The sequence below is a fragment of the Meles meles genome, chromosome 21, assembly GCF_922984935.1.
Source record: "Meles meles chromosome 21, mMelMel3.1 paternal haplotype, whole genome shotgun sequence".
NCBI lineage: Eukaryota > Metazoa > Chordata > Mammalia > Carnivora > Mustelidae > Meles > Meles meles.
In genome coordinates this window covers 43707571-43809015 of record NC_060086.1, presented here as the reverse complement: position 1 = coordinate 43809015, position 101445 = coordinate 43707571, and the positions used below count along the sequence as shown (strand labels likewise).

General features: G+C 59.8%; 2 protein-coding genes and 1 long non-coding RNA gene across 7 annotated transcripts; 2 read left to right on the top strand and 1 right to left on the bottom strand.

Annotated features, from left to right (window-relative positions):
• Window positions 1-4349: 4349 nt before the first annotated feature.
• RAB11FIP3 (RAB11 family interacting protein 3) lies at window positions 4350-72298 on the top strand. 3 transcript variants are annotated; one of them, XM_045993765.1, is made up of 16 exons: window positions 4350-4648; window positions 4691-5137; window positions 31638-31731; window positions 41669-41760; window positions 48930-49141; window positions 52295-52444; window positions 53884-54018; window positions 58132-58167; window positions 62214-62307; window positions 63528-63631; window positions 67000-67140; window positions 69158-69239; window positions 70027-70164; window positions 70374-70529; window positions 70708-70848; window positions 70929-72298. In XM_045993765.1, the coding sequence occupies exons 1-16, from the start codon at window positions 4481-4483 to the stop codon at window positions 71040-71042; spliced, it is 2304 nt and encodes a 767-aa protein (XP_045849721.1). In that variant the 5' UTR covers window positions 4350-4480; the 3' UTR covers window positions 71043-72298. The 3 variants fall into 3 exon arrangements, with proteins under 3 accessions (XP_045849721.1, XP_045849720.1, XP_045849722.1); XM_045993764.1 differs by having other exon boundaries at window positions 4350-5137; XM_045993766.1 differs by lacking the exon at window positions 53884-54018 and having other exon boundaries at window positions 4350-5137.
• LOC123933963 lies at window positions 72201-74983 on the bottom strand. Its single transcript, XR_006816714.1, has 2 exons — window positions 74842-74983; window positions 72201-72990 (listed from the first exon to the last, which is right to left on the bottom strand). It is a non-coding gene; the product is annotated as an uncharacterized LOC123933963 (long non-coding RNA).
• Window positions 74984-76393: 1410 nt separating this feature from the next.
• Window positions 76394-100076, top strand: CAPN15 (calpain 15). 3 transcript variants are annotated; one of them, XM_045993761.1, is made up of 13 exons: window positions 76399-76544; window positions 84769-85056; window positions 92817-94284; window positions 95135-95343; window positions 95416-95599; window positions 95679-95902; window positions 96653-96778; window positions 96854-97006; window positions 97398-97559; window positions 97746-97978; window positions 98070-98236; window positions 98320-98498; window positions 98585-100076. In XM_045993761.1, the coding sequence occupies exons 2-13, from the start codon at window positions 84875-84877 to the stop codon at window positions 98760-98762; spliced, it is 3465 nt and encodes a 1154-aa protein (XP_045849717.1). In that variant the 5' UTR covers window positions 76399-76544; window positions 84769-84874; the 3' UTR covers window positions 98763-100076. The 3 variants fall into 3 exon arrangements, with proteins under 3 accessions (XP_045849718.1, XP_045849719.1, XP_045849717.1); XM_045993762.1 differs by lacking the exon at window positions 98070-98236 and having other exon boundaries at window positions 76394-76544; window positions 98589-100076; XM_045993763.1 differs by lacking the exon at window positions 98070-98236 and having other exon boundaries at window positions 76398-76544.
• The last annotated feature ends 1369 nt before the right edge of the window (window positions 100077-101445 follow it).

Genomic DNA, 101445 nt, shown 5'->3' with positions numbered 1-101445 from the left:
GCGAATTCTGGAAACCAGTCCTTGGTCAGTTATATCTGTTCTAAATGTCTCCTTCAAGTCACTATGGACTAAATTGTGCACCCCTCCCATTCATTCTTTGCAGCCCCAACCCCAGGCAGGGAGAAGACATTTGCAACATTAATAACTAACTTTAGGGGTACCTGGGCGGCTCCATTGGTGAAGCTTCTGCCTTCGGCTCAGGTTATGATGTCAGGGTCCTGGGATCGAGCTCGCATCAGGCTCCCTGCTCGGCCGGGAGCCTGCTTCTCTCTCCCCCTCTGCCCCTCTCTCTGCTCATGTTCTCTCTCTCTCTCTCAAATAAATGAAATCTTAAAAAAAAAACAAACCCTAATTTTATCTAAAGAAAAAGCCAGAGAATCCGGTAGAAAAACAAGCAAGTACTAGGACTGGCCAGTTCATGGACTTAGGATCCCAGGTGGTCGGTAAACACGATAAGAAACACTCAACCACACTAACACCCAGTGAAGTTGAAATAAGACATGATGCCTTTTTATTTATTATTTATTTATTCGAGAGAGGGAGCGAGCAAGCACATGAGCAGGGTAGAGCTGCAAAAGGAGAGGAGAGAGAGAATCCCAAGCAGACCCTCCACTGAGTGTGGAGCCCGATGTGGGACTTGATCCCATGGCCCTGAGATCAAGAGTTGGATGCTAGGGGCGCCTGGGTGGCTCAGTGGGTTAAAGCCTCTGCCTTCGGCTCGGGTCATGGTCCCAGGGTCCTGGGATCGAGCCCCACATTGGGCTTTCTGCTCAGCGGAGAGCCTGCTTCCTCCTCTCTGTCTGCCTCTCTGCCTACTTGTGATCTCTGTCTGTCAAATACATGAAATCTTAAAAAAAAAAAAAAAAGAGTTGGATGCTTAACTGACTGATGCATTTTATTTTTTTAAGATTTTATTTATTTGACAGAGATCTCAAGTAGGCAGAGATGCAGAGAGAGACAGGGTAGCAGGCTCCCCACTGAGCAGAGAGCCCGATGTGGGGCTCAATCCAAGACCTTGGGATCATTGACCTGTTCAGCCCCATCCGTTGGGTTTGGGGTCTGGGTGAATGTCTATGAACACCTAACTCTGTGACTCTCCTTTTGAAAAGTACTTGGATAACCGCTTATCTTTAAACATTTTTTTAAAGATTTTATTTATTTATTTGACAGACAGAGATCACAAGTAGGCTTAGAGGCAGGCAGAGAGAGGAGGAAGCAGGCTCCCCGCCGAGCAGAGTCTGATGCGGGGGACTCTGGGATCATGACTGGAGCAGAAGGCAGAGGCCTTAACCTACTGAGCCTCCCAGGTGCCCCGACTGATGCATTTTAAGTTCATAGGACTAGCATGGATAGGGGAAACCATATGTAAATGACTACTATAATTTTGGTGTATCTCCTCCAGGGTTTTTTTTTTTTTTTTTTTTAAGATTTTATTTATTTATTTGACAGAGAGAGATCACAAGTAGGCAGAGAGAGAGGAGGAAGCAGGCTCCCCGCAGAGCAGAGAGCCCGATGCGGGGCTCGATCCCAGGACCCTGAGATCATGACCTGAGCCGAAGGCAGCGGCTTAACCCACTGAGCCACCCAGGCGCCCTCTCCTCCAGGTTTTAAAAACATGCCTTAAAAAAGTAGGTTTGTGGGGTGCCTGGCTGGCTCGGTCAGAGGAATATGTGACTCTTGATCTTGGGGTCATGAGTTTGAGCTTAAAATACTTTCTTTTTAAAGTAGGTTTGTGATTAAATTCAACCTTGCCTGTCACCCTCCTCTTCCTGCTGTCCATGGCCAGATCTCATTCAGGTGATGAAGGAGTCCTACCCTGGAAGAGACAAGCTTACCTTCCAAGTGAGGTTTCTTAACCCCTTTCCCTCAGGTCCCCTGGCAGGTGCAATAGGGCTGTGCCAGGACTCTGCTGAGTCATCTTGCTCATCTTTATCTTCTATCTATCTAACATCTGTCTGTCTGTCTATCTATCGCTGGTCTTCATCTTCCTCCCTCTCCCTACAAGCCAAAGATCACCAAGGAAGAGGGGTCAAGGAAATCCACCTGCTTGGAGAGTTCCTAAGATAAGCAGTTAGGGGCGCTTGGGTGGCTCAGTGGGTTAAAGCCTCTGCCTTCCGCTCAGGTCATGATCCCAGAGTCCCCCGCATCAGGCTCTCTGCTCGGCGGGGAGCCTGCTTCCTCCTCTCTCTGCCTGCCTCTAAGCCTACTTGTGATCTCTGTCTGTCAAATAAATAAATAAAATCTTTAAAAAAATGTTTAAAGATAAGCGGTTATCCAAGTACTTTTCAAAAGGAGAGTCACAGAGTTAGGTGTTCATAGACATTCACCCAGACCCCAAACCCAACGGATGGGGCTGAACCCGACCCTCCCTTCGTCTTCTGCGTAACAGTTACCAGGTTCAATTAAAACGACGTATCGTGGGGCAGCTGGGTGGCACCGTTGGTTAAGCATCTCACGCTTGGTTTCGGCTCAGTTGGTGATCTCAGGGTCGTGGGATTGAGTCCACTGTTGGGCTCTGCAGTCAGTGTGGAGTCTGCTGTAAGACTCTCTCTCCCTCTGCCCCTCTCCCCTAAAATAAATAAATAAGCCCTCAAAAAATGTGCATAGGGTAGGTGTGGAGGAGCACACTGAAGCGGCAGCAGGGGCGGCTTCCACCCAGCGAATCCATTTCATCTGGAATTCTACCCGCTGAACGCGTCCGCAGGCCACGCAGGGGATGCTGGAAGACGTTGGAGCGCCTGACCGGGAACTTGTCAGTTTTTTGGTAATGTCTGCACACAATGTGGGGCTCCAGCGCCAGGCCCCGAGATCAAGAGTGAGACACTGCTGACCGAGCCGGCCAGGTGCTCACGGGAACTCATCACCTGTTTCACCACCGGCTTGTGCATGCCATGCATGCTGGGGTTCCACGGGGCCGGCAGCCACCCAGGCCACGCAGATTCTTCCCGTGGTGGCAGAGCAGCAGCAGTCCTGCTTCCTCAGGGCTCCTGTACTCCCTCCTCCGCCCACACTGACACTCCTGTGTAGCGAGGCCGACGGTCACTGCACCTGCCTCTGAAAGTCACGTCCGCCAGGTGCATGGGCTAGACATCAGACTGCCGCCCAGACTGGAGAGGATTCTTCTTTTTCTCCGAACTTAACACCTTCCTCATGAGAACATACGGCGCCCAAAAGCAACTGATAAATTCGGGGAGGAGGACGCCTTGGCTGTGTTCCCAATGCCAGCCCTACAAAACCCGGTCCTGCGGGCCCTGGGATGTTGTCGCCGGGGATGACTCACGTAATTACCGCCCCGTTCCCACTGCGCACTTGCAAACGGAGGTGGTTTCCTCCGGCTCTCGCCGAGCGGCTTACGAAACGGATCTGGTGCGGGAGCCCGCGGCCGGTAGAGACACCCGTTCATACCTTCCCCGACACTCTTCGTTACAGGCTCCGTTGAGCCCCTCGCGCCCGCACGGACACCGGCGACCTCTAGGGAAGCGGACGTCAGCGGCCCGAGACCGCGCTGGGGAGGCCCGACGGAGGCCGGGGAGGACGGCCTCTCCACGGACCGAGCTCCGTGTGCGTCCAGGACAGCGCCGGCGCGGCACCGGGCGCTCCTTCGGCGCTCGCGGGGCCGTCGCACGCCGGCTGCGTCGCGGCCGCTGCCCACCCGTCCCCCCGCCGGCGGTGCCCCCAGCCGCGCGCTTCCCCCGGGCCCAGCAGGGTCGCGCCCCGCGCTCCGGCGTCCGCGCAGGCCGGACCCGGCGCGTCGGGACAGGTGCCCGCCCGGAGGTCCGCCACGTGCCCGGCGCCGCGCGTCCCACCGAGCCGCGCGCGCCCGGGCGGCGACAGAAAGTCCCGGCCCCGGATCCCGGCCCCCAGGGTCCCGGGCCGGAACGGACCCGCCGGCCGGAGACAAACACGCCCCCAACTCCCGCCACCCGCCGCGAGACGCTGAGCCGCGGCGCCCGCCTTTAAGGAAGGCCCCCGAGGGGCGGGGCCTGCGGGGGCGGGGCCTGCGGGCGCCGCGACGCGCTGACGTCAGGCCCGACGGGAGGCGGGGCGCGTGCGGCGGCGGCGGCGGCGGCGGTGGCGGCGGCGTTCGCTCGGGTACCGCGGGCACCTCAGCCTCCTCCTCCGCGGCCTCCTCGCCGTCCTCCTCAGAGGCCTCCGCGGCGCCTGCGGCTCGTCCCCGCCGCCACCGTCCCCGCCGCCGCCGCCGCCTCAGCGCCCTCCCGCGCCCGCCGCGCCGCCGCCATGGGCCCGCGCCCGCCGCGCCGCCGGGCCGAGGGCAGCTGAGGCGCCGCGCGAAGATGGGCGAGGGCGGAGCAGGGCCCGAGCGCCAGCCCGAGCAGCCCGGGCGCCCCGCGCGCGCCCGCCCGCGCCGCCGCGGGGATGCCCGCGCCCGCCGCCGCGCCCTGAGCGCCTTTGTCTGCCGCCCGCGCCGCCCGCCGCACCACTGGCCTCGCGGGCCTGCGCCGCGGCCGGGGACGCGCCCATGAAGATGGAGCCGGGCCGGCCGGCCTCCCCCGCGGGCGGCCCGGGCCCCGACGCCGAGCCCGGCGGGCCCGACCGGCCGGGGGCCGCCCCCGCCCCGCGCCCGGAGCCCGGCCCCCCGGAGGCCGCGGCCTGCGCCGATGCCGGGGCGGACCTGAGCGCCGGGCGAGCCCCGGGGCCGGACGCGGGGCCCGAGAGCGCCTGGGCGCCTGCCCCGGACCCGGGCACCCCGTACCTGCTGCCGGCCCGGGCCGCCTGTGCGGACCCCGGCCCCGGCCCCGGCCGGCAGCCGCCGGAACTCGGCCCGCTTCTGTCCTGGACTGAGGAGCCCGCGGGTTACGGAGCCCCGGTTCGCCCGGAGAGCCCCCCTGTCCGCGTGCAGGGCTCCCGGCGCAGCCGGCACGAGAGGGGCGAGGTCGACCTCTTCCCCGGCTTCCCCTCGCCCGCGGCGGGCGAGCTGACGCTCGACGTGGGTCCCGGGCGCGCGGACCGGCCCTCGGACTTCAGCCGGACCTGCCCGCTCCCGAGCGAGCCCGCGGCCTGTCCGGAGGACGGCCCCCGCCTTCGAGCCGTGTTCGACGCCCTGGACGGCGACGGGGACGGCTTCGTCCGCATCGAGGACTTCGTCCAGTTCGCCACGGTCTACGGGGCAGAGCAGGTAACCGGGCGGGCGCCCCCGGGCCCTGCGCCCGGCCGGCCCGCGCCTCCGCGTCCGGGCAGCGCGCTGTCTCCGCTTCCGTCGGCCGCTCGGCCCGGCTCGCTGGCGTCCCGCTGCCGGGTTTGGGCCGACTCCTCCCGCTGTCTCCCCCCCGCCCCACCCGTGCCCGGGCCGCGCAGGCTGGGTGTTTGCCCGCGGGGGAGCTCCCGGCCACGCGGTGAAGCTGGGCGCAGCGAGTCCCCGAGCTGAGGGCCCTGGGCCGCCCGGTTGAAGGCACCGCAAAGGCCCGAGCTCGGCTGGCCGCTGGACATCGTGCGAACGGACGCAGGCTGCTCCGAGCGCACTGGGCGGCGCGGCGGGCGTCCCTTCGGCCTCGGCTGCTCTCCAGCGAAGGCGGGAAGTTTCCGTGCTACCCTTGAGTGCGGGACGGAAGGAAGCTGGCCGCAGAGGACGGGTGCGGGAGCAGGGCGCCTAGTACCAGGAGCCCCGCGCCATCCGCGCGCCGCCTCCTGCGGGAGCCAGAGCTGCAGACAGGTGACGAGGGCACAGTGCGGCGTGTCATGGGTGGCGGGCGCGGCCCAGGAGGGGCGTCAGGATCTGTCCTTGGCCCGGATCTAGCATCTGGGGAAGTTTGCGTGGAGAGAAGGGGCTCAGCAGGGTCGCGGGAGGCACCCGGTAGGTTACTGGCGTCCGCAGTGAACACGGCAGGGTCCCTAGCACCCTGATTTGCTGGCGATCGCTTGCACCGACTGCAGACACTTGCAAGTGGGGGTTCGAGCGCACAGCGCTGTCCAGCCGCGAGGCTTCAGGAGAGGGGGTGCAGTTCACCCCCTGGTCTTAAGGGTGTCGTTTGTAACCTGCGGAAACCTCCGTGAGGAATCCTTGTACCCACGGGTATCCAGGGCCCCTCGGGCTGTCTCAGCTGTCGTGTGAGGATGTGGGTCCCCCCGCGGCTCCTTGAGCTGAGTGTCAGCCCTGGAGGGGGGGCGTGTCCATCTGGCATGTCTGAGGGGGCGTCCTGCACGGTGGGGTCAGCACTGCTTGTGTCCGCCTGCGTGGAAGACATTGCTGCCTCGGGCCCCACCTCGCAGCCTGATGGGCACAGAGCTGTGCGACTGACCGCGTGCCCTGTGGGCGGCACGGATTGCGGCTGCTGGGCCGGCGTCTTTTCCTGCATTTCCTTCGTGCCGCGGGCCTCCAGAGCACCGTGGGCATCCTTGTGTCTTCTCTCCAGACAGAGCCTTGCTCCGCACACCAGTCGCAGGTGCTAGGGAGGTAGTCCCCTTGTTCTTGTTTGTCCGCACCTGGCTCTGAGACCGCGCTCTGTGGCTTACGAGAGGCTCAGGTGTGTTTTCTCCGGGTCGCCACTGTTTCTGGGGCCGTAGTAGGCGGGTTCTTTTCTTTTTTGTTTTTAAAGATTTTAGTTATTTGTTTGACAGAGGTCACAAGCAGGCAGAGAGGCAGGCAGAGAGAGGAAGGGAAGCAGGCTCCCCGCTGAGCAGAGAGCCCGATGCGGGACTTGATTCCAGGACCTCGGGATCATGCATGACCTGAGCCGAAGGGAAAGGCTTTAACCTACTGAGCCATCCGGGTGCCCTAGGCAGGTGTTTTCCATCTCTCTGTTCAGGCAGGGACTGGAAGCACAGAAGGGATGAATAATTTCGCGAGCCCTCACGCATGGTCAGTGCTCGAGCAGGGATGAGCTCACAATCTTGAGGTGGCTCCCTGGTTCCTAGATTCGGTCTCTGAAGATACTTCCAGAGTTTCGTGTTACTGACTTCCGTAAAGTCCTTTTCATTTGGGAAACATCTTTTATAACTGTCCCTGTTCATCATAGTGGGAAAAAGCTTTCTTGTAATCACAAAGTAGAAATGAGTCGGAATTCTTTGCTCTGATAGCTCCTGGTGGAGTTTTGAGATTTTTTTATTTATTGTGGGGAGAGGCACCGATGAGGGAGAGTAGGAGAGGGGGAGGGCAAGGGAGGGCACGGACCCTGAGATCATGACCTGAGCCGAAACCTGAGCCACCCAAGCACCCCTCTCCTGGTGGGATTTTAAATTTGGGGGCAAAGCCCAGGTGACTTGGGGCTCGGGGGGATGGCTGTGCATGGGGAGATCTGTGGCGTCACAGCCCTGCTGTCAGACTGCTCTGGAGAGGCGGTCCTGGGCGTGGTCGTCTCAGTACCTGACTTGGACGGTGGAGGAGAGCTCCTGCTTTGGAGCGGACAATTCACAGGGTGATGAAGGGTTGGTTTTTGGGCCCGTGTGTAAGCTTTGCTGGCCTTTATTATGACTCAGGCTTGCTTTTTCCAAGTCCGATGTCAGAATGCATTATAGAGGAGCCAAGAGAAGAAGTAGTGTCTGATAGTGGAGTAGTTTGTTTGATTTTAAAGACTGTTTATTAGAGAGCGCACGCGTGCATGTGCCGGAGCGGGGGTGCAGGGCAGAGGGAGAGGGAGAAGCAGACTCCCTGCGGAGCACGGAGCCCGTTACCGCCACCTGAAGCCTAGGACCCCCCCATCTTGACCTGAGCCCAAGTCGAGGCTTAACCGACTGAGGCACCCAGGTGCCCCGATAGTGAAGTAGTTTAAAGAAAACTGAGGAATTCCACCTCGTGGTGAGTATTTTTAAACTTTTAAAATGAAAAGCCCTGAGCACTCCAGAAGTAGAGGGAGCAGTTTAGTGACACCCCCAACCCAGACCGCCGCGCAGTCTCGGCCGTCTCCGCGTCTCTGCGCAGCCCCACCTGCGCGCGTGTGGGAAGCGCGTGCCTGACGGAGAACCTCACCGTCTGCACCAAAGTACGGATCTGTAAGAGATAAGGGTTCTTCTGAAACAGCCGGGGTTTTTCAGAGGCCCTGGGAAGAGATAAGGTGGGTAACAGCAGCTACGACCCTAAGTCTCCGTACTCTCTGCCGTGAGATTTCAAAATACGGCATGCGTGAGGCTCCGAGGCTGGTCACGTTACAGTCCTTGATGACTGCAGCTAGAGTGCTCTCGGGTGCGGTCAGGTACGCAAAGGCAGCATGTTGAGTAACCTGCGTGTGAAGGAGAATTTTAAATTATTGAAGCCAATTACCTGAATTTTTCATGGCAGCAGCTCCTACTTATAAAACAGACGGCTGCTGTGTCCGTCTTTCTTTAGCAGCATCGTGGTGTGTGTGGGTCCCCTTACATCATCTGGCGGGAGATCAGGTGTAGGGTAACGGGACACGGCGCTGGCGGTGGTCAGCAGAGGGAAGGAGAGGAGGACAGCGGGGTAGTTTTTTCGTTGCTCCTACTGGGACAGGACTTTGTGGACCTCGCCACCCAGGTGCTAGTTGCCAGGTTGGGATAGGTTATTTTTAAGGCTTCGACCATTTCTGAAGAGTCTTCATCGACATGACCCCTTCATACCGAGAGGGATATAGGAAAGAACGTTAGGGTTCGAAGCTGACGGCCAAGAAAGAATTCTCTAGACGTCTTTGGCTCAAAAATGTGGTTTTGTTTGTTTTTATTTATTTTTTTTAAAGATCTTATTTATTTATTTGACAGAGATCACAAGCAGGCAGAGAGAGAGGCAGAGAAAGAGGAGGAAGCAGGCTCCCTGCTGAGCAGAGAGCCCAATGCAGGGTCCCAGGACCCTGAGATCATGACCTGAGCTGAAGGCTGAGACTTAACCCACTGAGCCACCCAGGCGCCTCCCCCCACAAAACGTGGTTTTATTAAAGCAGGAGGCCAGGACCCGTGGGCAGAAAGAGCTGCACTGGGGTGGTGAGGAGTGGCCCATTATATTACTTTCAAGTTGGGAGGGGGTTAAGAAAAGCATAAGTCTCCGAGGAATTTTGGAAGCAAGGTTTCCAGGACCTTGAGGGGTCCTCAGCCGTTGTTGGGTAAAGGTCATTTATTACCGTCTAATAAAACCTGAGTCATGAGACTCTTCAGGTGTGTGTCGCAGTGGGCCACATGCTTGGGGGATGACTGCCAACATGTATCTCAGGGATGGGGTAAAGGGAGTCTCCAAAGGAGTTTTTGTATGTTAGAGTAGACTTACAGGGTGGGGGGGGGATGGGGTGGGGAGGAGGTAGGAGGGGTTGCCCTAGGATTGCCTTTGGCCCTCAGCGGTGTCCGCATTGAGGCCCTGGAGGAATGTCACTCTGCCTGTTTCAAGGACTTGTCAGTGGGGCTCTAGGCAGTAAGGAAATTTAATACTTTTTTTCTGTCGTTGTTTCCCACGTCAAGAGGGCTGATGCTTTTGTAGCTGTGACCAGCTCATCCTAAAATGAATTTGTAAAGTAAATTTGAGGAGCTATGTAGGAAAGGACTCGTTTCTTTTGGCTTTATTTTTCAAAGGAATTAATTGTAATCTTGAAGATTATCTCCACATTTTAAGATCACACACACATACGTGTTTCCATCTTGATAGTCACCGATCCTTTCCAGAGCACCTACACACTGAAATGCTGGATGCCCTCCAGTGACCTTGTAGGCATTGTCCTTTTCAGCGCTTGTGTAAGTAGGCTGCTGGGGGAAGTGTCTCCCTGCTTCTCCGTCCCGCACCCCTGCTGGTGAGCAGCTGGAAGTTCCTAGGGACAGGCGGCTCCACCTTGCGTTGTGTCCGTGTCTTCCCGTTTCTTTCCTAGCCTTGAATTTGAGTGTGAGTGTGTCTGCGTGAGAGAGGGACTGGACACCGGTGTGGGAGCAGATGCCTGTGGGAGCTGGTGTGGGGTGTGTGTGCGCGGCGCTGGGTCTGTGTGTTGAAGGAATTGCTGTAAGGCAGGTGACATTCCTTTCTGTGCTTGGACCACAGGCAACTTTGTTCATGTCTCGAAATGGCTTTTTTCGGGGGCGCCTGGGAGGCTCAGTGGTTTAAGCCGCTGCCTTCGGCTCAGGTCATGATCTCAGGGTCCTGGGATCGAGCCCCGCATCGGGCTCTCTGCTCGGCAGGGAGTCTGCTTCCCTCTCACTCTACTCTCTCTGCCTGCCTCTCTGCCTACTTGTGATCTCTGTCAAATAAATAAATAAAATCTTTAAAAAAAAAGGTTTTTTTCGTATTATAAAAGTAACACGTACTTATTATTAAAAAATTGGAAAATGCAAAGTGATATAACATGTAAAACAAAAAAATAACCAATAATCCCACTGTTCTGGTAGAAACACCTTTAGCATTGTAGTGCATCTCCTTCCAGACTTTTTTATACACATCTCCACAGACATTTGTTCACAGCTGAGATCATACCGGATAGAAGCGAAATTACATTATGGATGTTCATTGTTTACAAAGATGAAACTGAATGATATCAGTAGCAAAGTGAGGGAAGTCCTCTATAATCTCACTTCCCAGAGATAGCTACAAAGTATTTAAATGTAAATTAAGATATATGTTATAAATGCTTCATTGCACAAAAGCGGTCCAAGTCCCATCTCTCCTGTTGGGAACCCGCTTTTTGACCTGTCTTTGGAAATTGCAGATCTCTGATACTAGTTGCCTAAAGGAAACCTAAAGTTTAGTTGTTTCCAGGAGGATTTAGAATTGCGAGGGGTTAATTCATCATAGGATCTGACGTGCAGGAGGAGTTTAATTCCGTGTAGACCACCCAGATCAGGCTGTCCGTGACACCAAGCTTACCTTGCTTACCTTACACTTACTTTGTTTAAGTTCTGGAAACAGGGTCTAAACATCCGTTAACATTGAAATATCAGGGGTGCCTGGGGGGCTCAGTGGGTTAAGCCTCTGCCTTTGGCTCAGGTCATGATCTCAGGGTCCTGGGATCGAGCCCCGCATCAGGCTCTCTGCTCGGTGGGGAGCCTGTTTCCCCCCCTCTGCCTGCCTCTCTGCTTACTTGTGATCTCTTCTCTCTGTCAAATAAATAAATAAAATCTTTAAAAAAAAATTGAAATATCGGGCAGAAGCAAGAGGGATCCCCTGAACACTGTTACGTAGCCCTTAAAAGTGAGAATGACAGTCCCAGAAGTACTTCTGATTAGATGAGGAGAGTGGTATATGTATCACGCTTTTTTTTTTTTTTTTAAGATTTTATTTATTCACTTTGACAGATGGAGAGAGATGACAAGTAGGCAGAGAGGCAGGCAGAGAGAGAGAGAGAAGCAGGCTCCTCGCTGAGCAGAGAGCCCGATGCGGGCCTCAATCCCAGGACCCTGGGATCATGACCTGAGCCGAAGGCAGAGGCTTTAACCCACTGAGCCCCCCAGGCGCCCTGTGTACCACAGTTTTAACTATGTAAAAGTTACCCACGTGGAAGAGTCTTGAAGGAAGCCCTAAAAATTAGTTCTGGTTGGTTGTGTGTGTACATGTGTGTATTGGGAAGCTGTATTTGTGTGACGCGAGAGGGTCTGTGGGAATGGGGTTGGTTTCATTTGAGGTACTGGCCAAATTTTGTTATGTTAGTGATTTTTATTTTGTCTTGGAAAGTAGTGCCTATATATGTATTATAAATTTCAAACAGTATAAAAAGGAAATCTAGTAAAAAATTCTATTACAATCTTTAGAAATAAAAGTTACACTCTTTTTTAAGAAAAAGATTTATTTATTTGACAGAGAGAGAGAGATCAAAAGTAGGCAGAGAGACAGGGGGAAGCAGGCTCCCTGCTGAGCAGAGACCCCCCCCCCCCCCCCAGTGCGTGGCTCAATCCCAACCTGAGCCAAAGGCAGAGGTTTATTAACACTGAACCACCCAGGCGCCCCCCACCCCCACCTTTTGAAGATTTTATTTATCTGACAGAGAGCAAGAGAGGGAGCACAAGCAGGGGGAAGTGGGAGAGGGAGCAGCAGGCTTCCCGATGAGCAGGGAGCCCGGTGTGGGACTTAATGCCAGGACTCTGGGATCTTGACCTGAGCCAAAGGCTGACGCTTCACCCACTGAGCCACCCAGGTGCCCCAAAAGTAACACTCTAAAGATAAGACACTTGGGGCACCTGGGTGGCTCAGTCATTAAGTGTTTGCCTTCAGTTCAGGTCATGATCTCAGGGTCCTGGGATCAAATTCTGCATCAGGCTCCCTGCTTCGTGGGGAGCCTGCTTCTTCCTCTCCCTCTACCGCTCTCCCTTTTTGTGTTCCCTCTCTCACTGTCTCTCTCTTTTTCTCTCTCTGTCAAATAAATAAATCTTTTTTTTTTTAATATTTTATTTATTTGACAGAGAGAAATCACAACTAGGCAGAGAGGCAGGCAGAGAGAGAGGAGGAAGCAGGCTCCCTGCTGAGCAGAGAGCCCAATGCGGGGCTCGATCCCAGGACCCTGGAATCATGACCTGAGCCGAAGGCAGAGGCTTTAATCCAATGAGCCACCCAGGCGCCCCCAAATAAATAAATCTTAAAAAAAATAAAGATAAGGCACTTATATGTTTTACTTTGACTTAGATAAGGTTTTAGATCAATTTACAGAATACATCTGAAGAAACTCAGGTTTCTCAGTTAATTTTTTTTTTTTAAGTTTATTTATTTCAGAGAGAAAGGGAGCAAGGGAAGGAGCAGAGAGAGAGGGAGACAAGCCGACTGACTCGCTGATAAGCAGGGAGCCCGACATGGGGCTCATTTCCAGGACCACGAGATCATGACTGGAGCTGAAACCCGAGTTGGATGCTTAACCCACTGAGCCACCCAGGTGCCCCTTTAATGAACTGTTGCAGAACATTGAATTGACATGTTCAGATGCTTATCAAAGACAGGCTGTTGGTCTGTGTTGGTGTTTGGTAAAATTCATAGTCTAAGAGTGTCTGTGATTCTTGACGGCTGGCTACGAGGTGGGCGTTGTGCTTTCCTCAGTGTCTCATAACACAAGTAACTCTGAGAACTTCTGGTGAAAAGCATGGCCCTGCAATTTTCAGAAGTGGAGACCAGTGGAGAAATGATTCAGTATCGTGGTTGGGGAGGAAAAGAAATTTTTCCAGAAGGTACAGTTTTGTTTTTCTGTCCAAATTTTTTTTTAAAGATTTTTTATTAATTTATTGGGCAGAGAGAGAGACAACGAGAGAGGGAGCACAAGCTGGGTGGAGTGGAAGAGAGAGAAGCAAGCTTGCTGCTGAGCAGAGAGCCTGATGCAGGGCTCGATCCCAGGACCCTGGGATTATGACCCGAGCCAAAGGCGGATGCCCAACCATCTGAGCCACCCAGGCGTCCCTTCTGTCCAAATATTTAGGCAATTTTAGGCAAGTTAGTATTACTCTGGTTGTGATCTTGTGGTGGTCTTGGGTTTGTCCTAAATTTCAAAACCAGAGCAAGTGTTGAGTTAACGTTGCACGTTCTGTCTGTGCCGCTCCCATGGGGGTTCTGGCTCCTTGTCTCTAAGCCGCTCTTGGGGCAAGCTCAGTCTTGGGCTCCCAGTGGCAGGATTTGAATGGGTGCCGCCCCCTCCTCTGCAGGGACGGATGTGGGCATCTGGTAGTGTGGACGACGCAGTTGAGACAGACTGAGGGCCAGTAGCGTTTCAGCGCTCCCGGCTTGGACGGAGCCCCGTTTGCACAAAGCACCCGTGTGTTGACGTGAAACTCCAGATACTTCTAAAATTGTAAAATCTTAGCTGTTTCTAGTTTTTTTCTTGAAATGCTAGCTAATTTTTAAGAAATATTTATCTATTTTAGAGAGGGAGGGAGAGAGCACGTGTGTGTTCGTGCGTGTGAGCATGATTGGGGGGAGGAGCAGAGGCAGAGGGAGAGAGCATCTCAAGCAGGTCCGCCGCTGAGTGTGGAGCCCAGCGTGGGGCTCCATCCCAGAAGCCTGAGATCATGATCTGAGCCGAAATCAAGAGTGGGGTGCTGAGCCAAATGAGCCACCCAGGCACCCTCCCCCCTTTTTTTTGGATGCTGAAATCTGAGAACAGAGCCTAAGCAATTTTGTTTTTCTTTTTCTTTTGTTTTTTAGATTTTATTTATTTGACAGAATGAGAGAGAGCGCGCACAAGCAGGGGGAGTGGGAGAAAGAGAGGCAGGCCTCACTTCGACCGGGCAGGGAGCTCGATGCGGGACTCGTTCCCAGGACCCCGGGATCACGACCTGAGCTGAAGGCAGATGCTTCACTGACTGAGCCCCCCAGGTGCCCCTGCTAAGTAATTTTCTAAAGACCCATGCCTTCGAAGGATTTAAGAATATATAGCTCTTGGGATTCTAGCTTGTTAAAAAAATCTATTTTACTTTTTCTTTTGTTGGATGGTTAAAAAATTTTTTACCGGGGCACCGGGGTGGCTCAGTGGGTTAAGCCTCTGCCTTCGGCTCAGGTCATGATCCCAGGGTTCTGGGATCGAGCCCCACATCGGGCTCTCTGCTTGGCAGGGAGCCTGCTTCCTCCTCTCTCTCTGGCTGCCTCTCTGCCTACTTGTGATCTCTCTCTGTCAAATAAATAAATAAAATCTTTAAAAAAAATTTTTTTTTTACCAAAGTTTTAGAGCCTTCTGTGCCCACAGCTAGTCATGCTGTAGTCAGAAGTAAGCTCAGTGCCGATAGTCCTGTTTGCGCTGGGGCGACGTGGCATTGGGAGCTCATCACTGATGTCAGTGATGTCAGAGGCTTCACGGAGTCATTGTTCTTTTTCATTTCACATCATTTGTTCTGGTTTCTCTTTAAGCAAGTTTAATCATCTTAGGCTGTGAATGATGTGTGGTACCTGTTTGGCAAGTCTGCTTATAGGTAGGTGGTTTATGTCTTTGGACAAGAGGAATTGTTCGGCACTGTAAAGACCATTATTGCCCTAAATCGTGGGGTAACAAAAAATGTGCTTAGCATTTTACTGTCATGAGCAAGCTAGGGGCGTTTTGTAAACTTTTGTTTTGATTAAGCTGCCTGGCAGTGAACTGATTAATCTCTCTCGCGCGCGCGTGCACACACGTATACATATGTACATACACACACACATATATTTTTGCTTAGTGATTATATTGTAATATTAAATTTCTTATATGTATTTATTTAGAAGACTGTTTTAGAGAGAGAGAGTGTGTGTGTATGCGCGAGCAGGAGGGAGAGGGAGAGAACCCCACATTGGGCTCCGTGCTCAGTGGGGAGTCTGCTGCTCTCTCTCTGCTGTATGCCTGCTTGTGCTGGCTCTGTCAAATAAGTGAGTAAAGTCTTAAAATCAGAAGGAAAAAGACAAAAACCTGGTAGAAAAATGGATAAAAAATATGAAGACGTCCCACAGGAAAAGCACAAATGGCCACGAAACATGTGAACATATGCTCACCCTCATTCGTGACGAGAGAGGTGAATACAGATTAAAATCACTCAGACACATTTCTCACTCATCATGTTGGCAAAAGTGTGGATGCTTGAGCACGTTCTGTCGGTGAGGCTGTTGGGAAGCACGGGCTCTCGTGTTGCTGGTGCGGGTGCAGAGTGGTACAGGCCTTATCAAGGGGGGTTTGCAGTATCTGCACACACACTGGCCCTTTGGCTTGACTGTCCTACTTCTAGTGATTTACCCTGAGGACGTCCCTCCACAAGTAAAAAGTACCAGATACACAGGTGTTCACTGCAGCGTTATCTGTGAATGAGCTACGGAAACAGTCAGTGTCCGTCCGAGAGGAGTGAGGTCTGTTCATGGGACAGGGCGCGGCTGCAGAGCGAAAGGGGAAGGTTTGTGCACACCGGCAGGGAGGGAGGCCCAAGACGCAGTACGTGGGAAGGGCAGACAAGTCCGCATGCAGAGTCGTGGTGAGGAAGAGTGGGTGTGTGACCCTCTGCTGGGAGGCTCGTGGAGGAGTGGGACCAGAGAGTGGGAAAGGAGAGGGGAGGTCGTGCTTAATGGGAAGTTGGAAAAGTCCCAGAGATGGATGACGGCGGTAGTCGTCCAACACTGTGGAGGTATTTCATGTCACAGGATACGGTTGTAATCTTTAAAATGGTTGGTTTATCACAATTAAAAAAGAAGAAAGAAAAAAAAAAAGAGGGATCTGAGGTGCAGAACCCTAAGTGACGGACTTCGGCTCCGATGAAGAGGACTGATAAGCATAATTAAGAAACCACACCTTATGGGGTGCCTGCGGGGCTCAGCCAGTTAAGCATCTGACTCCTGATGTCCGCTCAGGTCATAATGTCGGGGTTGCTCACTTGCTCTCTCAAAAGAAATAAATCTTAAAAAAAACACACACACAAAACAAAAAGGAAAGAAACCACACCTCAGGGGCCTGGTTGGCTCAGTTCGAAGAGTGTGCAACTCTTGATCTCAGGGTCGTGAGTTCGAGCCCCATGCTGGGTATAGAGATTACTAAAAATAAATAAACTTTAAAGAAGAAAAAAGAAACAAACCTCTGTATCTACTTGTGATCTCTCTCTGTCAAATAAATAAATAAAAATCTTTAAAAAAAAAAACAAAAGAAAAAAAAGAGCTGCAAAGAAACTGTGAAGAAGGTTCCTTAATAGATCAATGCAGTAATTTTTTTTTTTTTTTTCAAGATTTTATTTATTTGACAGGTAGAGATCACAAGTAGGGAGAGAGGCAGGCAGAGAGAGAGGAGGAAACAGGCTCCCTGCGGAGCAGAGAGCCCGATGCGGGGCTCGATCCCAGGACCCTGAGATCATGACCTGGGCCGAAGGCAGCGGCTTAATCCACTGAGCCACCCAGGCGCCCCCGAATTATTCTTTTTTAAAGTTTTATTTATTTTTAAAGATTTTATTTATTTGACAGACAGAGATCACAAGTAGGCAGAGAGGCAGGCAAAGAGAGAGAGGAGGAAGCAGGCTCCCCACTGAGCGGAGAGCCCGATGCGGGGCTCGATCCCAGGACCCTGAGATCATGACCCGAGCCGCAGGCAGAGGCTTAACCCACTGAGCCACCCAGGCGCCCCTCAAATCATTCTTTAAACTTTACAGTGGATTTCACATATTTCAAAATAAAAAGAACTAACAACGCGGGAAGTTTGTTGATGCTAACGTATACTTTGTCTTGTAGTGTATGTTAGATCGTGCGGCTTTTATGGATCTTAAAAGCAATCAACAGAAAGCAAACACCCTCCATTCCCAAACAAGTAACAGGCATGTTCCGCGTGGACACAGGCTCCCGGGTTAGTCACGCGGCACCCAGCGGGGCGCTTGTTGGTTCGTAGATTGCACAGGGTCGAGATTACCCTTCCCTTCGACACAGGGGTTGAAACGGGAAGTTAAGAACAGCTATAAGGTGAGACCATATTCTTATTTATCAAGGGATGTAAGTATCCTGTTCAGTGTACGGATTCTCTCGAAAGGAAGTTGATAAAGAGCTCTCTTTTCCCTTCTCTATTGATAGGGTTCAAATGGATAAATAAGTGTTTGAATAAATACGTGACGGGAGCTTAGAAATACTTAGGATGCCTAAAAATTAATTTCCTATTTGTAACTGGGCCTATTATCACTGCCACTGAGGTAGGACGGGTTTTCCGTCCAGTTAAGTATGTATTGTGACCTTCCAGCGATGGTCAGTCCTCGCGGAGCCTGTCGAAACCCTGGGCTGCTGGTGCGTAAACTCTGAGACCCTGCACACTGTTCAGCGTTATCGGGACCCAGAAGCGCTTCTGTTTATGTGAGTTTTATCTGCTGATCTGGACTCTCTTAGGAAGTGAAGCTGAAAAAATACGTGAAATATGTTTTTATTAGTTGATTAAAAATAATCCCTTATAGGGCGCCTGGGCGGCTCAGTGGGTTAAGCCTCTGCCTTCAGCTCAGATCATGATCTCAGGGTCCTGGGATCAAGTCCCACATCGGGCTCTCTGCTCAGCGGGGAGCCTGCTTCCTCCTCTCTCTACCTGCCGCTCTGGTTACTTGTGATCTCTCTCTCTGTGTCAAATAAATAAAATCTTTTAAAAAAAAATCCCTTACATGTTTATGTTGATGACATTTTTTAAAGAAAGATGCTAGTGTCTGAAATAGTGAGAAGCGTGGCATTGTTTTACGTTTTTGCAAGTGTCTTTAAGTATCTGACCGCACTGAAGAGAGCAGGAGTCCTGCATCTTCCGCAAGCCGAAGCCTCCGCGGCGCATTCATGAGCGTACGGTCAGCGAAAGCAGAACGTCTGGGAATGTCCCGAGTCTCTTCTGATCTTGCAGAACACCTGGGACATGAGGGGCGCTGGGACCCTGAGCACTGGTTGAGAACAGCGGTCTTAACTGCTGAGATGGCCAGCTTGTCGCCTGATGGCACGAGCTAGCACACGTCAGAATCCCCGGGAGACCCTGTCAGAACTGACTGCTGGGCCCACCCCGCGGTGCCTGGTTTGTGTTGTGTCAGCGGGGTGTGGTGAGAGATGTGTCTCTAACCAGTTCCAGGCCATGCTGCTGCTCCTCGTCCTGGGGTCTGGGCCAGAGAGCTGCCGTTCTTGAGAGTTTAGAAAACCTTTGCATCTCTTTAAAGACCCAGTCACGTCTCCGCGTCACTGTCCCTCACTCTGCGTTTGTTCTGACAGTTTCACAAGTGCTTCCTTGGGGCCGCCTCTGCTGGCCCCTCGGGAGGCCTCAGGGCTGCCCTCTGTCCTCACTGCCATCTGTCTGGTAGGAACAGAGAAGAAGCCTGGACCACCTACCTTGGTCCATTCTTCCTTTTTTTTTTTTTTTTTTTTTTTTTAAGATTTTATTTATTTATTCTAGAGAAAGAGAAAGAGTAGGCCAAACAGTGGGGAGCGGGAGAGGGAGAAGCAGACTCTCCGCTGAGCAGGTAGCCCGATGTGGGGCTCAGTCCCAGGACCCCAGGACCACGGCCTGAACGGAAGGCAGACGCCTCACTGACTGAGCCCCCAGGTGCCCTGGCCCGTTCCTCCTGACACAGCCCTGCTACTAGGTAGCCTCCGCTGGCTCTGCTGTTTTTCGGTACTTTAGTTTTTTCTTTCAGTTTAGTTTCACTGTTGCCGTGTGTAGAGCTTCAGCCGTGCAATGGTGTAGTGCGGGCTGCAGTCCGCTCACGGCCCTTCCTGCCTGTCCCGGCTCTTGCCTTCTCTGGCTGTTTTCTCCAGCTTTCGGGACTTCCTCTGGACTCTCTCTTGTGGAAGGCCCACGTGCTTTCCTCCCGTCGCCTCCATTGTCCCGTGTAGCTAGCCCTGGTCTGGCTTGGACAGGCCGTCTGCGTCGGTCCTGATTGCAGACAGCCTTCCTAGCTGACCCTGGGAGCGCCCTGCGGTCGCCTTTCCTCTCTGACGCAGCCTTGGGCTTTTCCTGGAGTCACTGGACCTTTTCACTGGTTTAGTCTTCTGCGCACCTGCCAACAGTTCTCTCTGTCCACGAGCTCGGGAACTTCCCTGATTGCGTCCTGGCTCCGGTTCTCGTGCCGGGGCTCATCTCCACGCCGCCGAGCCGCTGTCCTGCTTCGGGAGCACCTCTGCGGGTCTGCCCTGACTCGGCCTTCTGCCTCAGGTCCACGTCAGACCTCACCCGGGCCTTTCTTTCCAGGTATGACACGGCTGCCCCTCTCCCTTCCTGCGCCGGTCATCTGGCATTCCCTTGGCGGCCACCACGTCCTCTGTTCTTTACTGAGTGAGCGTCTTATGCGCCCGCTGCCTCTCCGGATGGTCAGGGCCTTGCCTCGAGCAGAGCAGTGTTCCTCCCGTGGACCTCCAGGAGGGGGTGGGGAGCAGCTGGGTCCTCGCCGCACTGGGCTCTGTTTGAGCCCCTCTCTGTCCCCCACGTCCGGCACAGGCGTCTGTCGGAACAGACTTGGTGCTTCTTTCACTGGCCTCGCCATTGTCCTGTGTGGTGAGTGGAGCAGGACTTGTTAGCGTCACGCAGTTGGGGGACAGGTCTGGACACAGACTGCCACCCCCTTCCCTTCTCCCCCAGATACTGACTGTGGGAAATCTGTGTCAACACATGATTTGGTTTAGCTTGCCTTACCTTGCGTTTTGTGTAAGTTTTCGTTTTTGTTTTTTTTTTTTTTTTTAAATTTTATTTATTTATTTATTTATTTGACAGACAGAGATCACAAGTAGGCAGCGAGGCAGGCAGAGAGAGAGAGAGGGAAGCAGGCTCCCTGCCGAGCAGAGAGCCCGATGTGGGACTCAATCCCAAGACCCTGAGATCATGACCTGAGCCGAAGGCAGCGGCTTAACCCACTGAGCCCCCCAGGCGCCCTTGTTTTTGTATTTTGACAACGTCCATGTAGATTCGGTTTTTGTAACCCTAGAATCTTCCTCTACGTGGCCGTACTGGGCATCTGTTTCTCATTTTTCCCTGCGAGGAGTAGTGCCGTGACCCCTCCAGCTCTGCACGTTACTTTGCACACACCTGACTTCCGGCAAGCCTTCATTCTTGTGCTGGCAAGAGTGAGGTTATTGTCTTGGGCTTTGGAATTGTAGATATTTAGGAATGAATCAGGGTTTCTTAGCATTTCAGAACTTTTCTGTGGCACCCCAGGTAGGTGATCGAGGGACAAGGCAGAGCGACCTTGGCTGGGCTTCTGAAAATCACTCACCTGTTTCGGCCGAAGCTTCCAGGTACTCTCCTAGAGGGTGGCCCCTGAAAGCTGAGAAGCTGCCGTGTGGCCTGCGTGTCCGGCCCCTGTGGATTGCAGGGGCCAGTGTGGCCCCGGGTGGTCGCACTCATCACACTCATGGTGCTGGGGAGCTGGGTGCCCGTGAGCTGCTCTTTGAGGAATACGGTCTGTGGCCTGTGGCATGCTGGCCGTGTGTTGCTCGCCGCGTGCTCTGCCGTGTTTGGTTTCGGAAGGGTCTTTGTCCCTCCCTCAACTGCATGTGGTCGGAGCCTTGGAGTCACACAGGACTGGGCTTCGTTTCTGACTCAGCCTCTTGCCACCTGGCCCGTGTGCATTTGAGTATCTTCCACGGGCCAGCTGGTGTCCTCGGTGCTGGGGACAGATGATAAGCAAGACTGGCACATTTTCTCTCCTTTCTTAAGGTATTAAACAGGTATTTGCCAGCTGACACAAACTCCGTGAACGAAAAGCAGAGATTAGTTGAGGTTGTGTAACAGGGAACCCGACCTAGTTAGGGAAGTTTCCCTCAGGGAAGGTTCTCTCCTCTCCTCTCCCGTAACTTCGAAGCCCACATTCTGAAGCTGAGTGGGCTTAGGGAAGCAAGGGCTGGGACAGGAGGGAGGGTCCCAGGGGAGGAGCCGTGGGGAGAGTCTTGAGTGGGAGGAGAACGCACTGGGCTGGAGGGTCAGGTGTCTGCAGGCCCAGAGTCTCTGGAAGGCCTTAAAGGGGGTAAGGGAGGGGGAGGTGATATGATCTCTTGTTTAGAAACAGGGCCCCTGGGGAGAGCAGTCAGGAGGCCAGCGCGGGAGTTGGCCGAGGCTGGAGGCTGGAGGCGGGGGAGTCCAGGCGCCTGAGACACAGGGCCTGGGGACCGAGCTGGAGTGACCTCCGGGCTGAATGTAGGTGTGGGACAGGCAGGAGGGCCTGGGCCTTGTGGGGACAGGAGGAAGCAGGGGGGAGGCGGGAGCCCTATTTCTGAACACAGCATGGGATGTGCAGTGCCCTCTGGGCCTGGGGCTGGGGAGACAGCGGGAGTTCAGCAGTGAGAGCGGAACGGTCTGTGGCTCCAGGAACAGAGGACACGTGTCATCTCCCATGGGACACACCCTAGGTGGGTGCGTGGTTCAGGTCTGACCCCATCTGTCCCACTCTGCACGACGCCATTCTCTTCGTGGTCCTGCCTGCGGCAGCAGCGTCCCCATGCAGAAGGAGGACCTTGTCCCATGTCCGTGTTCAAGAAGAGCCCTTCATTAGCCGTGTTTGTGTGGGGGTGCGGGGAGGCGAGCGGAGGCATCACAGGTGGCTTGAGCCGTGCACGGCAGCAGCATTGCGGGGTGGGGAGGCTGTGGGGGACGCAGCCCTCACCTTGAGTGTGAGGACACGCAGCCTTCCCTGTGGGGGTCTCCGTTCCCCTTGCCCCATTTTTCTCTTTTCCTTCGCGCTTAGCATGTCTAACAGCTTCCGAATTTTACTCGTTCTCCTGTTCGTCGTCTCTGTCTCCGTTGCTACCCATGTGGGGACGGTGCCAGCAGCCCGGCATGTGGCGGCTCCAGACACTCGGAATGAAACGAGTAAAGGAAGGGTTGAGGTCTGTCGGCAGGGACAAGAGGGCAGTGGCGTTGGAAGCAGCCAGCAGCGACCCGTGGCGCAGACCTGGGGAGAGCAGCACTGTGAGGTCTAGCGGGAGGCATGGGGCGTGCAGAGGACAGCGAGGGGAAGGCTGACGGACAGAGGGCGGTGGTTATCTGAAGATCGGCTAGGGGCCCTCCCGCCTCTCTCTACGTGAGGACCCTAGGGGAGCTTCACTGGTGGTTTTGAGCAGTGAACCCTTCCTGACAGCTGGGGACTGCTGCTTGTTGTTTACGTATGTACGTGTACTTTTATTGTTTTAATATTTACTTATCTGACAGACAGAGATCACAGGCAGGCAGAGAGGCAGGCAGAGAGAGAGGAGGAAGCAGGATCCCCGCAAAGCAGAGAGCCCGATGCGGGACTCGATCCCAGGACCCTGAGATCATGACCTGAGCCGAAGGCAGTGGCTTAATCCACTGAGCCACCCAGGCGCCCCCCATCTTAAAACTTCTAATTACATCATTTTAGGATGGGTTTTAAAACCTGTGTCAGGGGGCACCTGGGGGCCTCAGCTGGTTAAGTGACCCGAGCCGAAGGCAGAGGCTTAACCCACGGAGCCACCCAGGCGCCCCGACCATTGTGTTTTCAGTCCTCTCTGCACCCACCACAGGGCTCGGAGGCGTAACCCGAGATCAGGAGTTGCGCGCTCCCAGACTGAGCGTGTGTCCCTGGGAGAGTGCTCTCTGAGGACTACGTCAGCACGTTTGAGGGCTCGCTGTCTGCAGAGCCATGCTCCTTGGACTTTAACTCCCTTTCGGACACCCCAGGGGAGCTTCAGAATGGACTGCACATGTGTCTGTGACTCGTGACCCCAGGACTTGGCCCTAGGGTGACGTGGGCTTCCTGGAAGCCGTGGGCCCTGCAGCTTGCCCACTCTGTCCCAAGTTCTGTGCTGGCCTTGTGTGGAGTTGCCAGAAGAAACGAGGAAACACATTTCCCCGTTCGTCGGAGGCGATGGTTTGTGGGCTGTTGGGATTGGGGTAGGAACCGGTACTTCTGTCGTTTAAAGGGGGCTCTGTTCTTGTCTGCGGTTCTGCATGTTCGTTTTAGCCAGGTCTGGTTATCTAGGACCCTCTGAACAGATCAGGCTCTATTTTCCTTTTGTTATTGTCTTTGTGATTGTTATTGTGTGAAAGACATTTATTCTGCTTTGCAGGAATCTCGTGTTCCTGTTTCTGTAGGTGTGAGCGGCAGGTTCCCTGTTACCCTCTCATTCCCTAAACAGAGGCATGTTGTGAAAACACGGTACGTTTACTTGGTTGTGTTGTGTGTCGTTCGAGTGCGTTCTTCCTATGTATTATTACATGACATGGTGAGCTCGTAGATGGTTTCCAAAATTGGAGAATGTTTTTAGACCGTAAGTTTCTGTGTACATTTTCTTCTCACTGAAGACTAAGTGCCTTAAAGCACTTGGGCTGGTTGCCACCTTGGGGGTGAAGAGCCGTCGGTGAGAATCCGAAGTACAGGGGAGGTTGGGCCAGGGCAGCTTCCTCCCCCTTCCTCTGCTTTCCCTCCCCCTTCCCTCTCCCTCTCCTCCTCCTTCCTCCCCTTTTCCTCCTCCTTCCTCTCCCTTCCTCCCTTCTTCCTCCCTTTCCTTCCCCTTCCTCCTCCTCCTTCCTTTTTCTTCCTCTCCCTTCCTCCCTTCTTTTTCTTCCTTCCCCCTCCTTCCCTTCTTTGTCCCCCTTCCTCCCCCTTCCTCCCTTCTTCCTCCCTTCTTCCTCCCTCTTCCTCCCCCTTCCTCCTCCTCCTCCTTCCTTTCTCTTCCTCTCCCTTCTTCACTTTCCTCCCTTCTTTCTTCTTCTTACCCCCTCCCTCCCTCCTTCTTCCTCCTTTCTCCCTCTTCCTCCCCTTCCTCTTCCTTCCTCCCTGTTCCTGCCTTCTTCCTTCTCCCTTCCTCCCCCTTCCTCCCTCCCTTCCTCCCCAGGACCACATAACGTTGCTGTTCTCTGTAGGCCTGCCTGGCATCATGATTGCTCTCTGCCGACAGAGAGCATCTTGCTTTGCCTCCAGGATCCTGCCCGTTGTCTCTCGGGTCAAAGATGTGCCTTCCTCACCAAGACTTTCAGAAGACCCTTCTCTTTTAAGGGAAGAAAGACTGCCTTCTGCAAAGGCGATGTGCTGAATCTGAGACCAGCCCCGGAGGGGAAGCTCTCTGTTGGTGGGGAAGGAGGCTCCCTTGTGTCCCTTGGAGGCACAGCTGGGAGAGCTGCCAGGTGAGGCCGGGCTGGAGGAGGCAAGAGCGGGCACTCCGCCCATACCCAGCCACTGTCTTCCTGGCCCAGGCTCCTTTAGAGCAGAGGAAGGCCCTCTTGGGTCAGTATTCCTCATAGCCAAAGTCGTATTTATTCGTCCATTCTTAAAAAACAGATGCTCTAGAATGCCTACCACAGGACATGAAATCTTCCCCAGTCTCAACTGGCGACGGGAGTGTGTTCTCAGTTGGGATGAATCTAGCTGTCTGCCTGTCCACCCCCAGTAAAATGCTGCTGATCAATTTAAAGGCCCGTGTGTAGACAAGTGACAGAATAAATGACGTATATGAAACGTCTGGTGATAGTAATAAAAATAATCCCTTATTCCTGACACTCTGGTTTCCGCTACAGATTGATTTCAGGTACAGGAGCCCCAGTGCGAGCTGGGACTTGGTCGGTGCCCAGCCTGGAGCACTTGGCCCTGCGCGGCTCCGATGTCCTGCTGTTGGGCAGACAGGCGCCTGCCTGCGCACGCCCCATCCCCTCTTCCCGGTGGAGTAACACCGTCTTGGGTCAGCAAGCATGTGGTTCTGACGTGTGCGCTCGAAGAGGAAAGAACGCAGGCCCCAGTGCACAGTCTGGAAGAGCAGGCTCCCCACGTGACCCTGCTGCATGGAAATGGGTTCATATTCCTGCGGGCCTGTCGGGGGGCAGTTCAGGGACGGCAGGGGGAGCTGCAGAGGCAAGCCAGGCTTCGGCTCCTTTAGCCCTGTGCCCTGTCTCACCCCACGAAGCCCTCCCGGACTGGGCCTCCGCCCCTCTCTCAAGCTCCAGAGGCCCGGGCTGTCCAGAGTGCTTGTTGAAACGCGGCGCTAGGTCTCCCCCGCAGGCTCGCGTCCCAGCAAGTCCTGGGTGGGCCAGGACCCCAGGGCGGGCTGCGGTGTCACTTTCCAACCTTGGCCGCACTCAGGATTGCCCAAGATGCTGTAGACTGAGGGGCCCAGCTGAGCCGCAGACATGTTCTCTGGGGGTGGGGGCCGGAGGAGCGCTCGGAGCCTCCCCTCTGTGAGCTTGAGAACCTGGCTGTGAAGGAGCGCCTGTCCTCCCGAGCAGGAGGAGCGCCGGAACTTGGAACAGGAGTGGGGGCCTCTCTCTGGCCGGTCTTGGGGCACGCTGTGTCGCTGTGTCATGGGTGAGGATTGTAACCTTAGACCAGGACGCTTGTTTGACCAACAGCTGGGAGGAGCCACAGGGATGGCTCGGGGGGAGGCCGAGTTTGGACCTGAAACGTCTCTGGAGAGGGCGCCTCACTGGGTCCTGGGCCCTGTCTAGCTTTTCTCAAGGAGAAACGGGCGGTCAGGATGGGTGCGGGTGCACATGCTTTGAATAAAGAAAGTGTTTTCTCTCCGCTCATTCTGGAGCCTTTGCTCGGGCTCCAGAAGGCTGGGCTCTGTGCAGGAGCTGCTCTCTTCTGCTCAGCTCTGCACACTCGACGCAGTTGGGCGCTTCCCCGGGTTCCCGCTGCTGGGGCAGTCCTTTCTGCCGAGCTGCTGGAAGGCACACACATGTGCGTGGTGGAAGGCGTTTTGCATCTGTGCTTGGGTTCCCAGGGCAGCCCCCACGGGCAGCCCCCACCCGGCTGCTTCGTCGGGTGGCTTTCTGGACGAAGGGACAGGGGCACAGTCTCTTGTGGGTGTGATTCTCAGATGAGCTGTGCGAGCGCCAGGCTCCCTCTGCTTGTTTGCAGTGTCGTCTCCGGCCCGCGTGCGCTGTGTTGGTTTATGCTGCTAGAACCCAGGAAAAACAAGGCTGGAGTTTTTTGCTGTAGGGAACAAAAGCCCTTTTGTGAGAATGTGTCAAGAACACTAACAGTGTAGGGGCGCCTGGGTGGCTCAGTGGTTAAAGCCTCTGCCTTCGGCTCAGGTCATGATCCCAGGGTCCTGGGATCGAGCCCCACATCAGGCTCTCTGCTCCGCAGGGAGCCTGCTTCCTTCTCTCTCTCTGCCTGCCTCTCTGCCTAGTTGTGATTTCTCTCTGTCAAATAAATAAAAAAATTAAAAAAAAAAGAAAGGTTGAAAGATCAAGTCAGGAATATATCCCAGAGGGCGCCTGGGAGGCTCAGTGGGTTAAGCCGCTGCCTTCAGCTCAGGTCATGATCTCAGGGTCCTGGGATCGAGTTCTGCATCGGGCTCTCTGCCCAGCAGTGAGCCTGCTTCCCTCTCTCTCTCTGCCTGCCTCTCTGCCTACTTGTGATCTCTCTCTGTCAAATAAATAAATAAAATCTTAAAAAAAAGGGGTGCCTGGGTGGCTCAGTGGTTTAGGCCTCTGCCTTCGGCTCAGGTCATGATCTCAGGGTCCTGGGATCGAGCCCTGCATCGGGCTCTCTGCTCAGTGGGGAGCCTGCTTCTCCCTCTCTCTCTGCCTGCCTCTCTGCCTACTTGTGACCTCTCTCTCAAATAAATAAATAAAATATTAAAAAAAAAAAAGAACACTTACAGTGTAATAAGACAAACTACCATTCTTCTTTAATGGGCACAACAAGGAAAGAGACATCCTACCAAGTCAGACAGACCCAGGTAAGCACATGGAAAGATGCTCGAGATCATGAGTCGTTAGTGAAATGCAAATTAAAACCACAGCGATATCGCGTACTACGAACAGCTGTATTCACAACAACCCTCAACACGGGCACCGGGGGGCTCCGTCAGGGTCTGCCCTCCACTCACGGCACGATCCCGGGGTCCTGGGACGGGCACCATGACAGGCTCCCTGCTCAGTGGGGAGCCCAATTCCCCCTCAGCCCTCCCCCCAGGCTCATGCTCCCTCACCTCCCTCAAAAAATAAATAAAATCTTTGGGGCGCCTGGGTGGCTCAGCTCGGGTCATGATCTCAGGGTCCTGGGATCGAGCCCCGCATCAAGCTCTCTGCTCGGCGGGGAGTCTGCTCCACCACACTCCCCCCACCTGCTGCTCTGCCTGCTTGTGATCTCTCTCTCTGTGTCAAATAAATTAAAAAAAAAAAAAACTTTTAAAAAATAAAATCTTTAACAAGGGGCACTTAGGTGGCTCAGTGGGTTAAGTCTCTGTCTTCGGCTCAGGTCCTGGGATGGAGCCATGTATCAGGCTCTCCGCTCAGCAGGGAGCCTGCTCCGCCCCCCCCCACCCGTCTCTGCCTGCCTCTCTGCCTACTTGTGATCTCTGTCAAATAAATAAAATATTTTTAAAAACTTAACAAAAAAATAAATGAATAAAGAGATAAAAAGGACTGTAGAGCAAGTGATAAGTACTGAAAACACAGGCAATCTAATGTAAGAGTAACAGAAGCCCCAGAGAAGAAAAGTCAAAGCAAAGGTACAGAAAACATTAAAACTCTGTATAAGAAAACTTCTCTAAAACAGAATCTTCAGTGCATGCCGAACTACCACCTCAGGCACCGACAGCTCAGGACCCCAGGAGACCCTATTCCAGGACTTACTCTGGTGAATTTCCTGGACGTTAAAGGGAAAAGTCTAACAGTACACAAACGTCAACTGACTTTACAAAAGAAAATTTGATTATCATTAAACTGTTGAGCAGCAACACCCAGTGACAGGGAATGTTCCAATCCCATGATCTGGGGTGTTGCTCAGGACGGGCGCCTTTATGCCACTGAAGGAGAGGACAAAGATGCAGACGGAAGGCCTGAAGCGAACACCTGGTGATCCCGAATGTGCCCGGAAGAGACACGATGAAGTATCGCTCGCGCAGTATTAAAGGCAACAAAGACCTTCTAACTCTGCCCAACCGACAGTGAGCACCCTGGCAGCCAGGCCGTGATATTTAAGCCCCACTTCCCATGGAGAGGAACCAGGAGCCTTGGAGGCTGGCCAGGAAGCGGACACATGGAGCCCGCACTCCCCGTCACACCTGAAAGCAAAGAAGCTGTCCAAGTCCCCTTAAGTCACAGCCACTGACTCAGGAGCCAGCCCTCGGCCTTCACAGCCAGAGGGGAAGCACGAGCCCGATGAGAAGGGTAACTCAGAGGATGGAGACACCTCAAACGCGCTGTAACCCGCAAAGGCGCAGTAGGGGAAAGCAAAGGACCCGGCGTCCCTGGAGGACACTAGCGCAAGTGAGAAACGACGGGAAACAGTCAAGCGGTTCGCCCGCCTCTCCTACTCTAACTGTTTCTCTCTATACAGCACGTCAGCGGGGCGCCTCGGGCGGCTCAGTCGTTGGGCGTCTGCCTTCGACTCAGGTCGTGGTCCCGGGGTCCTGGGTCGAGCCCCACATCAGCCTCCCTGTCCCTCTGCCCCTGCTTGTGTTCCCTCTCTCACTGTGTCTCTGTCAAATAAATAAATAACATCTTGAAGAAACCAGAGCATCTCCGCTAATGAACGTGGGAGGGACGAAGGACCAAAACGCCACCCCTGCAATGCTCAACGCAGTAGTGCGCAGAACCAGGGACACTCCGCGCCACCTAAAACCACGCAGACAGACCACGCGACACCACCCATCTCCTGATGAAAGCACGCACCACCGCCTAAATCCAGCCTGCACCTAACTACCAATGCACAGAAATACAGTGATCGGCACGACACGTTTCGACAGCATCATGTGGCTGTAACCAGCAAGCCCACTCCGTGAGGACCCCGACAGAGAAGTGAGCTGCTGTTTCCAAGGGAAAAAAGATGGAGAGGAAGCCCTCACTATGAGACTTGGAAGACATACCAATCTGGGACCACGTAAGGGGTTTTTGGATCCTGATTCAAATAAATCGTTGTTTTAAATCCTATCTACAAAATAATTAGAAATGTGACTACTGATCCTAGATACTGAATACTATATGATACTAAGACAATTTTTACAGGTGCGGTCATGCTATTTTAGTAATTTTTTTCATATACTCACTGAAGTATGTGGAGATACTTCGAACGCTGGGGACTAAGGGACATCCACGGCTACACACATGTGGCCGACTGGCCATGACTGACCGTTGCTGAGGCGGGGGTGGGGTACTGGGGAGACATCGCACCACTCTACCTACTTTCGTATAGGCTTGGACTTTTCCATAATGAAAATTTTAAAGAGAGAAGACAAAAGAACAAAGCCAGCAAGCAAGAGAGGACCAGTGCTGGAGGGCGGCGAGGAAAAAAGGGTAAGGCACTTGGCCCGAAGACAGCTCACGTCTCACCACAGAAGGAGGCCAGAGCCATCCGGGAAAGCCAGAGGACAGGAGGGAGAGGCCATGCAAATACTTGGGGATGAGGTGTAGATAAGACATTTTAAAGGCAGAGAACCAGGGCTCAGGCTACAGTGCGCACGAGCCCCTGGCCGAGTTGGCCAAATCTGTTAATCCACACCACCCACAACCGTCTCTCAGGGCCGCCTCTGCAATGGGCAGGCGGGCAGGCCGCCACGTTCAGCCCTCGCACCACTATTTGGGTAACATAAAGCCAGACTGGAAGAGGACCAGCTCGAGCTGACTGACCCTAACAGTCCAGGGCCCTCAAGCCACAGACTGCGTCTCCCTCTTCTCCCTCTACTATGTGGAGAAGACGGTGGCCACTGTCCTTCCTTCCCAGGGCCCTACATGCTGCTGAGATGCGGGGTCTGGGAGTCCGTTCATCCGCTGACCTTGAGACAACTCATTTGGAATCACTGATAAAATGCCTCCTTCCGCATCTCACAGAACCCTTCTTCCTAAAGCACACGATCTCCAGTGAGAAGCTCACTGGAAACCTGAACGGCTACCTAACCGGGAATGCACGCGGGCCATTCTGTCCTGAAGATGCCTGAGAATTCTGGGGCACCTGTCTGGCTCCCACAGCAGAGCACGTGACTCTTGATCTCAGAGTCACGAGTTCAAGCCCTACAGCAGGCGTAAGTTTTACTTCACCAAAAAAAAAAAAAAAAAAAGATTGCTACGAATTTCAACAATGCAGCTACTGATTGAACACAAAGTACAGAGTTGTCCATTCTGAAACATTAACCCAAAGCTTTTTAAATAAATCATTAACTAGTAGGTCTTTATATAAGTTACCATGTTAGAAGATGAATCAAAGTACATACATTTTTTTAAAGTGCACTTTAACTATACCTTCTTTTTTTTTAATTTCTTAAAAAGATTTATTTATTTGACAGAGAGATCACAAGTAGGCAGAGAGGCAGACAGAGAGAGAGGAGGAAGCAGGCTCCCTGCTGAGCAGAGAGCCCGATGTGGGGCTCGATCCCAGGACCCTGGGATCACAACCTGAGCGGAAGGCAGAGGCTTTAACCCACTGAGCCACCCAGGCGCCCCTACACTGTTAGTGTTCTTGACACATTCTGGGTACAAGTCCTTTATCTGGTATGCTGTTTGCAAATATCTTTTTCCAGTCTGTGTCTTGACTTTCAGTTTTACTAATAGTGACTTTTTTTTAAAAAAGATTTTATGTATTAAAGAGTGAGAATAAGAGAGATCACAGAGAAAGAGGGGGAAGCAGATTCCCTGCTGAACAGGCACTCCCCCATATGGGACTCGATCCCAGGACCCTAGGATCATGACCCGAGCTGAAGGCAGAGGCTTCACTGACTGAGCCACGCAGGGGCCCTTGACTAATGGTGTCTTTTGAAATGCAAAAGTTTTAAATTTTAATGAAACCCAGTTTATACTTGAAAATAAAGGTATGCCTGCGTGGCTCAGCTGTTAAGTGTCTGCCTTTGGCTCAGGTCATGATCCCAGAGTCCTGGGACTGAGCTCTGCATCAGGCTCCCCCCACAGCAGGAAGCCTGCTTCTCCCTTTCCCACTCCCCCTGCTTGTGTTCCCTCTCTCGCTGTGTCTCTGTCAAATAAAATCTTAAAAGAAAGAAAAAATATAAATATCTTCTTTCTGAAGAATTTCATTCTCTGTAAATCCCAAGTGTGAATCATCTTACTTTTATGATTTTTGGTATTCGGGGTCTACTTGCCTATTTTACTAAGGATTCTGCACAGCCTGCAGGGCCTCTGGGAGTGGACGGGAGGGTCTCTGCTGTGTTAGCGATAGTCTCACAACGGCTCGAATAATACCTAAACCTTCAGCGCGTCCGATCTTCTCCCTTGGGGAGCACGGCTGTTGACCTCTGCAGGATCTTATTCCCATCACTGACGGTCCTGCGTGCTGTTGGCCGGCCTCACCTGGGAGGCCTCCCGTCGCTGGCCGCAGCTTCTGGTTCCTCTTGCTCTCGGTCCTGTGCCTTGCAAGCAGGCTGCTCGTGTGGGTGTGGGGAGAGGGTCGAGGGCAGAGCGTACCCGTCCTCCGATTGTAAGGCTCGATAACATCGTCTCTCTTGACAATTCCAGGTGAAGGACTTAACGAAGTACCTGGACCCCGGTGGGCTTGGTGTGATCAGTTTTGAGGACTTCTGTCGAGGGATCACCGCGATCAGAAACGGAGGTCAGTGTTTCCCTCTCCTCGCGTCCTGCTCCTGCCCTCGCCTTGGCTGTGCCCCACCCACTCTCAGCGGTGCTCTCTCGGTGCACAAGCGTCCCCCCCTCCGAGCCCCTACGAGACCCTGGGTTTCGGGCGCGCTCTCGTTTCCTTCGCTGCTCGCACGCTGTCTTCCAGAGCTGGCTCAGCCTCCTGGCCACGGTGTCAGAAGGCGAGGGCCCTTCCCGCAGACGCGCCAGAGGACCCCGCGGCCCCCGCGGCAGCACCACGTGTGTGCGAGCCGCTTCCCCCGCGTGGTTGCGGGTCCGCCGTGCTCCGCCTGGCCCCCGCCGCCACGGGCTGCATGCCACCCCGAGTGCCTCTGCCCGTGTGGCCGTGGTACCTCGAGTTCAGTGTGTGTTTGCGGTCTTGCTTTGAGTGAAAACGTCCCTTATGTAAGTGCACGGACGTTCAGTAGATCTTGTCACTCTGAGTTTTGGCCGTTCTTCACGCCTATAATGGAAACCCCTGTCGGTGCTACCGTCCTGCCGACCGTCCCTCGCGGCCTGCAGCGGACCCCACTCCTCGCTCCACCCGGGCTGGCGTTCGTCCCCCGGAGACACTTTTGCCCCTTGGGCATGGCTCCGCAGAGGGAACTGCCGGGTGCGCTCTTCCGTTGGCTGTTGCCCGCCTGTGGTGTTTCTGAGCCCCGTCCGCGCTGTGTGGACCAGGGTCAGCTTTTCGATGGCAGGACGGTGCCGCACCTGGTGTTCCACACATAGCTCTCTTGCCCGGGGCGGACACTCGGCGTTTGGGCCGTGTATTTCCAGCTTGGGGCTGTGATGGGTACAGCCCCTCCTGACATCTGTGTGTGTCTCTGGGCACGTGTTTTCATGGCTTTGGGGCCGGTGCACAGGGTGCGATGGCTGGTTCTGTGGGTGCGAGCTTAGTTTCTTACCCTCGCAAGTTGCCCATATGCCGCCCATGTTCGCTTCGAGTTCCGGAGCTCTGGAGAGCCCCCCTTGTCTCGCGGCCCGGCTTCAGCCTGGCGTGTTGGGCTGATGGTGGCAGAAAGGCTCTGGCAGCGGGCGCTTCCCTTCCTGCTGCGCTTGTGAGAGGAGGAGGAACAGACCTGATCGTGGCCGGCTCATAGGATGCCCTCCGACCTGAAGTCTGATCTGTAGTTGTTGATAGAGTTGGCTCTGTGGTCCGTCCCCTGTCTGTTAACCTGCGTTAACCCTTTGCCCTCTCAGTCAACCAGTCCGCGCACACGAGCGCCACCATCGCCCAGGAACCCTGTGGGCCTTTGGGTCCAGAGCACACCGAGTAATGAGAGGAGGGTTCCCAGGGGAGGGAGCCGTGGGGTGGGGGTGGGGTCCGCGGCACGGAGCCATGCAGCCGCCTCCAGGCGGGAGCCCCCTCGGAGGAGCCTGGAGCGGAGCGGGGGAAGGCCGGCCGGAGCGAGGTCTGGGCCACGTGCTGGAGCTGCCCTGAGGCCTGTGAGATGAGCACGACTGAGCTGGAGGTTGGAGAGGCTGCGGGCCCTGGCCTGTGGTGAGGCTGACACATGGGGCCTGGTGGGGAGACATGGCGAGCGGGTGGGACAGGAGACCCTCGGGCGGTGGTCCTGGCAGGGGGTGGGCGGCGAGGCTGAGGAAGAGAGCCCTTGGGGGTTAGCGTCACATGCCTGTGTCTGCAGCCGCGCAAGCAGTATGTGCTGACCTTGGGTGACCGTCTGAGGTCAGGTATGCAGTTAGACGTGATGTTGTTCAAGCCTTCATGCTCTTGCACAAAGATTTTAGCGGCGGCTTCATGGAAACGCTCAACCGCCGGTGTCCTTGGTGGCTTCCTAAATGGACCACAGTCCCGCCCCCGGGGCCCTTGGGATGGCTTTGTTCTCCAAAAATTCCATCAGTTAACTTGGAAACTCAACATATATGCTTTTTTCTCTTAGTTTTAAAATCCACTATGATTTCTGACTAATCAGTTATTTAAAAATTCTTTCAACTTCTGAATGTCTTTTCAGATTTTGTCATTAATTTCAGACCTACTTGTGTGTGAGAGAGTGAGATCTCTGTGTTCCCTGACATTGCTTGGGGGTGTGGTGTGCGAGCCTGACGGTGCTCTCTCTGACGGAGGGGCCCCACAGCGGGTGTCTGAGCTCCATCACCCGGGTGGTGGGGGCCTCCTGCAGACGTGGGGGCGGCCTCAGTGGCCGGCAGCTTTAATTCACCTTCGTGCTGACGTAACTGACTATCCGGGTGTAGGCTTCTGGGTGGATGGGGACAGAAGCTGGAGGGCCCCAGAACTCAGGCGTCATTGGAGAAGCCTTCGCTGCTCGGCCTGACCGTGTAGGGCTAGGAAGGCAACAGGTGCATAGAGGCCAAGCCCAGGACACCTGGCAGTTACCGTTGCCGGGAAAGCAAGTAGCTGAAACACAGGGAAAATGTGCTTCTAGAATCCCGGTCAGCTGGCAGTTGAGTGCCGTGTAGTCATGATAGTGAGAGCCGTTGAACGTTCGTGTTACCAGAGACTAGACGTAACCAGTCTGGAGGGCTGGCGCAGGCAGAGTGGGGAAGGATATGCTACAATCCTCAGGTACTGTACCAGGATGTCAGTAGAAAATTCTAGAATTCAGGAAGTCACAGGAACTATTTAGAAACACTCTTCATTTAATTTTTTAAAAAGATTTATTTATTTGACAGAGAGAGAGATTACAAGCAGGCAGAGAGGCAGGCAGAGAGAGGGGGGAAGCAGGCTCCCCGCCAAGCAGAGAGCCCAATGCAGGGCTTGATCCCAGGACCCTGAGATCATGACCTGAGCCAAAGGCAGAGGTTTTAACCCACTGAGCCACCCAGGCACCCCTCTTTATTTTTTTTAAAGATTTTATTTATTTATTTGACAGAGCAAGAGAGAGAGCACGCACACAAGTAGGCAGAGAGAGGGGGGAAGCAGGCTCCCCGCGGAGCAGAGAGCCCCATGCGGGGCTAGATCCCAGGACCCCGAGATCATGACCTGAGCCGAAGGCAGATGCTTAACCCACGGAGCCACCCAGGCGCCCCCGAAACAGTCTTCAGTGGAACGAGGATGACAGGCTGTGTGAGGACTGCTCTCGGCACTGGTTCAGTTTCCAGCCACGGGAGGGATGATGTGTGCCCCTGGGTTTGTTGTGACCCCTCCTCTCATTACAGACAGGAACCCATTACCCCTGCTGACCACAGAAACCCAGAACGCTTGAGCTGCTGGCCACAGTGCACTGGCCAAGCCTGCCGGGCGGGAAGCTCGCCACACGGCCTTACTGGACACTGGCATCTGTGTGTCTCTGGGCCTCCAGCCCCGGGACGGGAGGGGTGAGACTGGGCTTCCTCCAGTTCAGGGGGGTTTGGGAGTCGAGACTGAAGGGTCGCGGCTGGGAGCAGCAGTGGGCGCTGGTCCTGTGGACGTGGGCAGGAAAGAGCCCAGGGCAGCAGATGGCTGGTGCCATCCGTGTGGCTCTGAGGCCCTCTCTCAGCCGAAGTCCGTGGTCCTGTTGCCGGGCTGGTGGCTGGTCTGTGGCGACAGGCAGAGTTCGTGCACACAGGCAGGCTCAGCTGCAGGAGTTCCGGGGGGGTCACCACCTGGCCGTCAGCAGGAGCTCCTGGAGAGTGTGTGACCCGCTGCTCTGGGGAGAGCTGCCGGCCTCTCATGCCGGGCAGGGGGAGAAGAGCCGTCTCTGCCGGGGCTGCCGCTTTTTCTGCAGGAAGGAGGGGCTGCTGGCTGTTGCCCCGCGTGGCTGTCATGTGGCTGCAGGTGTCTGCAAGTTGAGTGACTCAGGGACCGTGTGGATATCAGTCTGGTGAGGGAAGTGGCCGTCTTATCTATTTTTTTAAAGCTGTTTTTTATTTATTTGACAGAGACACAGCGAGGGAGGGAGCACAAGCAGGGAGTGGGAGGGGGGATGCCCGCTTCTTGCTGAGCAGGGAGCCCGAAGCGGGGCTCGATCCCAGGGTCCTGAGATCATGACCTGAGCCAGAGGCAGAGGGTCCTGCTCTAACGACTGAGCCGCCCAGGTGCTGCGGAAGTGGCCGTCTTGAGAATGGCCTGTCTCCTTGAGGCGTGACGTCATCCTGACTCACTGAGACAGGACCTGCATCCACACCCACACCCCTCCTCCCTCCTTCTTCCCTTGGTGGGGGCCATTCCCCCTTCTGTCTGCCCCAGGGCTTGGTGGAGAGGAGCCTGAGACCAGGCCTGGTTGGGGTCCTGGACTCTGCCTGAGGGGAGCTGCCCAGGGCTCTCTGTCTCCATCCGTAGCTTGCTCCAGCCTGCTGTCCCCTGCAGACCCCTGTCCTGGCTCACCTGGCCAGCTCTCCCTGGCGCCCCTGTCCTCCGTGGCACCGGCCTCTGCCTTCTGTTGGTCCACTGCTGCGTCCGCACTGCCTTCGGGATCTGGGAGCGGCCCCCACTGCTCGGAGCCGGCAAGTCGGGAGACCTTGGTGGAAGGCCTGCCTCGGTCGGCCCCCGCACGCCATGGAGCCCCACAGGAGTTGTTTGAGTCTCAGTATTTTCACATTCTTTTGGATAATCGTCCACTTTGACTTAATTAAAAACAAAAACCTCCCAGCCAGTCCCAGAGTCAGCCTGGATCCTCCAGGAAATAGTGAGCCCAGCCGCCTGGCAAGGGCAGCGCAGTTCCCGAAGACGCCAGCAGCCCCCTCCCCCAGAAGACCCGCAGGAGCTTCCCCAGAGCATGCGCAGCTGCCCTGGTCCGGCACTGGAGAAATAGTCTAGAGTATGGGGTTTTTTCTCATGATTCTTTCATCTTTCCATTTTAATTTTTTTTCCCTTTTCAACTAATTTCTGATTTTATCAACTTCTGTTTTAAGTCTTTTTTAATTTTCATTTTTACAGTTACATTTTTTTAAGAGGGGAGAGGCCTTTTTATTTATTTATTTTTAAAGATTTTATTTACTTATTTGACAGAGAGAGAGATCACAAGTAGGCAGAGAGGCAGGCAGAGGGAGAGGGAGAACCAGGCTCTTCACTGAGCAGAGAGCCTGATGAGGGGCTCCATCCCAGGACCCTGGGATCATGACCTGAGCCAAAGGCAGAGGCTTAACCCACTGAGCTACCCAGGAGAGCCCCTCCAATTACATTTTATCTTTTCATTGTATTTAATCTTTTTTTTTTTTAAGATTTTGTTTATTTATTTGACAGGGAGAGAGACGGAGAGAGATAGGGAGGGAACACAAGCAGGGGGAGTGGGAGAGGGAGAAGCAGGCTCCTGCTGAGCAGGGAGCCCGATGCGGGGCACAGTCCTAGGACCCTGAGATCACCACCTGAGCTGAAGGCGGATGACTAATGACTGAGCCACCCAGGCGCCCTCATTGTATTTAATTTTATATATATACAAAAGTTTTTCTTTCTTTACAATTTAGTTTCTTATAACAAACCAGATACACCCAGGATCTAGTGTGTCTCTCTGTTCTGTTCACCTGTCTGATTATATTCTCTCTCTCTTCTGATTTGTTTCACGTCTATTTCTCTGGGGTCATTCTTGCCATTTTAATGTTTTGTTCTCTCGTTCAGAGAGAATACAAGATGAAAATGCTGTTTTATTCCTGTGGTGAGAACATTCTGGAATAGAAGCATCCCCTGAGGGCGAGGTTCGGTCTCAACACGATGCCATGTTGCAGGTGGTGTCCACCCCCCCCGAAATTTAGCCCGTGGGGGCAGACCCCCGCTCCTGAGGTGAGGTGGGAGGCCAGGGGCCCAGCTGGATGGTCTGCTGCCGGGCTGCGCGACGGGTCCTTGTCCAGTGTCTGGGCAGAGGGCGGCTGCCCTGAGAGCTTGAAACAGCCTGGATGAGGGCCACAGCCCGGGGAGGGCACAGCTGATCCGTGAGGACTGTGGGCACAGACAGTGCAGCTGGACTGCTCCAGGCTCCAGGGACACAGCGTACCCCCTGCCCTCAGGACAGCCCACAGACGATGAGGCCGGGCAGCTACAGGAGGGGACAGGAATTTGGGAGGTGAGGGCGCCTAGGTGTGGCACCCTGGCATGTCTGGGGGCTGCAGGGAGGCCGATGGGACATGGAGTTCGGACATGGAGTCTGACAGCAGAGGGGAGGGTGTGGGGGTACAACTGGCCAGCTGTGGCAACGGGGGACCCGGATGTCTCCGCAGGTGGGTAGGTGAGTGGCCCCTTGGCTCAGTGCCAGCGTGCCAGCACCAGGTCCTGGCGCGGGCATGAAGGGCCGGGCCTCCAGGCGCCCACGTGGGCTCGGCGGGCCGTGCTGGTGGGGGCGCCCCAGCTGCGCATCTGTCGGACGTCCTGCGGTGGGCTCAGGGAGTCGGGTGTTTTCCCGTTTCTGTAGTTGGATTTCATCACTTTGGTTAGGACGGGAGAGTGAAAATAACACTGTAATAAAAGCAAGTCAGAGCTGATTTTGCCGTTGTCGTTTGAGAGCATTTGGGAGATCGGAGCGTGTGCTTGCCAGAGCCGCCTTTCCCCTGGCGCTCCCCTCGGGTGCTCCTGCGGCCGTGGGCAGCCTGTCTGGGCTGGCGGGCTCGCTCCGCTCCCAGGAGCCACCCAGCGGGGGACTCGGTGTGTTGACCCAGTTGGCAGCCCCGTGCAGGCCGATCGGCACTGTCCCGCCACAGGCCTTGTTGCAGGAATAGAACGCGCTGGGGGAGGGTTGCTGCAAATAGGCCATCGTGCCGGCCCACCCCCACGCTCTGGAAGAATAAGAGAAAGCACATTAAAAGTGTCCACTTAATGAGAGTTGTTGTCGTTCGCACTGAGAAGACTCACAGGAGAACCGTATCTCGTTCCCGTCAGGGATGTGACAGCGCCAGCTTTGTTCACACCCCCTGGTCCACCGTGTGGGACAAGACCCCCGACCACTGTCCACCCCTCAGGGCTGAGCACACGTCCGCCGCGTCCAAAATGGTCAGCTGCATTTTGAGACCTTTGAATTCCGTGTTTCAGGTTTTTGAAGGGCGAGGAAGACTGTGAACATCTGAGAGGGGGAAATAGGCCAAAGACAGTCTAGCTTTTTACAAAATCAACATGCAGTCTCGAGCTGTACTGGGGTAGTTGGCGCCCCTGGGCCCCCTTGCCCCCGAAACCAAAATCTTGTGTCCACAGCAACCCTGGCCCCTCACCTGCACCAGAGACCGCGAGCTCTAGCGCAGGGCCCCCCTCAAGTGCTGGGGTCCTCCACCCGTGTGCCTGCAGGCTCCTTCTCACCGGCTCCCGTCTGTCCCACGCAGGTACTTAGCCACAGTCCTGGGGAAACCACACAGCACAGGGACCTGTGATTTGTTTTTTGTTTTTGTTGTTGTTTAAATATTTTATTTATTTGAGAGAGAGTGGAGAGCACAAGCAGGGAGAGGGGCAGAGGCAGAGGGAGAAGCAGGCTCGCCACTGAGCAAGGGCCCGATGCGAGGCTCGATCCCGGGACTCTGGGATCATGACCCAAGCTGAAGGCAGACGCTCAACTGACTGAGCCACCCAGGTCCCCCCCACCAGGTACCCATGGTTCTTGAAAGCCACACGGGGTTTTCAGCATAAGAGCTTTAATCAGTATTGCGACGTAGTTTGAGTCAGCATAGGCATCTCAGAGTTCCTGAACACGGAGATGTTTGAGATCACTCAGTTGCTGAAGGAAAGCGTTGTCATTCTCGTTAAGCTGAGGGAGTCCTTCGGAACCAGGACGGTATAGCCACGTGTCCTGCTGCTGCTTCATGGTGAAGGTCCTTCAGGACCCATTGTCCCTCTCCTAAGCAGCCGGCTTTCGTGGTGACTTCAGAACCTGGCTGGGCACAGGAGATGGACAGCGGCATTTCCCCCAAATGGCCAGCTGCCAAAGAAGAAGGTCACGTGCCGGCTCAGTCATAGGGGCACGTGGCTCTCGATCTCGGCGTTGAGAGTTTGAGCCCCACGCTGGGTGTAGAAGCCCACTTCAAAAAAAGGAAAACAGGGGCGCCTGGGTGGCTCAGTGGGTTAAAGCCTCTGCCTTCGGCTCAGGTCATGATCCCGCGGTCCTAGGATCGAGTCCCACATCGGGCTCCCTGCTCCGCGGGGAGCCTGCTTCTGCCTCTCTGCCTCCCTCTCTGCCTACTTGTGATCTCTGTCAAATAAATAAATAAAATCTTAAAAAAAAAAAAAAAAAAGGAAAACAAGGAACTGATGTTAAAATGTTAGATTATGTGAGTAACTAATGTATTTTACATAAGTAATTCCTATTAATCGGTTTTCTACTCACGACATTGACACCCAGTGTATGGGCTTTCATCACCAAGTGGCTCTCCGGTTCTCTGGGGACACCAACTGGCTGTCCTGCAATTTAATTTGCTCTGACACCAGCTGTCCGGAGTTCACGAAGACCCCACTTCAAGCATCTAGGCCACCCACACTTCTGTCTGACCTGACAGTGAATCCAGGTTCCCCAGGACCCCTCCTCCGGTTTGATCGTTTCCCACAGTGTCTGAAGAACCCAGGAAGAACGTCACTCACCAGTTAGCAGTGTATTTAAAAGGCTACAAGTGAACAGACAGATGAAGAGGAATACGGGGCGAGGCCTGGAACCGTCTGGAACGCAGGGGCTTTCTGTGCCCATGGGGTCTGGGATGCACCACCTTCCTGGCATGCTGGTGTGTTCACTAACCTGGAAGCTCTCACAACCTTTTCGTTTTGGGTTTTTTGGAGAGGACCCATTGGTCGTGGGTGATGGGCTCGGTCTCCAGCCTTCTAATCACACGTCGGGACCCTTGGCCACCAGCCCCCAAGCTGCTCGAGTCCCCTGGGTGGTGTGAAGCCGGGTGAGGCGGACCAGGGGAGTCTGGTCAGGGGCCCCCACAGCTGCTCCTCTTGCCCCTGCTGCTCAGCGAACTCCCAGGGGCAGGGACAAGGGCACAGAAACGGTTCTTCTTAGCTGGCGATATCACAGAGACACAGCAGGAAACTCAGGCGCCTTCGGTTGCTCACCTGCTCTCCGGAACGTGCTGGGCCCGGACGGCGCGCGAAAGACCCTGGGAGCAGTGCCTGTCCGGCCAGAGAAGGACTGCTGCCGTGGAGCACTGCCTGTTGGAGCAGGACAGTCGGCCCGTCGTGCCGGGCTAGCTTTTCCTTTAAAGTCTTCCTTACTACGAAATAAAACATGTATCGCAGAAGATGAAGTTGAGCAAAAACAAGGGAAACAAGAACTGCCAGTCAGCCCAGCAGCAGGGTGACGCGCGGTTCCGGTCTGTCTCGTGGTAGCCGCACCTCCCCAAACACACCCAAAGTCTGAAAAAACTAGAGTTGGGTACCGCGTGCTTTTTGTCGCGGCCTTGAGAGCCCGCCCCTTCTCTTTACAGTGCTGTTGGGGTGTAATTAATAAAGCGATCGTATTTATCTTAGAGAAAGTGGGGGGGCAGAGGGAGAAGAGAATCTCCAGCAGACCCCCCACTGAGCAGGGAGCCCGACATGGGACTTGATCCCAGGACCCTGAGGTCATGACCTGAGGCTGAAACCAAGAGTCGGACACTTAGGGGCGCCTGGGTGGCTCAGTGGGTTAAGCCTCTGCCTTCAGCTCAGGTCATGGTCTCAGGGTCCTGGGATCGAGCCCCACATCGGGCTCTCTGCTCAGCAGGGAGCCTTCTTACCCCGCTCTCTCTGTCTGCCTCTCTGCCTGCTTGTGATCTCTCTCTCTGTCAAATAAATAAATAAAATCTTTAAAAAAAAAAAAAAAAGAGTCGGACACTTAACCAACTGACTGTGTCCCCAGGTACCCCAAGGCTATCAGAGTTTTTAAAGAAACAAACACTTTACCATTCAGCCTCCACACCACCTCTGGAGAGGAGACCCGCTTTCCTGTCCGAACCACGCTGCTTCTCGTGGGCTGCCCGAGCCCCTGCTTGCATTTCCCACGGTGGCGCCTTCTTCCCCGGCCTCCGGGGTGCTCTGGGTTCCCTGCTGAGTACAGTCTTCTCTCCCGCAGAGTCCGATGGCCAGCTGTGCGGGGTCACACCCGCCCAGGACGAGGAGCCGCCTGCCTGCCCCGATGAGTTCGACGACTTCGTTACTTTCGAGGCAAGTGGTTCTCACTGCGGGGCTGAGAGGGGTTTGACCTGACACGTCTTGCTTTTTGCCTTCTGAGTCCTGCTCTGCTTCGTGGTGCCCAGGCTGTTTCTGTGGGAAGTGCCATGGAGGGCAGGTCGGGGCTCACCTTGCAGCCCTGGGCCCAACCGGGGACTCTGGGGGGCTCACCGGCTGCTCACCCGAGGCCATTGGTGGGGACCCCCTTAGGGCCTCTTGCCAGCAGAGGGACAGGCTGCCCTGTTTAGGCTCTGCAGTGGTGTTGCTGTCCCCTTTTCCCGGGCTGCCAAAGCCAGAGCAGGGGACATGCTGTGAAGGTCTGGTTTTACCACATTTCAGATCATTTTCTGGGTTTAGGGACTTCTAACACCTCATGCCCCTTTGCCACCTGCTCCCACGGTTGCTATGGTTACATGGTGTCACCTGTAACTGTGGGTGTTTTGTTCTCTTCACGGCGGGGAGGTCTCGGAGCAGCCACAGAAGACAGACTGCACGGTTGCGTCACACCAGTGGAGGGTGCTCAGATGCCGAGATAGCCCGTGTGGCGGGACGTGGCATTTTGTCTTAGGATGTGCATCAGAAACTCGGGAGCCCCTGGGCAGCTGTTGCCCAGCGAAGGTGCAGGGAACAGCGCTGGGCTGCGGCGTGGTGGCTGTGAGCCTTGGCGCCTCGCTCAAGTGAGTGGTGGCTCGAGGCAGGTCCCACAGTCCACAGGAGTTCACTGCTGTCCTCTGGAGTCTTGTGTCCTGGCTCGGAGGGGGGCTGCTCCAGCCACGGGCCAGCCCGCAGACTGCGTGGGTTCACTTTGACTGTCACTTCTGATGCCACAGACCTCTGGGCCCCTGGGGAGCACTCAGCACTCACAGCTTTGTCCTGAAGTACCAGCCAGGTCTGAGCCCCCAGGGGCAGGGACCACGCGGCCTTGCGTCCTGTTCAGTGAGGTTGGCGTGTTCATTCTGTGTGTGTGTGACCTGGGGTTCCCAGGTGGTGTCCGGCCGTTGGTGGCCGCGAGCCCGTGTGGCTGGGTGGGGGCTGCAGGCGTGCGGGACTCGGACGTGTCACGTGTCAGTCGCATGGACCGCCCGACCGTGTGATGGAGAGAGGCGCTTACCTCACCGGAGCGGGGCAGCTGGCTTGACAGCAGGGCGGCTCTGTGCACCTTGACTTACCTTGGGTTTCCCAGCAGTGCAGCTTAGGTCAGGGAGTCCTTCTTGCCTTGTTCGGAGCAGCTGGAGGGGTCGCCGCCCCACCCGTAGGCCGAGACGCTTGTGCAGGTAACATCGGACCTTTGTCCCCCTCCCAGCAGAGCCAGGCCCGAGCGCCAGTGTCTTCCGCTCCGTCCCTCAGGGTTCTGCTAGGGCCTTCTGTCGTTTTGCACGCTTTCTGTGGAGGTGGGTGCAGCGGGTTGAGTGCTGGTTTCCCAAAAGATGGGATCACTCGGACCTGTGAACGTGACCTTATTATTTCGAGAAAGGGTCCTTGTACATGGAATTAAGTTGAGGGTTTTGAGAGGAGATCGTGCTGGGTAGTAAGTAGGCTGGGCCCTGAGTCTAGTGACAGATGTCCTCAGATGGGGGGACACACAGGAGCCCTGCGACGGAGCCGTGGGGGCTGGAGGGATGGAGCCACATGCCCAGGGCTGCCCGGGCCCACCAGGAACCCCCCCTTGGAGCCTTGCTGACACCTCCAGAACCAAGAGGACACATTTCTGTTGTTTGAGACGCCCAGTTTGTGGTCGCTTGTTGTGGCAGCCCGGGACACTGACACGGAGTCTGAGTCGGTGGTGAAAGGCGTCAACGCGTTTTGTGCTTAAAGAGCCGGTGTGGCCGAAAAACAGCCTCTGCGGCTGGGACTGCCTCCTGAGCCCTGGACAGCGGGCAGGGGTCCTGGCCGACTCTGGCCCCTCCTAGCCTCTGTGCCGGTGGACCCGAGGCCCACGGGAGTGTGGTCCTCCCGCCTCTGTGCCCTCAGGGGACCAGCTCCCACCTCCCACGTGTCACCTTCAGAAGGCGTGGTAGGAATCTCCTGTTTCAGAGAGTGCAAAAGGGATGCTTCTGACTTTTTTTTCCCAGAAAGGAGGAAACATTTATGTTTAAGGTTTTGTTGTTACTTTTGGAAAATAGTTAATATTTTATGTTTGCAGAGCTTTAGCCTTTCAGAAGACGGAGCACGTAGTGCAGAGAGTGCCCGTTCTCCCCACCGCACAGCGGTCCCCCGACACCGATGGTCACGAGCACCGTGCTCCGATCGCTGTGCTACGTCTGTTAGACTTGATGACCCAGCATTGATGTCTTGTGGGTAATGGAAGCCCATAGTAGACATTAGGGGTCCCTCTTGGTGTTAATGCATTCTGTGGGGGGGGTTTATTATAATTTGTTAGAAGATTTTATTTCTTTCTTTGAGAGAGAACGACCACGAGCGGGGGGGGGTGGGGCGGAGAGGGGCAGAGGCAGAGGGAGACGCAGACTCGGCGCTGAGCAGGCCTGACGAGGTTCTTGACCCCAGGACTCCAGGACCCCAGTCGAAGGCAGGCGCCCACCGACGGAGCCCCCTAGTGTCCCATGTGTTCTGTGGGTTTGAGCAGGTGTCCAAGGTCACGTGCTCACTGGGCGGCACCGTACAGAGGAGTTTCGCTGCCTCCAACACCCTCTACTCCCGGGATTCATCCCTCTTTCCCCGCCAGAAGCTGGCGGCCGCTGATCTGAGTGTCACCGAGTTGGAATCCAGTGTGTTGGTTTTGCTGACGGGGTTCTGTCGCTATAATGCGTTTAAGGCTTTTCCATGGCTTCTTAATGCTTTCTATGGTCTTTAGATGTAACTTTCAGGGGAGTGGAACCAAGTACTGTGAAACTTACAGAAAGATGTTCGTTCTTTTTTTTTTTTTTAAAGATTTTATTTATTTATTTGACAGAGAGAGAGATCACAAGTAGGCAGAGAGGCAGGCAGAGAGAGAGGAGGAAGCAGGCTCCCCGTGGAGCAGAGAGCCTGATGCGGGGCTCGATCCCAGGACCCTGAGATCATGACCTGAGCCGAAGGCAGCGGCTTAATCCACTGAGCCACCCAGGCGCCCCCGTTCTTTTTTTTTTTAAGATTTTATTTATTTGACAGAGATCACATGTAGGCGGGGGTGGGGGGTGGGGTGGGGAAGCAGTCTCCCGCGGAGCATAGAGCCCGCCCAGGACCCTGGGATCATGACCGGAGCTGAAGGCAGAGGCTTCACCCACTGAGCCAGGCAGGCGCCCCGAAAGATGCTCTTTTTAAAAAAAACTTGCACGTCCTGCAATTTTAAAGTTCAGTACAGTGTGGAGAATATGTGCGTCACACCCAGACACCCCATTCGGAGACCCGCTGCTGGCCATCTTCAGCGCTAAGTCAGCCTTGTGCTAACTTCCCGAGGGAACACACAGCAGCGTGGGTCGGGGGCGCCTGGCCGTTCCCCGCTGGGCCGCTGCTGGACCCTCCTCTGCTTCCTGTCTGCTCCTTCCTGTCGCCTCCAAGGAGAGTGACCTGTGGCCTTTCTGAGAAGAGGGGGATGGGGTGAGGACTAAGTAAGATTTGTCAGATTCACGGGAATGCGGAGGGGAGGGCGGCTGCCCAAGGCCCCTGCAGCCTGCCTGCATGAGCTCATCACTCGGGGCAAGGGGGAGGGTCACAGAGAACAGTCGCAAACAGGGATGATAAGAGTTGTCCCTGCTGTGCCTCCCCTGTTCCTCCCTCCTTCTCCCACCGAGGCCTCTAGAGGAAAGAGCCGCCTTAAGAAAATGATGGGGGCTGTGTCTTTTGTGCAAACTGTTACAACAGAGGTTTGAAAGTCAAGAACAAAAGCCACTGTTCTGTAGTTGTTAAAAACCCAGTAAGGACACTTCCTGAACTTTGCCTCCCTTCCCTGGTCAGCACAGCAGGACGATTAATGGAGCGTGTCTGGGAGCAGGTTAAACTTTCCCCAAGGCTGCGATGTCCCTTCAGGTGAGCATGCAGGTTTTGCTGGACTGCAGCAGACTGGCAAATAGAAGGCCACGAGGTTAGTCGCGAGAAGCTAGTGACCGTTCTGGACAGGCGTCTCCAGTGTTTGCGAGCACGCCTTCTCAGAGCGGGCGTGTGGAGCCAGGCGAGGCCTGTTGAGGCTGCCGGGGCTGGCGCCTGAGGGTGCGAGGAGCAGTCGGTGTCCCTCAGAGGGACCATGACCTGGGCAGTGAGGACACCGGGCAGCGTTGGGCACGTGTGAGCTCCTGGCCGCTGGCTCCGAACCCAGCGTCCGCGTCCATCCGCAGACCCTTTGTCAACGGGGGAAGGTAACTGCAGCATACGGCAGAGTTTTCCAAATGCACGTGGATTTTCCGATGACTTCATCTTAACATCTGCAGTTTGTAGATATTTTAAAAGAAGAGAGCATAGATTTGCCTAGATTTGTGGGCTTCTGGGCAAAGTTGGGTCCTTTGTGGTGGCAGATACGAGCTGACGGGTCGGGTATGTGAGCTGGTCCTGGTCTCGTGTGCACCACGGGGAGGCGCTCTTCTCCTGCAGGCAGGTGTAGCCCGTTGCTCTGGGCAGCCGCCCAGCTGGCTGACATTGATCGGGGCAGATGCTGGGGGTGAGCCGGGGAGGCAGCACCTGCGGGGCGAGCGGGTCCTGACCCCCTCCAGCTGCGGGTGCGGAGGGGGCCTCCGGGACGCTATTCACCGTTTGGGACAGATAAGGTGTAAGCGCAAGCTCGAAGCCTTCAGTGAAGTGGAAGCCACGCTCACCTGTCCGGCTCTCCTCCCAGGTGGGGGGAACAGATCTGCTTCAGGAAGGAGTGGTCGGGGCTGGGGGAGCGCTCGCCCCGCTCTGCCTGTCGGAGAGGAGGGCGAGTCGCCTGCAGTGGAGCGTGTGTGCCCGGCCTGCAGCAGTCAGGCTCGTCGTGCAGCGTCCGCCTCGTGCTTTCTGTGTCCGTGGAGATGGGCTTCCACCCTGAGCTGTCCTGTCCACGCGCCAGGGGACTTCGGGTTGCAGCCCTGGCCTCAGCTGCACGATTCTCATGAGCTCCTTGCAGGCAAAATAACCAGGACCAAGAGCCCGCACCTCCTCCCTTCCCGGGAAGCAAGGCTTCGCTCTGTGCTGAGCTGGCCTGCCCTGGCGCACACGCAGCAGCCCGTCGAGGGCCTGGGCCCCAAGCCGGGGGGGGGAAGCGCTGAGCTACTTCAGCAGTGTTGGTGGGTGGACTTTTTATAAAGCCTCGAGAGTTCCCTCGAGATTTCCCTATAGGAAATCATCTCAGGGTCTGCAGTCCATGACATCGGGGCCCTCGCTGAGCTTGCCAGCTGAGGGTTGCCGTGTGCAGTCCTGCCTGCTTCCGGGGTCTGAGGCCCGAGTGGTTGAGGCAGGGAGGGCTACAACGGACTGTCTTGCAGACAGAGTGGGGTTCAGGGGGCCTTCCTCCTGTCCTTGGGTGATTCTCAGGCATCACCCCCTCTGTGAGTGTGCAGTGCCGTCTGGGCAGCGAACCAGTAGCCACCCTGCAGCAGACGTCAGGAACCGGCTGCGGACTTCGCGCCTGCTCTGTTGCGCTTCTTGCGTGGGCTCAGCCGCGGACGTGCGGGTGCCTGCCCAGCTCAGATGGCCCGTCCCTGCCCGTGCTGCCCGAGCACAGAGCCAGTCCTGAGCCCGGCCGGAGGCGATACCTGCTCGGTGACGACGACCCGCTGAGAGTGATTTCCCGGGTTCAGATTCGGAAGGGAGGGTTTTAGGGGCTCCTCAGTAGCCTTCAGTTCCGAGGAAGATGGGTTCTTCCCTTGGAAGCATGGGCGGCACACTTCCTCTCCTGTCGTTCTGTTGTACTCCGGCCACACACAGCTGGGACTCTGAGCCCGCAGGGACTGGGGAACCCCGCAGTCTTCCAGGTTTCTTTCCGTACCGGCTGTGTGGTCTCTCAATCCCAGTCCCATCTTGCAGATGAGGCAACAGGGCTTGGAGTGGTCGGGACCCTCGTGTGGGGTCACTGGGCTGGCGCATGGAGGATGGACCCTGGCCTGTCATTGGTGCACTAGGGTGCCAGCAGCTCGGCCTGGGCCCTTGATGCCTCTTCAGTGGGGCGAGGAGCCGTGGGGTGCAGCCTTGAGAGGCCCTCAGAGTTAGTGGGGGACCAGTCTCTTGTTAGCACAGCACCTCTGAGCACATTGTCCTCTGGTGACATCAGAATGACAGGACAGAGTGCACATTTTCCAGCTGCTTTTTTGGAATCTTACTTGTTCTCAAGGTTTTTTTTTCTTTTTGAAGATTTTATTTATTTATTTGACAGACAGAGATCACAAGTAGGCAGAGAGAGAGGGGGAAGCAGGCTCCGCGCTGAGCAGAGAGCCCGATGCGGGGCTCGATCCCAGGACCCTGAAATCATGACCTGAGCCAAAGGCAGACGCTTTAACCCACTGAGCCACCCAGGCGCCCCTGTTCTTAAGTTGTTAACCTCAGATTATTTTGAGCATGAAGTGTTGGCTACTTTCCCTAACCAGTGCAGTTTCGTTGTAATTAAAGCTGAGATGATGAATTGAAAATGGCTTGTGAAATGATTCTTTGAGCTGAAGTCATTTGTACTGTGCTAGAAACTGGGCACTAGGTCCAGAAGAGAAAACAAAGATAGCTTTTGTGGGAAGTAGACCTTTAACCAGTGAATGTAATGGTTTGGTTAATAATCGATGAGTTAGTATTTGAGGTTAGACCCCAGAGTTGAATTTCAAAGCAATAGCCACATCGTGCAAAACGGGTACCGACGGTGACTTTTTAATTAGCGTGTTCTTGCACTGTTCTTCGGAAAGAAATCATCTGAGTGCTGCTAGGCACACGTGAGGGGCCGCACTGGGATTTGTCCCGTGGTGTTAGGACCCTCCTGTCTGTTTTAGGTACGCTTACCCAGCTAACTTTCAGAATTGCTCTGGGGGTTTTTCTGCTGTGGAACACGGGTCGGTGTTTCAGTTTTGAAAACCGTTGGATATTCGTTCCCGGGTTTCGGCACCAAAAAAAAAAAAAAAAAAAGCCCCGTTGGATTGTTTTGTTAAGCCGATATTTCTGCTTAGAGCAGTCTCTCCATGTGGTGTCTCGATGCCTGCAGTAGGTACTGTGGAGCATTGAGGTTCACGGACACGGGGTCATTTCAGGGCATGGGACTGACTGCTGGCACTCTCTCCTAGGCCAACGAGGTGACAGACAGCGCATACATGGGGTCTGAGAGTACCTACAGCGAGTGTGAGACCTTCACCGACGAGGACACGAGCACCCTGGTGCACCCGGAACTGCAGGCCGAAGGGGACGCGGACAGCGCTGGGGGCTCAGCCGTGCCCTCCGAGTGCCTGGACGCCATGGAGGATCCTGGCCACGGCGCTCTGCTGCTGCTCCCGGGCAGGTCTGTACCCCGGCTGCTGCTTCTAGGACACCGAGGGGACATGTCCTGTGGGCGCAGGGGGTTTGTGGAGGGGTTGGTGTCAGAGAGTGCTGCGGGGTCCTCGTGGGACCTGGAGTCCCGCTGAGAGCCCGCGCCCACTGCCCAGCGCGTTCGCCAGCGACAGCCAACCACCTAGGAAGGAGCCGTTCCTGCCGACAGCCGACGGCCCTGGTTGTACGCGCTGCACAGCGTCGAGAGAGGCTGGACCCTGGGTTTCTTGCTGGAGTGCTTAGAAACCAGGGCAGGAAACCATGTTCAGGCCACACCTCCCAGCAGGATCTTAGAATATGCTTGTCTTGGCTGCACCCCTCCCCAGATCTTCTGTTCCTGTCCCCCCTTCTCCGGCCCCAGGCGTCCCCTTGCGTTTGAAGACCAGCGAAGGGAGGGGCAGTATCCAGAAGAGAACTTGCACCGGCCCTGTGCCGTGTGGGAAGCCGGCATGCGTCCCAGCTTTGGAAGTGGTTAGGTTTTGTCTCGTGTCGCTTGTGTTGATTTCGTTCCTCGTGTGGCCTCCCAGCGTTGTTGGATTTTCCTCTTTAACTGAAGTACTACGTAGTGGCGTGTGAGTGCGGGTGGGCCGGCAGCTCGCAGGTATCCGGCTGCTGACGACGGCCGCGCTGTCCCCGGGCTCCTGCCTCCGTCACGGTGACCACACAGGACGGTAGCCTTTGTACGCCTGGCTGCTTCGGCCTGAGGCCGTGGCTGTTGAGCTGCACCCCGAGTTCCGTGCTGGTTGTCCGTCGTCTTCGTTATTGTTACTCTGCGGTGTGAGCGTGCTGTAGCTTTAGTTCATTGCTGGTGGCCATCTGGGTCGTTCACAGCCGTGGCTTTATGAACAAAGCTGCTGCAGACACCACGAGTCCGGGTGGCCTGTTTGTCCCTCGGAGTGGGACAGTACTGCTTCTGCAGCATGCTTGTGGGTGTGGGACCGGTGGGACAGGTGCGGACCGGGCTTCTCGCAGGTGCTTGCTGCCCGCTGCCTCTGGGCTTCTGGAGGCAGTCTGCTCCTTTTCTGGAGGGTCTGCAGTGTGGGTGCAGGGTCGTTCTTACTTGCATTTTCAGATGAGGGCCTTTTTTGGCGTCAGTTGCCCCTTTGATCTTTTTTGCAAAGTGCCTGTTCCAGTCTTTTATACCTTTGTTTATTGCCTGGGTCTACTACGGACTTTTTCTGCAAAGGCCAGATAATAAACATTTTTGGCTTGCAGGTCATATGGCCTCAGTGACGACTCCTCGGGCTTCGCTGGGCAGGTGCATTGTGGTTATAGTTCATGGCTGTGTCCCAGTCCAGCCTTACAAACACAGGCCATGGGTGTGATTTGGTGTCTCCCATCTGTTGGGTTGTCATTTTCTTTCAATTTGTAGGAGTTTTGGTTCTTTGTTAAGATGCTATTTATTTGAGAGTGTGAACGAATGAGAGGGAGCAGGAGCTGGGGGAGGCCCTGGAGGGGGAAGAGGGAAAGGGAGCAGCTGACCCCCCACGGAGCAGGGAGTCGTGCACGGGGCTCGATCGCAGGACCCCCAGATCGTGACCTGAGCAGAAGGCAGACACAAGCCAGCTGAGCCACCCAGGTGCCACCTCTGTACTGTTTTCGAAATTTTGCTTGCTTCATAGGACTCTGATGTTTACATCCACTTTCTTTCAAAAGCTGTATTTTTGCACCTCTCTTTTCAGATCCGTCCTCTCTCCATAACTCCTTTTTGTGTGGGGTGTGAGGTTGGGGTCGTTTCCCAAATGAGTCTCCAGTCGACTCGGCCTCAGTTTTGAGTGGCTTCCTCCTTCCTTCACTGTCTGGTGTCCCGGTGGGCCTGGGGCTGGGCTGCGCGGCCTGTTCTGTCCGCCCGTCCTCGGGTCGGTGCCACACAGTCTCTGACTCCAGCGCGCTGTAGGTCGGACTGCGTGTACTTAACCCTCCGGTGCTCTTCTTCAAGGCTGTGTTGGTGCCTTTGGCCCTTTGCCTTTTCCCGGGGGCTTTAGGATGCGCGTGTTGGTTTCTGGACAAAGCAGTCTGCAGGGATTCCGGTTAGAGTTGTCCCGATGCAGTTCAGTGTGGGAGAGTCAGCATCTTCTCCGTGTGTCCATCTTCCAGTCTCGCTCCATTTGTTTGTATTTTTTGTTTGTGTGGATGCGCGCGTTTGTGGGTAGGGGATTGGAACGTGGTCTGTTGGCTGTGTTGGTCTGCGGTGCATACACAGATCCAGTTCCCGTCCCTCACTGCCTGCGCGACGGTCACTGGGCTCTCTGAGGCCCCCTTTCCTCTTCTGAGAGGGGCAGCTCTCCGGTTCTCAGCGCCAGTGGAGTTGCTGATGGGAGCATGGCTGTTTTCTGTTGCCCCTGGTGGAGCCCCGAGCCCCCGCCTTTGGCTCAGCCTCCGCCAGCTCCAGACGTGCCCAGGTGTCTCCCTGGCCCCGTGACCCTGTGCTCTGGAAACCGGGTGGGGTGGAGTGCGTGATCTCCCTCTCAGAGGGAGGACAGGTGCTAGCAAGCCCTTCACGTTCCCTGGTTGGAGTCGCTCTTCGGAATTTTACATCATAGCAGGTCTCGCGCCCACACTGGCTGGCGGCTCCAGGAAGCAGCATGGGGCGCATGCGCAGGAGACGGGGGCCTGTCGCTGCTGTGAATGCCTGACGTGTGGAGTTGCCGAGCAAACGGGGATGTGCTGAAGTGTACAACGAACCCAGATTTCAAAGACTTGTTATGAAATAAAGAATATCGAATGTGGGCCGGGGTGGCTCAGTGGGTCAGGCGTCTGCTTTCAGCGCAGGTCATAATCCCAGGGTCCTGGGATCGAGCCCCACATTGGGCTCCTGGCTCAGTGGGGAGCCTGCTTCTCCCTCTGCCCCTCCCCCATGCTCATGCTCTCTCTCTGTCAAATAAATAAAAATCTTTAAAAAACAAAATAGGGAATATAAAATTGTGCCTCTGAAGTGATATTTCAGATACATTGGAGTAAGTTAACATATATTATTAAAATCCGTTTCACCTATTCGAACATGGCTGCTAGAACATTTGAACTCGGCCAGGTGGCCAGTGGCGCATTCTGCTGGAAGGTACCGTCACACCCTCGGTTCTGCGGCCACGAGACACAGTGTGTCACTTGTGTCTTGCCGTTGCAGATCCCAGCTGCACAGCCAGTCTGTCGTCACGGTGATCGGTGGTGAGGAGCACTTCGAGGACTATGGCGAGGGCAGCGAGGCGGAGCTGTCCCTGGAGACCCTCTGCAACGGGGAGCACGGCTGCAGAGACCCCGCTTTTCCTGCCCCCAGGTAATGCAGCCCTGCACCGCTGGGGTGTACGTGTATGGACACGTGTGTACATGTCTGTGTGTGTGTGTTGTGTGTGGGAGGGAGGGAACACTTCGGTTATGTAATACGGCACAGTTACCATGTTGTACATTCAGTTTCTTGTAACTGCAAGTTTGTGCCCCTTGGTCAGCCTCTGCGGGCGGCGTTAGCTTCAGAAATGATGTCTTTCAGTTCACGTCCTTCTAGTGGTCTGGGGGGGTTCTGGCTGCCTGAGCTGAAGGGTGAGGCCTTCACTCATGGGGGGCTGGATCCTCCCAGCTCGCCTTCCTCTTAGGGCTTCGCTTGTGTCCACACGAGGGGCCTGTGCACCTGGCCGCCTGTTGCTGGTGACTGGCCCATCTGAGTTCGTTCCTGCCCCCAGGCGAAACTCCTGCCCGGCTCAGCAGCCGGTGCGTGTCAGTCGCCTCTCCCCTTGGTGGCCCGCTCTCGAAACCCTGCCCCTTTGCTGACAGCAGAAGCCGAGTGTCTCTGAACCCGCATCCGCCAGACCCTTCCTTTGCCCAGACTGTTGCCTGCCCCAGAGGACCCACCGGCCTGGGAGAGGGCCTCTGCGGCGAGTCTCTGGGAGTTGGCGTGAGCGACGCACACGAGTGCTTTAGCGGCTTTCCTTCTTGGTGCCGATGCGGAGGCCGAGGCCTGGGAGCTGCTAAACGTGTGTCTGTCCAGCTTGGTAGTCTTCGTTGTCCGCTTAGTCTGTGCCTCTCCCGCGGTCTTCTCACTGTTTTCTGTCTCAGGTGTAACTTCCACACCACCAGTGACATTTCCCCTCAACCTGTCCTACGTGGAGCTTCCACACGGGCTTGCAAAAGCCGGCAGGTCCTGACGCCCCAGGCACACGGCCGCCTCTCTGCCTTCATCTTCCTGCAGCAGGCGCCCGCCAGTGCCCTGAAAGTCCACTGAGACTAGGTCACAGGGAGGCAGATAGAATCCCGAGTTTCTAACGAAGTCTAGACAAGGACAGAGTTAACGCTGACTCCTCACGCACGCACCGTGTCTGAGACTGCTGGGCTTCAGAGCGGTTACGGAACCGAGACCCCCCTTGTGCTGTGCTCTCCCGTTGATGTGTTTTGGACAAAGGAGAAAGTAGTGTGTCCAGCCATTTACTTGTTCGAGAAGCTTTATTGTTTCACAGTGAGGCCCGTGGGCCACACCTGTTTCCTCTGAGCACCTGACCAGGAAGGAGCAGGTGTGTGGCCAGGTCCCCGGCCGCTCGAGCTGGTGGGTGTCACCGGGCCTAGAGGTGATGGTGAGGGAGGTGGGCTCCCGGCAGTCGAAGGAAAGAGCCAGAATCGCGCACAGCTGGACAGCTGACAGCATGCTTCTGTCCGGCCCCTCCGTGGAGCAGCAGACAGCCTGGGGGTGCGCGCTGTGTCCTGAGCGGACGCTTCTCGTCTCTCCAGCACCGACCCGCTGGCTGCGAAGCTGCACTGCATCCTCACTGACGAGGCTTTTGAGTTTTACTGTAGCCGGTGCCACAAGCAGATCAACCGCCTCGAGGATCTTTCTGCTCGCCTGAATGATCTTGAACAGAATAGGTAACCGTCTGGTGCCTGGCCGTGCTCTGTGTTCACGCCGAGGGAGGGTCTAGGTCGCCGCACTCGGGCCGGTGGCGCTGGCCACAGTACCAGTGCCGCCGAAAGTCGAGTGTGCCGGCAGCGGGACTCTTCCTCCGCCCGCCCCGCCCCGCATGAGCTGAGCCTGTGTTTGGTGCTCGCTGCCCTCCTTGCTCGGTGTGCATGCCTCCGTCTGAGCCGCTGCTTCTGGTCCCATGGGAGCAAACTGGCTTCACGCACTGTGTGACCCTCGTGAGGAAATCCAGTGCGTGAAAGCATGTCTGCGCCTGGAAGGAGATACTCTCCTCACTTCACTACAAGATTTCCTTAACTGAGAGTCCCATGAAAGGGCTTTGTGAAATTTAAAGTAACATTTGGTCCTTAGAAACTAATTTGTCGGGGTCCCTGGGTGGCTTTGTTTGTTTAGCATCTGACTCCTGAATTTGGCGAGGGTCACGATCTCAGGATTGTGAGAGCGAGCCCCATGTCAGGCTCCACACTCTGCATGGGGTCTGCTTGGGATTCTCTCTCTCCCTCTCTCTCTGGCCCTTCTGCAGCTCATGCCCTCTGGCTCTCCAAAACCCCCCCAAAACAGATTTGTAAGCAGCTTTCAGGAGTGTATGTTTAAATCACTTGAGCCTTTCCATGAGCCTTTTTTTTTTTTTTAAGATTTTTTATTTTTACAGCCTCTGTACAGCCAACTTGGGGCTCAGACTCCTAACCCCAAGATCAAGAGTCACATGCTCTGCTAACTGAGCCGGCCACACGTCCCCGGAGCCTTTTCTGCGAGGCTGCCTCAGACGCTGTTACCGAATGCCCAGCTTTGCTACCCCGTTTTTCGATGGGTACCCAGGACCCAGCATGTGTCTGCTGCCCCCGGCCTCGGCCGGTCCCCATCCTGTCCCTCTTCCCTGTCTCCCAGTTCTGGGTTGTGTCTGAGTGTCTGCCTGCCTCTCCGTCCTCCATCCCCAGCCCTCCTCAGCTCAGCGCTCCAGAAGGAGACGGTTCCTTTCACTGGCTCCCCACAGCCTGACACACTCCAGTTAAAGAGACTGGGTCCGAGGAGCATGTCCGTGTTGACGCGTCGTTGATGTAGCTTCTTGTGCGGCAGGCCCCGTGCCACGCAGCGCCAGCCCAGCAGAGGTGGTGTGGGGCCCACGGAGAGCTCGTACGCTGGCCAGGCCGGGACGCTAGGTGCTGATCAGGGCTGTGTGCTCCTGGGTGGCAGTCTGCAGTGGCTTCCTGGAAGAGGGGCCTGGTGCCGCTGCAGATTACAGAACGTGTGGCAGAAAGGCCACCCATCCTGACGGTTTCAGTGTTTGGAGGAGTTGTGTCCTGCAGATTGCTCCTCTGTCTTGAGGAGCCTGCGGCCAAGGCCAGCTCAGTCTTCCCGGCAGGTCGCTGTGGCCGGCAGCCCCGCTGTACCCGTGCACCTGCATGTCGTCCAGTGGGGCCCCTTTGGTGTCTTCAGCCCCTTTCTCGGGTTCTGGGCGACACCCGCAGCACAGGCTGCAGCCCAGCACACGCCCGGCCGAGTGGCGAAGATTCTGTGTGGCCAGTTAGCAGCTTCCCGAGGGGGTCTGGGGGAGGTCCCGGTGGTACTGAGAGCACCTCGCCTTCCGGGGGACGTCAGAGACCTGCTGGCCTCTCTCGTAGGGAAAACCATTCTTTCACTGCACGTAGTGTGTGTTTAGCTGGGTGTGCTCTGGGAAGGTCCCTCCACCTGCCTCCCATACGGAGACCTGCTGTCCTGCTGTCGTGGGTTCGAGTACAGGAATGCCTTGTCTGGTTTGAGAGTAAGCACGAAGACGTGGATCCGATCTCTCCTTTCTGGAGTGGTCTTTTCTGTGCTGAGAACCTGCCATGGTCACCTCTGTAGGGCCTTTTGAGGGGGAGCCTGAGATGCGGCCCAGTGTAGCTGGCAAGTTCTGTGGGGCCATGTGCCGGTCTCAGCCGTTCCCTGAGGAAGACCCAGTCAAGGTGGGTTCATGTGCCATTAGAGTCGTCACTGGAATCACAACCAAGCTGTGGGGAAATTTATCCCAAACGCTGAAGCAAGAAGACCTGAGTCTTGCTTGTTGGTTTCCATGGAACTGTCACGAAATAAATGTATTTGGTTTTGGTTTGTGGATGATAAAAGGTGATTCAGTCCCAACTGTGTCTGGAAGCTTTGAAGTCAAACATATTTTTCTTTCTTTCCTTCCTTCCTTTCTTTTTAAGATTTTATTTATTAGAGAGAGAATGAGAGTGAGCACAAGCAAGGGGAACAGCAGAGGGAGAAGCAGGCTCCCCGCTGAGCAGAGAGCCTGATGTGGGGCTCAATCCCAGGACCCTGAGATCGTGGCTTGAGCCGAAGGCAGAGGCTTAACCACTGAGCTGCCCAGGCGCTCCTGTCAAATATATTTCTACCCAGTGAACCTTAGAACATGCCTATAGTGGTGATTCTGCTTTCCAGATACCTGGGAGCCTCTATGAAAAGATTCGTTTTGTAAAAATGAGTAAGAATATTAAGAAATCAAGAGTATAAAGTCTGCTTTCAAATTATAAACCTCACAACCAGACTGGTGGTGCAGTCTCTGCGAGGGCACTATGTACCCTGACTCCCGTGACACGAGGAGGAAGTCTGCCAGGAGAGGGGCGCACACAGCGGTTCACACGAGGAGGTTTAACGAAGAGGAACCGCACGGGGAGACTGTGACAAGACGCCGGCCGCTGAGAGCGAAGGGGTCTCGCCCCAACAGCGGTTCTGAGGGGCAGCCGCTGTCGGGGGTGGCTCACCTGCTCCCCACACCGGGGGACTTGTTGAGAGCCTACCTTCTAGAACGTGGTGGAAGTCTGCCCTCTGGCTGCCAGAAAGCCTCACTAGGAAGGGCCTCAGCAGAGGCGCTCTGAGAGCGAACTCCCGGTGGAGCTGTGAGGACGCCCAGGCGCAGGATCTGGGCCCAGATGGACCCCATGTCCCCGAGGACGAGAGGACAGGTAGACAATGTGGACACGTAGGGGCCCTCCAGCACCCTCTACTGGTAGAATCTGCAGAGGAAGAATTGGAAAAGGGCCGGGGTCCATCTCTAGGGAGCAAGTAGGAAGGAGTCGAGGTGGGAGGCGGTGGGAGCAACGTAAGTGACTCCGCAAGTGACGTAAGTGACGCCCCTTCCCCGGCCTGAGCCAGAGAGAGTGTGTCTGAGAGATCCGGCTGAATCTGGTTCCCGCTGCTGGAGACGGGGCTGCTGTTTCCACGGGCGGGCCGTGGCTTAGCAGTCCCATCGGAAAATAAAACCAGGGGGTGCGGGGCTGACTCAGTCGGTGAGGCGTCCACCTTCAGCTCAGGTCATGATCTCAGGGTCCCGGATGAGTCCCGCATCGGGCTCTCTGCTCAGCAGGGAGTCTGCTTCTCCCTCTTCCTCTGCCCCTGCTGTCCCACCCACGCTCGCCATCTGTCTCACAAATAAGTAAATAAAATCTTAAAACAACAACAACTCTGGACTTCAGAAGTGAGCGATAAGGTAAGTTCGGCCCTTTTGGCCACTGCAGATGGTTCTGTTGGCCGGACGACGTGTGGTTGACCGTACTTACTGCCCTGATGTGGCCACAGGAAGGGCCTCCCGGTCACCGCCGGGCAGGATTTTGGACCCTGCGGTTTCAGTGCCTAAGTTAAAGCTTGATGACAGAACTTCCCTGTCACCAACAGGCCTGTGTCCCATTTCGTGTGGGGGCTGCTGATGGCCAAGTGATGGGAGGGGGTGCATTTGGGGCCTGGCAGCCGCCGACAGCTCAGACCCAGCGCGGCGGACTGCTGGGTGCGGGGCTGGACTCGGCCTCTGAGCTGAGGTCTGGTCGTGGCTCCGTCGGGATTTCTGTGGGAGTAGAGTAATGAGACTTGCCTTGGCCTTGGTAGGGCCCTGAGATTGCTTCCGTGTCCCCACGTGCTTTGCTGAGCAGGCCATTCTGTGCATGTGCTGGCCTTGGGGGCAGGCGCTGCCTGCCTGTGAACGTGCCCCCCACCCCGTATCTCTTCAGCCTGCGTTTCCTGTTTCCTCCCATTCCTCCCCGTCTGCTCTCTCACGTGATTTTCCTGTCTATTTTGATTTTGCACAGTCCAGCGAAGCGGCTCTCCAGCAGGAAGGCGGCAAGGTAGGAGACCTTCGTTACTTACCAAGATGTCCTTCAGAATGTGTCGCTGGCCTCAGCTCTTTAAAAACGTGTTTGGAAAATACGTTCTCCAAGGTACTTCCTGACACCTTTGGAAGTCACTTGTCGCGGTTGGGACTGAAAAGAATTCTCAGGGGTGAGTTCTGAAAAGAATCCCCGCCACTGTGAGCAGACCCTGGCCTGCGGCGGGGAGGTTTCTGCTGAAGGCTTCCGGCGCGGCTCCCTCCTTACCGCGTCTTCGCTGTGAGGTCCCGGCCAGCCTGGCGGCGTCCCCGGGCGTCTGCTGTGCACTGGCCCACCGGCAGCATCTGCGAGGGTCGTGGTGGAGCCCAGGTCTGGGTTCTGGGTCGGCCTCCTCCAGCGGCTCCGCTCCTCCCCGGCTCTTCAAGTTGAGGAGGGGGAGGACACACGCCTAACGCCGCATTTCTGAAGAACACAATTTTGTGGCCGTTTCTGCACTTTCCAGCTCTGGGTCCACCTGTCGGCTTCCTGCAGGGGGAGACGGCGGCACGCGGGTACCCGCCCCGCCAGGCTGGCTCTGGGCACGGTTTTGCAGGGCTTGTCCGGTGACCGCGTCCTTCACAGGACGCCACGGGACGCTCACTTGTGTCCTTTCTCAGACACGTCTTCTTCCGGGGGCAGTGATGGCTGTGGTATCGCTGCTGGCCTCGCCTTCTCACTGCGCCCCTGTGCCCCTGCACACAGCACGCCCCGGCCCTGCGGCCCCTGCGCGCGCCGGGACTGGTGTCCCAGCTCGTCGCTTCGCTCCCGGATCCTTCTTAACGCTTCTTACCTGCGGTTCTTGTCCACTCGTCTCACTCCTCCTCAAGAAAAGAGGTGCCCAGAGATAATACTGTTTAAGTTTTTATTTTTTAAAGATTTTATTTATTTGAGAGAGAGAGAGAGTAAGAACATGAGCAGGGTGAGGGACAGACAGAAGCAGGCTCTCCACTGAGCAGGGAGCCCAACACGGGCCTCGACCCCGGGACTCCAGGATCGTGACGGAGCCAAAGGCAGACGCTTAACCGACTGAGCCTCCCAGGCGCCCTGGAGATACATTTCTGAGACCTTGCTGGGTGCTATCCTCCCATCTTTCAGCTTGGTATACAATTCTAGCTTGGGCACCCCTCCCGTTCGCAAGCTTTGCAGGAGCCGCTCAGACCTTCCAGCACTAGGGCTGCTGCCCAGACCTGAGGTTTGCTGGTCGTCTTTGCGACCTTTTCTCCAGAAGCTTTTCACATGTCTTCTCTGCCCCCAAAGTTCAGACTCTCTACGATGAGTCTTTGAGTCCTTCTTCCCATTAATTATGGTGGGCAGAGTGACAGGCGGTCTCCACCCCTTCGTCCCGGGACCTTTCTCGAGCTGGTGATAGGGTGTCTGTCCCCCATCCTCCCTCTGGAACTCCTGGGTGTGGCCTTGACCACCTCATCCTTGCTGCCCCCGCACCGGTCCACTCTGGCCCCTCCTTTGATGAGCCACAAGCTTTCTCTCCCCATCTCCTCCCTGTGTCCTTGTCTGCCTTGTTCGAGTTCTCCCTCGCAGCCAGGCTGGTGCTGCTGCTCCCGGTGCAGTGGTTGCTCGCAGCTGCCGGCGGGCGGCTGCTGGCGGGCGTGTGGTGTGGACAGCCTCGCTGCCTTCTGGTGTCCCAGAGAGGAATCCGGGCCTGGCTGTCGGCCTTCAGGGATCCGTGCGGGGCTGTGGGTGGGTGTGCGTGCTGTCCGTGGGCCCCCCTCTGTGAGCCAGGGTCTCGAACCCTCCTGTGCGCTCTCGGGTGGCGGCTGCAGCCCTGCTTCCCCGTCCCTACACCTGTTCTCTTGCATGTGGCCTGTGAGCCTCCTGCTGTCCGCTGCAGCCCGAGGGACTTGGGACCCAGCCGGGGTGAAGGTCACCCGCCCTCCTCTGCACTCGTTCTCACCGTCCCCCTTGTGGGGGGCATCGGACTCCAGGGACAGTGATGTTCGTGCCAGACCCCACGGGGATTGCACATTTGGCTTTGCTTGCCTCCCGCCCCCCCCCCCGTGCTCCCCCCGCCGCGGCCAATCCAGGGGCTGAGACGAGGGAAGGTAAGAACCTCCGCCCATCCTCCCACCGTGAGGATGTGGCCGCACCCTGGGGCCCCCCGGGCCGTGCTGCCTCAGCTGCTGGGGTGCGTCTGCCCGCTCCTTGGAAACAGCCTCTGAGAATGTGAGCTCCCCTTCGCAGATTCACCCTGGCGTGAAAAAGCCCGCCCGTAGGCGTCTGTAGTTACGGTTCACACACAGCCTGTTCTCGACTGTACACACACGCGTGCGCACACGGTTGTGACCTGTTGCCGCGTTGCACTTGAAACCGGCACTGGAATTCTAAGGAAACTCAAAATACGTGGTACTTTATTCTTCACGGTGACTCAGGCCTTTGCACACGGCCCTGAAATAGGGCCGTGGGGTTCGGAGCCACCGGCTCTGGCCTCAGTGACCTGCCGTGTGCTTACCGCACGTGGGCGTGGCGGTGGGGTCGGCGTGCGGGTGAGGAGGCAGCGGCACAGAGTGGCCTCAGGCCGGGCAGGGTACGGGCAGTGCCAGCGGGACTGCCACGGGCACAGGGCGTTCTTGGGTGCATCAGACGTCTCCCTCGGCACCTTCTCCTGCTGGGTCTCCTGAGGGAGGGTGGGTTGACGTGAAAGAGGCCCTCCCCCCCAGCATGTGCCCGAAGTGGCCACACACGAGCTGCCCCCTTCCCGTCCCGTGTCCAGCCCTTCGGAGGCCGAGAGCTTCTGGAAGGAGCTCGGGATGGGGTGACGCGTCAGACTGTGGCTCCTCCGCAGGGTGGTCTCTGGTGCCCCAGCACGGACGTCAGGAGCTCCTGTTGGGGCCGTAGTCGTGGGCGCTCGAAACAGCAACTGGACAAAAACAGGATGACCCTTTGGGTTCAGTCCACCCAGGACACATTCAGGGGACTTGTGATCCCCAGGGGTATGGTGGCCGCCTTGTTTGTTCCCCTTCGAACATTTCTGGAAGAAATTTGAGGAATGCACAAGCTCACTCAATACTGCAGAGAAAATAGAACTTCACACACTTAATACCGGATTTCCACGTGGTGGGCATCTCCGGTGTAATTTTAATAGGGTTTTACTGAATTCTTACTCTGTGTTACATCTTTCACAGGAGCTGTTTCTGGGTACAATCTCATTGACTCTCATCCTAGCTTGGGACCCCCATCTCGTGGGAAAGTCGGGCTCAGGGAGGAGGAGCGGCTGTGTCAAGGACACACAGCTCTGAACATCAGGCTGCTCAGTTTGGAGCCTTGGTCGGCCCAGGGGGACACGCTGCTGGCACTCTGGGCCAGTGCTCTGCGAGCTTTAAGTGCAGCTCGGTGAGAGCTGCTAGAGGGTCAGCCAACAAGACTCTCAAGGGGGACTGCACATGTGTTTGCTGAGCACCTGCTAGGGGGCCAGGGGCTGAGGAGCCAAGGCAGGAGTTCTGAGGGCTTAGAAGGGGTTTTCACAGGCCCATGGGAGTCCCGATGTGGCTCAGGGGGATAGGGGCCCTGTGGCCCGTGGTGCTGGGCCCTTGGACCTTTGCCGCAGAGGGTGGTTGGGTCTGTGCACCTTCCCAGGCTCGATCCCTGAGAAACTCTGGGTGAGACCCTGGTCTCTCCCTGTCCCTGCCACGAGGAGTAGGTTTGAACACGTGGTGACGCTGCTTCTGGACGTCAGGGTCCTGAAGTATCGTTGCTCAGGCCCGCGGCAGAGATGATTTCCTATCACAGGGGAACGAAGTCGTGTTTTATTACTGAGGACAAAGTACCTTCACCCATTCGCTGCCAGCGAAGGAGGCCGAGAGGTCGGGTTCCAAAGAGCAGCGGGGACTCTCTCTGACCCTTGGGCAGCGGTGTCCTGCCGGGACCCTGCTGGCAGAGACCTGGGCCTGCGCTCTGGGTTCTGGTTCTCAGATGGGCCTGGAAACCCCCACGTTCCCAGAACTCGTGATCGTGCCTCTTGCCGCTCTGCTGGTCCTTCTCTGGACTGGCTTCTTGTTTCTTCTCTGCAGGAACCTGCACCAGTCAGCGGCCCTGACCATGGACGCCCTGCAGGACCCTGCTCCGGACCCAGTAGAGTGCATGGAAGAGGACATTGCGGATAAGGTGGGCCCCGGGGTGCGGGGTGCAGGCTGGAGGCAGGCCCCCTACTGAGAACAGCCAGGTCTCAGGGCGCTTGGGGGCTGCCGCGTCAGGGTGCAGGCCACATGGGGTGATGAGATCCTCCGCCAGTCCTGGCGTTGTCCAGTGGCTGGGGGTGGAAGGGAACATTTCCTGCTGTGTGTGGGAAGGAGTGGAGCGGTCAGATGTCGCCCTTGTCTGGGGGCCCATCCAGGCGCACTGACGCTCAGAGGCACCCTTCACCTGGCCCCTGGAGGCAGGCTCTTAGGGCCTCAGGGTGGTGATCACAGAGCCGGACCACTATGGACTCCCAGTTCCCAGAGAGGCCGCCTGGGATGGTTTCCCTGGGGCAGGGCAACTTCGCTGTGGAGGCAACCCCAAGCTTCCTGAGGGCCTGCTCGGCAGGAGGTGAGAAGGGGTGGGAGTGCACCCCTGCCTCCTTCCGTCCCCCCCATGCTCACCTCCTTCCGTCGCCCCCATGCTCACCCCGTCCCGTCCCCCCTGTGCTCACCCCCTCCTGTCCCCCCGTGCTCACCTCCTTCTGTCCCCCTCATGCTCACCTCCTTCTGTCCCCCCTGTGCTCACCTCCTTCCGTCCCCCCATGCTCACCTCCTCCCGTCCCCCCCGTGCTCGCTTCGTCGCCCCATGCTCACCTTGTCCCGTCCCCCCCGTGCTCACCTCCTCCCGTCCCCCCGTGCTCACCTCCTCCCATCCCCCCCGTGCTCGCCTCGTCGCCCCATGCTCACCTCGTCCCGTCCCCCCCGTGCTCACCTCGTCCCGTCCCCCCGTGCTCACCTCCTCCCGTCCCCCCGTGCTCACCTCCTCCCGTCCCCGCGTGCTCACCTCCTCCCGTCCCCCCGTGCTCACCCCGTCCCGTACCCCCGTGCTCACCTCCTCCCGTCCCCCCCGTGCTCACCTCCTCCCGTCCCCCCCCGTGCTCACCTCCTCCCGTCCCCCCCGTGCTCACCTCCTCCCGTCCCCCCGTGCTCACCTCCTCCCGTCCCCCCGTGCTCACCTCCTCCCGTTCCCCCGTGCTCACCTCCTCCCGTCCCCCCGTGCTCACCCCCTCCCGTCCCCCCCTTGATCACCCCCTCCATGAACAAGGCGAACCCAGCTCTAGCCAAGTGGAAGCTGCCTCCTAAACAGTGGCTGGGAATGCAGGCTATCTTGCGTCTGGGTTCTGAGGCCACGGTGTCACTCCCAAGGTCGTCTTCCTGGAGCGGCGGGTGTCGGAGCTGGAGAAGGACACCGTTGCCAGCGGGGAGCAGCACAGCCGGCTGCGGCAGGAGAACCTCCAGCTTGTGCACAGGTGAGGCAGGAGGGCCTCGGTGGTCGTGGTCGCCTGTCCCTGTGAGAGCCTAGTCCTTGCGGCCCCCTGCACCTCCCAGAGCAGGGTCTTGGCTGCCACTCAGGTGTGGCTCCCATCTGGAGCTGTCCCTCCGCCAGCTGCTAGGAGCCGGCTCGGGACACTGCCAAGTCAGCACGCTGCCCTGCGTCTCATCAGGTCGCAGAGGACAGGACACCGGGAGGCGCCTCCAGCTCTCAGGCCCAGGGAGGCCGGCAGCCACGCCGCCCGCACCGAGCACGTGGTAGAGGCCAGCCTCCATGGTGGCAGAGGCCGCCTGGGGAGAGGGGCCTGGGACCCCCTGATGGGGGCCCAGCTCTTGTCCCCAATCCTGAGACCCCATCGTGACTCCGATATGCCTAGAGACGGGCTCGTTGCTCTGTGACGATGGCTGTGTTTGAGGCATGGGCCTCCTCCCCTTTCCCTTCTGCTGTGTCCTGTGGGCCCCTACGCCCACTGTCGGAGCCAGCAGGTGGGGGCAGTGAGGGCGGGGCCTCCAGAGTTCTCTAACCCCTGGGCTTGGGCCTGGCCCTGGAAGCACGCGGGTACTTGCAAGCACTTGGCAGCAGAGGAGAAAGTAGAGTGGCAGCTGCCAAGCGACAGGACGCACAGCCTGGCCCCGTTGGCCGTGCTGAGGAGGGCAATGTGTCACTGAGGGAGAGGCATGACCTGCCCCCCACTGTCTCTGTCATGGACCGGCTCGTGCCTCATATGCCCAGCTGAAGGCAACACGTTTCCGGGCGGCGTAGGGGCTTGGCTCGGGAGCCGCAGCTCTCTGGGCTGTGCGCGTGCAGTGGGGTGTGCGGGGGACGCAGACGGGGTGGGGGAGGCCCCGGGGTGTGACGGAGGAGCAGCGCTGTGCTCTGTGACTTCAGGCAAGGCCCTTCCCCTCGCAGCCCCTGCAGGCTCGCCCCTGACCCGGGCAGCAGGGCTGGTCACAGGCCCCGAGCACTCATCGACTCCTGCCGTGATGCTTCATCCTGGACGGCGTGGACTCTCCTGCCCGCGCTGCGGTGTTGGGCGGCGGTCTGCTCTCGGGAGGCTGGGAGTTGGAGTGGGTCGTTCCTGCAGGCGCCCCCCACTAGCACACTTGCAGCAGGTCCTCTGTGCGGCCAAGAGCCAGGACTGGACCCTGCGCCCGGCCCAGGCTCCCCCAGCAGGGCCGGCCCGCGTGGTCCTGCTGCCCAGCTGAGGACAGGCCAGCGTGCTCGCGGCAGGGCTCTGGGGGTGTTTGTCCCCCGCCTGTCTGCGTCCAGGGAAACCTGGCTGGGCCCGCACTCACATTTCGCAGCGGCCTGGTGAGGTCCGTCTGATCTGACGGCCCTACCAGTTATCCACGTACGGAGTGGAAAGTCCACGGCCTTCACCCGACGGCCTGCCATGTCCAAGCCTGTGGGTGTTTCTTGGGCTGTTTCCTGAGTTCTCCTAAAAACGTGTTTCTGCTGCTTCTTGAGGGCTCCTCACGCTCACGGTATCTCTAGCCTGCTGCATGGCTGCTGCCCCTGTACCGGCGTCCAGCAGTCCCACAGCTTCTCGCGCTCGCGGTTTGTTTGTTTGTTTGTTTGAAGATGACTGACTTCAGAGGGGGGGGAGAGCCCGAGTGTGCATGAGCAGGGGTGCGGCCGAGAGAGAATCATCGAGGCGGCTCCTCACCGACTGCAGGGCCCGATGTGGGGCTTGGTCCCAGGATCCTGAGCTCATGACTGAGCCACAACCCAGAGTCCGACGCCTAACCAGCTGGGGCCCCCCGGCGCCCCCCGTGCTTGGCTTGCTTTCTGGATCCTGTGTTTTTCTCTTATCTTGCTCATTCGTTGTCTGCAGAGGGCATCCCCGGACGGTTGCCTGGGGCAGGGTGCAGAGGAGCCGGCTCTGCGAGGCCGCGTGGGTCTGGAATGTGTCTGCCCACGGATAGTGGGGCTGCGTCTGGAACCACAGCAGGAAATTGGCAGGGGGCCACCGGTGCCCTCTGTGGAGTCTGGGCTCTCACCTGGGACACTGGGAAGGCCCTCTGTTTCCTGCAATGGCAGGGGATTCCACCCTTTAAATCTCCGAGATACCCGTCAGCTTCTGGAAGGTCTTTAGAATTATTTCTCTGTACGTTTTGTTCTGTCTCCTTATCTGTCTGAATGTCTGTTCGTCAAATGTGTTAGACCTTATGGAAATTTCTTCTCATTTTCTTTACTTTCTTGTTCTCTAATTCCGCCATTTCCCTCTTTTTAAGCAGGTTCTACACCCAGTGTGGAGCCCAGCATAGGGGTTGATCTCACAACCTGGGCTTAGCTCAAGGGTTGGATGCTGAACTGACTGAGCTTCCCAGGCACCGATTTTCCTCTTTTTATTTTATTTTTTTTAAAGATCTTATTTATTTATTTGTCAGAGAGAGAGAGCACAAGCAGGCAGAGAGGCAGGCAGAGGCAGAGGGGGAAGCAGGCTCCGTGCCGAGCAAGGAGCCCGATGCGGGGCTCAAGCCCAAGAACCTGGGATCAGGACCTGAGCTGAAGGCAGCGACTTAACTGACTGAGCCCCCCAGGTGTCCCCATTTTCCTCTTTTGAAAAATGTGATATCCTTGGTCTTCTCTTTCAACACTCTGAATTTCCTTATTTATTTATTTACATGTGTGTTTGCTTTTGTCTGTTTTCTCTACTTTGCGGATTTTTTTTCTCCCAAAGATTTCACTCACTGACCTGACACAGAGAGAGACAGCGAGAGAAGGAACACAAGCAGGGGAGTGGGAGAGGGAGAGGCAGACTTTCCAGTGAGCGGGCAGCCCAATGCGGGGCTCGATCCCAGGACCCCGAGGTCACGACCTGACTTGAAGGCAAACGCCCAACAACTGAGTCCCCCAGGCGCCCTTCTCTTACTGAGTTTTTTCCGACTTCAGATGTTCTGCTCCTGTTCCCTGTGGGGCAGCTCACACACTCTGAGGTGTGAGTTACAGGGCTTTCTCCTGCGCGAGGTGTGTTCTCTCGGAGGGTTTTGGCCGCGGTTGTGCCGCCACCGTTCCTGTGGAGTCTGTGATCTCTGGCCCTCTGTTCACTCCTACGTGTGAGGCACCAGAAAGCGGTGGAGAAGCCCTGTGTGCGGGCACAGAGGTGTGGGCTCTGTGGGCAGGGCCTGGAGCCCACTCTTTGGGGTGGTCAGTCCCTGTGTCCTGCAGCTGGCCGTGGGGGTCTGGTGGGCACCAGGGTCAGGGCAGAGGCTGTCTCGGCGGGCTCGTCCTATGCTTCAGAACCGCCCTTGCTCAGACCCGTGGGGGAGTCTCGCGGCCCCTCCTGCAGGCGCCTGTGCGGGGAGCAGAAGGCCTCTTACCTTCGCCCCTTCACCTTCGCAGAGCCAATGCCCTCGAGGAGCAGCTGAAGGAGCAGGAGCTGCGAGCCTGCGAGGTGGCGCTGGAGGAGGCGCGGCGGCACCGGGAGCTCGTGTGCAGGATGGAGCGTGAGCGGAGCATCGAAGTGGAGAGCCTGCAGGCCAGGTGGGCTGCCGCCCGGGCAGGAAGCGGACTGCGGAGGCCGGGGAGGAGCCACGCGAGGAACGTGTGACCACCGCTCAGGCTCCGAATTCGCGCCCAGGCCCTACCCGCTGTCCCGTGGTCTGTCTCCGTCCTTTTTAAGGCCTGGCGGGGTCCCCTTCTGCTTGTCCGGAGAAGGGGCGGCATGCCCCACGGGGAGCTCGCAGGGAGCGCGCGGGACCACCAGCCACACCCATGCAGGTCACGCCACGGCCGTGCAGGGCTTCCCTCTGTCGTGGGACGGGCCCCCGCACAGCTCCCAGTGGGAAGCGGTTGAAGAGGCCGCTGAGGGCTCCCGGAGCTCCTCTCCGAGGGCCATGAAGGGTTTTGGTAGCTGAGCCAGAGCCACTTGGAGAAGTCAGAGGACGCCAGGACTTGTGGCTTGTGGTCCTCTCCAGCGCCTCGGGTGGGGGTGCGGCCGGCTGGGTGGAAGAGGAGCTCCTGTGAGGCCTTTCCGAGAGCGGGCCTCCGGGTGGGCTATGGGAGGGGCTGCGCTCCTAGTGGCGCTAGCCACCTGGACGCGAGGCCTCCTCGCCCGCTGGCAGACACAGCTGGGCCCGGGCAGCTGAGGGACCTTCTTTCCTGGGCCTCCGCACAGCGTGGCTGTGTGTTCCTCATCTGTGTGTGCGGGTAGCCTCTCCCCTGGGGTTCTGAGCAGGGCAGCAGCTTGGAGGGGGGGAGGTATACCAGGTGTCGCGAAGCCCTTGGACAGGGTGGGACTCCATGTCACTGTTTCTGAGCAGACCTGCTGCCTGCTCTGTGTGGCTGGATCCCGGCGGCCTCCTGCACTTACCTGCGGTGGGGCGGGGGAGGTCAGCGCCCTGAGGTCAGCCCAGCACAAAGGCCTCTCTGGTGTGGCCCCAGCCTAGTGTGGTGCCCAAGAAGACCGTGTGCAGTGCCGACGACCACGGAAGGTGGCAGGATGGAGAGGACTGGAGAGAAGAAGAGGCTCCTTGGAGAAGGGGCCAAGTCTGTAGCTGGGATGGGAGGGAGGCCAGCAGGGCTTCTCATCGTGTCAGAAAGTAGGGAAGTGCTCAGAGAAGCACGGATCTGTACCCGATGATGGGGCAGCTGACTAGGGCACCCAGAGGTCAAAGCTGGACCACTTTGAGTAACACACTACTACTACTACGGGACCATAACCCGGAGCCCCATTCGACGTGAGCCCTGGTGAAGACGTGGAGAGCAGACATGAACCTTCCTCACTGAGGGATTCCCAGTGATGTGGGGAGATGCCCTTTGGGGGTGCAGCGGAGTCCTCCCGCTCCTGGGGCACGGGCCGGGCCCAGTGACCGGCCTCCACGGACAGGGAACCGGCGGGAGGAGACACCTGGAAACACACCTTCACCAGGTGATCCAGGCCCGCGGCGAGTCGTGTGGACTCGGGCACCCGATCTGTGACAAGGGCATCTCGCCTCTGTGACCCGTCTCGTCCCAGAAACCAGACAAACCCAGTGTGGGGGCATCGGAGCAAATATGGGACCAGAACGGCCCAGAATGACCAAGCTCACGAAGAGCCAAGGAGGTCCTACAGACTGCCGCAGACCAGGGGGCCCAAGGAGACGCGGCGACAGAGTGCAGTGCGGGCCCCGGGGCGGGAAGGGGCACCAGTGGGAAATGAAGTGGGTGGTTTGGGAACTCGTATGTCCCAGTGTGGCTGTGTGGGTGGCAGGGCCACCGCAGCAAGGAGCACATGGCCCGTGGGAAGGGGGCCTGAGCCCACAGGGACCCTGCACCGTGTCTGCAGCTTTTGTGTATACCCGCAAGTGTCCTTAAACCCAAAGTGTATTTAATGACCGTCCTAGCTTAATGAAAAGTTGGGGCCTAGAGTATTTGAGTGACGTGTAAGGTCTGGGGCCTCCTGGGGAGCCTCTGTGGGTCCCTGGGTGACTCCCGGGGTGGCTGTCAGGACCGGGCCTCCCTTGCCTCAGGGAGGCACATTTCCTGGGCACGAGGTCCCAGCCTTGTTCTCGTGTCTCAGGCTGCAGCAGCTGGACGAGGAGAATGGGGAGCTGAGGTCCTGCACGCCCTGTCTAAAGGCCAACATTGAGCGCCTGGAGGAGGTGAGTGGTCAGCTGGGAGCGCGGAGCGTGTGGGGCCCGGCACCGTGACAGGTGGGCACGCCATCGGCCCGGCTAGCGTCAGGGCGTTCCTTTGCCCTCTGCCACTGGCAGGTTCTTAGAGTGGGACGGCCGCACAGCCAGCGGTGACCACAGGCCAGGAAGCTGTGCTCTAGAGAGCATGCTGATGGCCCTGGGCCCACGGGCCTCGGGCATGGGGACAAGGAGAGCTTGGGTCTGGCCGTCACTTTGTTGGAGGATGTTGGTCCCTGCCTGGCGTCCCAGCGTCCCCACAGATGTGGGTCCTTGGGTTCAGAGGTTCGGCTGAGAAGGACGTGTGGTTGAATTCAGGCCGGACCTTGGCTAGACCCCCTGTGCCTGGTCCTGCGGGTGTTCCGAGAGGCCTCTCTGCCCCCTTCCTCCCCTCCTTGCCAAGGTCCCCTGGGAAGCTGTGAACCTTGAGGACATCCAAGACCACATGGGCTCTGGCTCCTACGAGCACTTCCTGCAGAGCTGCTGTGGTCCTGCTCTCGCGCCTGTCCTTCCTCCCCGCCTCCCCTGGAAACCGTCCCTGTGGCCCTTGCAGCCACACGCACCAGGAGCTCTCCGGGCCCACCCGTGTGCGTGGTGCTCAGGGTCAGCGTGCCCCCGAGGTGTGTGCACCTCGGTCATGATGGGGTGGCTTCGGGGCAGCCTTTGTGACGGACCCCAAGGGGCTCAGAGCACTCAGGAGAGCTGTGCGAATGGGGCAGCCGGCGGGCATGCCGCAGTGGGTATCCTCCCGCCGCAGGAGAAGCAGAAGTTGCTGGATGAGATTGAAGAGTTGTCCCTGCGGCTCAGTGACGAGCAGGAGAACAGGAGGAAGCTGGGGGACAGGCTGAGTCACGAGAGGCACCAGTTCCAGAGGGACAAGGAGGCAACCCAGGAGGTGAGCCTGGCACCCTCTGTGTCCAGAGACCCGAGGCCGCCAACCGGGTCGCGCGGGCAGGGCTGCTGGGTGGGAGGGGTTTGGGACGCGTGGCATTGTCATCCTGCTGGGGAATGGCGCTGGGTGCAGCCAGAGGTCGGGACGCCGAGGGCTGGCCAGCACTTGCTGCCGTGGTGCCTGCAACCCGGCTCACCCGCACTCGCCCGCAGCTGATCGAGGACCTGCGGAAGCAGCTGGAGCACCTGCAGCTCTTCAAGCTGGAGGCGGAGCAGCGGAGGGGCCGCGGCAGCAGCGTGGGCCTGCAGGAGTACAACAGCCGCACCCGTGAGAGCGAGCTGGAGCAGGAGGTCCGCAGGCTGAAGCAGGTGCGGCAGACCCGCCCCTGGAGCGCTGCGGAAACTTCCCGGGCCCAGCGCGGGGCGGGGGGCACGCGGGGGGCTGGGGCGCTGAGCCAGAAGCCCCTCTGGCCGGTCTCTGTGCCGGTTCAGCCACCAGTGGGGTCCCGGCCGCAGGAGTGAGGCTGCTGGTGTGCCCCTCCACCAGGATAACCGCAACCTGAAGGAGCAGAACGACGAGCTCAATGGGCAGATCATCAACCTGAGCATCCAGGGCGCCAAGAACCTCTTCTCCACGTCCTTTTCAGAGTCCCTGGCTGCGGAGATCAGCTCCGTCTCCCGAGATGAGGTAAGGCCTGGCCAGGCCCGGCCGCCCACGCGTGCCCCGGCCTGTGTGGCAAGCCGGCGCTGACACCACCCTTCCCGCAGCTCATGGACGCGATTCAGAAGCAGGAGGAGATCAACTTCCGGCTGCAGGATTACATTGACCGGATCATCGTGGCCATCATGGAGACCAACCCATCCATCCTGGAGGTCAAATAGAGGCAGGAAGGCCCAGCCCGGTGGGCCCAGGACCCCACCCACACTCAGGAGACGGCCACGGCACGCACGCGCCTGAGACCAGTGGCTGGGCCGGGGCGCGGTGACGGGTCTGCAGAGGGAGAAGGAATGGGAGCCGGGGGCCCACGCAGGACAGGGTGTGGCTGGGCGCTGGCCGCAGAGATGTGGAGACTACGTCTCCAGCTCAGGTGAGCCCTTCTGGGAGCTCCCTCCCATGTGGCAGACCCCTCTGCTGCCTGCCCGTCAGGCAGGAAGGAAGGACGCGTCCCCACCAGGGTGCTTCTGCATGATCTGCTCAGAGGCCGTCACCCGATGGCACGGCGGCCCCAGGACCTTCTCGCTAGACACGGTGGTATGGCGAGTACAGGCAGCCGCGGCGGTGCGCGTCAGGGTCTGGCTAGGAGCTGCGGGGGTCCCAGCTGTCCTGGGGCCGGCTCCCATCCAGAGCATCGCTTCAATCCAGTGCCAGACCCTCCTGGGGAGGCTGGGGCAGGAGCCTCCCTTTTGAAATCAGGATCTGAGAGTCTCACCATGTGGAGCATGCTATCTGGACAGGGTGGGTGTCACTGGCCTTTGTGACCCCAGGTGCAGGCAGCATCCTGGTGAGAAACTGCCTCCCCATTGGGGTGGCCTCCCCGGCCTCCTGGAGCAGCCCCTCCCCCGGCAGGTCCCAGCTGCCCCCCGGGGAGTCCCGCTTTCCTAGGCAAAGTGCACGTTTCCTCTGGGAGCTGGAAGTTCGAAGTGGCCGTCCTTCCCCAAGCTGGGTTTTGCAGGCGGCCAAGCTCTGCTGGTTCTCCCCGTACACAGATCAAGAGCGGAGAACAGGGCCCTCCCTCAGCTGGGGGCTCCGTTAAGGAAATGGTTGCCTGGCTCTGCGCCGCCCCATGGGGGCTGCGGGCCTGCAGAGAGACGGGGCCACTGCTATGTGCGACTGTGCGTGAGAGGGCATGCGTGTGTGTGTGTGTGTCTGCGCGCGCATGTGTTGCCCCGCGTCCCTCTGTCCTCCATGTGGCCCACCTTCTACACTAAGATTTAAGACGTTGCCTCGTATTGTACATTTTGGGGAAAGCCTTGGGTGTAAATCAGTGTAAACTTGGAGGAGAGATTTTTCTATCATGTAGAGTAGGTATTTTTTATAGATTGAAGGTTGATCAATTTTTTAATACTTCCAAGAGAGAAAACTATCTGTGTATACACATAAAATATATATATGTATGATAATAAATACTGGAACTCTGCTCTCCGTGCCCAGCCCGGTGACACAGATGTGGGTCCGTCTCTGTCCATCACTCGGCAGTCCCGTAACTGTAAATAGGGACTGCCGGGAGAGGCTTCACACAGACACCCAGACGTCGACATGCAGTGACCCCGTTTCCTTCCCTTTGAGAAAGACTCTTCAGGCAGAGCAGTGGTGGCCCAGACGCTGAAGGGCAAGGCCAGGACAGTCTCACTGGAGATTAAAGCTGTCTGTATGTGCAGAGACCGGCTTCTTCCTCCATGGGGTCTGCGGGCTGGGTGGGGTGCCCTGGGCCTGGCCTGACCCTCCAAGGTATCTGGGGGGCTCTGTACCACGTGAGCTCTGTAGTAGAGCTTCTGTTCAAGCTGACCCCTCCCACAGGTCCCAGGCATGCACCTCCAGTCTGGAACCCCAGCAGAGCTCAGCCAGGGGGCCCTCCTGGGGTGGGGCCGTGTGACGGGGCCTTTGGGCCATGGTGTTCATGGTGGACACAGCGAGTGCAGGCTGGGTTGAGGGCCTGCATCCCAGATCTGGGGCTTGGCGATGTCCCCAGGACGTCATGCATGGTACCCAAACTGAAGGCACAGGCTCAACACAGGGTTTGGTGCAAAGATGAGGAAGGACGGTCTGGGTGGTCAGGCTGCGGGGAGAGTGCAGGTACCGCTGTCGTCAAGGGCACGCGGTGAGAAGGTTCTGTGGGTAAGCGAGCAAATGTAATTTGAAGTGGGAGTTAGCCAAAGCTCACAAACTCAGTTCCCCAGCCCAGGCGTCCACGAAGCAGCAAGCCATGCGTTTCACACCTCCCTCGCACTGAGCTCGCTACCTGCATGTCAGAGACACATGGACCAACTGAGGCCCAGGGAGGGCCAAGGACCCCACCCTCAACCATCCAGCAGGGCACTGAAGGGGCTTGAGCCCAGGTATGCTGGCCCATGGGGCCAACCTGACGCCCATGGTGAGTGGACACAGCATGGCTTGTGAGCAGGGGCCACCAAGGTCAGGCCTGGGAGTCCTGGATGCTGTGTGAGATGGCAGTGAGGAGCGAACCTGGGGGGCTGTTGGCGTGTGGACGGGCCTGAGGCCAAATTCCTGCCCAGAGCCACCTCCCCGCCAGTTTTCCAGGGTCTGGAGAGAGTGCGAAGCTCCAGACTCTGTCCTGTGCTCCTGGTGCTCAGAGCAGGTAGTTCCCTAGACAGGCAGGCCAGTGCACTCCCATCAGCAAGCCCATTAGCAGGACTTGGGCCCCGCCGCCCACAGGTGGGACCAGCAGAGCTTACGGCCCAGGAGGGATGGCATTGTGCTGTGGCCTGGGGTGCAGGCTTCAACCACAGACTTCCGCTGGAGCTCGGCACAGAGGGCCTGCTCGGCACTAGGGTGCCCAAGTGCTGCCGTGGCAAGTTCAGGTCAGTGAGGGTCCAGGAGAGACTGGTCCCCAGCCTGGGCACACTGGGTGATACCTGCCCTCCACCTGTCTGTCTGGAGCCTGCAGGGCCCACCTCTGCCTAGGAGAAGCTGCAGTGGGGAGGGGGCCTAGCTCCAGCAGGTGTTTCGTTTATGCCCTTAAACATGTGGGGGCCTATCCGTGGTCTGGCCCCCCCAGCAGCCAATTCTGAGATCCCTGCTCTGGCCCTACCAGGGTCCCCAGCCCGACGGGGAGATAGTTATCTACTGGAACAGAGTCGGGCTGGAGAACACTTGGAAATCCCACATAAAGGGGCAATGCCCACTGCCAGCCGGGGGGGGGCCCCCAGACCCAAGTGCGCCCCTACCTCGTGGGGACCCTCCACCCTAACCCTGAAGTGACCTGGCCACAAGCCCCCCAGGCTGACCCTGTCTGAAGTCAGCTCATGTCTGTTGACTGCCTGAACCCTCCAAGTCAGTCAGTCCTGCATGATGGAGCACAAAGCAAGGAAGACGCTTCTGGTGGGTGGGGGCATGGCTGGTCCCTCCAGCTGTCCCTTGAGCGCTGCCTACCCCCTGCTTTGGCCCTGCCCCAACCTGGCCACGCTGAAGGAAGGATGCCCCAGCACCTGCCCTTCCCCTGCTGGCAGTTCGGAGACCTGGAGGCGGTGCGCTGGGAAGGGCCCTGACTCTTCTCCTTATGCCAGGATCCATTCTCCTATTTAAGCCAGGCCCTGGGGGCAAGGGGGGGTTCACAAAGCAAGCATTGATGGGTCATTCCTTAGAACTGGCCAGAACAGGGGTTGCGTGTCTCAGCACAGTGTCTTGCATTTGTCCCACCTTGGCTTCAGCATGTACGTCCCACCCCTGAGGGTCCCTGAGCCCCGGTCCCACTAGAATCTCCAGTCTATGACAGGGCCATTTGGGTCCCAAAGCGGAGAACTCCGTGGGCACAGGGATGCTTGAACTATTGCCTCCCACCAACGCCAACAGACCCTGTTCCAACCCTTGTCCAGCAGGCTCCTCTCCAACACGGAGCAGCCCCGAAGACCACTGCTGACCCGATGGGATGACTGGGCTTCCTCCCCGCCCCGCCAACGAGAGGCCTTGGCCCCTCCCTGGGGAAGGCAAGAATGCTCCTACCCCCCCCAGACCAGGACTCTGAAACCTGCAGCGAGTGGGCAGGGGTCTCCCTTCAGTCTCAGCTCTTCTTAGGTCAGGGGCTGAGGCCCGCCAGTCCAACAGCCACCCAGCCAGTGTCCGTGGTGGGCGGGGCTGGGGTTACGGAGGCCCCCCCCCAGGCAGTTGCCCTTGACTGTCCACTCGTGAGCTCAGAGGCCCCCTTTCCCCGCTCGGGCGGGGAAGCTAGGGACGGCGAGTGACCGTACAGCTCTGTCCCCAGAAGCCTGCTGCTGGAGCGCTCGGGAAGCAACTCCGTCCTGCTGCAGCAACTGGACGGTGAGAGCGGGTGTCCTGGAGCCCTGAGCCCTGTCCCGCAGGTCCTCCCGAGGTCAGCTGACTCTGGGCACTCGGAACACACACGACCCAATTTTCCACTCGGAAGGTCCGGCCCGATCTGGAGGCTCTACCGCTCTCCCTGAATCCCTCGTAGCGCACATGCCTCGCTTCCGTGTCTCTCCTCGGCCTCCCGTCCCCCGGGCTCGGCCCTCGGCACCCCGTCTTCCCGCCCTACAGCCCGCCGCGCCGCCTTGTGAGGTCGGGCTGTCTCCCCAGCATCCAGGCGGCGCGGGGCTCCGCTCCCCTGAGCGCGGGCTGTGAGCGACCTCCGGCTGCCCGGGGGGCCTGAGGCCAGAGGTCTGACCTGGGAGGCTCTCGGGGCGATCCGGCGTCGGGCGGTGGGTCCCGTCCCCCCGCGGGGCGACGCCGGCCTCCAGGGTTAGGGGTCTTCCTGCCAGGCGCCGGGCCGTTCACCCCGCCGCCTTCCACCGAGGAGGAAGCCGAGGCCCGCGGAAGTCCTGCGACCGGGTCACGCTGGACGTGCCAAGGCCGCGGCTCCGCCCAGGCAGGTCCCACCCAACGGGCGCCGTGGACCCCGGAGCCTGGAGGGGAGCCGGGCAGGGGGTCTGGGGCAGCTGGAGGGCGGGGAGGTAAGGGGGGTCGGGAGACCCTGGGAGGGCGCTACGCAGCTGTGCGGGCCGCGTGGACACGTGGGGGCCAGGGCAGAGCCGGGGGCTCGCCCAGGCGGCGGGAGCAGCGGCCAGAGCCCCACGTCTCGGCCTGCGAGGCGCCGCCGGAAGCGCAGGGACGGAGCTGTGTGGAGGCCCCGCCCCTTCCTCCCGCGCAGGACGTTCTGGGAGTAGTAGCCGCAGTTCTGTCCTCGAAGCATCCTTTCCGCCGCTCCGAGCCAGACCCGACACGCAACGCCGCCCGGAGCGCCGGGCTCGGCCGTCTCCAGCGAGGCCGGTGGGCGGAGCGCTCCGGGAAGTCGGCGGGCCCGGGGAGGGCGCCGATGGCCGCGTCTGTGGGCGGACATGCGAGGACTACAACTCCCGATCCGCATCGCGCCGGGCCCCGCCCCGAGCTTCCGGCCTGGCGGCGTCGCGCGGCCCTGTGGGAGCGGTAGTCCGCGCGCGCGATTCACAGCGCCGTGTGCGCCTCGGGCGCGCCGTAGCCGCGGGGCCCCGGCCGGGCGCTACGCTACGGAGGCGGCGTAAGGCGGGCGCCGGACGCGGGCCGGGTCGGGGCCGGGCCGGGCGCGCGACTGCTCCGCCACTCAGCGCGGGAGGCCGGCGGCAGAAGTTGTGGAGCGGCCGGCGCAGGCGAGCAGGCCCGGGGTCGCGCCGCCCGGGCCGCGGGGACCGAGGAGGCGCCGCCGGGTTGCGGAGGTGAGTCCGGCCGGCAGGGCCGGGCTGGGCCGGGGGCGCGGCCTGGACCCGCGCCGGAGCCTCGCCACCGGGGGGGCCGCCCCCCCCGCACCCCAGCGGCGCGCCCCGAGCTCGGGCCGGAGTCCGGGCCGGGCGGGGGACGCCGCCCGAGAGGGGAGCGGGCGCGGACCCGGGTCGCCTGGGTCGCCGGGAGGCCGGCCCCGGGGTGCTGCGTTCGCGGGAGGCGGCCCCGGCCCGGCCTGTCCTTGAGTGCCCTTACGGTCCGGCCGCGTTCCGACCCCGCCGGCCTTGCGGAGAGTGTGCCCCGCTGCCCCCGCGGAGCGACCGCGGCCACTTCCCGGGGGAGGCGCCCGCTGGCCGCCCCACACTTCCCTGTTCCCTGCTGTTCTGCGGGTGGCGCTCCGGCCGCCGCGGCTCCGGGGAGGGCTGGCCGGCGGCCCTGGCCCTTCCTGCGCGGCTGCCTTCGCTCCTGACCAGGGGACCCCGGTGGGCCCCAGGGGTCCTGACCGCGAGGCTGCGGGCGCGGCCCCCGACTGCGCGGGAGCCGGTGAGCAGCACCTGCGCGACCAGGCCGGGAGGCTGGGGTCCTGGTGGGGAGCGCGGTGCCGCCGGCGGGGGCCTGCACTGGGGCCGGGCCTGGACGGCTGTGCGGTCGGCTGGTCCTGCCCGGATTCCCCGGTCGGCAGAGGCGGGCGGGGCAGGAGGGGTCCTGCACCGTCCTCAGACCTGGCGCGGGACCTGGAAGACGGGCCGGGCCGGCCCGGAGCTGCGGGGCAGAGCCGGGCAGTGCCGGGCGCAGACTCGACCCGCAGGAAGCCCCGCCTGGCCTTGGGCTGGGCACCTCTGACGTCCTCCCCGGTCATCCTGCTCCCAAAAGGGCACTTCTCTCCCTTCCGTCTGCACCTGACCTCTCTGGAGCTGCTCCCCGCAGACTGGCTGGTGACCCCGTGGCCTCCGCAGAGCCCAGTTCAAGCCCTGCCCGGCTGAGGCTCCGTGCCGGCACCGCTAGGCAGGCTCCCACAGGCCGTGGGCGCAGACGGCCGAGGCGGCGGGTCCCGAGCCCTCCGCCCTCCGCCAGAGAGACCCGCTCGGCCGGCTGGACGGTGGTGCTGTTGGTGGACGCGTCTTGCGTGCGGGGAGCCGGAAGGACGCCCCCCTGCGCTAACATCCCTCTCCCTCAGGAACCGCGGTGGGGTTTCCTGGCCGGGGTGGGCCCCGCAGTCTTGCAGTCTGGGCGCAGGGCAGGCTGTCCCCCACCCCAGCGTGCTGCCTGCGGCGCAGAAGGTGCTGGAAGCACAGGGCCTGGTTACATGGGAGCCATTCGGGCGCGCTCGGGAACCTGGCGCCAGGGGACTGGTCACACGCACCCGCGGGCGTCCCGCTGCTCCGCGCCGGGCTGAGAGGCTGCAGAGCGCAGCCCAGAGCAGCGTGGGGACACGGGCTGGCTCGGCTGGTCGCTTCACCGGACTTTAAAGCCGGGGCCCAGACCCCAAGCAAGGGCTCTAGGGCCCTGGGTGTGCAGAACGAGCTCTGGGGTCAGGCCTGCTCCTGCTCTCCCCTCCCACCAGCGCTGCTCCTGACACCCGCTGGCTGCCCGTCCCTCGGGTCCCGCCTGCACCCCTTCCTCAGCACCAGCACCCCAGACGTGTCCCAGAGCAGGACTGTGATCGTGTCTGCGCCTTAATCTCTCCGGCCGAGCTGCTCGGCGTGGACCCCGGCTCCCCACCCTCCTCCCTTCCTGCTCTGCTGAGAAGGGCCCGGCGACCCGTGCCCAGCTCGGACCCCATCTCTGGCTGCTGTGCACACACAGACCCTCGGTGCTCAGCACCGTCCCGTCCACACTGAGTGGGGGGCAGGGAACAGCCTCCGTCGGCTCCGTGCTGGCAGGCGGCGCCAGTCATCGCGGGGCCGTCCAGAAGGGCACCTCACAGCCTTTCTGGGTTGAGGAGTGGACTTACTGGCTCCCGCCCTCTCGGAATGAGCCGGACGGAGGCTGTGGGGTGAGGCTGGGCCGCCTCCTCCTCTTGAGCTTGGAGACCTGCACAGCCGTACCCTGTCATTCTGTGGGTCCTGGCAGCGGCCCGGGGAAGGTCTGAGCAGGGTCTCCGGACAGCCATGTCAGTCCCACCAGCACAAGCAGGGCCAGGTGCAGGGGGCCGGGGGCTGTGGCAGGACCGAGAGGTGTCCCAGCCCAGCGCATACAGCCCAGGAGGGGCCGGTGGGGAAGTCCGCGACTCCCTCCTTCCGGCACGGATGTGTCTGGGCACCAGGCGTGGATTCGCAGGAGACCGCGTGGAGCGCGTGCGTGTTTCGGCCTCTCTGCCTCCCGTGCCGGTACCCAGCATCACGCTTCGGCCGCCGTTCCACGCCCTGCTGACACTTTTCCCCACGAGCTCTGTGCCCGCCTGCCCGGTGGCCAGGCTGGGGGCTGTGCCTGGACGGTGCTGCAGGAGCACCAGTAGGAAGGCAGGTTGACCGCTGCCGCTCAGCAGCGTTGCGTGTGTCTGTGTCTGAAGGAGGCCTCGGCTGCGGCTTCCTGCTTTTCCCCTTGCCGTCACAGCCCAGACCCGACGCAGAGCGAGTCCCTCCTTGCCCTCCGTCCCCTCCACATCCACCCGTGCACTTTGGGATTCAGCGCACCTCGAACCCCAGGACCTTCCCCTAACCTGATGCTCCCCTCCAGTTAGCCCAAGAGGCGTTATGTTCCAGAGCCGATCTGGAAGGTGGCTGCAGAGAGCCTGAGCTCACGGGGCCCCCACGGCTCCCCTGCCCCCGGCTTCCTCCCTTGGGGTGAGCTGATGACCCCCGGAAACCTGGGCTGCCAGCGAGGCCTGAGGTCACCAGGCTGCCCGGGCCAAGGCTGCTTCTGCTGCCAGCTGGCGAGCAGACGCACCAAAGTGCCCAGAGGGAGGGTGTGTGGCTGGTGCCGTCCCCTCTCCGTGGAAAATACGCTCAGATGTTAAACGATGTCAGGCTCTCGAACGAGGGGATCTTGAGGACGTCCCTGTTCCTCTGAAAACGCTGTTGTGGGAAACGTAGTTCGTTTCCTTTCTTGTGGTGCACGACAGGTGCTGTAGGACACCGACGCAAAAGGACGTGCGGCCACCTGTCCCCTGTGTGGGCAGCCCTGGCCCCCGGCGCGCGTGTGTGCGTCTGGTTTGAGAGGCCGGTCTCCTCCCCTCCCCCCTGGTGCCCCGACGTGCCCAGGAAGCCGGCAGGGGTGGGGGTTAAGCTGCATGGCGAGGAGCCCCGACGGCTGCCAGAGCCTGTGGGGACTGCAGGGCCTGAGACACGGGAGAGTCCAGCAGTGCCAAGAGTGACCGCCATCCTGTAGTGCGCTCAGGCCGCAGCTCCTGGTCTGGAGGGCAAGGGTTTGGGACAGAGCCGCGTCGCCCTCGGGTTTGCTCACAGGGAGTGCTGGGACCCTCCCAGAGCCCACGGCCTTCACCCTGAGATCTGGCACCCTGGTCAGCAGGATGGTGACATCACCTCTTGGGGCACAGGCTCTGGAGCCAGCAGGTGGGGGTAGCTGGCCTCGGTGTTCGCCGGAGGGCCGTGGTGAGCCAGTGGTGGAGGCCACAGCGAGGTGAAGCCTGGGCCCTTGTTCGGCCTGAAGGACCTGAGCAGAGAGCGCATGCCCCTCCCCACCAGGGTCCTCGAATGCTAAGGAGAGCAGAGCTGCTGGGCTTGGGGTGAGGTTGCCCCATTGGTGGGCAGGGTAGCCGCTGATGCGGGGTCTGAGCCTACCAGAATTTCAGCTGCCTGCCTGTTTTCCTGGAGCCCTTGGGTAACTTTCCCTGGCAACCCCCACCGCAGGCAGACCCAGGCTGAAGGAGGCCCCATCCCCTGGGGCCCCAGGATCCCGAACAGCCCCGTCTGCCACTCTGGCTGGCCCAAGGTGGTCAGGGCTTTTGAACTAGGCAGCGAGGACCTGAGCAACTCGGCTGCTCCAGAGCCTCCAGCCTCCTCCGGGTAAGGAACAGCTGCAGCTTCCAAAGGGACACAGCCCTTGGGCCACCAGCCATGGGAGCGCGCCCAGAGTGACCGAGGTTCGCTCCTTGTCCAGGCCCACGTGTCCGGAGGTGGAGACAGAGCCTGGACCAAGTTGGCACTCACTCCACTGAACTCTGGCTCAGTGCTGATAAGCCTGGGAGCGGCCGGCCAGAGTCCAGAACTTTCCAGGAAACGAGTGCCGTCCAGGTCCATGTGCGTGGGGAGGGTTTGGCGTCTGCCGCACCAGGAGGGCTCCTTCCGCAGAGCCGTGTGTGCATCTGGGCTGTAGGTCGCTCCCGGAGTGGCGGGCGTGAGCCGTGCGGGCAGCCCCTCTCCCCACGGTAGTTCCCTGGCCTCTGTCTAGAACCCCCAGACCCGCTTCCCAGACCCCTGCCCTGACGGCATCTGGGCATGAGGCTGAGGTCCTGTCTTGCAGGGCGAGCTGCAAAGCACGTCTCAGCAGGCCACGTCTGTGACGCCTTTGGTGTTTCCTCCCCAGAGGACCCTCCCACGCCTGACAGGCCGTCCCTGGTCCTGTGCCCTGAGGGAGGGTGTTGTCCTGCGGGTCCAGGGCTGCCGGGGACGTTGAGGTCTGGACCTCCCCAGGTGGGTCGGGCCTGACTCCCTCAGGCGAGCCTCCTGCCCTCAGGCTATGGGGGAGAGAACCAGGCCACTCGCGCTGGGCCTCGCATCTGGTGGGTCCGATTCTGGGCTTTGGCGGGTTGGCCCTTCCGGCACACGGTGCCCTCCCCGCAGACTGCTGTCCTCCATCCCTCCCCTGTGCCCATCCTGGGGCCGACTTCAGGAAGCCCGGCAGGGTTGGTGCAGTTTGCACAGGCCGGTTACCGTCAGGCGGGGAGATGCACAGGGAGATGAGATCTCAGGGTGTTCTGTTGTGGAACTGGGACACGGCGTGGGGAGCGCTAACAGCGCCGACGTGTCTGGGGGGCGTTGGGCGGGGCGTGTGCCCACAGGAAGAGGCCTCATCAAGCGCCGTGTGCCCACGCGGAGCCAGACTGTTGTCACACAGGACTCAGGGGCCTCAGCACCATGGGACTGACTCTTTGTGCCCCCCGGGCATGGGACAGAGTGGGACTGGGGTGTGGCCCACATTGTGTTCCCCTCCCTGGCCTTCACTTGCCGGGATAAGGTCTCATTTGGCAGAAACAACTTGCCTGTGTCCTTGCGTCTCAGCGCCTGACCGTCGGGGCCCGCGGGGGGCAGGGACGCGCAGGTGGGCTGGTATGAGGGGTGGCGGGGTGCTTGCTGTGACCAACATAGGTGCTCTCCACGTGGGGCTTCAGGAGGGGTCGTCCTCGCTGGGCCCTTATGCTCCTCACTCTGCAGGATCGTCCCCCACTGTCCCCTTGGAGGGCCGATCTGGGCATCTGCTCTCCCTAGGCAGGGGGACGCACCAGTCCGCCCAGTGGCGAACACCTTCGGGGACTGGGACTGCAGCCCCACCCCCGCGGCTCCCTGAGGCCGGTCGAGGCCACCGCCCAGTTTAAATCTAGGGCAGCGGCTCCCGAATGAGGGCACGGAGGACTGGGGTGGCCAGTCGGGCCACAGACAGGAGCATTGCTTGCGGCGCCGTGTCGCCCAGGACCCTGCTCTGTTCCCCAACGGGAGGCGGGCGTCCCTGCCGGCTTCTGCCCAGAGACCTGTGAAGGCACGGCAGCCAGAACGTGCACCCTGAGTGCGCAGGGTCAGGCGTTTCTGGGGGCGTAGCACCCCGCGGAGGCCGGACGGGTATTCGTGAAATGAGCAGAGACGCACAGAGCGATGGATGGCGAGTCCCCAGTGTCCATGGGGCTGGCCTACGGCCTGTGCGCCCACCTCAGGGAGGCAGGCAGCCCCGGGGGCCTTTGTCCGCCCAGCAGGCCCTGCAGGGGAAGAGGGCTGCGTGACATTTGTCCCCGGAGATGGGGCTTGCTCTGCCCTGCGGGAAGCCCTCGCCTAGCTTTGTCTCACGCTGCAAGGCCCGGGAGCAGGGTGTGCGTCTCCATGCCCGGTCGTTCTGACGCCGGGGACGTGAGCCGGGGACCGGCCGCCCTGCCTGGCAAGAGCGCCCCGCACACTGCCGTGTGCAGGTGGGCCTCGCGGGGTAGCACGGGGTTGGCCCCTGGGGAGCCCTGCTCAGCCCGGGCACACCTTCATGGGGTCTTCTCCCAGGCCCTCTCACCATCTGCAGGTGAAGATCCCCGGATGGGCCCTCCTGAGCGGCTGCTCTCTAGGGAGCGTTTGCCCTTCCGGCCCGCAGGGACAGGGGACTGGGCCGCCACCCTGTGGCCCACCCCCCGGACGGGCCTCCCACCCGCCCCAGACAGGGCCTGTGGGGTCAGAGTTCCCCGAAGGTCCGTCGGGAAGCTGGGGCGCAGGGTGCAGCTGCTGCAGGGCTTGGGGGCCCCGGGTGGGGGGGGCGGCATTCTCCCAAGCCCTCACTGCCCCAGGTTAGGGCATTCTGGAGGAACAGGGGAGTCCTTGGTGTGCTGCAGGCGGCCTGGTAGCAGCCCTGGGAAGCCTGGGGCCACGTCCTCACTAAGCCTCAGGGCTGGTTTGCCCTCGGCTCTGCCTGCGTGGGGCGGATGCGTGCCGGCCCCATCTACGCGCGCCTCACCCCCCCGGGGACACGGGCAGAGCTCTTTGTCAGGACCATGATGGCCCTGGAGCCAAGTGCCAGCGCTCTGTCCCACGACACCTCCTGTGGGCCTGGCGCCCCCTCCGGCCTCCTCTGCCCTCCTGTACCCTCCATCTCCCAGGGTTGGCCGTGAAAGGAGCATAGGAAATGCTCAGGCTCTTCCCACGGGGGGCTCCCGTGTGGGCAAGCTCAGGCCTCCGAGGGGCTGTTGGGGTCTGACCTGGAACCCCAGGAGAGGCCGGTGTCTGCGGCGACCCGGGCTGCAGAGGAGGAAGCGACCACTGGCGAGCGTGCCCTGTGCGCTGCCCAGTGCGGGAGGCCCGGCACGCGTGGCCGCTGGCTCCAGCGTGGCTCCCCCACGAGGAGAGGCGCGTGACCACGGCGCAGTCCAGACATCTGGACGGAGCACAGTGTCGCGCTGCTCACACGTGGTTTCCCCTAAGTCTCGGGCCGCACGGAGATATTTCGGACGTGCTGGGTTATGGAGTCCTTCCGTCTGTCTCACCTTCCTCACGTGGCTGCTGGACGGCGGGGAAAGGCACCCGTGGCTCCCGTGAGGCTCCCATGGGTCAGCGCCGACAGACGTTCCTTCAGGTGCTGTGGGGACGGTGTCGGCTTCGCAGGCCACAGGGCCTCTGCCTCCTCTTTCGGCCGTGCCAGGGGCCCCCCTGGGGAGGCCCGAGGGGCAGGGGACTGACAAGGCCGCGGGGCTGGTCAAGAGGGCGCCGCCCTGTCTTGCGCACGTCCCCGTGCCTCGGAGTAACAGCGTCTGAGCGAATTCTGTCGCTGCGCAGGGGGCTTGGCTGATCTGGCCAGAGCTCCTCTGGGTCAGGGGCCCAGGTTTCCCCGACCCCGGCCCCCTCCTCCTGTGTTACTGGCCCCCCAGGCCCCAGAGCCGAGCCGCTGCCGGTTCTGCTTGGCCCCGAGCCTGACTGGGACTTGCCTTGTCTGGGTCGAGCCGAGGGGCCTCCTGCTCGACCCGCGGGCGTCAGATGGTCTCCCCTGAACACAGGCCGTCGCCGGGTCCTTCCTCAGTCACCCATGTCTCCCCAGGGCTGGGGAGGCTTTCCCTCTGGAAGGCTCCGGAAGGGGTGTGGCAGCCACTCTCTGCCGGCCTCGGAGCCCTGGGGGTCTCCTCTGGGCTACGTGGGCACTCGCCCCCCCCACCCCCCGGCTGTCCCAGCTCTGCTGCACGCGCTTGCTTGTCCCTCTGTTTGGCCAAGCGCTCCGGGTCCTTTTGCTCCGGGTCCTTTTTCCTGCAGTAGAGCGTGACCGTGAGGTGTTCTCTCAGTAGGGGTGTGACTCGCTTTGAAGCCCGGCCAGTGGACACGTGGCCGGCCCCTCTGGGCGGTTGAGGGGTTGGGGTCGATCTCAGGAGCGGAGCAGGGGTGCTGGGGGCGGGGCGGGCCTCGGGCTGGCCGCTGCAGCCCGGCCTCTGCGCTCCGCCAGGACCAGCTGTGGGGCCTGGGTCCCTGAGGCCGCTGGTGCACTGGGGAGCCCCCAGGCTTTGGGGGCTTCTTTCCTGTGAGTCATGCTGTTTCTCCTGTTTCTCTTTATTCTCTCTGTGTTTATCTCTGTTGTGTGACGGAGCAGCCCGGCCGCCCTGTCTCCGGTGGGCGCCGTCCTCCCTCCATGCTCCACCTCTCCCGCTGCGGGCCGCGTGTGACCAGGTCTCCGCGCGGCCGCCACCGCGGGGGCCATGGGGAGCTCCGCCTCCTCGCTGGCCACCGAGACCGAGTCGGACCACGGCTTCCCCGGGGGACCGCCTTACCCCGGGCCCCCTGCAGCAGCCGGCTGGTGTAGGAGCGGCCCTGGGGGGCCTGTCTGGGGTGGTGCCCTGGTCACCCGGCAGCACCAGCCCCCGCGTCCCCGGGCCCGAAGGTAAGCAAGGGGGCGGGGTCCGGGGGGCGGGGTGCTGTTCGGTCAGGGTGGCCCCTTCCCGGCTGGAGGAGGGGGCTTGCAGAGCTGGGGTCCCGTTTCCAAGGATCCTTTGGAAAGTTGCTTTCCCCAAAAGGCCCACAGCTTGAGAGGCTCTGGGGCTGCTGCGGCCCTCCCCAGGAAGCCGGGCCGGGTGAGCTTTGGCCTGGCTGGCGGCTGCCGTTGGGGCAGGGGTGGGGTGGCCTTCCTGCGTGACGTGTGGCTCGCTCAGTGAGCTGCGCCTGCCGAAGCCGCTTCTGGAGCTTTGTGCTTGGAGTGGGGGTGCAGGGGAGGCCACCAGCCCCCGGCCCCTCTTTGGGTGCGGGGTGCCACTGCCCCGGCAGACATTCCTGTGCCGGCTTCCTCCAACCGCGGCCATGGCCAGGCTCTGCACGGGTCTCTAGCCTACGCTGCCCTTCGGATCAGCTGGCAAGCCTCCCCTCGGGAGTTCTGGGATGACTGGTGTGGGGCAGCCCCAGCACCGAGCCCACTGCTCAGGTCTGGGGGTGCTGGGCCCTGACATCCCACCCCTGCCTTTAGCCGCTCCCATGGCCACTCAGCACACACTCAGGGTCCCCGGCCCCGGGGAGAGGCAGTGGCAACGGGCTCGCCCTCTCGAAGGTACCTGCTGTGCTGTGCTCGGCTGCCACTTCCCGCAGACCGAGCATCCTCGTGTAGGACGGTTCTCCTGGTGTCTGGACAGCAGGCAGGGTCCTAATGGGGGTCTCTTTGGGGATGGGTGGGCCCTGAGGCCTGAGCCCCAGCAGATAAGGCACCTGGGAGGCGCTGGAGGAGTCAGCAGAGGGCACCGGGGGCCTGATGGCCGCTGAGTGGCCGGAGCCGGCAGCGTGGTTGTTGGGCGTTGGCTGCCTCCCGCCGGCGTCCGGGACGCACTAGTGGACGTCTGGGCTTTCTGAAGCAGCTGGCATGACGCGGGACTTGTGTGCTCTCGTCCCCTGCTCCTGAGCGTGGCTCTGTGGCTTTGGTCGTGGCCAGTTCTAGAGCTGCTCACCCACGTCTCCCCCTGGGCCCCTGCTGTTTGCCTCCCTTCCCCAGGCAGCCACCCTGCCTCTTGCCTGTAGATGTGCCTTTTCTGGAAATGTCCTACGAGGGGAGCCCTAGAACACCTTCTGTGCCTGGCCTCTCACCAGGCGTAATCCCGTCAGGCCCCAGCCACGGGGCGGGCGTGGGAGCTTCGTTCCTTTCGTGGCCAAATCGTAAATGCCTGTTGTATGGACAGACCCCGGCCTGTCACAGCCGTCCCTCAGCTAACGGACGTTTGGTTGTTTCCACTTGGATTTGATGACCTGTGCTGCTGCGGGAGCTCTCACGTGTGGGATGTCGTGCGGACACGTTTTCCGTGGGGCGGGGACCCGGGGTGCGGCTGCCGCCGTGGAGGCTCTGACTTTCCCAGACGCTGCCAGGCTGCCGTCCGCCGCGGCGCACCTCGTTCGTCCCCATCCTGGCCAGCACTGGGGCCGTTGCCTGTTCGCTTCAGACACCCTGGCGGGTGGGGCCCGCGTCCGCACGTGGTCTGATTTGCAGCTCCCCATGCCTCCATCTGCGCACCTGCTTTTACGAGTTCTCATCATCTCCTTAGCATAAATCGCTAGGAGTAGGATTCCTGGGTCCTGGGAGGGGCTCCCCCGCCTCAGGGAGCAGCAGCCGGGGTGTAGAGCCTGCGGGGTTTGCCAGGCAGCTCCTTCTGCCCCGCACCCAAGGATGCTGAGGGGCACGCGTGCGTGTCACACTCTGCGGAACCCAGTCGAACTTTCTCGTTCTCCTGGCCTCCTGCCACGCTCCTACCCCCGGGCTGGGGGACGAGCGGCCCCTTCCTATCACCCTCTGCAGCCGGCCAGACCCAGGGTCAGTCCAGGTCAGCCACCGGGAGCAGCCGGTGCGGCAGGAGGAGACAGTGCAAACGACCTTGAGGAGTTCCCAGATGTCCGCACTGGGGATGAGAAGACCGTCGGCTGGTGCAGCGAGCTGGGCAAGGCAGAAAGGCCAGGGCCACACACAGCCACTGCGCCAGGACCCCTCCCCACACGCACTCCTGGGCACGCGGTCGCAGGCGTCCACGTGTGTAGTGCTCTGCCCAGCACGGGGGGCCAGGAGGACCTGTGAAGAAGCCAGCAGCACTGCGGCTCCTGCCCCCGAGGCTGGGCTTGCTGCCTCCTCGGCTGGAACCACTCCGTTGCCCCGAGGAAGCTGGGAGGGCCACGTGTGGGCGTGTCCCGTAACCCACCGTAACCCACCGCCAGGCCCGGGGAGCTGCTCAGCCTGATCCGTAAGCAACGGACGTGGCCGGCGTCGCCTGCAGCCCGTGGGGACACAGGAGCATGACACGAGGCTGGCTGAGGGGGCCCAGAGGGAGGTGCGCGGACGCACCTCACAGCCGGGGGAGAGGTCAGGCAGCCACAGCCGTCAGGGCAGCCAGAGCTTTGGGTGCCGTGGCTTCACTGAGGTCCTCGTGTGGGTGACGCCACTCACCACTCGCCGCTGTCTCTGGGGCGGAGAGCATCGCCCTGGGACTGGGCCGCCCCCGCACTGGTGACTGGGAGCTTCTGTGTCCTCGCAGGCTGTGTCCCGGGAGCTGGGGAGACCTGACAGTGCCCCGAGAGGGACTCCGGAGCAGTCCCCAGATGATGGAGGGCACGGCGGGAATTTGGTGTTGGGGTTTTCTGGATGACTGCCTCAGTTTCCCGTTGATGTGGCCTTTCTTTCCCGGGGCAGCTGGTTTCTCCCAGCTGTGACTCAGTCTGTGTCTTGGAGTATGTGGTGTCGTGGGGTTTGGACTTGCTTTTCATTGGAGTTGGCCTTGGCTCAGGGTTCCCCCCGCTGCTCTTCCTCCCAGGCTGGGGGGGTGCTCTGGCCTCTCTGAGTGTCTCCGAGCCCTCAGCTCCCGCCCTGCATCGTGTTGGGGGGACCCCGGGGTTGTGCAGTCAGAGAAGGGGTGCCGAGGGGGGTGAAGGTCAGGGGGCATTTCAGGCTCCTCTGGTCATCCAGTCACTGAGCCTGGAGCCACTTCGCTGTGGGCTGCCGGGTCGGAGAGGGAGCACAGCGCCACCATGGCCGCCTGTCCTGGGAGCCCCTGCGCCCCTGCGGCCAGTGCCTGAAGCCTTACTCTAACCAGGGGTGCCTCTGCTTGCCCTCCGTGTCCCCACGCGAGATTTGAGTCGTAGGCACTGTTTCCATGTGAGCCTTTGTGAACCCAGGAACCTCTCCCCGATGTGCTTTCTTCCACTGTGATGGCTATGACGCCGGCCCTGTCCCCCGTGTCCCGGTGCTGCCCCTGGGGACACGGGCCTCCTCTGCAGCTGCACCCGGGCCCTGGACCGGGCAGCTGGTGGGTTAGGACGGTAGACAGGCGTTGGGCCCCCTCCCTCCCCTGCCTGGCCTTGCTCACTGCGTCCCGGGCCCCCAGAGCCCTGGAGCCAAGGGCAGGTGTGTCCTAGAAGGGCTCTCCTCCCCGCTGTCCTGCGTGGAGGACGGGCCCTGAGTCCGTTCTCTGGACGCCCCTCCCATGGGCAGATGGCCTGCAGAGTGTCTTAGTCGCTCTGCTGGGCCCTGCGACCGGGCCGGGCGGGGGGTGGAGGCCCTGCAGGGTGAGCGAGCATCCCCTGCACCTGGAACCGGGATGGAAGCCACTTGTGGGCACCGGCTGTGACCCACACCTTGCCTGTGGGCCCTTCCCTGAGTGGGGAGCGCCCTGGTCTCCAGGAAGATTTCTTAGGCTTTTCACAGCACAGAAGCGAAGGCCAAAGCTGTCCTGCCCCCCCCGCCCCCCCACTGGTGTCACGCGCCCCTGTCCCTGTTGCACGGCCCAGCACAGCCCTACCCGCTTGCCATGCGCCATCCGTGGGCAAGGCTGTGGGAGCGCGTGACCCTCGGCCACGCAGGCTGGGAGGGGCCCTGGGCCCTGGGGAGTAATCTTGTTGCCCAGGGAGGTTTTTGATTTTTTTTTGTTTTGAAGAAGCAAGTTTTTTTACTGAGCCGGAAGGGTTTGGCGTCAACCCGGCATCAGAAGCTGAGGCTTCGTGCCTTGTTAAGAAATGGGTTTCTCTGCCAGGGAGAGCAGCTGCAGTCCGCAGAGACTGTCCTGCGTGGAGACACCTCCTCGCGCCCGGATTAGCCCGTGCAGGTCAAGGGATCGGCACCGCCCCCAGACATGGACCCACATCAGGCCGGAGGAGCCAGGAGCGCCCACCGGCACTGCCCTCCAGCTGCGCTAGACACGTCCACACACACGTGCCACAGGCCTGGACAGCCACTTGGGGAGGACCATGTCTCTGTCCTCACCTGCACGGGTGGGGTGCATGGCCGTCCCTTGGGAGAAGGGCCCCTGAGGCACAGCTCTGATCCGGGACAGGACCCCCAGGTGGGGCACTCTCCCCACTGTCACCGGCCCCCGCAGCCGCCCGGCCCAGGAGGGACTCGCTCTCCCAGGCTTAGGTGTTGCCAGCACTTTGGGAACAGGTTCCCAGCAGAGGGTCCCTGCCCTTTCTCCCACCTGGTTTGCCCTCGGACACCCCCTGCCCCACGTCCCCAGTGATCTCCCTGGGGGGACAACTCCCTGCTACAGCCCATGGGGCTGCTGGGTGCAGAGCAGGCCTCCCCGCTGTGGCCCCCACAATGCTGGTGCGTGCTGCGGCAGGACTGGGCACGTGGGGCTCAGCGGTCCGGGTTGGCAGCAGACAGGGGAGTGGAGAAGGCCCGGCCCTCCGGGGACAGCCTGACCCCCCCGACCCACATGTGGCCGGGGCTCAGCAGGAATGTGCCCAGTGCGTGGGTCTCCAGCGCTGCTGGATTGCTTTTTTGTGGTCAGATGCCTGCCCAGGGGTCCCCAGAAAGACCAGACAGGCAGCTGGTTAGGGGCTCCAACCAGCAGCCCTGAGTCAGGGTGCCCCCCCCAATTTGTGCCCTAGCCCTCCCCGCCAGCCCTCACTTTGGATTTGTTTTTGGGTTTTTTGAGCTGAAATTCATATGACATGAAGTAACCGTTTCAGAGGGCATGAGGCACATTCACAGTGAGCGTCCGTCCCCTCAACCCCGTCCCCAGACGTCTGCATCACCCGTGTTCCTTACAGAACTTCCCAGGCCCTGGGGCCCACCGGGCTTCGCACCGCCTCGGATCTCCTGCCGTAAGGATTCCGTGGACGTGGATCCCTGGAGCGTGCGGTCTCTTGTGTCTGGCTTCTCTCACTGAACATGTATCAGAATTCCGTTATGTGGCTGAATAACATTCACGTCTCCTTTATGTGTGTGTGTGCTGACAGATGTCTGAGTTGTCGTGCACCTGCTCTGAGCGTGTGTGTGTGCACGCGCGCACAACGGCACCAGTTCCGGTCCTTCAGGGTGTGTGCCCAGGAGTGGAATTGCAGGGTCGGGTGGTGACTTTATGGGGAGAGGCCACCAGGCCGCTGGCGCAGAGGTGGGGCGGGGGGAGCTCTTGTGGTCCCTGCCGTCCCCTGTGGTCTGGATGCTCCCCAGCCGCAGCGGGTGTGAAGCGGGGTCTCCCACGTTGGGTTTGCGTTTTCCTGGTGGCCGGCGATGCTGGGCAAGTTTCCATCATCCCACGTGCTTCCATGGCCACTCATCCGTCCTCTGGAGACGTGACTGCTCCGCCCTTCGCCCGTTTTTCCGAAAAGCGTTCTGGTTGCTCAGTTGCGAGGCCTCTTTATGTTTTCTGGAGCCAGACCTGATTCGTAAGTATTTGCTCTTACGAGTTCTCCTATTTTTTCAGCTGGGCCCTTTGAAGCACGGAAGTTCTCGCTTTGATGAAGTCCAGTTTTTTCCTTTATCTGCTTGTCCTTTTGGTGTTGCATCCAATTATCCATTGTCAAATTCAAGGTCACAGAAACTTTTTTTAAAGATTGAGAGAGAGCGTGTGTGAGCTGGGGCTGGGCACAGGCGCCGGAGGAGAGAACCTCCAGCAGGCGCCCCCCTGAGCGCAGAGCCCCGTATTGGCCTCCACCCCGGACCTGAGCTGAAGGCAGAGGCTTCACTGACGGAGCCACCCAGCCGCCCCCAGAACTTTTTCTTTTAAGGGCTTCATTTTCAAGTAATTTCCATACCCAGTGCGGGGCTCGAACTCATGACCACAAGATCAAGAGTCGCACACTCCCCTGACTAACCCAGCCAGGCGTCCCTGGAGGCCACAAAATTTCCTTAGTTTTTCTCCTAAGAGTTTTCTAGTTTTCACTTCTACATTTAGGTTATTGATCCCTCCTGAGTTAATTTTTGAATACGGTGTGAGGTAAGGGCCCCACTTCGTTCTCTACTGCTGGAGGTCCTGCATTCCCAGCCCCGTCTGTGGAGAAGACTGCCCTTTCCCCCACAGAGTGGTCTGCCTGCAGTGGCTGGACCGCAGGTGCCTGGCTGCCTCGGTCAGTAGAGCGCAAGGATCTTAATCTGGGGGTTGTGAGTTCGAGCCCATGTTGGACATGGAACCTACTTTAAAAAGTAAAAAATAAAATGACCATATGTGAGGGTGTGTTTCTGGGCTTTCCAGTTCTGTCCTGGCCGCACGGACTGTACACAGACTTAGGGTCTGTCCTTGTGCTGGGACCCCTGTCTCCATTTTCCCTCTTTTGAGACTAGTTTGGCGACTTGGTCGGGGGGGGAGGAGTCCTTGCAATTTGATACGAATTTCAAAATCAGCTTTTTCCATTCCTGGGGGGGCAGGCCATTGGATTTTGAGGGGACTGCATTGCACGTGTGAATTTGTAGGCTGCGTGGCTGGACTGTTGTCTCAACCTTATTAAGTCTTCATTCTGTGAGCACTGGGTGTCTGTCTGGTCATTGAAGTCTTCTGTGATTTCTTTGAGTCGTGTTTTGTAGCGTTCAGAGTGCAAGTTTTCCCCTTTTTGTTTTTTTATTTTTTTCAAGATTTTATTTATTTATTTGACAGACAGAGATCACAAGCAGGCAGAAAGAGAGGAAGGGAATCAGGCTCCCTGCTGAGCAGAGAGCCCAATGTGGGGCTCGATCCCAGGACCCCAGGATCATGACCCGGGCTGAAGGGAGAAGCTCAACCCACTGAGCCATCCAGGTGCCCCCCCTCGGTCATTTTGGCTGAAGTGATACTGTTCTGACTTCCTTCTGCGGGCTGTTGGGCTCTTCGTTGCTGGCTGGAAAGCCCACTCACTGATGGTTGTGTGTTGGTCTCATGCCGTACGATGTCACTGGATTCATTTATTAGCTCTAGTAGGTTCTTTCGGTGAACTTTGGGGAATTCTGTGTGTAGGATCACGCCATGTGCAAACAGGTAGTTTTACTTCTTCCTCTCCAGTTGGATGCCTCTCATCTCTTTCTCCCGCAGAGTTGCCCTGGCTGGGTCTCTGGGACAGCGCTGACCGGCAGCGCTGAGCTCCTGGTCTTGGGAGGGAAGCATGCAGAGTGTCCGCGCTGGGTGTGACACTCGCTGTGGGTTTTTGAGGGTGCCCTTTACCTGTCGAGGAAGTTCATGTGGACGCTTTGCCAGGACTGATCAAAAACCGCCTCCCCAGCAGGGCCCCATGGCCACTAGGACTGTGTGGTTCTGCCCCATCCCTTTGCCTCCAGGAGGGGTCTAAGGACAGACCTGTGAGGTCCCCTGGGGGCCCCCCAACTCCTCATGTCCTCAAACCCCTCAGAGCCTGCCTTCCAGATCCAGGGGCCCCTCGTCCCAGGTGGAGACTCAGGCCCCTTCCTGGGCCTCCACTGACTGGGACCTTCCCTTGCAGCCACACACACTCGCCTGGGCCCATGGCCGCAGTTGGGGAGTGGTCGTGCGCACGCTGCACCTTCCTGAACCCCGCCGGCCAGCGCCAGTGCTCCATCTGCGAGGCCCCGCGGCACAAGCCTGACCTCGACCACATCCTCAGGCTCAGCGTGGAGGAGCAGAAATGGCCCTGCGCCCGCTGCACATTCCGGAACTTCCTGGGCAAGGAGACTTGTGAGGTGTGCGGCTTTGCCCCAGAGCCTGTGCCTCGTGCCTCCCTGCTGCCTGTCATCAACGGGGTCCTGGCGGAGCCCAGGGGCAGCTGCAAGGAGGAAGCCGGTCCCGGGAGGACAGCGGGGCTGGTGTCTGCAGAGCCAGCCCGGCGGCAGCCGGAAGAGGAGGTGGAGGAGGAGGAGGAGGAGAAGGAGGAGCAGGAGGGGGCGGCCGAGCCCGGGAGCGGCTGGGCCTGCCAGCGCTGCACCCTGCACAACACGCCCGTGGCCAGCTCCTGCTCCGCCTGCGGGGGCCCCCGGAAACTCTCGCTGCCCAGGATCCCTCCTGAGGCCCTGGTGGTCCCCGAGGTCGTGGCCCCCGCTGGCTTCCACGTTATAGCTGTGCCAGCCCAGCCCGGGGAAGGCGCTGAAGCTGACCCTCCCTCTGCCACCGACCAGGAGCCCCCCCGGGCACCCTCCTTCAGCCCCTTCTCGCCCACCCTGCAGAACAACCCAGTGCCTCGTAGCCGCCGCGAGGTCCCCCCCCAGCTGCAGCCGCTGGTGCCTGAGGCCCCCCAGCCTGCTTCCTCTGCCGGCCCCAAGGGGCTCCCCCAGGGCCCCGGGCGGACTGCGGCCGGAGCCTCCCGCCTGGCGGAGCTGCTGTCCGGCAAGCGGCTGGGCCTGCTGGAGGAGGAGGCCGCGGAGGGAGGGCCGGCGCAGCCCCGGTGCGGCTCCTGCTCTGCGCCGGGGCAGTCGAGCCCGGCCCGCTGCGAAGCCTGTGGTGCCGCGCCCAGCAGCGACGTCATCGACTTGGCGGGGGACACGGTGCGCTACAAGCCGGCCAGCCCCTCCAGCCCCGACTTCACCACCTGGTCGTGCGTCAAGTGCACACTCAAGAACCCCACCACGGCCCCCAGGTGCACCGCCTGCGGCTGCTCTAAGCTGCACGGCTTCCAGGAGCACAGCGAGCCCCCCGGCCGCTGCCCCGACTGCGTCCCGGACCGGTCCGGGCCCTGCTCCGCCCACAGGCCTGGCGGGTCCCTCCCCGCGCTGCCCAGCGAGCGCCCGAGCCAGTGGGCCTGCCCCGCCTGCACGCTGCTCAACACGCTGCGGGCCAAGCACTGTGCGGCCTGTCACACGCCCCAGCTCCTGGTGGCCCAGCGCCGGGGCGTCGCGCCGTTGAGGCGCAGGGAGAGCATACACGTGGAGAAGCGGCGGCAGACAGATGAGGGGGAGGCCAAGGCCCTCTGGGAAAACATTGTGGCCTTTTGCCGGGAGGTGAGTGCCCCCAGGACAGTGTCGACGCCCCAAGGCCAGCTCTCCCCTTCCCGTGGGCTCCTCTCTCTGCACCTCCCCGGTCCCCCGGTCAGGGCATTCACGCCTTCTGTCCTTCCCCGGTGTCCCTTCTGTAGGGAGGAGGCCGGGGAGAGGGAGGAACCTGCCCCAGAGGGCCAGCACCTCTGTCCCCAGGCTTGGAGCAGCGGCCCGGTTCCTGTCCCCCGCGTCTTGCCCCTTCCTTCTGTGTACCCACGAGGGTCCATGACCCCATGGTCTGCACTCCTGACCCTTCGCAGGCAATGTCCCCCAGAGGGTGAAGCCACAGGAGGGCAGGATGTGGGTGGAGGCTTCGTCCCAGCAGGCGGGCCCAGGGCTCCCTCCGGCCACAGAGAGCCTGCCGAAATGGGACGCAACACTCCCTCACGCTCTTCTGCCCCTGAGTGTGTTGGGGAGGCCACAGTCCAGAGCAGCACTGCCCCCGGGGTCAGTTGGAGGGGCAGTCTGTCCCCACCATCACCGTCAGCCACCCAGCTAGACACTGGGGTCTCGGGTCCCGGCTTCACATCCAGGCCACGTCCCGCTTCTCTTACCGGGGCATCCACGGCTGGGGGAGCCATCCAGGTTCCCGGCGGCCCACGCACACCGCCCCTGTGGCCTCCAGGCTGGGGCTGTGTGGTGTCCCAGGGGCTGCGGTTCCCCAGGCCCACACAAGCCCCAGCCGAGCCCTCCACAGCCCTCCGGCTGGCCACACACCGCCACCGTCTTTCTGGAGCATTTTCGGGCCGGTCTCCCGGGTAGTGGGTCTGGCACAGCCGGGTAGAGCCTGAATGTGAGGTCACGGCCCCTGCAGAACAGCGTGAACTTCGTGGACGACAGCTTCCCCCCTGGGCCCGCATCCGTGGGCTTCCCTGCGGGCGACAGTGTCCAGCAGCGTGTGCGGCAGTGGCTGCGTCCCCACGAGATCAACTGCTCCGTGTCCAGGGACCAGAGCACCTCGTGGTCTGTGTTCCACACCCTCCGGCCCTCGGACATCCTGCAGGGGCTGCTGGGGAACTGCTGGTGAGCGGGGCGCCCGCGGAGGGGCTGGGCGGTGCGCAGGCCCCCGGTGCTCACCGCCCCGGCTCCGTGCAGGTTCCTGAGTGCGCTGGCCGTGCTGGCCGAGCGGCCCGACCTCGTGGAGCGGGTGATGGTCACACGCAGCCTGTGCGCCGAGGGCGCCTACCAGGTGCGGCTGTGCAAGGACGGCACGTGGACGACGGTGCTGGTGGACGACATGCTGCCCTGTGACGAGGCCGGCTTCCTCCTCTTCTCCCAGGTGGCGGGGCGGGCGGGCAGGGGAGGGACATCGCGGGGCCGACAATTGTCAGGCCTGGCGACTCCAGCCTCTCCCGTAGGCTCAGCGGAAGCAGCTGTGGGTGGCCCTCATCGAGAAGGCGCTGGCCAAGCTGCACGGCTCCTACTTTGCCCTCCAGGCAGGGCGCGCCATCGAAGGCCTGGCCACGCTCACCGGCGCCCCCTGTGAGAGCCTGGCGCTGCAGGTCAGCTCCACTAACCCCCGCGAGGAGCCCGTTGACACTGACCTCATCTGGGCCAAAATGCTGAGTTCTAAGGAGGCTGGGTAAGAGGGGCGGGCGCTGTGGCGGTCAGCGGCGTTGGGAGGAGAGGCGAGGCGAGGGGACAGCCGGGCCGGGACCTGGAGCGGTGGGCCGAGCAGGGCGAGCGGCCTCTGACTCAGCCTGCGTCTCCTGTGTCGCCAGCCCCCCTCGCTGCCGGGCCGGGGGTCCGGCCTGCCCAGGTGGCGCGGGGAGCAGGCAGGACGCTACCCATTGGCCTCTGCCTCAGCTGGGCCCGTGATGACCACCAGCGCCCGCTTGGAACCGCGTGGAGAGAGCCCCACAGAGGCACCCGGTGGGAGTGGGGTCTGCCCTCTGAGACCTGCCACACGCTGGCCAGTGTGTCTGTGGGGAGAGCCCGGAACCTTGAGCCTGGGAGAGACGGCTCGCCAGTGCCCAGACCTTGTGCCTTTGGCTGGTACTGGGCACCGTCGCTGCCCTCGGAGGGCTGGGCCCTGCACCGGCAGGACCAGCCAACCTCGAGGCTTCCAAAGGACCGGGCCTGCCCGACCCCCAGCCCAAGGCCTCTGAGCTTCGGGACCACAGTGGAGGGGGCTGGGCCAGCATGTCCTGGGTCCCACGTGTCTCACGGGGGCCCCCACAGACAGGGAAGGGTCCCCTACCTTACCCCACCCCCGACTCCCCACCTCCCACTCCCACCCGGATGCAGCACCTCCCTGCTGGGGGGGCAGGGCCGGCAGAGGCCGCTGAGACCCCTAAGGGCCCCCATCACTGAGGCCGCTCTGCCCACACAGGTTCCTCATGGGCGCCTCCTGTGGGGGGGGCAACATGAAGGTGGACGATGCCACCTACGAGAGCCTGGGCCTGCGGCCCCGCCACGCCTACTCCATCCTGGACGTCCGCGACGTGCAGGGCTCCAGGTAGGGGCGGGGTGGGGGGATGTGAGTGGAAGCCGTGGCAGGCGTGGTCATGGCCCTGAGCCCTGTGGTCCACAGGCTCCTGCGCCTCCGGAACCCATGGGGCCGCTTCTCCTGGAATGGCAGCTGGTCCGATGAGTGGCCGCACTGGCCGGGGCACCTGCGTGGCGAGCTCATGCCGCACGGCAGCAGCGAGGGCGTCTTCTGGATGGAGTACAGCGACTTCATCAGGTAGCGGACGCTGCTGGGAGCGGGTGGGCCGTGCCTGCCCCGTGGCCATCCCCATGCTCCGCCACCTTCCCCTTGGCTGCCCCCCTTGTCCTCGTGTGGTGCCCTGCCCTGGGGAGCTCCCCGAATCCAGCTCAGCACAGGGTCAGTGGTGGGGGGGAGAGGAGGGCTTGGACCCCCAGGGCTCGCCATCCTCACCAGCCCTCCCCATCGGACTTGGGACCACGTGCCCCCTGGTGGTGTCCTGGGGCGAGAGCCAGCACCAGGGCTTCCCAGACACTGGTCCCAGGAGCTGCGAAGGGTGCCCTGGGGCAGGGAGTGGAGCGGGACCAGGAAGTGCCTGTGGCTGAGCTGGGATGAGAGCTGCCCCGTGGGCTGCCCTCTCGCCGTCTAGGTACTTCGACTCCGTGGACATCTGCAAGGTGCACTCGGACTGGCAGGAGGCGCGTGTGCAGGGCCGCTTTCCCAGCTCTGCCAGCGGGCCGGTGGGGGTGACGGCGCTCACCGTGCTGGAGCGCGCGTCCCTGGAGTTCGCCCTCTTCCAGGAGGGCAGCAGGTGGGCGGGGCGGTCGGCGGGGGCGGGGCGGGGCCGCGCAGGTGGGAGGCGAGTGGTCGGCTGGGGGGCGGGGTAGGGGGTCGGCTGGAGCGCCGGGCGGGCGGCGCCGGGGCGGGCCGGGACGGTGAGCTCCAGCGGGCGCCGAGCCGCCCAGCCCCGGCTGACCGCCGCCGTCCCCGGCCGCAGGCGCGCAGACGCGGTGGACAGCCACCTCCTGGACCTGTGCGTCCTGGTGTTCCGCGCGTCGTTCGGCAGCGGGGGCCGCCTGAGCCTGGGCCGCCTGCTCGCCCACAGCAAGCGCGCGGTCAAGAAGTTCGTCAACTGCGACGTGATGCTGGAGCCCGGCGAGTACGCCGTGGTGTGCTGTGCCTTCAACCACTGGAGCGCCGCCGCGCCGGGCCCCCCGGCCAGCACGCAGGGTAACCGCGCCCCCGCGCGCCCCGCCCCGCCGCGCCGAGCCGCGTGCCCGCGCTCACACGCCCGCCCCGCCTGCCCCGCCCCTCCCCGCAGCCTCCAGCCCCTCGGCGGGGGTCCCGCGCTGCAGCCCGCAGCCGCCCGGCCACGTGCTGGCCGTGTACAGCTCGAGGCTGGTCATGGTGGAGCCGGTGGAGGCGCAGCCGACCACGCTGGCGGACGCCATCATCCTGCTCACCGAGAGCCGGGGCGAGCGGCACGAGGTGGGCGGCCGGCGGCGTCCCGGGGGAGGGGGACGGGGAAGGAGCCGCCGCCCCAGCCCACTCCTGCGCCGGTCTGTGGCCAGGGACGCGAGGGCATGACCTGCTACTACCTGACGCACGGCTGGGCGGGCCTCATCGTGGTGGTGGAGAACCGGCACCCCAAGTCCTACCTGCACGTGCAGTGCGACTGCTCCGACAGCTTCAACGTGGTGTCCACGCGCGGCAGCCTGCGCACGCAGGACAGCGTGCCCCCGCTGCACAGGTGGGCCCCGCCCCGCCCGGCCCCGCCCGGCCCCGCCCCGCCCTCTCGCCTGGCTTCCGCTGGCCCTCACCGGCCCCCTCCCCCAGGCAGGTCCTGGTGATCCTGTCCCAGCTGGAGGGCAACGCGGGCTTCTCCATCACCCACCGCCTGGCGCACCGCAAGGCTGCGCAGGCCTTCCTCAGTGACTGGACAACCTCCAGGGGCACCCACAGCCCCCCTCTCACGCCCGAAGTCGCTGGCCTGCATGGCCCCCGGCCTCTGTGACCACCCCACCTTCCCAGCCCCCCCACGCGCACTTTATGAGGGAGACCCCAGCAGAGGACGCTTGAATCAGAATCTCAGGACCCCGCCCCGGGAGCCACTGGCTGTAGTAGCTTCCCCGAGGCCTTCCTCCTCCTCCCGCCCCTCCCTCCTGCCCAGGGCCTCCCCGCAGAGCAGAATACCTCCAACCGGAGCGGCTGGGCCTGCGGGCCGCCCCGACAGCAACCGCCTGTGGGCTGGGTTCAGACAGCCCGGGCCACAGTGAGGCTTCTCTTTCCCTAGGGGCCGGGGGCCTCCTACCTGGAAGAGGCTGCTCAGAGCCTTGCTCCTAGAACCAAATCTGGGCAGGTCAGAGGCCAGGACCCCAGAATGGGAGCAGGGGTCAGGCTGGACCCCCAGGGTGAGCGGCAGCCATCTCCTCTGGGATGGAGGCCGGAACCCCAGAGGGAGCAGGGACCACCCCCTGTCGGTGGGGGTCAGAGATGGATCCCAGGCTGAGAGCAGGGACCACCCTTCGTGGGACATGACAACAGGAGCCTTCTGTCCCCAGCTTGTCCCCAGAGCACGTTTCCCTGCCCCCTGGCCTCCGCAAGGCAAGCAGGGGTCCCCGGAGTCCCAGCAGCGTGTCCCGGGAGGCAGGTGGCTGGCGGCCACGGGCTCAGGGCAGGGACGGGGAAGGTCCCAGCCGCCCCTCTGACGACACTATGCAATTCCTGGACCGCCTGCCAGGAGGGAAGAAGCCATGCACCGGGGCTGGAGGCCAGGGGCGGGGGGGCAGGGTCCAGCCAGGCCCCAGCCCCAGCCCACCGTCAGGCCAGGTGGTTCGTCCTCGCACCACCCGCCCTCTGCCGGCAGGACCAGGCCTCGCTGTCGGGGCAGAGGTCGCCCAGCAGCCCCTCCCAGCTCCTCCCCCACCTCAGAAGCCCAGGGAGTCCAGCGGCCCCGTGGCTGCTCGGGCGTCCTCCCTGGAGGCTGCTGTCAGGCCAGAGTCCTGCGTCTGCCCTCGGCCATCGGAGGCTTCCTGGGGGCCCGCCTGGCCTCAGTGTCCTGCCGCGCCCAGGCAATGGGCAGCCCTGGAGCGCCTGGGGGCCTTTTACACCTGGAGAAGCATCCGGATGCTCGCCACTCCCCTTCGGGCCTCCTTTGTACCCTCCTGTTCCTCGGAGCTGTGAACATTTTTAACCCTGTACATACGGCCGGCTCTGCTGACCCAGAGGCTATTTTATCACTTGTCAGTCCCCATCCTGCAGGATGGTTCTCCTTGGGTGTTTCCAGACTCAGGCTCCAACGGACCAAATAAAAACGTTTTGTTTTGTACCGATGCCTCCCGATCTGTCTGCCTCCCCTCCCAGGGTCCCTGGATTCCCGCCTCCCCTGCACAGGCAGGGGCTGTCCTGAGGGCCACCCAAGCCTGCCCTGGGGGGAGCGGGGAGCACCTTGGCGGGCGAGGCTTACCAGCACCCGAGGTGCTCACAGGCAGCCTTTGGGGCGCCCTGCTTGCGCCTCACGTGCGCCCCTGAAGGCCTGGGTGTCTGGGCAGGGCAGAGGCTTGGGCCAGACCGTGCCGTGGTCAGCAGGCCAGTCCCGCGCAGACAGAGAGCACCTGTGCGTGGCTGCTCCCCGTGTGACATCTTTCAGGGGACGGGGGGGGGGGGCCTGGCTAGATCTCTCAGCTCTACAGGCAGGAGCAGATGGAGCAAGGGGGTGCCCAAGAGAGGAGTGGCGTGGTGGTTGTCCTGCTCCCTCCCGGGCCCCTCCTGCCCGCTCTGGGGGGCGCCGTCCCCATCCCATGGGTGACAGGCCTGCTGAGCCCCTGGGCTGTGGTTTGCAGGGCCCTCCTTCCCCCCACCCCACGGAGGCTGGCGCTCGGGCGGTAAGAGGCCCGTCACAGCCCGGCCCATCGAATGTGAAAGCAATTAAAGCCACCAGCAGTGTTCGCTCCGGGCGGGCCTCGGGCGGCGGGGCGGCTGCCACAACACATCTCACGGGCGCCCTGCTCCATCCGGCTGCGCCGGCCGCGCTGGGCCTTGTCCCGCGGGGCAGGGGCGCGTCCACCTGGAGTGGAAAAAGAGCCGGCCCTGTCACAGCAGTCTGGACCCGCGTCCTTCCCCGGAAGCCTCCAGAAGCAAGACGTGGGAACAGTGGGTTCCCAGGGTCCTTGTGGTACCAGGCTAGGCAGGGGTCTCCACTGGGGGGAGGGGGCGGTGTGCCCACCCCCTCCCCTTGAACCCTAGCCTGCAGGAGAGGAGGCTCTAGCAGGGAGACGGGGATGGAACGGGGGACCAGGGGTCGCCGGCCCCAAAGGGCACACAGTGTCCGAGGAGGAGTTGGGGGACCCCCATAGTCCAGAGCCTTAGTTGTGACTTGGGAGCTCATGGAGGTCCTGGCAAGGGGTGAGGTAGGGCTTGGCCCTGGGTCAGGACCTGGGCCCCTGGGGAGGCGGCCGGTGGGGTGGAGAGAGGACGGGGGACCAGCCAGGCTGGCGGGGGGCGTGGACTCGCCCACCAAGCCCTTGGCCGTGACTAGAGGCACCCGGATCCCAGTGCTACCGAAATGGGGAGCAGGCCCAAGGCCAGGGGCCGTCCCCCGCCCTGCTGTGGGGCCCCAGCTCCCCGCCCCAGCCTGCTCAGTCTCCCGCCTTCTGGATCCCGGGCCTGGGCCCTCCTCCCCGTCTCGGCCCGCCGGC

Bases quoted from the DNA above. Each gene is read 5' to 3' on its own strand.
- RAB11FIP3 (XM_045993764.1), top strand. From the start codon at position 4,481: ATGAAGATGGAGCCGGGCCGGCCGGCCTCCCCCGCGGGCGGCCCGGGC. The intron at 54,019-58,131 runs GTAACCGTCTGG...GATTTTGCACAG, and splicing joins AATGATCTTGAACAGAATAG to TCCAGCGAAGCGGCTCTCCA. The intron at 69,240-70,026 runs GTGAGTGGTCAG...CTCCCGCCGCAG, and splicing joins ACATTGAGCGCCTGGAGGAG to GAGAAGCAGAAGTTGCTGGA.
- CAPN15 (XM_045993761.1), top strand. From the start codon at position 84,875: ATGGGGAGCTCCGCCTCCTCGCTGGCCACCGAGACCGAGTCGGACCAC. The intron at 85,057-92,816 runs GTAAGCAAGGGG...CTTCCCTTGCAG, and splicing joins CCGCGTCCCCGGGCCCGAAG to CCACACACACTCGCCTGGGC. The intron at 96,779-96,853 runs GTAGGGGCGGGG...TGTGGTCCACAG, and splicing joins CGCGACGTGCAGGGCTCCAG to GCTCCTGCGCCTCCGGAACC.